The sequence below is a fragment of the Mesoplodon bidens genome (assembly GCF_964165515.1).
Source record: "Mesoplodon bidens genome assembly, chromosome: 6".
Taxonomy (NCBI): Eukaryota; Metazoa; Chordata; class Mammalia; order Artiodactyla; family Ziphiidae; genus Mesoplodon; species Mesoplodon bidens.
In genome coordinates this window covers 2,898,682-3,038,075 of record NC_138162.1, presented here as the reverse complement: position 1 = coordinate 3,038,075, position 139,394 = coordinate 2,898,682, and the positions used below count along the sequence as shown (strand labels likewise).

At 63.5% G+C, this 139,394-nt stretch overlaps 2 protein-coding genes across 3 annotated transcripts; one reads left to right on the top strand and one right to left on the bottom strand.

Annotated features, from left to right (window-relative positions):
- Positions 1 to 32,299: 32,299 nt before the first annotated feature.
- RXRA (retinoid X receptor alpha) lies at positions 32,300 to 131,377 on the bottom strand. 2 transcript variants are annotated; one of them, XM_081236134.1, is made up of 10 exons: positions 131,280 to 131,377; positions 60,666 to 60,931; positions 54,860 to 55,010; positions 54,239 to 54,418; positions 46,440 to 46,609; positions 43,058 to 43,187; positions 41,397 to 41,529; positions 39,749 to 39,840; positions 37,894 to 37,999; positions 32,300 to 36,262 (listed from the first exon to the last, which is right to left on the bottom strand). In XM_081236134.1, exons 1-10 carry the CDS (start codon positions 131,305 to 131,307, stop codon positions 36,115 to 36,117), a joined length of 1,404 nt encoding a protein of 467 aa, XP_081092260.1. In that variant the 5' UTR covers positions 131,308 to 131,377; the 3' UTR covers positions 32,300 to 36,114. The 2 variants fall into 2 exon arrangements, with proteins under 2 accessions (XP_081092260.1, XP_081092261.1); XM_081236135.1 differs by lacking the exon at positions 131,280 to 131,377 and adding an exon at positions 111,624 to 111,722.
- LOC308619569 (uncharacterized protein) lies at positions 99,640 to 106,868 on the top strand (the record flags this gene model as incomplete). The annotated part of the gene is made up of 4 exons (XM_081238494.1): positions 99,640 to 101,195; positions 101,579 to 101,722; positions 103,204 to 103,359; positions 106,224 to 106,868. Exons 1-4 carry the CDS (start codon positions 101,043 to 101,045, stop codon positions 106,866 to 106,868), a joined length of 1,098 nt encoding a protein of 365 aa, XP_081094620.1. The 5' UTR covers positions 99,640 to 101,042.
- Positions 131,378 to 139,394: the final 8,017 nt, after the last annotated feature.

Below are 139,394 nucleotides of genomic sequence, written 5' to 3'. Positions count from 1 at the left end.
AACCCACACCCACCCTGGGCTTCAGGGCTCCCGGGCGGGGGGAGTTGGGGTGTGGCTTGTTTTGGGGGTGGGGGAGCTGGTGGGGAGAGGGGAGAGCCCTGGGCGGGGAGAGGCGCTCAGGAGCATCTCCTGGGCCAGGGCCCGCCTCCCCTCACAGCCCCACCCTCCCCGGGAAGCCACCCAGAAAAGGAGGAGGGAAAAGTTCATTTCCTGAACATGCGTGCAGAAGAGGAAGAGTGCAGGCCGCGTCCACGTGGCAGTTCCTGAGCGCCCGCCCCGGCCAGCAGCCTCACCCAAGCAGGCTCCCCAGGGGGTGGGGAGGACCCTCCTGGGACCAGCGGCGCCCCCTCCTCTCTGCTGGCCCTTCACGCCCCTCCCCTCCATGCCCTTCTCCAACTCTGCCCTCCTCTGCCCTGCAGAACTGGCTTGTGCCTATCCCCCGAGCCCAGGACAGCAGGGACAGGGCCCCAGGAGCCGATCAGGGTGGGGGACACGCAGGTCTCCCCCACCAGCAGCAGGGGGCTCACCCAGCTCCCAGTGCCAGGCTTTCCCAGTTCCCAGGACCAGGTTTCCCTCGGGGCCAAAGCCACACCTCTGTGTGCGAGGTCTGCCCTGGCACCAGGGACACAGCCCAGAGCAAAGCCTATGTGTCTGCTCTGGGTCCCCCGAAGAGAACCAAATAAACAAGCATACGGGATGCCGACCCCACCTGAGGAAGGAAGATGCAGGGAGGAGATGGAGAGCAGGGTTGGGGGAGGGGGGCCCTCAGAAGCGACAGCCGAGTGAGGACACGGAGGTGGCGCAGAGAACCTGGAGTTCCGGGAAAGTGCTCCAGGCAGAGGGCGCGGCAAACGCAAAGGCCCTGAGGCCGGGGGGGCTCCCAGGAGGCCACAGTGGAAGGGAGCGAGAGGGAGCCAGACCAGGCCCCAGTGGCATCCCAGAGCCGGGATGGGGCTGCCCCTGGCCCTGCCCTTGTCTTGGTGGCGCAGACAGCTGGTGCCTGGGGAGGAAAGCTAGTGTTTCCTGCGGTGGTACGGGCCATCCTCTCCCTAAACACACACTGAGTGCCTACTGTGTGCCTGGAGTGTGTGTGCGTGAAGTGTCTCCAAGGCGGATGCTGGGCGCTGTCTCCAGGCCAGGCTAAATCCTCCCCCAGGAGTCCCACCGTGAGGACCAGGAGGCCGGCCCCGTCCAAGGCAGCACTGACGGAAGGCGTCGGCACGGATCAGGCAGGGGACGGCCTGGCCCCAGGCCGGGCCCTGCTCCAGCCACTGCTGCCCTGCTGCTTGCAGACCTCAGACGTGAGGCACCGTGGGGGAAGCCCGTGATGACGGGACACCCAGGAGGTGGCTCTGGAAGGTTCTGGGCATTTGCCCAGCACATCCTCCCACCCCGAGGGGTCTGCAAATGCTCCCCCAGGGGAAGCTGCAGAAGCAGAGTGTTTGGGGGAGGAGAGAGGGATCCACGGGAGGGGCACTGGCAGGGCTTGGCCTCATCCCAAGGGCAGTGCGGGCGGCCGCTGGGGGGGCCCGCAGGGCCCGCAAGGCCCCCTTCCGGTTCCCCCTCCACACGCAAGCCACCCGCCTCCTTGTAGATCTCCCAAAAGAAAGGCAGGAGCCATAGGGCTGCACTGACCAGGGACTGCGCTGTGCTCGGGGACCCAGGCACTGAATGCGTATGATCTCACAACAAGCCAAACAGGGTGGGACGGCCACCCCTTTCACAGCTGCCCGGGGGTGGGGGGGGTCACATTACCCCCTCCCCAGCCATGCAGCTGCTGGGTGCTCCAGCCGCCAGGCTCAGCCCAGGTCAAGACTGCGAAGCTGAGCCCTAGCGCTTGGCCGAGCTCAGCCCCGGCGCTTAGACAGAGCCCCGCCACCTCCCGAGTTTCCAAGACGAAAGCAAGTCGGCCCAAGTCAGAGGCTCACAGAGCTTCTTCGCCAAAGCCAGCCCAGTCCCAGCACCCCTCGGCCTCCCAAACGGACACCCAATGCGGGTGTCAGGGCAGGCTTCCCAAGCAGATGTGAGGTGCAGCCCGGACAGGAGGAAACGTTGGGGAGGAAAGCCGAGTGCTTCCCTCACTCCCCCAGAGATGCCCCAAGTGGGGAAGACGGGAGAGAAGCCTGGGCTGGGACCTCGTGGAGGGCAGGCCGCAGCCTCCTCCCCGGCTCCCCCTGCACCTTGGGGCCCTGCTCACCGCAGGGGCCAGAGCCACGATCACATGCAGTTTGCACCCCAAAGGCCAGAGAAGCCCCCAGCTCAGACCACCCAGCCTTTTCCTGGGAAAAGCTGACAGTGGGGCAGGGCCAGGTCCTGGGGCTCTGATTCCAGCTGGGAACCCTGGCAGGGTGGAACTGAGGGTCCCCAGAGGGCACCAAGTGCCCCCCCACATACGTGACAGACCACCACCCCGCTAGTGAATGGACTCTGTCTGGACCTAGGACATGGGAGGACAGGGCCCGGCACGTGGCGTGCAAATGACCACATGTGAAGGGAAGGGTCCTCAGAAAAGCCCCTGTGGTCGGTGCCGTGACTTCCACTTTGCCTGCTGGACACTGGGTTGACCTGCCCCAGGCCTGCAGCTCCAAAGTGAGGCCCGGCCAAACCCTCCCCATCTGCAAGAGCCTCAAGGCCCGACACTGAGCCTCCAGATGGTTCCTGCAACCCCGAGGCCCAGGGTACTAGCTGAGGAGGAAGGAGCCACCACCCCAGCCCAGGACACCCCTCAGGTCCCCTGGCCTGCCCGTGGCCAGGCCCCTGCTTGGGTAGGCTTCCTCTGCCCCCTAGTGTCCGCAACTTCAGGGCCCATCAGGGTCAGTGGGGCAGGAGGGCCTGTGACCAGGACTTGGGGCCGTGCTCTGTGGTTGCCTTCTTGAGATTCTTAATCTTCCTCAAATGAGGACCCCTGCGGTTTCATTTTGCACTGGGGCCCACAAATTCTGCAGCTGGTCCAGCTCCCAGCTTTCACACTGGGTGGGTTAGACTCAGCCGTGCCCCTACCCCGGCCTTGGCTGCTCATCTGTGAAATGGGTTTCTGCCCAGGTCCCAGGGTGGTCTTGGGGGTGAAGGAAACAGAGGCTGAGCTCTGACACTCTGGGGTGGGTGGTGAGGGAGTCCGGGAGGCTGGTAGGGGGAGAGAGGAGGGGAGAGAGGGAGTAGCGGGGAAACAGGAAGAGAGGGAGGTGAGGGGGAATGCAGGGAAAGGGCAGGAAGGAGAGGGCAGGGAGGGGGCAGGGCCTGCTGCAGGCCGGGCACAGGCGAGGATGGAGCCCACCAGGGCCGCGGTCTCTCTCTCTCTCTCTCTCTCTCTTTCTGGAGCCGGCGTCCCCCACTCCCCTGTCACCCAGTCCCCACCCTCACAGAGGAGCTGGGAGGACTGGGCACAAGTCCCGTGGAAAAGAAGTGGCTGCACGTTTTCCGAGATGTTTTAAACGTTGTTTTGGCAACGCTGAGGCTCCTGCTCAGCCCGAGACATCCTGACATAAAACAAGCCTGACCCCAGGCTCCTCTGGCCTCCTCTCCCAGCCAGCCCCAGCTCCCAGCTGCCGGACACACGGGGCCAGAAAGGCCAGCCTACCCTCTTCAAATGGCCTCTTTTTAGGGCCAAAATACAACTCATGGTGAGTTTGTTTCTGCAGTTGCTAAATACAATAGCAACGCTGCATCCATGTGGATGGTTTCCTACTCTGTGCAGACTTTCTGGGCCAGAAGGGGCCCAGGTCTACTGGTAAAAATGCCTCATGGTGCAGGGGGGAAACTGGGGTCCAGAGAGGCACAGGAGCTTGCCCGGACCTCGGAGCAAATGGCTGAGCTGGGGGCAGTGTGTGGCCCCTAACAGCTGGGCCGTGGGGTGTCCCAGGGGAGGGGCCAGCCTGGTCAGTGCAGCACAAGTGTCAGCCCTGTGAGCCCTCTAAGCCTCACCTCCCCTGTCTGTACCTGCTTCTAAACGGTAAGGATATCATTTTACCTCAACTACCTGGTGCAGGACCTGATTCGTGGAGGGCAGCAAAAACAGACACTTGGGCAAGGAGGGAGTGCCTGTGAAGGGCTCGGACAGGTGAATAGGAGTTCACCAGGCTGGCCAGGCAGAGGCAGGGACCCAGACCACGTGGTGCACAGCAGGAAGGAGGTCGGCTGACCCCCACCCCGGGCCCACCCCCCCTCTTCATCCCGGCTCCCCTCAACGTGTGGGAGGTTCTGGAAACATCTCCCGTTAGGGAGGTGAAACTTCTCCCCTGTCCTCTTATGTTCAGTTTTGGAGGCAAGAGAGAGATTATGGGAGAGAAAAGACAGATTTTTATTCCTTTGCATACGTCCTTGGGAGTTCACAGAAGAATTTGACTCGGGGAATTAGAACGTGGGGCTTCTATGCCGCCTTACGGGTACATTATAGGGGAAGGGGAGGGAGAGAAGGGTACTGGCAGGAAAACGCGTGGCTTTCTGGAAGGATCCCTGGGCCCCTAGGAGAAGGGCAGGGGCTGTGGCAGCTTTGCACGTGTCTGCTCGGGTGCGGTGTGGAGCCCCGGCGTGCTCGTGGAAACAGTCTTTACTGGTGGCTCCGAGGAGGGGATTTTTGACAATTGGATTCTTTGGAGTTCTTTTGGGCATCTCTGCTTTCAGGCAAATCAGAGATTCGGGGGACCCAAATGCCTTATTCAAAATAGTTTCTAGGCCACCAAGACCTACTGGGAGCCCTGCACTTCTCTCCCCAGACGCTCCATCTGGCGGGTGGGCATCCACTGAAGACACGGGACTCACAAAGGTTCAGGCTTCCTTGGTCACTTTCCTTCTGAAGGCTCCTTGCCAGCGAGGGTGGCCTCTCCTCCACTGGGGGCACGGCTGCTAGGGGCGGAGATGGGGACATCCCCGGGGGGCTCCGGGGTGGCCGAGCCACCGTGTAGGCAGATGGATGCCCGGGAGAGCCACCTGGGTGCGTCCCCAGAGGGCCCCGAGTCTGGAGTGTCTGGTCATCATAGTGTAACTCCGGGCTGCTTGTACCAGGGCTTCGACACTTTCGCCCACTCCCCGCCCCCCAGGTCACAGCCGGGCTCCCGGTCACGTACCTACACGCAGGTAGGGCCCTTCTCTGGAGACGAGAGAGGAAGATCAAGGTCTGTAGAGCGCCCAGAGCTCACCTCCACTTCCTGGCCCTCAGTTCAGCCGTCCTGCAGGGCCCGGGTGACTTCAACTGCAGCTCCAGACCTAGAATTAGCACATGAGCTGAGGCCATCGGGCCCAGTGACAATGAAGCCAGGGACATGGGTCAGGGCCGGGCCTGCAGAGGTCAGCTAAGTGAGCCGAACAGAAGCAGGACACCGGGGCTCCAGGGCGGCCGTGGCTCAGACCTTCTGGCTCTACCCCAAGAGGCCTGCCTGCCCAGGAAGCCCCAAGATGGCCCCTGGGGGCCGCAAACACGGATGCCCTCCACACAGGTTGGCCCCAGTGGGTGTCGGGTTTTCACCAGCATGGGATGTAGCTGGGAACCCCACTGTTGACTTAAAAAAATGCACAATGTGAGAGTTGCGAGTTAAGTTTTATTTGGGGCAAAATGAGGACTGCAGCCCGGGAGACAGCGTTTCAGATGGCTCTGAGAACCTGCTCCGAGGAGGCGAGGGGAGGGGCCGGGATATACAGGAGTTTTGCAACAAGGGGCAGGTAGTCGGGAACGTCAAAGGATTATTGTTAATTAAAGAAAACCAGATATCTCAAGTTAAGGAAGTTAGCACTTGGGCTTCCCTGGTGGCGCAGTGGTTGAGAGTCCGCCTGCCGATGCAGGGGACGCGGGTTCGTGCCCCGGTGTGGGAAGATCCCACATGCCGCGGAGCAGCTGGGCCCGTGAGCCATGTCCTCTAAGCCTGTGCATCTGGAGCCTGCGCTCCGCAACGGGAGAGGCCACAACAGTGAGAGGCCCGCGTACCGCAAAAAAAAAAAAAAAGGAAGTTAGCGCTTCTCTATGTCTGGGAAGGTGCAAGAGGCTGGGCTCACTGAAATCATTCCTTGGTTGATGTGCACCTTAGCTTTCTGGGGCCTGTGTTTTCACATGCTGAGTTTCCTCACCGCTCACCGCAGGGAGTGGCTGCAGTCTGACAGCTGCTAGAAGGCAGGTATCCTTTTCAGCCCTGAGTTTCCTCAGGGCTCACCAGCTCACGTTGGAGGGCTGCAATCATTGGTGACTGTGACCTCCTTTGTTTATTGATATGGCAGGAAATATTCCATTTATAAATATTCCATTTACCACCACCATGTATTGGGCCACACAACTCACCTGCTGGGATGCCCCGCCTCTCCCCAAGGGGCATAGCTCATCACGATCCATCCTCAACCTCACCGCATGTACCTCCTACAAGGATTCAGATATCCAGTGCAGAACAGGACCTCTGTCTACAGTGGGATCTCTGGGGGCTAAGGCCACTAGCCTAGAGCTAACTGGCTACCTAGGCCCCAAATTGGCTGGGCCAAGACCAAGGGGAGCTGTAGAGGAAACAGGTCTTCTTCATTTCCTCCTGGCCCCCTGGGCTGCCAGCTCACAGGTCCAGGGCGGCTCCCTCTGCCCCACCCCCACTCCCACCATCGCGATAGGGATGCATCTCAGCTCTGGACAAGGCTTCTGCTTGGACGTCCACTGGCACCTACACTGGCCAAGCCTGGGGACACGGAAGGAGGGAGGTTCGATGGGGCTTTGCGGAGGCCACTATCCGAGGGCAGAAGTGGATGGCTGCACTGAGTTCCTGGGGGACAGGGGTGCAGAGGACGGCCCCGAGCCCAGCCGGGTGTCTCTGGGGCCTCAGCCGTGAGCCCAAGGAGGGGAAGGGGGAGCCAGGTGAGGAGAGCGCAGAGGTGCCCACGGCGGGAGCTCCGGGAGGGTTGGGTGGGGGTCAGGGAGGGGAGGTCCAGCCTGACCCGCAGCTTAAGAGCGAGCAGCCTTCAAGTTGGGACTCTGGGTTTTTCCTCATGGGAGAGATAGTCAGATTGGGGTGAGGACAGATGGCTAAGTCACCTCTGGCAAGAGAGGGGTGACCCGGACACTGCTGCTGCTGCAGAGGGCAGTGGAGGTGGTCTCGCGGGGAGGTGGCTGTGGGGATGGAGAGGGACAGGCAGCACAGAGGCAGCTCTCCCCCGACCCGCTTCCCGCGGAGCCTGGACCTTCCTGGGCAGACACCTCCTCACACCTTCGCCTTCGGAAGTGGACGCCAAACGGGCCTTGAGCGTGAATCTTCTGCCCTCCTTTTAAAACTTTTTGATTCTCTTTTTTTTTTTTTAATGAAAACGACCATTGAGTAACAGGCAATGGAAGCTGATTCTATGGAGAAGTTTGGGACAGTCTCCAGGCCAGTGACCTGCACAAACATGGAAACTTCTGGAGCGTGGGGAGGGTCCGTGGCCACAGGCCTGTGGATGGACACCAGATGGCCGGGACGACCAGGGGCCTCCCTGTCTCAGCCACCAACATCTCCCCATTTCATTGGCTGTTCCAACCTCCTGCCTGGCTGGGTGCTTTGTTGGCTGGGGTTTTTATTGCCCAGTTGTTACTCCAGCAAAATCAACACCCTCACCCTACAGACTGTCTTCAGGCAGACAGAAGCAGCATGGGGGCTGTGACTGACTGGTTGTCTCCATGAAAAGAAGTAGCAGGAGTTCAGCTGCACTAAAGTTACAGAAGACACACCGGAAACGCCAGAGCTGTGTGTTCCTAAAGCATGCAGCCTCGGGTGTGCAGAGCTGGCTGGGCCCTCTCGCTGTGCCTGGCGCTGCCCCGTGTCAGAGGTGCCACCCTCGCCCCCCCTTCCCCATAGCCAGGCGCCGATTCTCCTCCAGCCAAGCCGTGCTGTACCCTGCATCATGACGGCGGGCCTGTCTGTTCCCCAGCTTTCCCTGGGCCGTAGCCACTGACCACAGCCTGCAGCCAGGAAGTGGGTGGCCCTCATCTGCCTCTAGCCTCCCCGCTAGGCCCGCATGGCCCAGCACAGCCCTCCCAAGGCAGAGGCCGAGCAGACAGACACGGTGCACAGCCTGGCTTGGGGCAGCTTGCTGTTGGGACAGTCCCGTCACACTGGCTTGGCTCTTGGCCGGGTGCTGTGCTGAAACCTTTATGCCAGAGGAGGGGGTTCCTCTTTTATCCCCATTTGACAGACAAGGAAACCGAGGCCAGGCAGCCCAGGGACATACCTGAGGTCAGGCGGCCGGAGTTGGAACACACATCCCACCAGGCTGCAATACTCCCCCCAAGACACAAAACAGACCCCGCAGGCCCCCCAGGGACCATTTAGGCCTGGGCAGAAGGCAAGCGGGGAGGCCTGGGGCCCAGCTCAACTCAGACACTGACGGAACCATCCTGCGTATCAGACGCTGGGTCCCAGTGAGAAGAGCCAGGCGTGTGAGAAAATGGGCCACAGGGTGGCGCCACGAGGGCCATCTTGGAGAAAGGCCACTGCTGGGACCCGGCTGAACCGAGCGGGCCACCTGAGGGCCAGGTGGCCAGGAGGACAGCGTGCGAGTGACAGTGCAGGACTTCAAGGCGGTGGCTTCCCCTGAGTCCTGACCACATGTGCTGGGAAGCCGGCCACCATGTTGTGAGGATGCTCAAGCAGCTCCCTGCTCCCACTGGGGTCCTGCAGGGGGACAAGCCGACCCACCATGCGGCGGCGACCCCGGGAGCAGCTCCTCCGGCCCTGGTCAAGCCTGCAGAGGATGCAGCGCCAGCCAGTGTCTAGCTGCAGCCAGGACCACCCCTGAGCTGCTTCTCAGTTCCTGACCCACAGAAACGGTGAAGGAGGATCAATGGCTACTGTTGCCTTAAGCCAACGAGTTCAGGGTGGTTTGTTACACCAGCCCTCCACGGCCCTCCCTGATCTCAAGAAGAAGGCGGGAGATCTCCTCCCAGGACCCAAGTCCTACGCGCGCCGCCAGGCGCCTGTCACTCGGTGTTTTCTCCCGTTTAGTCCCCGGGACACACGGCAGCGCGGGGCTCAGGGGAACCTCTGACAGGTGGCGTGAACAGACTGCCATCACCTGTCCTCAGCCTCCGAGGAGCATCGGAGCAGCCCTGTCGGGAGCTAGTTCCGGCTGAGGGAGGAGAGGAGGAGGCCCCGAGCGCTGGGCCCAGGCTTCCCCACATCCCCAGCACCGTGGAGGGTGGGCAGCTGTCACATAAAGGCCCCCTCACCGGCTGACGGCCGCCAAGCAGCAGGAGGCTCAAGGACCCTCTAACTAGCAGGGACAGGACTTCTCGGAGGGAAGGGAGCCGTTCCGTCCACCCGAGGCGTTCCCACCACGCCAGAAACCTCCCCCAGGCCGTCCCTCAGCCAGGCGGTGCACTGTCACAGATTCTCTGGGGACAGCCTGGGTTTGGCAGGCATGACAGCCTCTTCCGCATCTCCCCAGCACAACTCTGAACGCCTGCACTTCACCCTCAGGTGACCAGGATGCCGTCGGGGTCCTGTCGACGTGGGATGCAAGGGACATGCTCTCGACCCGGCCACTGTGCTTCTGAAAGCCATCCAGGAGGCCTGGGGATGCTCGTGGTGTCGGCCGGCCAGGTACCCACCCCGCCACCGTCCCACTGGGAACAACCCAAATCCCCACCAGGGAGGGCGCGGGAGGGCCCAGAGGTGCCATCTGGAAGAAGGCAGCTCGGCACCCGATGCCCAAGAAAGGGGCCCCACGCCAGCGGTGAGAACAGCTGTGCAGGGCATATCTGCCTGTCAGGTGCCGGAAACTTCTGGAGGGTGAGCACAGGGCACGGGAACATGATCCTTCACCGAGCTCTGAAAGATTCTTTCTCCCACGCCCATGCACCTCTCCGTGCACCAAACCCACCTGATTCGGCCACTGACCAGCAGATAGAACTTCAGCCAACAGCCGCCCTTCTCTGGGCCTCAGTGTCCCTTTTGTCATCCAGAAGGCCTCACAGGGACGGGCCCCCAGGAGCCAGTATCAAAGATCCTGCAGCAGGAGCGCACCTGGTCCCGGCGCCGCAGGCCAGGCCAGGACAGTAAGGACAGGGCTTCCAGCTGTGAGGACCCCAGGGCTCAGGAGGGAGGGGAAGGTTATAGCAGCGCCCCGGATGGATGCAGAGCAGTTCACACCAAGATGAGCAGAAATGCTCAACTGGGGAGAGCTCTGCGGAGAACCAGGGCTGGCTTCCTGGTGGAGGCCACACCCGAGCTGGTCCGAATCCCGCCTGACTCAGGAGGGGGCTTATTTCTCTGGGCCTGGGGTTCTCGACCAGGGGCATTTTTGCGCCCCCGGGGGACATTTAGCAATGGCTGGAGACACTCATGGTCACCACAGCCAGGGTAGGGGTGAGGCCTGGCATCAAGCGGTAGAGGCCAGGTGCCCTGATGTCCTGCACTGGATAGGATGCCCACCACAGAGACACAGCCAGTCCAGACGCCCGTGATGCTGGGCACAGAAACCCTGCTCTGGGCCCAGAGGGGACAAAGGGACTTCACAGACCAACCAGACCCCGCCCACGGGTGCAGCAATGGCCCCGTTGCCGGGAGCCCCCAGCAGCCTGCAGGCAGGTTTCTGGGAGAGGATGTGGAAGCCTGGTCTGGGGCTCGAGGCAGAGGTGCCAGGACTCTGTACCGGGGGCACCGGGGAGCCTCAGTGTCTGGGGAGGGAGCCTGGCACCGATGTGAAGGGGCTTCTTGACTTTGGACTCACGGCAGCAGGGGTAGGGGGGTGGGTAGGGGATGGGGGCTCACTGCTGAGTCAAGCACTGCTTAAACCTCCTGAAATAAATTCTCAGAAACAGACATTTGTCACTTTGGAGAGTCCTATCTTCCTAACTTCAGTGACCTGAGTGCCCCTGCCTCCACCTGCCTCTGAGCTCCGGGCCCCGCCCCCCAACCATCCTCTCTTGCCCTCCAGCCTCCTGCTGGCTCAGCTGGAGGGTCGGGGGCGGGGCAGGGGTGTAACCTAGTCCTGCTCCCCATGGCCAGGGCACGGGGCTGCAGTGTCCCCTCTGAGGACTCCCATGAGGCTCCCTGCAAGGCTCTGGGCCCCCCACCTGTGGCTCCATGGAGGTGACATCACTCACCCCTGTCCCCAGGCTGGCCCTGCACCAGCCCTTGGGTCCCCTGCACCAGCCCCGCTGTGTAGGACATGACTCGTTAAACTCACGTCACTGGCCCAGTGGCCTGGGCCATCCGTTTCCTGCCGGGACCCTGCTCCCTCCCAGTCCCTGAGGCCCACTACTCAGAAGGTGACAAGTCAGCCGCTCCTGACTCAGCAACCTCTCCAGGCCTCAGTTTCCCCAAACTGCAAAACGAGAGCTTGCTCCAGGGGAATCTGAAGGACCCGACAAGATTCCCTCTGGACCTCAGAGAGAGCAGCCAGGCAGGGTGCCCTGGCTGGAGGGCCTCACAACCCAGACAAATGCCACCGCCACCGGCCACCACTCCCTGGGTATCTCACGGCCCGAGCCCTGAGCGGAACATTTGCACTCAGCGGCTCATGGACTCTTACAATGACCCTACCGGCTGGGCATCAGTCCCATTGTACAAATGGGGAAGCTGAGGCTCAGGGAGCGTTCGTCGTTGCCTGAGGTCTGAGAGCTTCATTTCCAAAATGTACAAACAGCTCCTACAATTCAATAACAACAACAACAAAAACCCAATTGAAAAATGGGCAGAAGACCTAAATAGACATTTCTCCAAAGAAGATATACAGATGGCCAACAGGCACATGAAAAGTTGCTCAACATCTGATGCATGTGCATCACATGAGCTGATGAGGACGTGGCTGGGTTCCCCCCACACCGTCAAGGCCCAGGTCCCTCGTCCTCCGGTCCTGTCGCCTGGGACAAGCAAGGCCACTCGCCCTGGGAGCTGCCCAGGGCCTCTGTAAGGAGACAGACCCGGCCCCAAGCCCACAGTCGGCAACCAGTATGCAGTGGTGACTGCAGCCGGTGGGAGCCACAATGGGCAAAGGTTTAAGAAGAAATGGGATTTTTGTATAGTCTCAAAGCACAGCAGCAACCCCCCACCCCCGAAAAAAGAAACCCACCAGTGTGAGCGGCCTGGAGTTCCCAGAGCACAAATGAAGAACTGGGACTGGGCAGGCACGGAGGGGGGGCCTCCTGGAGGATGCTCAGGCCTGAGCGCTCGGCAGGGCCTGAAGAAGGAGGCACATGCCCTGGGCATTCTGAAGGCAGCCCCCAGCCCTGGGGGCTCCCGGCCTCTCCAGGCACCAGGCACTGGGCTGGGGGTTTGCATCCATCATCCCCCTTAAATCCTTCCAGGTCAGTGCTGCGAATATCCCATGTCACAGAAGGGGAAACTGAGGTTCAGACCCATGGGCAGCCCATTCAAGGCCTTGAAGTCTGTGGGTGGTGTAGCCGGGAATCACAGCCAGGCCAGTCTGTCTGCAAAGCCGGGGCCCTCTCAGGGTCCACACACCTGGCCCCGCTTTCCCACTGGTCAACACAGCCAGTGCTTATGGGGGGCCTTCCAACCACCACGCCTTAAGCCTAGCCCTGCCCCTGGCTCTTCAGAGAGACAAGACTTCCATTCACAAAAATGTAGAAGACGTGAAGATCAGACTGTGCAGTCCATGTGCCGAATGCGGCAGAATCCAAAGAAGGAGGAAGCTCAGGTGGACAAGGGTGGTTCAGGAGGGCTTCCTGGAGGAGGGGGTAGGATTGTGGATGGTCTCAGAGTGTTCTCTGTGGAAGCCCCAGGGCCATGTTGCCAAGACCACTTGGGGATAAGCCACTTGGGGTCTTTCCTAGGCTGCATCCGCTTCCAGCCAGCAGTCCCCCCACGCAGGCTGGAGGCCTGCTGTCCAAGGTGGACCTGCCCCTCCCAGCCGAGCCACAGAGAGGAGATAGGAGCTGAGGTCCTGAGCGCAGCCGCAGACCAGGTGGCACTGAGCCTCAAGCATCACTGCAGACCCATTGCCCCACGTGCAAGCCCCTCAGTCAGCAAGTGTTCTTGGGTTCCTGGGGTGCCTGCATTTCCCGTGGGGCGATGAGGCCTTCAAGGGGCTCCAAGGAGGGTTTCTGACTAACCATTCCTGGCCCGGGTTCCTCAGCGGAGAACCAGCCCCGGGTAAACACACAGGCAGGGAGGTGCCCCGCCACCAGCACCCAGTGGGGAGGTTTCAGGGTAGCCGCTCCTAAAATCAGCGGCATCAGCAAACACTCAAAGCATCCGCCACTTCCGCTGCCCCCCACCAAGAGGACGATCCACCTCCTGTACCTCCCTACCCCACCCCCATCTTCCCCCAAAGAGTTAACAAAGGACTCAGGTCTGTCCACCTACAGCCAGACCTTGACATTCATTGCCTCATCCCACCCCAGGCAGACAGCAAACTGAGGTCTCAGGGGACAGTGCTTGCTGGAGGCTGACCGGCGTCCAGAACCGCCTGAAGGACCCCTGCCTGGCGCTCCCGCCCCACCCCAGGCCCATGGAAAGTCCAGCAAAGAGAATCAGCCCAAGGAGAGTGCAGCCCACTGCCAAGGCCCCAGCCGGCGGTGGGAGGGAGACAGAGAGCTCCCTGCTTAGCAGAGAGCCAGCAGCTACTTTCCATGGAAAAAATGTCTTCAGACCCCCAGAGGCCGGGAGGCCCCAGCCCATGAGTCAAGGCTCTGCTGCAGCCACTGCTGAATCGCTTCCCAGACAGACAGCCTCGACCCTGGCCCCCCACCCCATCCTGAGCCAGGCTCTGTCCCCCTCCCATCCATCAGGGCTGGGTCACAGTGAGGGCCCCCTCCAGGCTAAGCCCCACCGGCAGGCGCTGTTGCCCCTAGCCGGCCCCTGGCCGTCTGCCTCGCCCCAGCACGGGCCCCGATGCGAGTCCCCTGTCCTCCAGGACGTCTACCTCCCACCTGAAAAGTGGGCTTGTTTCGAGTGGGCTCCTGAGAGCCCACAGCGGCGTTGCCCGGGGGTGACCCCGGAGCCTGGCCTCAGGCCCTGGGCCCTTGCTTTCAGGCCTGGCACCAGTCAGCTGCCAGCAAACGCTGGTCGACTGGGATCTGAGTCCCTCAGGCAGACGCTCACCCATCCTCCCTCTGTCACTGTGCTTCTCTGCTAGGTTTTATTTCAAGAAACATTTCTGAGACCGAACGTGGAGATGACAGCTAAGCCAGGCCACCTGTGCGGACCTCCCTGGCGTGAGTCCTCGGAGATGCCCGGGCTTGTGCCCGACAGGGCTTTATAAGTGGCAAGTGAGGCCCTTTCTGCCCGGGGGGGCCCCCTGCCGCTAGGGCTGGGAGGGGTCTGAGGCTCTGGCGACCGTGGCCCAGAGGCCTGGGCTCTGGCCGGGTGGGGAGAGTCCCCGGAGAAGGGGACTTCGTACCGCTGTGCAGTGAGGACCACATCAGCTCCTGCCGTGTTCCAGGACCCCTGGCTCAGGGACCCGCCCTCTGGAGACCCCGTCCGGAGGTGCTGGGACAAGCAGGGTCCTGGGGACAGGGGTGAACAGAGGTGGGCTGCCATCCTGTCTCCCACTCCAGGGTCCATGGTAGCCAGGGGCTGGGGACACCGTGGGGGTCCCAGACCACCGGCCCCAGGCTACAGGGCCGACTTCGGACAGTGCGGGAGCCGGGGGACACTCAAAGGGGGAGCCCTGAGGGCCGAGTCACCCCCGCAGCCCCGAGGGGACGCTCCCGACGACGAGGCTGGAGCGGAAGCAGAGCAGGCCCGGCAAGGCCGTGACATTTCCGTCCGGGGCCAGCGGGCTCTTGGCAGGGTCGAGAGACACTGAACTTTCCGGGAGCAGCCCAGTGGGCACCCCTTCTCCCTCCCAGGCCGTGGGGCGGAGACCAGACAGCCCAGGACACCCAAAGCAGGGGACCCCGTCTCCCCCACTTCTGCCTATCTCCTTGTGCAAAAGACCCCATGGGTCATCAGCTGGCCTGGCTCGAGGGCCAGGAGCCGGCCTGGGACCTATTTCATGTTGTGTGTGTCCCAGAACCAGCGGCGAGCTTCATATTTTCCCACTGACGTCACCCGGCATGGTTTGAATCTGAAGTGACTTCGAAACCCTCAGAGACATAATTGCAGTTGTCTTTGCAAAGTGAAATCAGATGGTTTTTCCAAACCTCCCCGGCCCCTGCCTCTTCCCCCACTCCCTCTCGCCCTTTCTCCTTTTTATTATGTTCCTTGGACCACGTCCAGGTGTTTCCTGCAATAGCAACCCTCCAAAAATTACAAAAAAAGAGCAAGAGCGCGGCTTCCTGCCGGCTCGGGTGGAAGTGGCGACGTGGCAGGGCGGGGGCGGCAGCCACAGCTTCAGGCCGGCAGGAGGCAACAGGCTCCAGCCAGGCCACCGGTCCGGACACCCGCAGGACATGGCCGCAGGGCCACAGGGCTCTGGGGGCAGCCCCCATCCCCGGATGCGGGGCCCTGGCCCAGCCATGGGCCGAACGCAGGCCGTGACCTGGGAGAGAGCAGGGCAGAGCGTCAAGACGAGGCTCTGGGCTCAGGCTGACCCGGGTGTGATCCCAGCTCAGTGGCTCATACACGTGGCCGTGGGAGAGCCACGTCTTCACAGCGCCTGGGCGCCTTAATGACAAGCAGCCTCTGTCCAGGGCTGCCATCGGGGACCACCTCACCTAGACCAGCTCACCTGGAGGCTGGTCCACAGGGCCCATGGGAGGAGGGGCTTTGGAGCCTGGAAGGAGACCCAGCATCCCTCCTGGAAGGAGGCAAAGACGGGGAAGGTGTGTCGGGAGGGGATGCCCTTGGAGCAGCGGCCTGGCTAGACCCACCGCTGGGGCCTGAGGCACCTCTGGGAGAGCTGGCCCATGAGGACCCCTGGATGCCCCCCGAGTCTTAGTGAGGGCAGCACAGAGGCAGCCCCTGAGCCGTGGGGGAGAAAGAGCCAGATGCTGCCTTTGGAAGTCCCGCAGCCCCACCCAGCCCCCAGCGCTCCCCCTTCCGAGACGACTCAGAGTCTGCACACAGACGCAGAGTCCAAGGTCTTACCAGGCAGCGTCCCCTCTGACCTATGTGCCTCCAGGTTCAGAATGGGGTGGGGTGGACGGGGGGAGGCCATGCTGCCACCTCGGTCAGCAGGACCCCCCCCCCCTCAGGGAGGGTCCCCCAACCTGAAAGAGTTTGGCTCTCCCCAGGACTGTAGGATGCCAGTTGGAAGCCTGGTGGGCAGAGCTGGGAACCTGGACAGGGGAGCCCTCAGCAAAATGTCCCAGGGTCTGAGGGTGTCCTACAGGGCCTGTTGGACACAAGCCTGCCTGCTGGGGGTCGAGACACAAATGGGACGGATGCCCCCCCACCGGCCCCAGGGCCAGTCAGCAGGGAGACTGACACTGCTGTCCAGGGGCTCTGACCACCCTCGGCTTCCTTGATGCCCTGGAAGGACTCACAGAACCCAGCCAAGCCGCTAAGCTCCTGGCTAACTTTTATTAGGGCAAAAGGACAGATAAAGACCAGCCAAGGGAAGGTCCGCGTGCGGCAGGTCCAGGAGATGCCAGGCACCAGCCCCTCCTGGTGGACGTGTGATGTCATGGGTGAGGGTTGGCAGCCAGGGAAGCCCCCCTGAGCTTTGATGCCCAGGTTCTCGTTTGGGGTGGGTCATATAGGCATGGCTGACTGCCCACGTGGGTGACCTTAGCCTCCAGCCCCTGCAGAGGTCGAGCTGATACCGTGAGCCCCTAAGCCCCCCGTAAACCCTATCATTTCACAGACTCTCTGGCCTGGCCTGGGGTGCCCCAGGTAGACAGAGATGCTCTTATCAGCAGGACGTCCCAAGGGCTCAGAGGTCCCTGCCGGGAGCCGGGCCAGGGACAGAACTTTCTTGAATGTGCAGGGTGTGGGCAGCCCAGGTCTGCTGAGTTAACCTTTTACTGCACAGTGACCGTGACCCACCGTGCACCATATTGGGAGGCAGTCTGCCCAAATGAGCCCAAGCTGGGGAGGCGAGGAGGAAAAGCATCCGGCAAAATTACAGCCGCTGCCAGACACGTGGCAGGTGCGGGGGCAAGGATGGCACCGCCGTCACCTCCATCTTACAGGTGATGGAACAGAGGCTGGATGGGGGCACGGAGCCAGACTGTTCCGGAGCCCAAGTCCAAACCCAGTCTCACACGCAGCCGGCCCCTCAGCAGAGCGAGCTGGGCCCACGTCTCGGCGACCCTGCAATGGGCTGGGACTGACTGCTGGACCAGCTTCCTCTCCATCACCCAAGGGTTCTTCCCTCAGCTCCAGTGACACGAGCACCCTTCACAGCGGTCCCTGGTAAACCCTCCCAGGACCCCCGAAAAGAACGACGGGGACCACTTCAGTCTCAGAATGTGCAGCAAGCGTCTGGAAGGGCAGAGGGTGATGCTTAACCTCCCAGAATGAAGCCCCGAAGCTCGGATTCCAGACAACAGAGGAGGGAGGTTTGGGGAAAGGGAGGCCTTCCTGCTGCCCACCCGCATCACCCAGAATCACAGCAGAGTGTCGATTCCAGATAACCCCCTCGTTCTACAGAAAGGAAAGCTGACACCCCAGAAAGCAGAAGGGATGTGCCTCTGGCCACACAGGGGTGTCACAGCCCTCGGCCGCCCCACACTGGTCACCTCTCCAGAGATGTCCCTGATGCAGGTTTAATCTTTTGATTCTTTGTAGAAACATTTTGGAAGATTCACATGCAAAGGTTTTTATGAACACGGCAGCTTTCCAGGCTGGTCCCTGGGAATAGCCATGGGTACGGGCGGCGTCTGAGCAGCCCTGCAAAGCAGCCTCGCCTGGGACCCCAACAGCAGCAAGAGACATTTCCGTTAGACCTAAGGAAGACGACCCAAGCGGTAGCCAGGAGATCATACCTGGTTACATACAAGTTTGGGGAATCCCCACCTGCACCTCCTTCCTGTAACACCTAAGTGAAGGTTCTGGAAGGCACAGGCACACACAATGGCCTCATAAAACAGCAGTAGGACCAGGTAATACTGTCCAATGGCCTGGCCAATGGCCTGGCCAATACAGCTAAGGTCTATGGCCCACCTATTAGTAGCTAAACCTCTAGACCTTGGTGCTTGGAACTAAAAGATGGCAAAATATCAGCACTGGCCCAGGGGCAGAAAGAAGAGGATTTAAACCAGCGGTTCCTTTAGGAGAACCTGGTGGGAGGTCATTGAAAGTCCTTGATTTCTTCAGACCCTACCTAGGCAACAAGGAATGAAATTAGAAGATTTTCTTTTCCCTACTTTGTACCCAAAGAACTCCTATTTTCCTTTCAGTGCCCAGCTTAAACGCCACCTCCTCTGGGAAGCCTTCCAGCCCCCTCCCCCCTTGGCTGCTCCCTCCTCTGAACTCCCACAGCACCTTGGGCGTGGCTTCCTCCTGGCCCAGATCAGCCCACATTGGCTCCCCTCCCTACATGCAGCCCCGAGAGAATGTTCTAGATTTTCACTCTCCAATATGCCAGCCACTGGCCACATGTGGCTTTTGAGAGCTTGAAGTGTGGCTTGTACAAGTGGGGATGATGTGCTGTAAGTGTAAAATAGGTACCAAATCTCAGACCTGGTACCCAAAAATGAGTGTCAAATAGCTCATTAATAAGTTTTAGATTGCCCACATGTTGAAATAATAACAGGTTGACACATTCGGTTAAATTAAATATATTGTTAAAATTCACGTGGTTCTTAATGTGGCTACTAGAAAATTTTCAGCCACACACGTTACGTTCTATGGGACAGACTCTGCTCTCCCCTGAGCCAACCCAGGGATTGGCCTATGCAGGTTTCCAGGCAGTGTTTGCTGAATGAATGGACAAATGACTGGGTGCTCGGGGCCACACGCCATTGCCTTTGCCCTGGAACCTCGGACTCACCCCAGTGAGTGACCCATGACCATCCTGTTAAAACACAGACGATGTGTGAAGTTTAAACCATAGCTCCCTCCTCTGGAGTCTACACCCAACCCGTGCCCCAGGCAGTGTGCGCCTGGCCCTGTGCTGGGGTCTCGGGGCACGCTGGGGAGAAGATGAGGGGTGCACCCCGAGGGGGAGACGGGGAGCTCCAGTGAGTGTGCGGAGGTCTGCAAGCACGCCCTTGGCTGCACCTGCAGGCTCACAGCGGGCTGTGCAGGCAGCGGGAAGGCTGGGTGCTGGCCTTCTGCTCAGGCTGAGAGTCTGCCAGGCCGAGGTGGAGAAGGAAGTGGGAGGCTGCAGTGTCCTTCCCTGGGTCTCTGCAGGCTGGCTCCTCACTGAGGCCCGGCCCGACCACGCCGTCTAGGTTGTCTCCCCAGACACCTCCTGGGCTCCCCACCTGCCCCACCACTTGATTCCTCAGAGTGCTTAGCTGGGACCAACGGCCCTGGTACCCAGATGCGGGAGTTCGACTCCCTGCATGGGCTCCTGGCTCATCCCTAGCCTCCCTTCTTCTCTGTTCTCACTCTGAACTGGGAAGGTGCCCGCCTGAGGCTTTCTACAGGCTCCGGGGAAAAGCTGGGGGTGTAGCACTGGGGTCCAAGGTGGTCAAAATTCATAATCGCTTCTCACTCGTCAAGGTCTGGCCACAGAGGGAGTTCCCACTGGACCTCCGCTGGGACCAGCTGGGGGTGGATGTCCCAGGCCCCTCCACTCTTCCACCGGTGATCTCCTGCATTCTGCATCCCCCTCCCCTCGGCAGGCAGCCACTGCACCCTTCCCGGCCCACTCTCCACCATGGGGTGTGAGATGGTCGCTGCCTTTGCACCTGGTTGTGAAAGTTCGCTCTCTCTCTTTTTTTTTTTTTTTTTTTCTGCTCTGTGTTTCCAGAACAGGACGTGGGAAAGAAAAGCATTTGGGGAAAAGGAGGGCCCCTCAGCCAAGATGAAATCAGAGATTCTGGTATGGGGCCCCTGGCTACTTCTGCCGTCTGGCACAGTCCATTTGGGCAGCTCCGCGGCCCCTGGCACGGGGGACAGAGTGCGGAGGGACAGCACCTGTCCATCACATAGCAGCACGGCTGCCGGATGGGCACTGGGAGAGGGAGGGCTGGAGGCGGTTGCCAGGGAGATGTCAGGGCTTAGCCAATCAGCACTGGCCACCAGGCTTTGTGGTGGGGTGCGCTCAGTGGGGCAATGCTGTCCTCTGGTGGTGGAAGGGGGAGCTGACAGGCCAACCCCATCTCTGCCATCATGCCATGTGGAGGCACCTGGTGATGATTTCCCCTCATTCTAGGTACATTAAAGATACCCAGGTAGGCATGGGTTTCTCGGGGTGGGGTGGGGGGGCCGAATACCTCCCTCTGTGATGAGTTTCACAACCATCCTGTACTCCAAGGAGGTTATTTTTATTGGAGTCACCCTCACCTGCTGCCCCACAAGTCAAGGAAAGCTGTTGGCAGGTAATAGAGAGATCACGAAATGGCTCTTTCCTTGAATCTGACTTAATTAGAAGTTATAATCCACAGAGTTCTGTGCACAAAGATAGGCTTTATTGAACTTGCTCAATCAGTAAGTTATTTTGGTTTGGTAGACCCTAAAGTTGCAGAATAGAGGAACTTTCCGCTTCAAATAATTGGAGAGCGCCACCCACTGTCGACCCAGAGAATTGCAACCCAGCTTTACAAGCTGTTGTAACTCTTGGAACAGAAGGGCCACAGCCTCTGTGAATGGGGTGGCTGGAGGGGTAGGAGAGGGTGTCCAGGAACTGGTGGGATTTCCAGAGCCCTAAGAGGTCCTGGCGGGACCAACAGAAAGAAACCACCAAAGTCAGAGGGATGAGTAAATGAAGTCAGCTAGCTCTGGACCTTTAAGCCAGCTGCCCTCTCACACATTCTAGCTCACCCATGGACACAGCTCCACAGAGGCAGTTTTATCAGGCTGGTAAGTGTACAGCCTCCACTCTCCTAAGGCTGTGGCAGAACCAACCCATCAGGCATCTGAATCCTTCTCAACACAGTGCCCCAGGCAGCCCCTGCTTTTGACTGGAAAGGGCAGACAGCTGTCCCTGGAGATGAACAGCTCAGAACAGCCCCTCCATCCACATTCTATTTGCTCCTAACTCATTTGTTTGCTTTGTGGGTTGGGGGGGGGGTTGGTATATTTCTTGTTTTTTTAAATTAAAATCTCACTTATCTGTTGCACCCAAAGTTCACTGGATTTGTACTCACTGGCAAATTCCTGGACCTTTTCCTTCAACTTGTCCCACCAGGGCCCTCTGAGACCTCAGGGCCCTCCAGCAGCCCCGATATCTTGGTCCTCTACCCCTTGGGCACCCTTCTGAGGCCCAGGGGAGCCCCACCTTCTACATCCACATCCTGCCCTGTGACATTCTGCTCCAGAACGGGGAAGCTGATGTGTGTGACTCCAGAACCCAGGGGCAGGGTGGCTGAGGCCCAGGACTGGGTTCTGGGGCTGCCACCACCAGCAGGGCCCTGAGACACTGTCAAGGAGGCTCTGAAGAGCCCACTTCCTGTTCCGTAAGGATGCTCTAATCTCTCCTCCCACACCTACCTCATCCAACCCCAGACAAACCAGAAAACCTTGCCTCCCTATTGGGAAAGCACTCCCACCCCCTAGACCTGGGACCTCTCCATCCCAGGTCCTGCTGACCTAGAACATGAGCGGAAGGTGATCTACCAGAGAGCTGGAGTTTGAGCCCCAAGGGGTAACATATGGTGTGGCCTGGGTGTCAAGCTGAGCCTCCTGCCCCCCTGTCATCCCTGGTGCGTTCCCTGGACCTGGAACCCAGATCATGGGCCTGCCGGGTGGGCACCGGGTTGTGAGATGGGACTGGTTTCCGCCCAGCAGCCCAACCCTCCCTCACCCAGGCTCTCCCCTATCAGCTGAGTTTGGGGCCTTTCAGGTTGAAACACAAAAGCTGAGCTACTGGATGAAAACTTGTCCATGTGGTTCTGTAACTGGGGTCATGCCCATTCCCAGAGAGCTTTCATTGCTGGGGAAGGGGCTCAGGCACATACAACAGAGACCCTAGTTAGTGACCTTAGAGGGGTAGGAGGGAGTAGGGAGGGAGGGAGGTGAGGGAGAGCCAGCCAGCCTAGCAGGTCAGCTCTTCAGCCCCTCCCGTCACTAGACCCCAGCAGACCCCCATCATGTTCTCTCCCTCCATCTCTCTCTCCCCACCCCCTCCTGAATATGGGATATTACACACAGGCTGGATATGGAATCTCTCCGGAAAAGCAACGTCCTTATTCACAACAGCTGGGCTGTCTCGCAAGAGGTCTTCAGTAAACACACTGGTTTCCGTAAGTCAGTATTCAGGCCATGGATTGTGACATTTTTTATGTATATATGCTGCTTTAATTTTCTAAATAAACTTTTTTTAATTTTAGAATCGCATTAGATTTATTGGATTGTTGCAAAGATAGTACAGGGAGTTCCCATAGACCCCTCGCCCAGCTTTCCCTAATGCTAGCTAACATCTTACATTCATAGAGCACATTTGTCGTAACTAATGAACCAGTATCAATACGTTACTAAAGGCAACAGCTCAGAGATATTGCGGGTTCGGTTCCAGACCACTGCAATAAGTGAATATCGCAAGAAAGCAAGTCACAGGAATGTTTTGGTTTCCCAGGGCATATAAAAGTTATGTTTACACTGTACTGTAGTCTATTAAGTGTACAATAGCATTAGGTCTAAAAAAATAATGTACAAACCTTAATTTAAAATATTTTATTGCTAAAATATGCTAACCACCATCTGAGCCACTGGTAAGCTGTAATCTTTTTGCTGACGGAGGGTCTGGCCTGGATGCTGATGGCTGCTGACTGATCAGGGGTGGTAGCTGAAGGTTGGGGTGACTTCGACAATGTCTTAAAATAAGACCACCATGAAGTCCGCTGCATTAATTGACTCTTCCTTTTGTTAACGATTTCTCTGTAGCGTGCGATATTGTTTGCTAGCATTTTACCCACAGTAGAACTTCTTCCAAAATTGGAGTCAATGTTTTGAAACCCTGCTGCTGCTTCATCAACTAAGTGTATGTAATATCCTGAATCCTTTGCTGTCATTTCCACAATTTTCACCGAATCTTCACCAGGAGTAAGTTCCATCTCAAGAAATCACTTTTGATGGCCAAAAAGCCCATGAAAAGATGCTCAACATCACTAATTATCAGAGAAATGCAAATCAAAACTACAGTGAGGTATCACCTCACACTGGTCAGAATGGCCATCATCAAAAAAATCCACAAACTAAATGCTGGAGAGGGTGTGGAGAGAAGGGAACCCTCTTGCACTGTTGGGGAATGTAAATTGATGCAGCCACTATGGAGGACAGTATGGAGGTTCCCCAAAAAACTAAAAATAGAACTACCATATGGTCCAGCAATCCCACTCCTTGGCATATATCTGGAGAAAACCATAATCCGAAAAGATACATGCACCTCAGTGTTCATTGCAGCACTATTTACAATAGCCAGGACATGAAAGCAACCTAAATGTCCATCAACAGAGGCATAGATAAAGAAGATGTGGTACATCTATACAGTGGAATATTACTCAGCCATAAAAAGGAATGAGATAATGCCATTTGCAGCAACATGGACGGACACAGAGATTATCATGCTAAGTGAAGTAAGTCAGACAATTATACCACTCATATATGGAACATAATTTTTTTAAAATGATAGAAATTAACTTCATTACAAAGCAGAAACAGACTTATAGATATCGAAAACAAATTTATGGTTACCAAAGGGGAAACATGGGGGTGGGGGGCGTGTATAAATCAGGAGCGTGGGATGAACATACACACACCACTATATATAAGACAGATAACCAACAAGGACCTACTGTACAGCACAGGGAATTCTACTCAATATTCTGTGATAACCTGTAAGAGAAAAGAATCTAAACAAGAATGAATATATATATATATATATATATATATATATATATATATATACAACTGAATCATTTGCTGTACACCTGAAAGTAACAAAACATTGTAAATCAACTTTACTCCAATAAAATTAAAATTTGCAAAAAGCAAAAAATATGAGATTGAAGTTGGTAGATGCTAATATGTAAAGCCTGAGTTTAGGGCAAAGGTCAGCAAACGAAAGCCCACTGTCTCCTTTTGTAAATAAAATCTTATTACAACACACACACTCACAAAAGACAGCACTTCCCTTCCTCATCCGTAAGGAGCAACTCCTCGTCTGTTACAGTTTTATCATGAGCTTGCAGCAATTCAGTCCCATCTTCGGGCTCCACTTCTCGTTCTAGTTCTCCTGCTATTTCCACCACATCTGCAGTTCCTTCCTCCGCTAAGGTCTTGAACCCCTCAAAGTCATCCATGAAGGCTGGAATCGACTTCTTCCAAACTCTTGTCAATGTTGATATTATGACCTCTCCCCATGAAACACGAATGTTCTTAACCGTATCTAGAAGGGTGAATCCTTTCCAGAAGATTTTCAGTTAACTTTGCCCAGATCCATCAGAGGCATAAGTATTTATGGCAGCTGTGGCCTTACAAAACGTATTTCTTAAATAATAAGACTTGAAATTCCTCCTTGATCCATGGGCTGCAGAATAGATGCTGTGTTAGCAGGCCTGGAAACATCATTGATCTCATTGTCCATCTCCATCAGAGCTCTTGGGTGACCAGGTGCATCGTCAATGAGCAGTAATATTTTGAAAGGAAATCTTTTGTTCTGAGCAGTAGGTCTCAACAGCGGGCTTGAAATATTCAGTAAACCATGTTGTAAACAGATGTACTGTCATCCAGGCCCTGTTGTTCCATTTATAGAGCACAGGCAGAGTAGATATAGCGTAATTCTTATGGGCTCTTGGATTCTGGGAATGGTAAATGAGCACTGACTTCAACTTAGTCACCAGCTGCATTAGCCCCTAACAAGAGAGTCGGCCTGTCCTTTGAAGCCAGGCATTGACTTCTCCTCTCTGGCTATGAAAGTCCTGGACGGTGTCTTTTGCCTATAGAGGCCGTTTTGTCTACATAGAAAATCTGTTGCGTAGTGTAGCACCTTCATGAATGATCTCAGCTAGATCTTCTGGACAACTTGCTGCAGCTTCACCATCAGCGCTTGCTGCGTCACCTGGCACTTCGACGTTACGAGACGGCTTCTCTCCTTAAACCTCTTCAGCCAACGTCTGTCAGCTTCAGAATTTTCTTCTGCAGCTTCCTCGCCTCTCTCAACCTTCACAGAATTGAAGAGAGTTAGGACCTTGCTCTGGATGAGGCTTTGGCTTAAGGGAACGTTGGGCTGCTCTGATCTTCTATCCAGGCCACTCGAACTTTCTCCATACCAGCAATAAGGCTGTTTTGCTCTCCTATCATTCGTGTCTTCACTGGAGCAGCACTTTTAATTTCCTTCAAGGACTTTCCTTTGCCTTCACACCTTGGCAAACTGTTTGGTACAAGAGGCCCAGCTTTAGGCCTATCTCAGCTCTTGACATGCCCTCCTCACCAAGCTTCGTCATTTCTAGCTTTTGATTTAAAGTGAGAGACGTGCAACTCTTCCTTTCACTTGAACGCTTGGAGGTCATGGTAGGGTTATTAACTGGCCTAATTTCAATACTGTTGTGTCTCAGGGCAAAGGAAGGCCCTAGGAGGGGGATAGATAGACGGGGAACAGCCGGTCGGTGGGCCAGCCAGAACACACACATTGATCAGTTCAGTTCACCGTCTTATATGGGTGCCGTTCACGGCTCCCCAAGCAATTACGACAGTAACCTCGAAGGTCACAGATCACCATAATGGATATAACATTCATGAAAAAATTTGAAATATGGTGAAAATTCCCCAAATGTGACACAGAGACACAAAATGAGCAAATGTTGTTGGAAAAAAGGCACCAACAGACTTGCTTGACTCAGGGTCGCCACAGACCTTCAGTTTGTAAACAACACAATATCTGCCAAGCGCAATAAAGTGAAGCACCATAAAACGAGGTTTGCCTGTGTTTGTGTCCATAGTTTAATTTTCTTTGTTTTTTCCCCTAATGTCCTCCTCTGTCCCAGGACCCCACCCAACATTTAGTTGTCACGTCTCCTAGGGCTCCTCTGGGCTGGCATGGTTTCTCAGACTTTCCGTATTTTTGATGACCACGACAATTTTGAGGAGATTGCTCAGGGATTTTGTAGAATGTTTTCAGCTGGGGTTTGTCTGGTGTGTTTCTTGTGGTTGGACTTGGTGGTGGGTTTGGGAGGAAGGCCCCAGAGGGGAGGTGCCCACCTCATGCCATCTTACCAGGGGTGCAGGCCATCACCAGGGCTCATCACTGCTGGTGTTGACCTTGATCACTGGCTGAGGTCGTGTTTGCCAGGTTCCGCCCCACCTCCACCTCCATGAAGTTCCTCTTTTTCTCCCTCCCTGTAGAGCCCTCTTTACAAGGAGGTCACTGGGCACAGCCCACGCTCAAGGATGGGGGGTCAGGCTCCACCCCCTAGAGGGCAAGCATCCACATAAATCCTTTGGAATTCTTCTGCAGGGAGATCTGTCTCTTGTCCACCAGTTGTCTGTTTACTCAATCATGTATTTATATGAGTACAGGCCCACAGCTATTCGGGTTATCCTTTGAGTTATCATCCAGTCCAACTTTATTTACTCTGTCCCAGCTCCGGTTGCTACAGCTTCAGCCATTGGGAACTGTGCCAGTCACATCCTGTGTCCCCCTGATGACCCCACTGTCGTGCTTCTGTGGTTCCTGTGGGGTTTTTGTTTTTTTTTTTTTACTTTTTCTTTCTAGCACAAGATGCTCCAGGCTCATCCTGGCCACTTCCTGCCCCAGCCCTAGAATCAGCCATCTCCGCAGAAGCCTTGGTCCTTGCACTGGAGCGTGGTGTTAGAAACCAAGATCTGGGCGCTGGGGTGCTCAGGGCTGCTGGGAGCTATTTGTCACTTCCAGCCTCTCTCAGCTGATGGAGCCAGGAAACTGTGTGTATCCTACGCTGGGCTGTGTTTACACATAATTATAGGTATGCTCCATGCAGCCGTCTGTAGGAAGCCAAACCTGAGTGCGTACTGCATCTCCAGCTCTGAGCCACTGCCACGCGGATCCTTCGAGCACCTCCCCTGCTGGTCTATCCCTCCCACTCTAGCAGCCACATGCCAGACCCACACACACACACCCACCCCACGGCACGGTTCAGTTCCAGTGTAGACATACAGCAGCATCAGGTATCAGAGCTGTCAGCCCACAGCCCCGGAAACAGCTTTATCAACTTAAGTGCGGCCCCACACAGCGCGTTTCATCTCTAATTTTACAAACCCCACTCATCTCCAAAGCTGATAGCTCAGCGGCCGTTCCCTCCGCCCTTTCAGTGAGGTTGATTCAGGAAGGTTGTTCTGCCACAGTCTGCACGTCATCCTGGGATTCTCCCAACCTCCTAAGTAATTCTCTTTATTTGCACGCAATAAGGCTCCCTGTTTGTTCAGTAAAATCCTGTGGGTTTGGACAGGTTTGCAGTGTCACGTACCCACCAGTAGTCTCGTACAGAATAGTTTCACTGCCCTAAAAATCCTGCATCTCACCTACTAGCTCCCCAACTGGAACCCCTGGCAACCACTGATCTGTTTACCATCTCTATAGTGACGCCTTTTACAGAATGTTGCATAAATGGAATCACGTAGTATGTAGCCTTTTCTCTTTCTTAGGCTTTTTCACTTAGCAATACGGATTTATAATTCCTCCCTGTCTTTTCGTGGCTTGACAGCTCATTTCTTTTTTATTGTTAAGAGTGTTCCCTCTGTCTGGATGGACCTCAATCTGCTTGTCCATTCACCTACTGAAGGACACCTTGGTTGCTTCCAGTTTTCGGCAATTATGAATAAAGCTGCTGTAAACGTTTGTGTGCCAGTTTGGGGGTAGACATATGTTTTCAAATCAGTTGTGTAAACACAGGGCTGCAGTCACTGGATGATGTCAAGCTTTGTTAAGAAACTGCCAAACTGCTTTCCAAAGCAGCCCTCCCCAAGCCCTCTGGAGAGGAGGTGAAGTGCTGGGGGGAGCCTCCCCTGACACCCCTGCGGTGGCAGCCTCTCCCCTTTCTGAGCTCAAATGGCCTTGGGCATCTAAAGAGTTTGGGCCCACCACCCAGCCCCTACCCCACCTCCCTGAGGTCTCGGCAGCAGATGGAAAGGGAGGTCCACAGGCATCTCTGCCGGGCTGCTCCACCCCAGCACCCGGGGCCCCACCTGCCCCACTGGGCAGCCTGGGCTCTGAGCAGGCGGCAGGGCGGGCTCACAATTGCTCCTCTCCTGGCAGGAGCGCCGCCTAGAAGCCGGGAGCCGGGGTTCCACTGCTCAAGCTGAACCCGGGCGGTCACCTCCTCTCCTGGCCTCAGTTTCTTACCTGAGCAATGGGGCTACTCATCTTTGGTGAGATCATTACTCTGCTCTGAGCCTTCACAGCACGTGCTCACTACAGTTCTCACCCAGCCACAGAAGGGAGACTGAGGCCCAGCAGGGAAATGTTTCGTCCACCAGTCTCCAGCCAGGGTTGGACTCCGGGCCTGGCCTCCTGAGTCTCATGCCTCCCCAGATGGCCCCCACTGGGCACTGACAGCTGCTGGTGTGAGAAGGGCAGGAGGACGGAGGCCCGACTTCGGTGGCCACCCAGAGACCTGTCCCTCCCCAGCCAGAGCAGGCTTCTCAAAGCTACATCGGGACCAGACCCCGGGGGGCACGGCGGCCAGAAAAGCCTCTGTGAAGCGCGTTGATTCTGGGCCCCCAACCCATATGCCCCTCTGGGCTGCGGGCCTGGACTCACCTCTGCCTTGTGAAGACGGGAACCAACCACAGTCCCATAGGCAGAAGCAGCTCTTTCCAGCCCCGCTGGGTGCTGAGCACCGTGCTTCACAGGCTTTGGGTCGTAGTGTCCGCGGCAGTCCTGCCAGGTTAGGGCAGGGCCCCAGGTGTCCAGGCAGCGAGGGCCTGGGGGTCAGGCTCGGGGACAGCTGGGCCAGGTCGTCCAGCAGGGGGTGGGATAGGGATGTCCAGGCATTCCTGGATTCAGACCCAGGGGCCCTAGTGGGGTAGAAAGCCCCTCAGGGTAAGGCTTGGGCCTGATAAGTGTCATCCATGAATGACTGCACCAAGTCCCCTCCCCGGGATCCCCAAATGCCCAGGGCTTGGCCACCCACCCGGGCAGCTCTGACCTGCCCTTGGTTCTTCACCTTCAAGGACACGATGGTGTTGACCTTCCTGGTCCCCCAGCCCGGAACTGGGCCCATAGCCCTGGCCTCCTCCAGACGTGGCCCCAAGCCAAAGCTCCGAGGGCTCCAGGCCCCGCCCCTGCCAGGTCTGCGCCTCTGTGCAACAGTCCCTTCGCACAGAAGTGAAACAGGAAGTGGCGACTTCGGAGCATTTTCTGGATGACCAAGGTCTTGTGCACCTCATCACAACGGCTCTGGGAGGTGGAGACGTCTGTCCTCGTGGTGGGGACGCGGAAACTGAGGCCCAGAGAGGGCGGGACCTCCCAGCCACCTCCTGGCCCAGGCTGAGCGCACAGTAGGCCCTGCTTCCCAGCCCACCCTGGGCATCCATACTAAGCACGCGCGCTGCCCTCCCTTCTCCCACCCTAACCTTCTGATTTAATCAGCTTGGGGGAGGTGGCCTGGGCATCAGGATTCCGTGAGGCTCCTGGTGATTCTAGTGTAGGGAATCGGGACCCACTGCAGCAAGGGCTGCAGGGATGGGAGGGACAAGGGACCGGAAGGACCAGGGTGGGCTTCGCCCCAGCACTTCCAGCAGGGGGCAGTGCCGCCTCGTACCTGGGGCAGCTTGTCCCCGAAGCTTCAGTTCTGAGGCACCCAGCGCACACTTCTACAGGGGTAACAGGGGTGGCGGACTGGGCTGGTCCTGCCTCTGGGCCCCATCGCCCGACTCAGAACCTCTCCCAGGGGCTCTGTCTGCATCAGGGAGGCTGCCCCGGGGCTGCAGCCCCCTCCCAGCCTCCTGTGGGTGCTCCGGGCATCCACGTAGAAAGCTTCTGCGGCTGGGCGGGGTCGGGGGGTTTGAAATGGCCAGTCCACTCTGACACTGAGTCCTCGAGGTCACCGGCAGTCGGGACGCCTCCCCTAGGGACAAGACGGATGGGAAGTCCACAGGCAGCAGGCTGGCCGTTCCCCTCGTGGACCCAGCCCCACTGGCACGTACTAGGGCATCAGCCTCTCCTCGTCCTGGCTGGGGGGGACTCACCACTGCAGGGGAGCCCCCGCGTTTGGGGGCAGATGGGATTGTGTGGGTAGCAGGGGCTGAGGACTGAAATCGTGATAAGGCCCCTCTCCCTAACCCTCCACATTCCAGTCACTTCCTGCCTGAGGTCTCAACTCCCCTGACCACCTCTGCAGGGCTCTCGTCACTCTGGGTACGGCAGCCCTCGGGCCCGGTGATGACACCTACTCTTCTTCTGTCCTCTGCATCCTCTGCTGGGCATCGGGGCCTCACTGGGGGGCTCACCCCATCTTTCCAGGATGTCCCCCCCCCCATTTCCCACACATGCCCTTTCTCCAATCACACTGCCTGCTTGCTGATGGCAGGGCCGGCCCTTCCCTGTCACTGGGCTCCGGCACCCAGCCCAGAACCTGTTATCCGGGGGAGCTCAGCACAGTTCCATCGCAAACCCCCCCACCCAAATCTCACCTCTCAGGTCACAACCCCCAAGCCCTGCTGACTCATCCTGTCACCACCTGATACTGCTGGTGATAAACTCATCAAGCCCAGCATCTCTGGTCCAGGGGGACCGCCCTGGGCAGGCGTCACCATGGCAACTGGAGGCAGCAGAGAGGCCAGAAGCCAGGTTGCCAAGCAATGCCCGTAGGCAGCCTGGGTCTCCGCTTGACTGGAGGCTTGCCAGGGGCACAGCCCTCCTCAAGAAGGCGGGTGCCAGAGCCCTGCCCACCCGGCCCCGCCCACCGCTCGGCCCCCTCCGCCCGCCGGCCCCTTTGCAGCTGCCCCTCCGGGGTGACGTCAGCCCAGGTGTGCTCCCTGGAGCCTCTGTCCCGGACCACGTTTGGGGGATGCTGGGCCTGGACAGCTCATCTCGGTCCCTGCCCTGCTGGCCTGGGAACCCGCGAGGAACCCCCCTCTCCGGGCTCTTCCCCCGAGACCTCGGTGGCCCCTCCTCGCCCTGCAGCCGTTGGAGCCATCCCTCCTCAGGGCCCACTTACACCTGTGCCCCCGCACCCTGCCCAAGACACCCCTGCAGGATCCATCCGTGGAGGCCGGGCCCAGAGCTGGGCCAGGGTAGCCAGTGGGCCTGGGCATGTGGAAGGCAGGGCAAGGGGCCCTCAGTGGGGGGCAACCCTCCAACTCTCCAGGCCCCCCAGGGCTGACCCACTTTTCAGACCAAGACGAGGCCCCCACGGCTGGTATTATTTGAGCTTTTATGACAGGAAACCAGAGCGGGCCGGTCCCAGCAAGGCCCGGAGGCTGTGGGAGGCTGTCTCCCTGTGCCCGCCCCTTCCAGGAGGTCCAGGGTGAGCTCTGGTGGGCAAGGCCACGCCCTCACTCTGGGGAGGCCCTCCCAAGCAGCAGCAGACCTGGCAGCGGGTCTCGGCAGCAAGGCCTCAGTACCCTGCGTTTCCAGAGTCCTGCTGGTACAGCCTGCAGCCCTGGTAGGGACAGGAGCCGCTGAGTTTCTGTGAGGTGGTGTGTGTGCACGTGTGTACGAGCGTTTGTACGGGTGTGAATGCACGTGTCCTCATGTATATACTGTATGTGCACGAGCACATCTAGGGGGGTTACCAGGGGAGCCCCTGCCTCTCGGGCCACAGGCCTCGTGGTGAGATTCACGCCCTCCTGCCGGGAGCCACCTTTGCCCTCGGTACCATGTGTCGGGCGCCACCGGGCGGGCCTCCGGCCCTCAGGGTTCCCAGCTCCAGGACACCCTGGGGCTCCCTGGAGGGTGCCTGCTGGCTGGAGGTGCACGAGAGGGTTCGGGGACCATCACCAAACTGCGGCCGGGCCCAGCCCAGCCCCCAGACAGCATGGAGACGAGAGGGAGAAGGGGTGTCGTTACCTGCTCACTAATGGGGCAGTTTGATGACGTCACTCATCCTGTGGCTGTGTGTGAACCTCCCGCCCGTTCAAGCCAGTGTGGACACCGGGGCTGGGCTCGGCCCACGCCCGGCCCCTCGGACGCTGAGGGCAGCCCTCTCGGGAGGCCTCTGGACGGGACCCAGACCCAGAGGCAGGCTCCCGGGAGCTCTGTGATCTGAGAAGACCCAGGAGGAGCAAGGGCCCGGGTGGGGCCCAGGGCGCAGTCTCACCATCCTGGACAGGCCAACACCGCCGTCCGGGGTGCAGCTGGGGCACCTGGTGTGGACCCAGCCCAGGTCAGGGCGAGGCCGGCAGGCCCTCCCCATCCAGGGCAGCCGGAAGCCCCCGGCGTGGCTGACTTCCAGACCAACAGGAAAATCCCACCAGCACAAAGGCAAACTGAATGGGGATGTATTTTTAAACACTCATGTTTTGTTTGTTTCTCCTCTCACGTTTGGCTTTGAGTTTCTCTTTTCCACAATTCTAACACCATTGTTCGTGAATCCCCGGCACCTGCGGCCGCAAAGTTTTCGAGAACAATCACGTGGGGAAGTAAATTTCACAGTCACAGAGTCTCGGGAAGGCCAGCTGGCAACAGGGACAGAACAGAGCAAGGCTTAAAAATTACTCGAAAGGGGAAGAAAACCCTTGAAAGTTTCAGGCCCACCTTCCTGCCCCAGAAAGAAAACATCTGCGTGCGGCGGTTTCGTCTGAAGCCCGTGCCCCGTCCCGAGAGCTCCCTCCTCCGCTCCACCTTGCGTGCCAACGTTGACTCACAAAGCTTTCACCTAGAAGCAGAAACAAAACAAGTCCCCCCTCCCCGCCACATCCTCCAAGTATACATGAGGGATAAAATTACATTTGTACAAAAATAGATTTTTTTTTCTACCTTTCCCGATGCTTTAAACATCTCTTTTCTCTGTATTTGTCATCCCCTCTAAGTGTGAGCTACGCATCCCGGCTAAGGCATCCTAAGGACTGGGAACGGCTAAACCTGTTTGCTCCAAAGCATCTTAAAATAGATGCATCTCCTTGCCACGAGATATTCATTCGAACCCGGATTTCACCAAAAGAGGGGTCCTTACGTACTTGCTTACATGAAGCAAATCTGTAGGAAAACGGTGGTGGGGGGGGGAAGTCTTGATTAAAAATAAACAGAAAACGCTGGTAACTGGTACGTGTGTGTGGATGGCGAGCAGGTCTGTGCACACAGGGTCTCTGTACAGCATGTACATTGTACACCACACACCTGCGTGCGTGGGCAGGGACCGAATTCCGTGATGGGGACAACATCAGCTGATTACCCACTGGCTGCACGTTCCGGCCGGGCCCCCCCAGGGGCCCCCACGGAGGAGGAAGCTCGGGACGGTCTCCAGCACTGGCCACCGGCCTGCCAGCCCGAATCCTTCCGGAACACCGAGAGTGTGGCGCCGTTTTCCCCCCCAGGGGACGAGAGGGCCAGGGGCTGACCCGGGAGCCATCTGGGCAGACGTCCCCGGGCAGGCCAGCTTCCAAGGAGACGCCTGACGAGGGACGAGCGGAGTCTGGTTTTGCCAACACCTTCCAAACCCGGGGCGTGGTCGTCTTCACTCCTCGGCCTAGGGAGGCCCATCTGATGTCCAAGCAGGGAGGGGACATGCCGGAAGCGTCCAGCAGGCGGGGACGGGCACAGGATGGCTAATGAGCTGATGTTAGTGCTATCTTTAGAAAATTAAAGATTGTCCCACCAAAATAATAATAATAATAATAATAATAATTACAAAAAATCACCTTAGTTGAACCAGATTGGTAATACTACTGAAGGTCTGGTTAAATAAAAATCCTACCTCTCTACTGAGTAATGTGCCGTTTCCCCACCATCATCTTTCAGACAAACAGCACTGCATGAAAACATCGATGACAGCGGACCGAGGAGAGGACGAAAGGGCAGCCCCAAGAGCCCAAGATGCTGCCGTGCCGGCGGGGCCACGGAAGGCTGAGCGGCGAGGGGCCAGGGAGTTTCTGGCTTTGGGAGGGGGTGGCCTGGGGACCTCAGTGCTTTACGGGCAGCCAGCCCACAAGGCCGACCCCCCAGCAAAGCGCCCCATCCTGGGTTTTCCCCACTGGAGCCACCACGTTCCCGAGGGGTCCAGGGGAGCGGGAGGGGGCTGGGCGTGGACAGGGTGCATCTGGCTGCAGAAGGCACCAGGGTGGTGGGCCGGGGGGTGGTCTATGTTCCCAGGGGGAGGGGGTCCCAGAGGGAGGCCCCTGAGGGTGCCGGCGTCCTCCTGCCTGACACAAGCATGCCCCCAAAGGCTGCCAAGACTTGCAGGGAGAGTCTGGGAAGAGGGACAACTGGGCAGGCGTGGGCTCGCCCCGTCTCTGCCTCAGACGGTGGACGGGGCTGGGGGTGTCTGTGTGGCGGGGGATGCCTCGCCTGGGCCACCACATTAAAGGGTGGGGTGGGGTGCCCAAGAAAGGACGTGTTTGTGGAAGCTTCCACACCCTCTGCCCAGGTGCCTCACGCTTAGCTCGGGCCAGACTCTGGAGGGCCAAGAATGGACCCCCTCCTCCCTAGAGGCCTGGAGGCCGGCACCTCCCCTTCCAGCCCCAGGGGCACCCTTGCAGCACCCGGGGGAACAGACTTGGGGGGAGGGCATCCACAGCCCCCATGCCCACCCCCGCTCTGGGGCCTCTCTGGTGGGGAGCGGCGGGAAGAAGACAGGCATCGCAGAGCGCCCCCCTCGTGGGCTGAGAAGACAGGACTCTCCTCCCCAACCCCTACCCCCGGCCCCCCAGCCCCCCGGCCCCCCGGCCCGGCTCAGGCCCCACCTGACTGACAAATGCTGGGTTTGTGGGGTACGAGGCATGAAAATGGAAAGTCCTCAGACCAAAGGGAGGGCATTACAGTGCAAAAGAGGCCAGTTCAACCTGAGAGACCCCGCCCCCCGCCCCTGCCCCAGGGGCAGAGGGCCTGCCTGCCTGGGTTGGGTGAAAGGTTCAGGGGCGGGTGCAGGGCTGGGTGGGGTGCCCTCCACCGGAGCAGGTGTTGATGGAGCTCCCACAAAGGGCTCCATCAGCCGGCCAAGACGACAGCCGGGCTGGCTGCCCCCGAGGGGCATCCAGCCCCGGCCCCAAGGGTGCTGGCACTCAACGGTTCCTGACCCCAAGAGTCCTCTGGACAGAACAGCCAGCGAAGGGGCCTCTCTACCCAGAGCGCTCCAGAATGGGCCCCTCCCCCGAGCCATGTGCCCTCAAGTCCCTCCTTCAACGTGCACAGCTGCCCGAGGACCCTCTGGTGAAAGTGACCCTCCTCTCCTCCCGTCCCTGTGGGCCTCCTTGGTGGTGACCTCTGCCCTTGAGAGGTCAGCAGAGTCCAGGTGGGCATGGCCCCCCCCAGTGCTTCCAGGAGGGACAGAGACCAGGCTAGCCCTCCAGGACTGGGGACTGGGGTCAGCCTCGGCCCTGGGCACAGACTGGAAGATTTGGGGCGGGGGGTGTTGGTTACCCAGGGCTGGACAAGACCACGTGGGACAAGAAGCTGAAACCAGGACGATGCCAAGAGAGAAATGAGGTGGGGTGGGGTGGGCAGGTGACTCCAGTCCCTGCAGCCTTGAGGTGGCCCCCAAACCCTGCACAGAGGTCAGCTTCTGTTCTGACTGGCTCGGGGACGAAGTTGAAAGTCATCTTTGGAAACAGGGGTTGCTCACCCTTCATTCTGAGGGGAGACAAGGCTGCTTGCCCCAGAGCCCCTCCCGTCCTCCCAGGGGGCAGGTGGGGTCTTTTGCAATGAAATGCCAAACCCCCCGTCCCCTCCTCCCGACTGTGGGTGAGGCCGGGCTGGCAGGCTGCCAGCACACACAGGAGGCAGAGGGATCCCTGCAAACAGAGGACCTCGCGACAACAAAACAGTGACGGAACAAAGCCACCCTCTGACCGCTGTAGCTCCGGGGGCGGGGGCCTGAGACCCCGTGAGCCGCCCGGGCTCCCCCGGGGCTCACACCAGTTCCTGCCACGCCGGCTGCCACCCCAGCATGGCCACTGCCCGGTCCAGTCGAGTAGTACTGAAAATAACGAGGGTGGCAGCACATCTCAGGCTTAGCAGTGACAGGCCACGCCCCCAAGTCCAAACAGCCAGGCAGGGGAGGGGCGGGACGGGCTCGGCTGAGAAGAGCAGCTGGCAGCCGGGCGGGCCGGCCGGACCAGCGGGTGTGAAGGACGGGCTGCGGGCCTACGTCATTTGGTGCGGGGCTTCCAGCATCTCCATGAGGAAGGTATCGATGGGCGTGTCCCCGATGAGTTTGAAGAAGAAGAGGTGTTCCAGGCACTTGAGGCCGATGGAGCGCAGGGCCGGCAGGCGAAGCAGCAGCTTGGCAAACCTGCGGGACAGGAGCCGCGTGAGGGGCGGGCGGGCCCTCCCACCCTGTGTCCTGGCGCCCGGCGGCCCCCTGGGGAAGGGACCAGGCTCACAGCCCCATCCCCCTGAGGCTGCCACGGCAGGAGACCCCCAGGGTGGAGATCCAGGATGAAGGTCCAGTGGCAAGACAGTGGCCGGGCTGGGGCAGGCTGAACAGGGCTTCGTAGGGAAGCTACAACACGTGAGCGTTCTCCAGTGCAAGAGGGAGCCACAGTAGGATTTTAAGCAGAAAGAAGGGCTGGGAGAAGAGACCTGAGTACCAGCAATGACTCTGGCTGCAGAGGCGCCAAAGGTGAAGCTGCTCCTGAGCTGGGAGCAGGGCTGAGCGCCAACAAGCCCTTCTCAGCAAGGACCAGCCTCCAGGGGGCCCCACGCCAGCGCCCACCTTCCCCAGAAAGAGCTCGGCCAGAGGCACCTGATGCCCAGACAGGGCGGGTGGGAGGGAAGGAGGCTCCTCAGGCCGTGCCCACCCCCTGAGGAGTTTCTGGGGAGGATGCTGGGTGGAGGAGGAACAGGGGAAGACTTTGGGAGCCTCTTGGAAAAGGGACGCCAGGCTTTGTGGCCCCGCTGCCAAGGACAGTTGCCGTGGGGGGGGGATGGGGCCACATGCCCCTCCAGGGACATCCACATCTGTCCCCCACGCCGTCCCCATCCCACGTGCTGCCTGGTCTCTCCACATGCCCCTCCAGGGGCCCCAGGGCCTCATTAATTATTAACAGTGTCTGTATTTCAGGGGGAAAAGCCCCGTGCTTGGCTGCAACACTACCCGTGTTTTAAAGGCAGAAATGCAGCTTAGAGGCTGGAACAGGGCCAGAGAACGAGCTGTTTTCTGCTGAGCTGGCGAGATGGGCTAGAGCGGGAAGCCAGGAAAAACAGGCGGGGCTGCCACCCCTCCTCTCCTCCTCCTCCTCCTCCTCCTCCTCCTCCTCCTCCTCCGGGAAGTTTCACTCTAAACCAAACCAGATGAGGCTGAGCAAGACAGTTAACCCTGTGTGGCCCGTGTGTGCCAGTCGGCGGGGCGGCCAGCGGGAGAGAGAGGGGGTGGAATCAGGACAACGGATCTGGAATGCCGTGAAGCCACTGACACTTCCCCTTCTCCTGGACACCCACGGCGCGCCCGGCACTGTGGACCCAGAAAGGAGACAATTCCAGCCCTTCTGGAGCCCACAGTCGGCCAGGAGAGATGGGCAGGTCTGCAGACCACGGCCATCTACTCTGCATATGCTTATAAACCACCTACTATGTGCCGGCGTCCTTCCCTGCTAGGGGTGAGCACGCCAGGCCCCTGCCTCTAGCGGTTCCCTTTGGCAGGCGGAGGAAAGCACTGACTTTGTTTACGTGCTTTACAGCGACAAGCACCTACTGTGTGCCCGTACTGGGCCCATCTTTTTGGTGGGGCTACAAGAAAGTGTGAGAGCGTGCCCGCTGAGGCCGGGAGAGCACCTCAATCCGCCGCTGCCCTGGGTGAAGGCAGCGTGTCGCCTTCTAATTCACAAGAGTGTCTGAAGGGCTGGTGGCGGGGTCCTGTCCCGGGCAGGGCGTCTGCAAAGAGACCCCGAGGTCCATCCAGGCAGAGGCTGGGTCGAGGCTCACCTTCCTGGCTGCTCGGGGTACTTGTGTTTGCAGTATGCCTCCAGGGACGCGTAGACCTTCTCGCGAAGCGCCTCCACCTCGGCCGGGTTTGAGAGCCCCTTGGAGTCTGTGAGGGAGCAGGGGCCGCAGGTAAGAGCCCTGCCCAGGGAACCTGCCCCAGGGACTCAGAGCCCCCACTCAGACGAGGCTGCCCTGTGCTCGAGCCCTGGCCCTGCTGCTTGCTTGCTGGCCACTTGACTTTGGGCCAGTCCCCTGACCTCCTGCCATTCAGCTGCCCCATCTGTAAAGTGGGATGGGCCTGCCCCCCGGGCGGCTCCTGGTTACCATGGCAACCGGGTTGACTCCAGAGGCCTCTGCTGCATTGGGTCTCAGCCCCTTCGAGCCAGATGAAGGCTCCAAACCCTCTTCTACCTGAAACAGCCAGACCCATGCTATGGGGGGCCCTGAAGCCATCCTGAGCCCTGGGACCCTGGCGGCAGGAGACCAGTCTGGAAGGCTCTGCCTGTGGACGGAGATACCCGGGACCAGGGTCGCCAAAACCCCCAGGGCCCAGGGGTGAGGCTGAGAAGCACGGGCCGCCCTGGCTCATCTTGGTGAGCTGTCACAGGCCTCTCTGAGGCACCAAGAGCTCCCCGGCCGGGCAAAGCTTTGCTAAGAAGCCCCCTGTGCTTCTTCACCTGCTGAGGTTACCCAGCAAGCTGACACTGGACGAGCCTCTCCCTCTGTCTCCCCACTGCCCCCGAATAGCAGCCACCACTGGGCATCTGGATTTGGGTTCACACAGCCCTGAGTCTGGCCCCAGCCAGGCATGGTCCGTCCTAGTGGCTCAGAGGGCAGAGGCTAGAGCCTCCCTGCTGCTGGTCTGAAGCTGACGCAGCCTCTGGGGGCTCAGCCATGGAACAGGACTGCTGTCGGTTGGCCTGTGAGTCCCAGACCAGGGGGTCCCACACTGGCCCTGTCCTGGCTGTCTGATGTCCCAGTAGGAGCACTGTGGCCCAGTGTGAATGCCATGCTGGCCTGGGGTCCTGGGCACCTTGGGAACATGCCAGGCTCCTCTGCAACTGGGCTCCCCCAGGCCCTGGGGCTCTGCCAGCTCTGGACATCTCCCTTCTGTCCCCAGCAACCCCACACTTGGGCCCCAACAGGTGAATAAACGCCAGGAGCCACAAGCCATGCACGACTTCAACGGGGATCCCGCCAGGCAGGGCCGAGACACGTGCTCAGCCTCCCATGCTGGCAGGGTCACGGGCTCCAGCACAGAGCTGGGGAACACACGTCCCTGGCAATGGGCTGTCCCCCATGAGCAGACTCCATCTCCACCCCACCCCGGCCCTCAGCACTGGAGCTGATGGAGGGCAAGGAGTCAGGGCCCGTGACCCCCAGGGCCGTCCCATCCTCCCGCCGCCCAGTCAGCTCCCTGCACCTCCCCCTAGAAGCCCTCAGCAGCCCCAAACCTGCCCCCGGTGTCCCCGTCCACTCCTAGAACATCCGGGCTCCAGAACTTCGGCAGCAGAAGCGCGCAAAGAGGCCGTCTCCTCTGGAGCCCGGGATGCCGGTGCGGGTGGGGCCTCGCTTTGGACACAGTGCCCAAAGGCCCGGCCGGAGCCCTCACCAAACCACAGAGGATGAGCTCGGCTGCGCAAGCCTCGTCCGACCTTCACAAGGGCCTCGGGAAGAAGGTGGCATGGCTGTGCCCTCATCGTAAGAGAGACACCGAGGCTCGGAGAAGGGTCAGGTCGCCGACGCTGCAGCGCCAGTGAGCAGCGGGGCTGGGATGAGAGCCCGGGGACTCTAGTCCCCCTGGGGGGCTGATACCCGGGCCTGGACAGCAGGTAAAGCGGCGGGAAGGCAGTACCGGGGTTGAAGAGGACGATGGCGCGCAGGCAGCCCAGCTCCGTCTTGTCCATCTGCATGTCCCGCATCTTGGACACCAGCTCCGTCAGCACCCTGCGGGGGAAGCCGGCACATGCCGACGTCCAAGTCAGACCGGGCCTCTCACAGGGCCCGCCAGAAAAACCCAAAGGGCTCGGGAAGCCCGGTGTGGGCCTGGAGGGCAGCTGAGAAGAGCCAGGAGACTGGGGGAGCTGCCCAGACAGGGCGGGACAATCCCCACACCCAGCCTGTCCCATCCCGCCCCGGGGGCTCCACGCCTCTTCCTCAAGAAGGTCTGCGAATGGGATTTTATCCTGGGGGGCCAGAGACGAAAGAGGAACCTCGTGACAGCCGGGGCAAAGCCCACTGCCACACACCCCCACGGGGCTGCAGACCAGACACGGCGGCCTGAGGCCGAGGCCTGAGTGCCGCATTCCTGCCGCTCCCTGGAGTCCGCCCGCGGGAAGGCATTTCCCCAGCTCCTGGCTTCCTGGCTCCTTCCTTGCAGCCGGAGCAGGCTCCGTTCCACTTCCTGTCACCGGCCACTTATTACATTCCCATCACCGTCACCTCTAGCAGCTGGAACCACAGAACTGTCAGCTGGGTGCGTGACTGGGGCTGCACTTCTAAACATCCCCCCCGAGGGACGTGCTCTCCAAAGAAGCCGTCTGCGGGCAATAAATCTGCCCCTTTTGGTGGCACTTCTGTACACGAGCTTGTTTAAAGGTCCTGAAACATCCTGTGGCAAAGACACATCCCTACACTGTCTAAACCAGTGCTTGCCCACAGTACGTGGTGCCCCTCTGTTCTACCTGAGCTGTCCCACGGGGCAGCACGGCTCCCACATCTATCCCCGGGGGGCTACAGTAGGGGCTTCTGCTGCTCCCCTCTGACTTCAAGGCTCCTGTACTCGGGGGCTCGCCTGGGACCCCTCCCACCACCATCCCCACCCCCCAACCCCTGCCACCCGCTCCTTCCCCCTCACCACTCCTGTGCCTCGCCCCCCACCCGAGGGACCCTGGGACGCCCCTCCCCAGCCCTTCCCACTCCGGCTGGCTGAGCTGACACCCAGGTCCCCAGGTCCTCCGGGCTCTTAGGCAAGGCCCAGAGACAGGAATGAGCAGCTCCTGTCCGCCCCGCCTGATGCAGCACAGGTGGGCCATGATTCTGGAGGCACTTGAATGGAGCCCCCTGCCCACCGCCCAGCACTGGCCCCTGGCTGCGTGCCGAGAAGGGGCCGAGGGGCAGAGAGCGGTGTCTCCACCGGGGACACGCCAGAAGCGGCGCTGAGATGCAGCCGGGCACCTGGGGACAGGGTGCGCGCGGGCTCACAGGCGCTGCGATGCTTTAGTCTCGGCTCGGAAGAGTCTCCGCCGCATCCGACATAACCGTGGAAGAGTATCTACGGCACAATCTACCTTTTGCATTAAACACAGGGCAGCTTCTCCTCCCATGGGCAGGACTTTAAAACGTATTTGGAGAAAAGTAAACCAAAAACGTCGGCTGCGGCTGTCGGGTACGCCCGGAGGGATTTTAATCTTAGTCCTTGCCCTTCTCTGTATCCCCGCAAGTGTAACCTTCGTGAACAGAACAAAGGCCAAGCGGGTCACAGCCGTGGGCTGGGCCCCCACCTGTCAAAGATGGCGCCCACCCCCGCGCTGTGGGCGCTGTTGCGATGGACGTGCAGCCCGGTGGCCAGGAGGATGCCGTCCTTCACGGCTATGGAGCGGTGGGAGAAGGAAGCGATGAGCAGCTCGTTCCAGCCTGCGGCGGGGAGAGCACACAGTCACTGCCGGCCCCAGACCCCGGCCGCCCTGCCCCCGGCCCCGCCGGGCCCCCCAGAGGTGGCACTCAGCCTCCCAAGCCACGGTTCCCCAAGTGGGCTCCAGGAAACCCTGAGCCCATGACCGTGCCACAGAAAGCAAGTTCCCAAGCACGGACGTTTGGGAAATGCCTCCAGAGTGCGTGCCGTAAAGGCCCTGAGATGTCCTGCACAGAGCATGTCCTGTAGCGTAGTTTAACCCAGGCTCCCAAACGAGGGTGCCAGGGGAGTCTCTCTCTGCAAGTGCCAGACACGTGTGCCACGGAGCACAAGGGAGCTCCCAGGACCCTCTCCAGGCGGCCCTGGAGCAGCTGCCGCCAGTCTGGCCCCCACGGCAAACTCCCAGAGACTGACATTTTGTGGATGGCACAGAACAGTGAATTACTGAGCTGAAACAAGGTGTGTTTAGAGCCAAAGGCCAGCTCGCCGCTCTCTCTACACGAGGCCCTGGCGCACACAGAGCAGGTGCAAGGGCTACAAAGAGGGATGGACACGATGCTGTGAGCAAGTGTTTCGATGACCCTATAAACTGAACAGCATGAATCATTCCACAAGACTGTCACTAGTGACCGTCACAGCCACCACTCCCGAATGCCCTGAAGGTTCTGGGCTGGTGGCTGCCAGTATCACAAGGATCATCCCATTTAATCCTGATTCAACCCTACAAAGCAAGTATTGGCCCCATTTTATACACAGGAAAAACTGAGGCCCAGGGAGAGGAAGGGGCTGCCTGGTCAGTGTGAATCAGAATCCTCTCCAACCCCTGGTCCCAGACTTTCCCAACCCTGCGGGTCTGACGGCTCTGGATGTTGGGTTTTGTGTCCCAGAGTGAAAACTCTTCTAGGCACGGGCTCTCCCCGCCCCCAGGTTCAGCGTGAAGGGACACCCCCCTGGCCAAACACCAGGGCCAAGGACCAGAGCTCTGCGAGGGGCAGGACCAGCCCCCCAGCGCCTGCCCTACCCTGCCACTCTGCGAACACTCTGCGTCTCTCCCTCTCATCCACCCCCCACCCGCCCCCCGGGGTCCCAGGATCTCCCTCACAACCCGTTCAGCCGTGGGGTGTGTGCTGAGCACTGAGCGAGCTGTTTCTGCACCAGCTTCGCGCATCGCAAGCCCAGCCTGGGAAAGGGGCTGCGGCCTCAGTCGGGGAAGAAGGCAGAACACACAGACCCCCAAGGGCAGCCCCTGCGAGACCTGCTCGCCCCTCCCTCTCCACAGGGGTCCCCCAGACGGCCCTGCACCCCTCTGAAGGCCACTAGGAGAGACCCCAGACTGAAGCCCTCCTCATGAGGGAGGGGAGGGAAACCCAGGCTGGGGTGGGCAGTGTTGGAGCAGAAGCCCCGGCCCGTGCCCCTTCCCCCGCGGCCTCGCACAGCAGGAGGAAGGCCGCGTCCCCCCCACGGGGCTCCAAAGCCCCCGCCCCTCTCCTGTCCACGCCTGCCCAGCCCCCGCCAGGCCCGGCCACTCACCTGCCCGCAGCAGGATGACCTGGTCGTCCAGGGGCAGCTCGGAGAAGTGCGGGATCCGCTTGGCCCACTCCACCAGGGTGAAGAGCTGCTTGTCGGCCGCTTGGCAGATGTTGGTGACAGGGTCATTGGGCTGGGGGAAGGGACACCGCGGTGAGCACCGAGCAGGGAACGCGGCCCCAGACCGGGCCCCGCCACACGCCTTACCCGGCGGTGGCGGCTGTATGACACCCCCAGTGACACCCGCGTCCTATACCCCAGAACCTGCTAATGTGCCACCTTACCCGACAAAGGGAATTCTGCAGACACGGCCAAGTTAAGAGTTTTGAGATGGGAGGTTACCCTGGAAGAAGTGGGTGGGCCCAGTGCCATCACGAGGGTCCCTACTGGAGGGGGGAGGAGGTCAGAGCGGAGAGAAGGCGTGAGGACGGAGGCCGAGGTCGAGGAGGGAAGATGCTGCCGGCCCCGAAGCCGGAGGAAGGGCCGGGAGCTGAGGAACGCGGGCAACTCCAGAGCAGGGACAGGCCAGGCAGCAGCTTCTCCCCGAGAAGGGCCAGCCCTGCCGATGCCCTGACTTGGCCCAGGGACACTGAGCTCAGACTTCTGACCTCAAGATGCGTAAGATACTAAAATCTGTGCTGTCTTAGGCACTTGGTTTGTGGTCACTTGTCCCAGCAGCCACAGGAAGGTCACCGTGCTACAGCCCACTCAGTCCCCACCGCAGCCCCGGGGGTTGGGGCCAGGTGACCGCGTGTCACAGACCAGACTCGGGGGTGGTTGCCAGCCCCTCCGGTGTTGCTCCTTCCTACCAGACTTAGAGGTGGCACACAGAGAGGGTGCATCAGAGGCCCCTCCAGAAAGTTCTAGCCAGAAGGGGAAGCCCCAGTCATTCTCAGAGATGAGGAAACCTGGGCGGCCTCAGTGGCACCCTGCTGCTTCCGGCTCCAGCCTGTGGGGCTCGGGTAGAGAACCCTCTGGGCCCAGGGAGGGGGGGACCGAGGCCCGTGCACGGGATGTGGAAACCCCTCATTCCAGAAACCATGACGGCCAGGCAGCCACATGGGGGATGCCCCCACGGAAGAGCTTCCCCTGACAGAAACCATCCGCCCTCCAGTGACGCAGCCTAAACAACCCGGCCCCGTGAAGGGCCTGCTGAGGGCTCTCGTGGGAGGCCTGGTGACAAACTGGCACCAAGGCCACCAGGGTGGACAGAGCCAGGCGTGCAGAAAGGGGACCTGGGACCCCGGGAGAGGCGGCAGCCGGGGAGCGTGGCCAGTTGGTCTGCGGACCTCAGGGGGAAGGGGCAGGCAGGCACCAGCTGCTGGACGCCCCCGTTGTCACCCGTGGGGGCCAGCCCCCCGCCTCCACCCGCTCTGCAACAAACCTCCCAGGAGCGTCAACCAGGAGTCCACACACTCGCTGGGCCCCGGACAACTCGCTGGGCCCCGGACACCACGTGCCCAAGACACCCTGCAGGCATCGCCCACCCCATCCTGTCTGATGGACAGCGGCAGCCACGGGCATTGCCTGGCCCACACGGGGTCCCGGCTCACACGAGCGAAACACCCTGCAGCTAGCGTGCCAGAGGCCAGGGCCGGGTTCTCGCCGGAGCCACTGCGGCCCGGCTCCACTCCCCGGGGACCATGCTCCTTGCCCTTCCATGCCACAGGGCAGCCCCTTGAGGTGAGAACACAAGCCTGATGGTGGGGGGCATGGGGGAGCCATGCAGGGGGAAGCGGGGGGCATGGGGAAGACCCGAGGAGAGCCCCAGGGGTCGGGCCTTCTCCCTGGCCACTGGCCAACAGCCCCCTCCGAGCCCTCAAGGGGCCCAAAGCAGGCCCGGGGCACAGGCTGTCACCCTGAGCCACTCCCGGGCAGGCCGGGGCCTTGTAGGTGAGCACAAAGTCACGCCTAGAGCTGGGGGCGAAGTCTGCCTGCACAGCAGGTGCAGGACTAGGCCTGGGGGGCTCCCCTGGGGGAGGGGGCTCCAGCTCTGCCCTGCTCCGTCCCGCAGGGTGGTCTCTAGCAAGTCCCTAACTTCTCCGAGCCTGGATTCCCACTCAGAGACAAAACAGGCCTCATTCAACAGCAGTTTCTGGAGCTCCAGCCCATGCCTGAGAGGGCGGGACCTTCCCTGTCCTAGGAGGTGCAAGGCTGCCCCAGGGCAGAGAGGCCGCTGGTGTCGAGAGAAGGGGCCTAATGAGCCGTCCCCAGAAGGGGACCCGGGCCAGCCCAGCGCAAGCTGTAGCACGAGGGCAGACCCTCCGCCCTGCCGGCCCGCCTGCCTGTCCCCTAGACCCCGCTCCGCCTGCTCTGAATTCGTGGAGAGAGAAAACGGCAGATTTGTTTTCTTCCCAATAACGTCCTTACTTGACAAAATTAAAAGCTGGCAGGCCTGGGTTGATCCCCCGACTTCTCTTTCGGGGTTCCGACTCAGCCGTGAAGCCCTCGCAGCCGCCCCACCCTGCACTGGGACCGGAGAGGGGGCGTAGGGTCGGGCCGGACCACAGACCAGACGGACTGCTGAGCATCACAGCCCAGGGGAGTCCCTCTACGAGAGGCGGCACGTCCAGGAGAGGGCCCGCCTTCCCTGGCACACGGCCGAAGCGGGCGTCTCAGAGGGGCCATGGTCCGGGGGCACCACAGAGTGCGGGACGGCAGCAGGGCGGCCTGCGGGCCCCCACAGATGAGACGGGGACCCTCACACTCGGAGATGGGGGTGGGGGCCGCGTGAGAGCGCCTACGGGCAGGGCAGGGTCCTGGGGAACAGCCTGACGGCAAGGATGGAGAATTAACCCACCGCACACGCTGCGGCGTGGCCCCCACGTACTAGGGGCCGTGAAGAGGCACGTCAGGAGCCCTGAACCCACAGAACAGGGGCACCAGGGGGGGGCAAGAGGGAAAGGGGCTCCGCGAGGAAGTGACGCCTCTCTGAGACTGAAGCCTGAGGAGGAGCAGAGGGAGCGGCACATGCAAAGGCCCTGGGGTTGGGGTAGGGAGCTGGGCAGGTGTGTCTGGTACCGTCTGGGCCACTGTGAGCCAGGGACAGAACGGAGGGAGCCAGGCCCGGGTGACCTCAGGGCCTGCCTGGATGACCTCAGGGCAGGCCACAGGGCTGCGGTCCCACCCTGACCGCACACGGGAGACACAGATGAAGTCTGGACCTCACGCTGCCCGCAAACCTGGGGCAGACACAGAACCCCTGAAACCCGGCTGGACGATGGGCCAGAGACAACACGAAGCTTGAAGGTGACCATAAAGTCCTGGGCTTTGAGCCAAACAACCAAAACCTCACCCACCCGACTGGGGACATTACAGAGGGGGTCTCCCTCTCAGGAGCGCGCCCGGGGCCACGGTCCCCAAAGCAGGGCGGGTGTGCACTCACCGAGCTGGGGTTCAGCCCCACATTTGCCTCCACGTACGTCTCGGTCTTGGGTTCGACGGCCAGCTCGGCCTCCAGGATCTTCTCCACCGGCATGTCCTCGTTGGCGCTGCTCGTGGACTCTACCTCGTTCTCAGCCCGGTCCTTGCCGCGCTGCCGTTCCTCCTGCACAGCTGAGGCACGGGGAGGCTGCCAGTCAGCCCGCAGCTCCCGCGGCAGCCCCTCCGCCGCCAGGGCCCGAGCGGCGCGCCCACAAGCTGGCCGGGGCCGGGGAGAAGGATGCTGCTCAGAGCCGGCCAGACTACGGCCCCCTTCTCTGCCCCAAGCCTGGCCTCCTGGAGGCTGTGTGCTCTGAGGACAGAACACGCTGCCTCTCGTTAATTCATCCACCTACTGGTCACACCAGGACCCGCCCAGGGCCAGGGCAGATGGGACCCAGCTCTCAGGAAACTGACAGTTCAACAGGGATCCCAACGTGCAGTGAGAAGGGCTTTGATGGGCTATGGACTGAGGCAAAGCCAGGAAGGCTTCCCGGAAAAAGTGACAATGAAATTGAAGGAACAGGAAAAATAGGGAGAGCACTTCAGGCAGGAGAGGTAGCGTGTGTCAAGGCCTAGCACCAGAGCAGAAATGCTGCTGATGAAAGGGCCTCTCACGTCAGCTAGAGAGCAGGACAAGGAGTGCAACGGTGGGGGGCGTGGCCGAGAACAGGGTCCAATGTGCCCCAGGAAAAGGATGGGGTGAGATGCAGATCTCTGATGGTCCCTTTCTGCTGCGGGGAGGAGAGGGGCTGGGGGGGAGCGCAAGCTGGGTCAAACCCAGGCTTGAGACGGGACAGCCCGGGCCGGCCGGGCGGGTGCGGGGCTCCAGCACGGGGGTAGAGACTGAGCAGATGCTGCAGTCAGGGCAGCCTAGTTTCTGGGAACCCAGGGAGAGAAGCTGATGGGAGGAGGCGGAGACGGAACGGTTCATTCCAACACGTCCCCGCAGAGACCCACGTGGGAGGAAGGCCGAAGGGACCAGGCACCCCACGGCTGGGCATTCACAGACCCTCGACTTCGCAGCCCAGGCAGCTCAAGCGGCCCTTTCCCAAGAGGGGCCGAGACCTCCCTGAGGTCACCCAGCAGGCCCAAGGCGACGCTGAACCAGAGCCAGGCTGTGGACCCCACCCAGAGCCCCGCAAAGACCCAAGAAGGCTCCCGGGGGCTTCTGCAGCGCCCTCTGCTGACCCTCACAGCCCCCCTTCCTCTGCTGGGGACACCAGGGGCCCTGGACCCGGGGAAAGGAGGCCTGGGCGGGGTGGGAGAGGCTGCCCACACAGCACCAGCACGGGGGAGTCCCTGGGCGTACTGGGCCTGTGCCTCCCCAGGGACGCGCCAGATGCCACTAAGCGAGGGCCGCAGCACCGGGACGGGGCCCACCACCGCTGCCGGCCGCCCTCCCTTGGTCCTGCTCTGCTGAGCCAGAGCAGATGTCCAGACGTCCCCCGACACTCCCAGGGCGCCCACGGCCTCCTCAGGACCAGCTCCGCAGCCCCCACCCCACACAAGGCTTCCTGGGGTCCCTGGAGACCCCAAGGCAGAGCAGGAGCTTGTGCGAGGCGACTTCCCGAGGGCAGCAGCGAAACCTCTGTCACACACTCCCAGCCCCACAGAGGAGAAGGCCCTGCACGCAGCCCCCAGCATGGAGCCTTCCGGAAGCCGGGAGGGTGCGGCCCCCTCGGGGGACTTCCCACGTGCCATCACCCCTCTGGGCCTCAGTCGAGGCTTACCTTCCCCTGCAGGAAGTCTGGACCGGGCAAAACACAGTGCCCTGTTACCGCAGACGCCGCTGTCAGGGGACTGCCCCCCGCGTACCTCCAGACCCACCTGCCCTGCCCAGCTCCGGGGCCCGAGCTCGGGGCTGCCTCACCCCGGGCCCTCTCACCCTTGGCCTCAGGTGGGTCTTGCAAACGCAGGGGACCAGCAGGAGTGAGGAGGGGGTCTGTGGCTCTGGTGCCCGCCCTGCCCGGCCACGGTTCTCAGCGGCCACTTCCTCCTCAGGCCACAGCTCTGGGGGCTCTGCCGGCCCACCCCCACTCCGTCCTCCAAGACTGGGGGTGTGAGGGCTCCCCTCTCCTGCTCCCTGGGGGTCCCCTGGGCCCGTGCGATTCTTGGAACATCACCCACAGCTCTGCAACAGTCCGCATAGACCCCTCTCCAACACGCCGGCCCCGCCAACGACCGTTCAGACCCTCTCCGGGCCGCGGGGCTCCCTGAGGGCCGGCCCTGCATCCTTCCCGCATCCACAAATGGCTATTTGTGGATGGCCCCTGCCAGGGGCTGCGCTCTCCAAGACGCAAACGCTGACTCGAGTGAGAGATTTTCCATCCGTGTGGCGAGACTTGGGACCGGGGGCCGGCCCACGCTTCAGATCCGCCAGCTGGGCCCCGGAGCCAGGCGGGAGGCCTCGCGTCAAGAGTTTTTGCAAGCCTGGTGCTTCTGGAAAGTCTGACAGCTGGTGGGGCTGGGTGGGGAGCTCAAGCTGGCCGGCCTGGCTCTGGCCTCTTCCGACACAGCGGATGCTGGGCTGGAGCAGGGCACCGCCTCGTGTCACCGTCTGCTACGGGGGACAGGGTCACAGACCAGAAGAGTGGACCTGGTGGGCGGCAGCCACACAGGCTGATCTGGACCAGCATCCGGAGTGATGGGGACCCAGAACCCTGGCAGGCCAGTGTCCCTGAGACCCTGAGGGTGGGGGTCCCCAGGGTCTGTCCTCTGAACGGAATCCTAAATCCTCAGAGCTGGGACACAGCTGAGAGGCACGTTTTAGCAGGTGGGGAAACAGGCCCAGAGCACCAAAGGGGTGCGGCTGAGCTCTCAGGAGACCAGGCGGCTTCAAGCTACAGGCTCTGGGATCAGAGCCTGCCCCAGCTGCTGTGTGGTCCCGGGTGAGTCCCTAGCCTCTCTGTGCCCCAGCTTCCCCAGCCACAGGGTGACAAGGACAGCACCGGCCTCCAGGCTGGATCCGCAGGAGGCACCCTCAGGATGCTCGCGGCTTCGTCCCCGCGCACGGCCCCCGTGACGCGGCCCAGTTAAGGGGCTCTCCTCCCCTTCCAGACGGGGCAGGGTGGCAGGTGGGGGTCCCTCAGCACTTGCCTCCTGCGTGGGGGCATCCGGCATTAATTAGCGAGCGCTCCGTGAAGCACTGTGAAGCCATGAAGGGCCGGGCCACTCTGAGCAGCGTCGTTACAAATATTATTGTTTTATTTAAACGGGGGGGGGGCGGGGGGGCGGGGCTGGGGATTCATGCTCTGCCAGCTCGACCACCTCCCAGACGCAGCTGTGTTTGACTTATGTCCACGGGCGCCGGGAAGCCTCGGGTGGGAGGCGTCGGCCAAGACAGGGCCTCGTTATCCTCCCAGCCCCGAGCCACGGGCAGAGGGGCCGGCACGGGGAGGGGACGCTGCCGGGAGGGCAGAGGAGGCCGGGCCCCCACGTCAAGGATCCCCAGGAAAGCCCGCGGGGCCGGCCCTCCCCCAGCAGCCAAGCACGCGCCTGGGAGGGGCACTCAACGCCCAACATAAGCGGAGCCCCCGGCGTCAGGAGACAGCTGGTGCCGGACGGCCAGGGGAGCAGCAGCCCACAGCCAGGGCGGGACCCCCTCCCCCGACCTGCACAGCGCCCACGGCCGCCCTCCGGCTCCTGGAAGCCGGGAGGTGGGAGGGGTGTCCGGGCGGGGTGGGGGTGGGGGTGGGGGTGGGGGGACCACAGGACTGCCGCCTCCTTTGCTTTGGCACCGCCGGCGGCTGGGCCCTTCCTCCATCCCCTGTGTGGTCCCCGGGGCAGGCAGGGCTGGACGTCTCCAAGGGCTCTGGCCCGGCTGCCTCTTCTCAAGGCCGGAGGGGCATGTCCCTGCCAGAGGTCACAGGGCGAGCTATGTCCCTCGAGCTCGGAGGACACATCCCTCCTTCCCTCAGGGGGCTCAACCCAGGACAAGAGGCCCGCACACAGAATGATCACGTGCAACATACACGGGCACGCACACGGGTTCACACACTTGCACACACGCTGCGGCCCCCACTCTCTGACCGCGCCACCTGCCAGGCGCGGGGCTGGCACCCGCCACATTCCCCCCAACAGGCCCTTCGGGGAGCCTGCCAACACCCCCACGCACCGCGAGGAAACTGAGGCTCGGAGAGGCAAGGCCACGCGCCCCACACGGACAGGGAGGAGCGGGAACCAGCGGGGGCCTCTCCGCAGCCGCTGCGGGGCCGTGCCTGCCTGTGCACACACATCAGGCGCTGCCGTTCCCACACCCCAGTCCCTCGGGGGCAGGGGATGGGGCGCAGGAAGGAAACGGGGAGAGGCCTTCCTCAGAGAGGAAGAAGGAAGCAGAGGCGGGGCAGCGGGGTGACCCTCCTGCTGCTCTCAGGTCTCCCCCCTCAGACGGGAGCACCGGCAGGCCCCCGAGTCCTGCAGCTGCACGCTCAGCAGACAGGCCCGGGCTCAGCCTGGGGAGGGCTGGCCCGCGGGGCACCTCCCACTTGGGCCCCACCAACCCCGGAATGCTGCGGAACGAGCCCCCGGGGGCTGCGTGTGTGCGCACGCCCCTGCCGTTGCCCGACACGAGACGCCGTGGGCCTGCCGCGTCCCTCGTTACCAGCACGGGGGGGCAGGGTGCCCGTCGGCCCTCCCTGCGGTCGGCCAGTCCAGGGGCCAGCCCAAGCCTGTGCCCCACCTGCCCCAGGGGTGTAATCACAAGCCTCTCCCAGGGGTCGTGCGGCACCGAGGCCAGTCGGCATGGCCGCCCGTGTGGGGCTGGCACCTAGGAGGGCTCAGGCCAGCCCTGGGGGCGGACAAGCCACATCCTGCGTGCTCCCGGCCAAGGCTGGGGTGGCACTCCGGGCCCCCGTCCCCCTGGGCCCCACTATGCCCCAATTCATGCTGCCACCAGCCCTGCCACAGCCAGGGAGCCCTCCTGGCGGGGGTTGCCCCAGGACAGCAGAGAGAAAGGAGGCTGTCTCAGAACTGAGCCCCCTGCAGGGCCGGGGCCACCGGTCACTCCTCCCGAGAGCGAGGCAGTGGGCCAGGCCCCGCAGGTGACAGGAAGCACGACGGGCGCTGCCACCCACGCCAGGACAGAGCCTCCTCCCGGGGCCCCAGGGCTTGCGGGCCGCACGGCGGCGGTGAGTTTACGTTGTGCTGGGAGCACCAGAGGGCGGTGTAGGAGGGTCTTGACCGCCTGCCTGTGACTTATAAATCCAGCAGGATGCAAGGGGGTGGGGGGGGGTCCTGATGGGATCAGGTATTTATCTAATGGCCCATAAATCAGGTCTCGAGGGCCGCACTGCCTCGGGATCGTGCCCAGCGCTCCAGATTTATGCACCAGATGGAGAGACGGGCAGCGCGGCTCCGGCCCAGGCAGACGGGAGCAGCCCAGCCCCGCCAGTGTGGCCCTGAGACCCCCGCGAGCGCCCCTCCCCCCTGCACCCCGTCTCTCTACCCGGGAGGTATGGGAACAGTGTCACAGCACCACGGCTGAGAGTGTGTGTGGCAAGGACAGGGTCCCCAGAGAGGCTCCGCACATAGCAGGCGCTCCTAACAGCCCCCGATGAGCACAGGGCAGGGGTCAGACCCGGTGCCTCCCCAGCCCCGAGCCTGCAGCTCCACTGGGACAGGAGAGGGGTGTCATCCACTCTCCCCCAGGTCTTGGGGGAACAGGCAGCTGGGGTCTGCCCAAGGCTCATAGGTGGACAGGCTGAGAGGGCCTTAGGAGGGGGTCAGCGCTTACGGGAAAGCCCTGGGGACCCGTGGACGGTCACTCTCTGGGGCCCCACAGCGCGCCACATCCACGGAGTTTCTCGGCCTCGGCATGCGCTGCCCCCACCAGCTGGGCACGGGTCTGCCAAACACCCTTCCACTCTTCTGGTGTCAGCTGGACATCTGCCCACCCAAGCCTTGCCTGATGCCCACGGCTGGGCCAGGGGCCTACTCTGGGCTCCCACAGTCCCCTGGGCTTCCCCCAAGGCAGCACTGATCACACCTGGGGGGCCCTGCCTGGCTGTCTGACGGTCACTTTGAATGGATGGATGCCCATGGCTCGCTGCTGTGTGCCCAGCGCCCGACGTGGTACCAGGCACCAGGGGTGGCAAGCTCAGAAAGCAAGTGATCTCACTCTATATTGTGGTGCCCACAAGGGAGCCCTGAGCCGCACGCTGCATGTCAGGGCCCCACCTCCCCTCAGCACACTGGCACCTGGCCCTCTGGCCAGGCTCCGCATCTGGATGCAGACGGATCTGCTGCCCAGCACACCCTTGCCCCCTGCCCGAGTTTCCATCCTTCAGGAACCACGCTGCACTCACCACCTCCAGGAAGTCCACCCTGACTACAAAGGGTAGCCAGAGGAACCGGGGCTGGGCACAGGCCTCCCCCAGCCAGGCACATGCTTCCTCTGCCCTCTTGCTGGTCTAAAGGAATAAGATCTGCACTGGAAGCCAGAGGCCCAGGCTCCAGCCCGACATGTGATCTTGGATAAGCCCTGGACCCTCTGGGCCTCAGCTTCTCCACCCACACAAAGAAGGGTGGGCCAAGGTCTCTATGGAACACGTACCCTGCTCAGGAAGGCCTGGAGCCCAGGCCGGCCGCTCGCTCACACTGAAGCCCGGGAGGTACCCCGTCCCTCACCAGCGGCTACCACCGAGCCCCCATCACATCCCTGCACTGCACAGGCAGCCTCGCGGCCTCAAGGAGCAAATCCTGCAGGACCACACGGCCCGGCTGAGGTTTTGGTTTCTCAGCAAGAACAAGTGGGGCTGAAGAGATAAACAAATGAAAGGAGATGAAAACTGCAGTCCCCACGAGAGGACAGTCCTCGGTGGTGAGACGCCAGCCCGAGACCCCCGACAGGAGCCGGTGGGAAGGAGGTGGAAAAACACAAGCCACGCGTGGACCATGGGGACAGCCGCAGCGGAGAAGGGACCGCAGACAGCACTTCCTAAACCCAAGAGGCCTCAGGCACGAGACACTCAAGCAGGGACGCAGACCAAAACTGAGAGAAGCCACCCAGAATACAGGAGCCACCAAACCTGCGCTGGGGAAACCAAGGCCCACGGACGGCAAGGGCCTACGAGGAGCCACCCTGGGCTCAGGCCCAGGTCTGGCTGGACAGCTTGACAATATCAGCGACCTCAGGGGAGCGGCCTTTCGTGCTACACGCCCCCACCTGCCGCTAATAAATGTCACAACCCAAGGCTGAGAGACCCGCAGCCCAAGTCCCTCTACTGGGAGGACCTGGGGTCGCAAGGCACTCCGGCCAGGTCTGTAGGAGGAAGCACAGCCCAGGACAAGCTGGCGTCCAGCAGGCTGGGGACCGTCCCCTACTGAGCAGCGGGACCAAGGCTCCCGGACCCGCATGCACGCTTTCCCGGGCTCGTTCATGTAGCGCCCGCATCCCCCACCCCCAGCCTGGCTCTCGCTGAGCTTCTGCCTCTGCCTCTCCCAGAGCCCAGGCACTCGGCCGGGCCCACTATGACCTTGAAGCGGCTCTGATCAATGTCTGTCCCCAACGGGGCTGGGAGCCGCCAGCAGGCAGGACCGAGAGCGTGTCCTCCGTAATCCCAGAGCCTAGCACACAGCAGGTACTCAGGAAAGAGCCGGTAAGTGAGCTCACAGCCCCTGGAGCTGTGCTGCCAACAGAGCAGCAGCCGCCTCTGGAGGGAGTGAGCACCCCGTCATCAGAGGTATGCAAGGAGCTCCGCGAAAACTGCCCAGTCCAGAGCCACACCCTGTGCTCCGAGAAGGGAGAGGGCCAGCACCACCTACCTTCGCGCTTCATGCCCATGGCCAGGCACTTCTGGTAGCGGCAGTACTGGCACCGGTTCCGCTGCCGCTTGTCAATCAGGCAGTCCTTGTTGTCCCGGCAGGTGTAGGTCAGGTCCTTGCGCACCGTCCGCTTGAAGAAGCCCTTGCAGCCCTCGCAGCTGTACACCCCATAGTGCTTGCCTGCAGGTGGGGCGGCCGTGAGCACCCTGCGGCCAACTGGCAGAAGGGGCTCGTCCCACTGGGGTAAGGGAGCCAGCCTGGGAGCGCGGCAGGGCTGCATCCCGGCCCCGCCGAAGACCTGGACCCCGGGGGTCCTCGCCGTCTCCGCGTCTGAGCTGGCGGCCCGAGGAGGTCGGCCGTCCTGCCCCCGGGGCTGGCGGGCTCGGGAGTGGGATGTGAAGGGCCCTTCACCCAGGCACAGCCCAGAGAGGGGCACAGCCCTGCTGCCCTCACCGTCACCACCACAGCTGCCTCGCCTCTGGAAGCCTCAAGGCCACCCTGCCGCTCACCATCACCCGGACATGGATACACTAGAAGGTCCCAGGTGAGCAGCTCGGAGCTCCGAGCAGCCCCTTGTTGGCCGGGGGGCCCTGCCGTCCCGCCGCGCCCTCGGCGGCTTACCTGAGGAGCGGTCCCCGCAGATAGCACAGATGTGCTTGGTGAAGGACGCCATGTTCCCTGAGGGGTGGGCCGGGACTTTGAGGACACCGTTGAGGCCCAGCGGGGGCTTGATGTCCTCGCTGCTGCTGACGGGGTTCATGGGCGAGTTGAGCTGAGGGAGGGGAAGCCGGGGTCAGCCCTAGCAGGCTGCTGCTGGGCACCTGCTGCTGGGCCAGGACGGTGCTGCCATACACCCCCTTTACCGAGAGAGAAGCTGAGGCTCCGAGAGGGGCCTTGCCCACCCCAAGCCACGTGGAGCGGCCGGGCCCAGCCCCGCTGAGCACCGGCGGATGCCTGGCACCACTTACTCAGCCAGGCCGGAGGAGGCCGTCCTGCCCTCAGGGCCCGACCCTCCGGCAGGACCCCAGGCTCGAGGGAGGACCCGCAAGGCCCCTGCTCACACCCTCTGCCCCTCGCCCACCTAAATAAGAACTGCCTGCCATTCCTGGGCGCTCCCCCGACAGGACAGCGAGAGTGCTGGGACCCTCTGGTGAGGCGGGCGCTTTGGGGACTCCCAACCCATAGATGGGCACTGAAGCCTGGTCCCAGCAAGGAGGGAGGAGAGCCAGGGTCCACGAGCAGGCCACGCTGCCCCGGCCTCGGCGGGCAGGGTAGGGGTCTTGGATCATGTGACCCAAGGAGAGAGGGAGGTGACGACATCCCTTACACACACACCCCCCCTCCATCCCTCCCGCCATCCTGACACTGCTCCAGGAAGAGGCGTGGGAAACTCACCAGTCACCCTGGCAACAGCGGCCGCGGCTGCAGTGACACAGCAGTTTTGGTTCCGCTGCGCCCACCCCAGCTCTCCCATCAGCGCCAAGGGCCCCGAGGTGCTTCCCACCGCATCCTGCGCGCCAGCCGGTCCCCACAGGCGCCAGGACGCCAGATGGGCGGCCCCCCGGCACCCCGACTTCTGCAAACCCCTGACAAAGGCGGAAGTCGGGTCCTACGATGTCTCTGGATGGACAGCAGCTGCCACACTGCCCCCTGGTAGCCCCAGGCTGGGCCCCTCCTGCACAAGGGAACCTCACCCTCTTCCTTCCCCGTGGCCCCCAACCCCCTAATCCCATCCCCCTTTCTCATGGGACGGGAAGAGCCGGGTGCTCAAAGCACAAACCATCCCAAAGGCTGTTTCACACCGGCCCCAGCGCCTGCAGGGATTCTTCCAGCCCTGGACAGGTCTGGATTCTTCTGCTCAGGTGGGCTGTGGCTCTGTCAGGTCACTTAACCCCACGGGACTCAGGGGGGCTGCAAGGAGGCCGGGAGGCCAGCCCCGGCCACCTGGGGCTGTCAAGATGCAGGAGGTGGGGCCAGAGGGCGTCCAGAGGACCCCACTGCACCCAAGAACGCGCAGCCCACACCTCCGGCCGCCCCCGCAGGACCTGCAGGCTTCAGGAGCATCTCCCAGATGAGCCTCAACTAAGCAGGGGCGCCGACTGTTTGCTAAGGGCCACTGTGCATGGGATTTGTCACGTGGAAAGCCCCTAGTGAGCAGGGAGAGCTGCCCGCCCCTTTCCAGAGTGGACACGGAGGCTCAGGGAGGTCAGGGGACCAGCAGAGAGCCCATGGGTGCTAAGTGGCCGAGCAGGTGTGAGCTCAGGCCCCTGGGAGCCACAAGCGCTGAGGGACTCATTCCCTGCACACTGCAGAAGGGACAACCGGGGCCCCAGGGGATGGGCCAGCCCAGAGTCGCTCGGTGATCCCATCCACCAGACCATCCACCGAGCATCCAGCCAGGCGCCTGAGGCCCCGAGGAACACGCCCTGCCCAGCCTGCAGAGCTCGCCCACGGTGGTAGGGGGAATGGCCACAGCTTATCGAGGGATTCTGCCTCCTCTATTCCCTGTGTGACTGTAGGGAAATTATCTAATCGCTCTGGGCCTGACGCTCCTCGCGTAAAAACTGGAGAAAACCTGAGTGCCTCCATCCCAGGGCTGCCATTGGGATAACGGAGCGATTCACGGGCAGCGCCAACAGCAGAGCTCATGAAGCCAGCCTGGGGCGCAGCAGCCTCTGCGTTAGTACTCGGGCTTCCAGGGGCCGCCGCTAGGCCAGCTGGGCCGCGGACAATGGAAGGCGGCGTCCCAGGCAGAGGGCCCCCCCCACCCCCGGAGCAGACGTCTGGAGGTGGGGAAACCAAAGGACTGTTGGGAAAAGGGCAGGAAATCCGTGCGGCCGGGAGTGGAGGGTCAGCAGCGGGGGCCGGGGGCAGGTCTTGAGGGGCCACTGAGCGTGGGGGAGCAGCGGGCGCGGGCTGGAGGCTGGCACAAGGCCTCTCTCGGGCTGCGGGAGCCCGGCCATGACTCCACACGGCTCTGGATCCGCTAGGCAGTACCGAGGAGAGGGCGTTTCCTCTTTCTGTGGTTGCCCAAAGCATGCCGGGTGGGTAGGGGCCACCTGTCCTCTGTCCCAGGCCCCCACGTGCAGGCCCTCGGGACTGGCGCCTGTCCTAAGGAAACAGGCAGGCCCCGCAGCACCAGGGAAGCGGCTGCAGGCAGGATAAGTGTCATGGCCAAGCTGGCTCCCAGGCCACACGCTGAGGGCATCCCTGGCCCTCCCGGGCTCAGGCTTCCTTCCCGTGGGCACAGCAGTCAGCCCAGAGGCTCTGGAGAGCCCTAGGAGACCCTGCACGTGTGTGAAGATGTAGGCTGGTTGTAGCCCCATCCTCACCCCAGGCCTGGGGCCTCCACTTCCCTTCTCTGCCTCAACTGGTGGGTCCTGGCACGGCCGCCATGGCAAGGCTGAGGGGGACCGGGGTCGTTTTTCTCCCTCCCTAGCCCCAAGCTGGTGGGCCTTGGACTGGTTCACAGCCCCGAGGACAGAGCGCGGGGTGTCTTGTTCTGCCCGGCACGCACACCCACCCACCGTGGGCTCAAAGCCCCCCACCTATGGGGGATGGCTCCCCTCCTGCACTCCGTCCCGTGTCCTAGGAGACCCGGGGCACCCACAGCCCCTTCTGGAGGCCAAAGACTCCCTGGCGTGCCCAGGATGGGGGTCCCATCCCATTTCCCCTTTCATATCCTTGGCACGTATTTCAGTTCCCGCGGAGCCTACAGGACTTACTGAAATAACCGCCCGGCTCCATCAGGGCCCCCCAGGTCTCCTCGCCGCCCCTCTCTTCCACGCCCACCATGCCCCTCCTTCCCGGCCCATGCTGATAAGGCCCATCACCCACGGTCAGGACGGGGTGGCAGGCCCTTGGCCCCGCCGGCCTCCGTCTGCCTATTAAGGCAGGTGGCAAACCCTATGAAGCACACGTGGCCTGCTGGACGCCCCATCCCAGAGGCCTCCCAGCCGTGGTGCCCACAGCGAGGACAGGCAGGGACCATGCAGGTCCTGCTCCAGGGAGGCTCGCCAGGCTGGTGAGGCCAGGAGACTGAGGTGCCCGCACGTGCCAGGCCCTGCGGGCAGGCTCCGGGATATGGTGGGGAATGCCCCCTGGGCCCTGGGCTGATGGAGCCCCCGAACCAGGGGAGAAAGGTGGGGCAACTTGGCAACAGTACCTGAGGTCCGGCCCGGCCCTGCCCAGACCCACCCCCGCACCGTTTCCATTTCCCTGCAGGGCGGGGTCGAGGAGGAGGCCCTCCCTGACAACAGCAGAAGTCAGAAAGCCTCACTGGTTCCGGCCCTATGACTTCGCGGTTGTGGTTTTGAGGCAGGGGGTGGGGGCATGTCCCCCTCGAGCTCCACTCACACTTCCATGCATCTGGGGAACGCCAAGTTTCCAAGACAAACTGCTGAAGCCTAGAAGCTGAACTCAGAGCCCAGGGAAGGAGTTATGGGGGCAGAGGTGGAGGCAGGGGTCGGGGGGACTGAGGCGTCCGCAGGAACGGTGGCCAGAGGCCGAGCACGGGGCTCAGACCACGGCGCTCAGACCACGGCTAAGCAAACTGCGGCCTGATCGACCTACGGAGGAACAGGCGGACGGCTGACCAGAAGGGCAGCCGTGAACGTCTGGGACACACGGGGTTTGCTCCCCACCCTCACCCCTTCCTAAGCCCCACTCCTGCCCTCATCCCCTCATCAGCCTCAAGGGACCTGCAGCCCCTAGCTCACAAGCAACCTGTGTTCAACAAGCACCCACTGTGTGCCAGGAACCTGGCTGAGTGCAGCGAACAGCAGAGAACAGGACGGACGTGGCCCCAAACCGCCACTTGCCAGCACCGCCCACCCTTGCCCCCAGACAGACTACTGGTGCCAGGGGGCACCAGGCTCCCCCAAGGTTTGGGGGGCATCACTGCCACCCTCGGGCCCTGCCCCTGCACAGCCCTTGCTCCAGACTCCACACCCAGGCTCCTGCCATACGCATGCCCGCAGGGGCGTGCAGGGCAGGCACAGGGCCTGGGAGCCAGCAGGTGCCGCCTCTGTCCTGGTTCCCAGGGGACAGGGTGCAGGCCCAGCCCTCGTGTGCCCTCCCGCTGAGAAACATCGTCAGGGTGTGGCGGCCATATGCTCACAAGAGCACGGCCAGGCCCAGGAAGACAGCCACGACCCCCGTGCCAACACCTCCGGCCTTCTGCCTGCTTCTGGAAGGCCAGGTGACATGAGGGGCCACCCGAGGTCCAAGTTCCTCTGCACCTGTCCTCCAGGCACAAAGGGGCTGAGGAGGTGGCCCTGGAAGAGCCAGCAAGATGCTCCACCAAGACCAGCTCTGGACAGGCCCAGCTGATGGAGGGGAGAGGGCTGTCCTGCAGGTGGCGTGGCTCCATGGGCAGCAGGGAGCCCACGGGACACGCTGACACAACTAGCTGTGCAGCTCTGGGCCGTGGAGCCTGCGCCTGAGTCCCTCTCTGGCCACTGTCCTGCAACCCCGAGGAAACAGCTCCCAGAGCTTCCCCCACAGGGCCCTCCTCTAAGGGGGCCTCCCTCTACGGGGATGACAGCTGGACCCAGACTTGAACGACGCTCAGAGCAAAGGGGGCCCCACCAATGTCCAAAAGGACAGTTTGAGCCCCAGAAAGAGGGAAGACCCCTGGGATTCAGCAGATCTCTCAGGCATCCAGTGAGAAATCCACCAGGAAACCCCCAGAGCCACGAGAGGAGATGCCCAGCAGGGGTCCTGGGCACTCAGGACAGCTCTGCAGGGGTTCAGACGAGAAGCGTCCAGGGGAGGGTGGACCAGGCCTCGGGGGTCCCCACGGCAAGAACTGGCTGAGTCAGGCCCGCCAGGTGCCAGCAGCTTCCTGATCTGGACCCAATCCCGAAAGCCAGGCTGTTCCGAGGAGCATCTGGGCAAACACGACGACAAGAGACCACCAAGCCCGGCAGATGAGCTGAAGCCACGGTGGGACTCAGGCCTGGCACCCCCGAGGAGGCAGCGTCTGCCCGAGCCGGGGGGTCGGGGCAGGGAGCACCGAGACACCCCGTGTGAGGAAGGGTCCGGGCCTGGGCACAAGAAGGGCAGGCCAGGGGACAAAGGGGCTCCAGGGAGGCGGCTTCAGCCTGAGGACCTAGGAGTCCCCACCCTACAGAGCTCCGAGTCCTAGGGGCAGGTTCCCCCCAGCACTGGAGGGGGCCTCGCCGGGACAGAGGGCCGGCAAGGAAGCGTGGCTGCTGACCCCCGAGGGCCACGGGCGCAGGAGTCGGCCAGACCTGAGCTCAAACGCAGGCGAAGGCTGCCTCTCTGACACGGTTTCCAGAGATGAAAGGTAGAAATGACAGCACCTGCCTCCCAGGGTCCCCAGGACTCTATGCAGGTAAAGCCAGGCCCCGCCCCTCTGGTCCAGGCCCCGCCCCTCTGGTCCAGGCCCCGCCCCTGCACTTACCTGGGGGCTGCCGGTGCCGAAGCCCAGGGTGGGTGTGGTGGGCACGGACATGGAGTGGGGGCCCATGGGGGAGCTGATGACCGAGAAGGGTGGGCCCATGCCGTTGATGGGGGAGCTCAGGGTGCTGATGGGCGAGTGCAGCTGTCCCGGGGAGCCGAGCGAAGAGCCGATGCCGGGCCCCAGGGAGGGGTGCAGCGAGGGGGCGGCCATGGAGCCGCGCCCCGTGGGGGAGTTGAGGGAAGAGGAGTTCACCTGGGTGGAGAAGTCTGCAAGACAAGAAGACACAGGAGGCTAGTCAGGAATCCACACCGCCTGGCCCGCCACCCCTGCGGCCACAGCGACCACACCAGGCCGTGGAAGGGCAAGGGACCCCCACTGCAACCCTACGGCTCCCCAGAAACACGAGGCCAGGCCAGGCATGCCCAGAGCTCCCCTCCAAGGCACCAGCCCCACCTGGCCCAACTTTAAGGTTCAGGCTGGGCCCCAGGCAGATGCAGGAAAAGCAGGCTGACAGCTGCTCTCAGATGCCTATCTGGGCAGGGAGGCCCCTGGAACCTTCAGCACCCCAGGCCTGTCCACCTGGAATGCCTGGTGGCCAGGAGTTGCCAGCCCCTCTGCCCATCTACTCAGGGGGTCAAGGTGAAAGTCTGGGGGTAATAAAAATAATGCAGGCTGACATTTTCGGAACACCCACTATGTAGCAGAAACAGTGCATGTCCTCAGCGGAGATGAACGCACGGAGTTAGGAGGTACACGGCGGTCCTATTATCCCATTTTACAGATGGGGAATTGAGGCCCTGTGTTCTTACAGCTGCCCACGGCAGGGCGGGCCCAGCACACAGCCTGGGCCTGCTCAGGTACCCCAGCAGCGGTGGCCAAGACAACAGGCCCCCAGGCCCCTCTACCTCATGGGGCCCCAAAGAATACAGCTTCCTGTGTGCCCAGGCCTGGTGGCGTGTAGCCTGGGGCAGGGGAGCTTCCAGGCAGGCCTGGTGGAGGGGGCCCAGGTGTGCACCAAGCCTGCAGACGGGCAACCCACAGAGGCTGCAGCAGTGAGGGGCCGGGACCCCACACACACACCAGCCTTTCATGCCAGGGATTTCAAAGCCCCACCAGGCACTAATTGGGCCTCCCCTCACTACCCTGAGGGCTCAACAAGAAGCTTCCCCAGGAAGGAGGCTCTCAGGGGGTGAATCCACTGCCCTGGGGCCTGAGCAGAGCGTGGGGCACTCAGAGAGGCCTAAACAAGGGAGCATGAGTCAGAGCTGCAGGCCACAGCTAGTCCAGTCCGGCCTCTGGCAGGAGGTCCTGAGCAAGCCACGCCCCCTCGGTGGGCCTCAGCCTTCCCATCTGCAAAATGGTCTCTCGGGCCCTTCCCACCAGGTCTGCAGTGATCACACATGCTTCTGAGAAGTCGAGCGGGCCACAGGTGTGATCTGGTGGCCCCCGTCCACGTATCCCCAGGTCGGGGGACATGCCCTGCTTGCACCACCCAATAGCCGCAGGAGGACTTCGCTTGCCTGAACCTTGGAGCGGCCGTGCCCTGAGCGTTCCCTGAGCACCAGGCTTGGAGCAGGAAGAAGCCTTGTTTGTTTGTGCATCGCTCCCGAGTCCTCTCACCCACTTTGGTCACCGGTGCAAACTGAGTCTCAGGGACAGGCTGCAGGACACCACTACCAACAGTCAGGGCCGGATAGACCCGACTCCGGCCAGAGCCGAGCTTCCTCCAGGGCCTTGTGAACTTGTCCATGGAGGTGCTGGGCAGTGGCCAGCCCGTGGGGTGGGGTGGTCACCGCAGGAACATGGGAGGCTCTGCCAACCCTGGGGACCCCCTTCTCTGGGAGCACTTACCCCGTTTCCACCCTGTAGCCCCCAGCCTGCTGGGCACCTCCTCCCTTGCTTGCCCCCTGAGGGAGGAGGGGCACGGGAAGGGGGCCTGGAATTCCCAGCCAGGGAGTGGGGGCCTGCCTGCCACTGCATCAGCAAAGGAGCCTCATCTGATCCGTCTGAAACTGTCACCATTCACAGAACTGGGAATAAACCATTTCACTGAACTTGAAAATAAGAGCTAAAAATTCCAGAACCAAATGGCGGCACCTATTAGCAGAGATGGGTACTGCAAGCCAGCCCTATTAGTCATTAAGCTCCCTGCACCCACAAGGTCTGGCTGCACATCCTTGACCTCACTGAATGCTTGCGACCCTGTCCACCCACCTGTGGCAGACAAGGAAACGGGCACAGGGAAGGTGCAAAAGTTAACCCAGGCACACGCCCCAAAACCTGCAGCTGCCCCTAGGCCGAGCGGGCACTGTTCTTTCTTCCAGGCCCCTGGGACAACTGGAATGCCCATTTCACCTGGCCCTTGACCACCATGAGGAACCCTGAGCCAGCTGGCCCGTCCAAGCCCACTCTGCAGGATGCCGGCTAGCGCTGGCCCCTCCCCTTCACTCAGTCCCGAGAAGCACGCCTCCGACTTCAGGCGGGGAGGGCAAGGAAAGCAAGACGGACATTACAACGTCCGTGTTGCAGACACCTCCACCAGAGAGCACAGGGGGCAACTGCTGGGGCTCTCGATCGGACAGGGGTCCCAACCCCAGCAGTGCGTCCAGAAGCCTGAGGGCCTGGCCACCCTAGGGGAGCAGCCCACTTTTCTCCCCAGCCTCAAGGAACGAGGTGGGGGTCTGGGGCCAAGAGGGAGATAGCTTCCTCACCTCCACCCGCTGCCCGGAAATCTTGGGGGGACTGGGGGTCTCTGAATTGGAGGAGAGGACGGGGTGGGGGCCTTCTCGGGGGCTGCTCTCCTTAAGGGGCAGAGTGCAGCCGGGAGCGCCAGGGGGCCCAGCGCCTGTCAGGGCCTCTGCTGCGGGCCGGCCACGCCTGCGGGGTGGGGGCAGCCGGGCTTCCCGTTCACACAGCTGCAGAAGAGGCTCCCCAGGTCCACGCTGGGCCTATGGGGCCTGAGCTGCTTGCTTATTTGTTTGTTTGCTGCTCCCTGGCAGGAAGGGGTGGGAGAGGCAAGAGAAAGCTTTGGCCGGAAGGAAGGAGGGAGGGAAGTGGCTCCTTAGACTGATAGCTACCAGGCTGCACCCCAAAGCTTCTGCAGCCCCTCAAGTCTGGGAACCGTGAGGAGGGCAACAATGAGATGGAGGGAAACTGGGCAAGACAGGAGGAGCCGGGTACAAGGGCGTGGGGGGCCTCCAGTGAAAAGGGGGAGGCCAGGGGAAGGGGCACCAGCCTCCAGCCTCTGCGTGTGGCCCGTCTCCCAAATGCAAAGGTCGGGGCCTGGTTCCTGAGCCCAGCCCCCATCCTCTGCACCCCAGGGTCACGTGTGCAGCAACTGCTCCAAACCAGGGACTATGAGCCCCTGGGAGGGGCCACCCCTGCCAAGACCCACCTCAGCGACCCCCGCTGCCCCCAGGCCCCCACTCTGGGCCCTTCCTGTTGACACAGAACATCCACAGCAGACACTTTCCCGGAGCCTGGGTGACAATGGGCAGGGGGTATTTTCTGGAGTCTTCTGGAGTCTGGCCAGGAAGGGAACGTTAGGAGGAAAAGGGAAAAATGCCTCAACAGCCCCTGCTCGCAGAGAGGCCCCGCCCTGCCCTCCACGTGCGCGCAGGCTCTGCCTTTTCCGGGCCACTATCTGTCCCCACCCACTGATAACCAGTAGATGTGATAAGGCGCCATTCTTGCAGTCATACTTTGGACTCGCAGGGGACTTGTCACCAGCGGTCACCACTGGCTTATCTGATCCTGGGCTGCAGGACACCAGGCTCAGGCCCAGACCCCACCCTGGGAGCTGCTGACACCCAGCTCTCCCCACCCAAGGGGGCGCACGGGGCCTCGGAGGGAGGGGCAAAACCCAACTGCCGACTCTCTCCACCCCCCCAAGAACCCGGGCCTCGCCAGGCCTGAACCCAGCACGTCACACTGCTTTACACCCTCCATGCCCGTGGGGACCAGCAGCAGATCCGTGAGACTCAGGACTCCAGGGAAGGAGGCCACGGCCCGGGAGCTCCCAGGGACCTCCAAAAAGAGACAGGCCCCCGTCCAGGCCGGGGGACATCCCGGCAGCCCCAACACAGGCAAAGGGACTTCAAAGAGCTGCCAGATGCAGTTCAGGAAGGCTGCGTGGAGGAGGTGATGGACGATCTCTGCCTTGGCACAAAAAGCGTTTCAGGCCATAAAACTGACTCTAAAATGCAAATACCTGGAGGCCAGATAGGGAAGCCACGGAGCAGAGGTGGAATGCCCTGGAATGCTCAGCGCCCAGAGCAGGAGAACAGTAACCCCCTGGGCCCCCAGAGTATATAGGCACGAAAAGTTACATTTAGGAAAGTTAAAATAAAGAATGTTCTTGGGCTTCCCTGGTGGCGCAGTGGTTGGGAGTCCACCTGCCGATGCAGGGGACGTGGGTTCGTGCCCCGGTCCGGGAAGATCCCACATGCCGCGGAGCAGCTGGGCCCGTGAGCCATGGCCGCTGAGCCTGAGCGTCCGGAGCCTGTGCTCCGCAACGGGAGAGGCCACAACAGTGAGAGGCCCGCGTACCGCAAATAAATAAATAAATAAATAAATAAATAAATAAATAAATAATGTTCTCATGGTAACTGACAAGGGCACAGGCTGCTCCTCGAGGTAGTGAGTTCCCCGTCGCAGCTGTATGCAAGCAGAAACTACAGCCACCCCTCAGGAGTGGCCAACCAGGTGGGCCCTGAGGTCCCTCTGAGACAGGGAAGAGACATTCCCCACTCCCCCACCCCGCGCCAACAGTCCTGAACTGCACGGGCTCCCTCCAGAATGCCCACCAGGACCCTCCTGCCCCCCCCACCGCCCCGGAACCCCCAGCAGGAAGCCGGGGAACCCCCACCAACTCTCTTCTGGTCTCTGCCAGGCGGTCTGCGAAGGCGGGGGAGGTGGCAGGAAGTACCAACCCCACTGAGGCGGCCCGGCTGGTGCGGGGGGAGCCCCTGGACCTCCAGCCCCTCTTCGGGAGCCAGGGAACCCCCGACTCTCGGAAAGGGGAGCTCAGGGCTCCTCCGCGGCCCTTCTGAACCTACAGGGCCGATCAGGGCAGGGTCCGGGAGGGCCGCCGACTGGGGTCGAGGGCCCAGCCAAGCAGGAAGCCCAGCGGAGGGAGGGGAGGGCAGTCCAACCGAAGGAGCACGGGAAGGAGTCCTGTGGGGCTGGAGTGAGCGGGGACTTCAGAGGGGGCCGTGCAGCACAGCATGGAGCGGGGAGAGGGGCACAAAGGGGTGAGGGGAGCCCGGAGGGTGCCAGCACCCGACCCTGACGAGAACGAGCACAAGCATCCGCTCCCCCCGCCCCGAACCAAAACCCCACCACAGGGGGCTGGCGGGCCCTCAGGAGCTTCCTGGGACGCCCGCCTCCAGACCCCACCTTCCGGAAGGACTGCTTCCCCTGCCGCCCAGGGGAGGGAGAAGTGGCAGCCCGGTGGGGACTGTGGTGGGACCGTGGCGCGACCGTGGCGCGTCGGGGTTTGGGGGAAGCTCGGGGTGGTTGGTGCAGGGGAGGGGTGGGGCAGGAGGCGTCCACAGGCTCCACGGGGTGAGGGGCCTTCAGGAACTGGGGCGGCAGGGGGTGGGGGACAGACGTGCCCCCGACATGGGTGTGCCGGCCCTGGTGGGGAAACGCCCACCACTCAGGTTCCCCTTCTGTAAAATGGGTACGCCGACAGCAGAGGCTGCTCTGACAACCCACAGGAGTGGGCCCCACGAGCCCTTGCAGGGTAGGGTTCCAGCGCAGGCCATGTGCCTGCAGAGGGTGGACCTATCACCTCCAACCCCAGGGGGCGTGGCCAGCTCACTGCCTCTGGCCCAGTGTCGGTTTACAGCTCAGGTGGCCTGGCCTGAAATTTCAGCTCCTCTGGGGTCACCCTGCCCTTTCCCCAACGAATGCCCCCAGCCCGGACAGAGGTCAGCTCAGCCCTTACACGTGATCAGGAGAAACTCCCGCCTGCCTCCGGCGCTCCCCCAAGAGCCCAGGACCTCAGAACAGGGTCGGATAGGGAGCCCACCAGGCAGGCAGCCTCAGGAGCCCCTACGGAGAGGCCCCCAACTGGCCAGAAGGGACCCAGGCCCAGCAATCCGTCGGCCTGCAGGGACCAGAACTCAGGTCCCAGCTCCACACCAGAGCCCAGGGTGGCCCAGACCTGCCCAGACCCCAGAGGAGAGAGGAGGAAGGCGGCAGAGTGAACCAAGACATGCATCTCCTTCACCCCGCCCCCCACTGCTCACAGACGCCCACGGGTCACCCGACAGGGGCTCCACCACCATCGTCACCATCACCACCATCGTCACCATCACCATCATCATCACCATCACCATCACCACCTGAGGGACCCCCTTGCACAGACAAAAGGCTGAAGCCCTAAGAGGCGGATGGTGACACTGAGTGGCTTTTGCCACAAGTGACAAAGGGACGATGTTTCGGGTTCTGATGGCTGTCCTCAGCCGGCCAGGGCTGGTGAGGGGCGGGAGGAGGAACGGGCAGTGGTGGCAGCCGCCTTCACCCAGCACACTCGTACAGCCTGGGGGCACCGTGACTAGGCAGTGGGGAGCACAGCCAGGAAGAAAGGGGGGGCCAGGAGGGGCTCCATGTGACCGGCCAGCCAGTGCCTGGGCCTGAAAGGTCCGGGAGAGAGCTGAGGGGTAATGGTGCCAACGCACTGGGGCGCTAGGGCCAGGGTCTTGGCAGGAGGCTGCCCCCCATGCCCACCCTCCAGAAGCTCATGGTCCAAGAGGGCTTATGGCCACAGCCCTCACACCAGGCCCAGCTCGACAGTCAACCAACGTGTTTCCACCACTTTCCCCCGATTCCTGCGGTGGGCGCTACCACCACCCACCGGGCCAGTGGCACTTGGACAGATGTCCGAGGGGGGCGCTACCTGGTGGTACCCTAGGCGCTGAGCTGCACCTGGGGGAAGCACTGCTCCAACCACCACGGTACAGAGGAGGGATGTGAGTCCCAGAGCCGCATCCACTACCTAACTCTCCGCAGCTTACGGAAACACACTTGGGGAGAGGGGCTTGGGGGGTGCAGGGAACACCCTGGCCGGACTCCCAGGAGGTTGGGGCCGGACTCCTCAGGCCCAGCTCCCTGGCTGCGTCACGCCCCTCTTCGCCAGGCCACGCCACGTGCACCCGGTGCTACAGAAGAAGCCGCTCACAGCTTCAGGGTAACGGGGACCAGGGCCTGCTGCTGGGACACCTCCCTCCTGGCTCCATCCTGCACCCTACACAAATGCCCTGAAGGCTGGCTCAGGAAATGTCAACTCCCCACCTTCCCCGCCCCCTTCCCCGTGACTGTCGGGCCTCCTGGGCCTTGGGGCACGGCCGGTTTTTCAGGAGAAGCCAGGTGGCCACAGGCAGAGCCAGTCCCTGGCAGTCCTGTCCCCAGAGGCCTTGGGAAGGTCGGGGGTTGGGGGGTGTTCACGGTCAGGACTGGCAATGACTGAGCTGTGCCAACGTGACTCGGAGACCCAACCCAGCGCCGGGCTCCCACTCGGGTGCTGTTTCTCCATCCATCCAGCAGGGTGACCACCCCAGGGTGCAGGCCACAGAGCCACCACCTGGGGCCCCGAAACATGAGGCCGGTCCTTTTAGGAGAACTCCAAGGCATCTGACTTTACGGAGAGGTTCCCCCACTCTCCCCGCCCCAGAGACGGCTGGGGGACAACAAGGATTCACTAGCCTCACTGACTGGACCACCCACCCATCCCAGGGTCCCAGACGTGAGAAAGGCCGGCCCAGCCGGCACCAAGGAAGGAGTCAGGAGAACACGGCTGGAAGGCAGTGCCCGGCTCAGCCCCATCCAGCAACACTCCCTCCAGCTGGTTCCAGAAAGGAGCCCCCCATAGGAGGGCTGCCGGGTGGAGGCAGCACAGGGCCACCCGCCCAGAAAGATGCCAACGGACAGAGAGAGAGTCCCCAGAGCTGGTTTCCAACCGCGTGGCCGGAGGCCCTCGGCAGGCCAGCCTGCACCCCTGCGGGGCCGTCCCCTCCCCCAGGCATGGCAGGCAGACGACCCCGATCTACTGCCGGACCACTGGGCCATGCCTCCTGCTCAGTGGCCTAACACGGGCTATCCGGGGGGAGAGGCTGGGGAGGGCCAGCAGCCGAACCCCCAGGCCTGCTGGAATCCCCAGGGGGGAGGCACAGGCACAGAAAAGGGGGAGGGACAAGAGGGACGGGGCCACAGAGCAGCTGGGGAGCCAGCTGCAAGTGAACCTGCGTGTGATGCCGCTAGCACCATGGTCTCTGCAAAATGGAGATCCCCAAACGCACGGCCTGCTGGTGGCCCCATGGCTTGGGAACACCCCCCAACCCACCCCCCCGCCCTGACCCCGCAATGAAATCAGAGCCTCCAGAACACAGAGCTAGAGTCTAACAAGCAGCTCCTGTGTGGCTGCCCCGAGCCAGCGTTGATCACAGGGGCTCCGAAAAGCCTGGGGACATGGGCATGGCTCCGTCCCACCTGCAGAGGAGGAAGGGGCTCAGGCAGGGAGGGGCACTCCCCAAGCCAGAGCCGGAGTCAGCGGCCGGGGACCAGGACACAGCTCTCCACCCTGATGCACCCAACCCACTTCACTCTCACACAGAGCCCCCGCAGCCAGCCTGGGTGGCCGGCAGAGCTCCAGGCCGGACCCGGGGCCAGCAGGCACGCCCACCGTGGGGTCGATGGGCACGGGGAGCTGGGAGCACGCTCACCTCTCCGGGGCCGGGCAGGGGCTCCCGGCTGCCACAGCCTCCTGTCCAGGCAGCACCCCTGAACCGTCCCCAATACCTCCAGGGCGCCGGCCCAGACGGCGGGGGAGGTGGGGCAGAGAGGGGGGGAATTCCTGATGAAACCCCGCCTGCTCCACGGCAGCCTGGGTGGTGGGGGGCCCCCGAGCCCGTGGGCTGGCTGAGGCAGTTTCTCTTGAACAGGAAAAGAATGACGCTTGTTTCATTTTGAGCCATGTCGCTCGGGCTGGCTCAGGGGCCCGCAGCCCGGCTCTGTCGTGGAACGCCTGGGCTTTCCAGCCCTGCTACAGCTGTTTTTCTCTCTAACCTTCTCGCAGCCCCTGCCGGCGTCGGGAACATGTTTGCAGACACTCAGGCCCAAGCTCCCCGGCACCCCAGCCACCTGTGCGGAGTCGGGGGGCCCCGTGCCAGGTGGCCCACCTGTCCCAATACTGTGGAGCGGTCAGGGAGATCAGGGCCCGCCTCCTCTAGGCCCGGCGTGGGCTGGCCTCTCCCGGGCGTCCCCAATCCTCCCACTGCCCTCCAAGCATCGCCACTTCTCGGATGTGGGCACGGATGCTTGGCACCTCCAGCGTGTGGTTGCCCAGGGCCGCGCAACGGGCGGGGCCGGGCCAAGCCGGAGACCCTGGAGGGCAGAGCGCCAGCCCAGCTCCCGAGCGGCTCACGCACGGCAGGCTCCCGGAGACCCCCGCTGCCGCATGCCGAGAGCCCGGCCCCTCAGCGTCCTGCCCTGAGCAGAGGCTGACCCCCACGGCGCTGACTCAGCCAGGTCGCCAGGCTGGTGCCGTCGTGGGCGGAGGCACAGATGGCAGGGGCTCTGCAGACAGCAGACAGGACCTCACCCATGAGACAGACGGAGAACGGGACGTCCGCCTGCTGGAGCGGGGCTTCCCCATCTCGGCCGCAGCAGGGGCACCTCCCACTCGGACCAGCACAGCAGCCCCAATCCCACTGCTCCTGCAGCGGGGCCTGCAGCCCCCGGCTCTCCCCTGCTCTGGAGAGGCCTCCTCCCTCAAAGGGCAGCCTCCGGGGGCGGGGCGGGGCGGGGGGACCAGCCTCTGAACCCCCTCGGGCCGTGTCCCCACTGTGCGGGTTCAGCTGGGGGCCCACGGGGCTGGCAGGATTGGTTCCCAAGCTGAGATGTGACTCTGCCACGCCTTGGGGACCTGCTGTGTGACAGGGTCTACCCTTCACGCCCCCCCAGGTGCCCAGCAAGTGCAGGGACAGGAGAGTGGGTTCCACTCTGCACCAGGAAACGGAGGCCCAGGAGGCCCTAGAACCTCCACCCCCGTCCTCACAAAGCACTGAACCGCGTCCCCAGATCTCCGACCTAAGGCCTCATTCCTGACACACCTTGCTGGGGGGAGCGGCCAGGAGGCTGAGAACCTCCTCATCCCACAACAGGCACTTTTCAGGGGCTGCTGCGGCAGCAGAGGGGACAAGCCAGCTGACCCCGCAGACACGAGGGTGGACGTGTAACAGGCAGCATCCATGCCCCATGACCCACCCCTGCCCTGAGAACCCAGATGTGGCCTCAGCAGGCACCCACAGCAGCACCCAGCCTGGCCACCCAGCCCACAGGGCCTCCAGGCAGGACGGGGATGGACAGACTGACAGTTGGAAAGTCTCTCCCTGGGCCCGGACGACCATGGCCTCCGTCCGCACAGCACCGCCCCCCCGGGAGTGACCCACCAGCCACTTCGTACAGACGAGAGCCTCAAGTGGCCAAGCTCAGATCTGGCTGTGACCAGGACACAGCCACTGGCTCAGCATGCCCTTCCCGTGGCCGCCCCCTGCACTGGTCACTTGGCAGTATGGCCACTGTCCACTCAGTCACCACCAGAACCTTCCATGGCTCCCCATCACAGCCCCCAAACTCCAAAGCCCACCCCCCACCTTGTTCCGGCCACCTGGGGCCGGGGCCTCTGCCCTTGCACCGCCGCCTCAGTGCCCCTTCCGGGCCCTCTCGGCTTCACCAACAACCACAAGCAACCCCCGGGGGTGGGCAAGGTCAGGGTCAACGCGGGGAGGGAATCTGGGGAAAGTATGTTTCCGCTGCCGGCTCCTGCCCTTGGGAATATATCTGCCGACAGCTTCCAGCAACTATGAACCACGTGCGGTTTTGAACGCAGGATGGGGGCTGGGGGCCGCCCACCGCGCGACCAGCCAGGTGACCGACACGCGTTCCTGGCGGCAGGGCCACGTTGAGGGGCCCCAGTGACCAGACCCGCGCCCAGGGGTGCTGGAGCTCGGGGAGGCCCAGCTTGGAGGGATGGGGCAACACCAAGGCCTAGGGGGACACACCAGGCAGGCAGCAGCCTCCAGCTCTCATGGCTGCCGGAGGGAGGGGGTGCCCCTCAGCACCTGACAAGGAGAAGCGGGGACCCAGAACCGTGCCTTCCAAAGCTCCAAACCCACCCCGATCCCCCAAACCCGCACGCAGTCCACAGAGCTGCCTGGGAAGCAGGGCTTAGTCCCTCCTGGGAACATACAGCCCGCTGGACATCTGGGGAGCCCTTAGCACCTGGCCCCGCGAGTGATCAGCTGTCACCTGCATCGTCAGAGAGAGGACAGTAAAGTACCACCTCACTCTGTCAGAGGCCTTGAGTGCAACACCCACGCCTACCCAGACCCAGGAGGGCTGCAGATCCAGGCACAGGAAGACCCCAGATACTAGGAAAGCCAAATGCACTCGAAACAGCAACTCCAGAAACTAAAACACTTCATGCGTTTGGCTTTGCTCAGAGCCTATTGACTCAATGTTACCCACTATGCTAACATGCCTCTTTGGATGATTTCCCAGAGAAGGAACAATTGGAAAAAGCGAAAAGTGGTAGCAAGAGACGCTATGTGGGAGACAATGGAGAAAAAAACAAAATCAACCAACTATCCAGCAGCCAGGTAGGTGCATGTTCCATGCAGACAAACCCAAAAATACCCTGCCTGCTCTCATCTCCTGTGTGTGGCCAGAATAATGGTCCCAATCCCCTGCAGGGAGACGGGCAGCATGCCCGGCAGGACACTTAGAACGCCCAGCCCAGCCCCCAAATGCCCACGATGTCCCCTCGTCATATTCCCACGGGTTGCAACAACCAAAATGCGCCCCTCGTACACATACGCAGCTTCCAGCTCAGAACTCTGGAAAGAAGTCAGCACGTTCCCCACTCTCTCTAAGAGCGCAGGGCCTGGCCTAACAGCCCAGGATGTTTATGTAATTTCAGAGGATTTTAAATGTTCTCTCACGTCAAGAGACGAACTGGCCTGGAAAATTCTCTTTCCTGCACTCAGTTTACAGACAAGGAAACCAAAACCAAGAGCTGAAGAGGCCTGTCCAGGGACCCGTGGGGGGGGGGTGCCCAGTCCTTGCCCTCAAGGAAGAGCTGCCGGAGGGGTGTGAATGCAGACCCCCACTGACGCCTCCAGAACAGGAAGGCACAGCCCTCGGTCCAAAGAGCTCGTGCCACAGAGCTCTTTGCTGCAGGAGGACGAGGCCTGTGAGGAACCTGGGGCTCAGAGACTCAGACCTGGAGCGAGCCTTCGCGGTCACTCGGGGAGGAGGGGGGACACCGAGCCCAGAGACGCGCAGGGCGGCCCCAGGACACAGGCACACCCTGAGTGCCCGTCCCTGAAATCCTGACCAAGCAGAACGTGGGCAAGGCTCGTAAAGGGCAGGGTAGGGCAGGCAGCCCCCCAGTCAAGATAGCCCAGCGCCCCCGGCTGCAGTGTTCTCTCCTTTTGGGTCCCAAGTCCAACACCAAGTGGCTCCCGGAGACGGCCCAGTGCAGCCTTGCCGGGCGTCCACACCTTCCACACGGCGTGAGGGAGGCCAGGTCGTGGCCCCTCCAGGGAGATGCAGGCGAGGCACCCGAGACGTGGTGGCGGGGGGGCTGCTGAACATTCACAAATCACAAAAGGCCTTTAAAACGCCTGGAAGAGCGAGGTGGTCCCGGCTCCCACCTCGGCTGCCACGTCTTGTTGGAGGTCCTCCCCTGAACCTCCGTGTGGCCCTGGGAAAGTAACTTCACGTCTCTGGGCCTCAGCTTCCCCCAGAACCTGGGCACAGAGGAGCACGTCCTCCTAGGGACGTCAGTGAGTGACCCACACGAGCCCCGGCACAGGGTGAGCATGAAGAAATGGAGCTCCTTGTAACCAAACGAAGGGAAGTGGCCCGTGAGCCGGGCCAGGAGGGGAATCCGGTGTCGGCCCCCCCATCAGCACGATGGGGTAGACTGGGACCCACTGGGATTCCAGCCTCTGGCCTCCCTGCAGGCCTCCTCCCTGACAAACCCCTTGCCACAGGAGCCGGAGCCAAGACCCAGGGGCGAGCCAGGTCCAGGGCCATCTGTCCATCCCGGGCCGGCTCCAAGCAGCCCAAGCCCCATGCGGCCTCATCGCAGGGTGCCTGTGGCTCCCAGAGCGGACGTTTCCCACACCAGACCCAGAAGCATGGGCCAGGTCCACCGCATCCTCCAATCAGACAAGTCCCCGCCATCCCCAGCCTCAGTTTCCTCATCTGAAAAGCCAGACCCCAAGGGGCCCTCCAGGGAGCCTCAAGGCAAGGAGAGGAAAAGAGCCAGCCTCTTTCCCTTCCCCACCCAAAAACCTGTTGGCCCAGACACCCAGGGCAGGCCAGAGCCCAGCAGCCCTGGCCTCGGGCCGGGGGCAAGGATCGGGACACCAACCAGATGCGCCGAGCACAGCCGGGCACCTCACGTGCGCTGGGCAGCTGTGACTGGCCCTAGACAGGCACCCTCTGTGGAGACACCCAGCACCAGCCCGGCTCTCCCCACCTGTCCCCCGCACCACCAACCCCCCCGCCCCGGCACGGTCACCACGAGCATCACACCCTACAGGCGAGACACTGGCACCTCCCAGGCCAGACCGCCCCCCGCACCCCCCGAGCCCAACTCTCACCTGCCAGCCACCTGAGGTCGCCCGTCTGCCAGGCCAGGCCACCTCCCGAAAGAGAGGCCAGAAGGTGCAGCCTCATGGCCAGGGAGGGCGAGAGGTCCCACCACTGGGGCGGCCCCATCAGCCCCCGGCCCGCCGGCTCAGGGTCCCACGGCCTCTGGCGATGCCACACAGTGGACGAGCAAAAGCAGCAGAAGCCGGCGAGGAAGGAGGCCCGGGAGGGCCAGCGTCTCCGCCAGGCAGCTGGGAATCCGCCGGAACAGCTGAGTTCCCCTTTCCCAGGGCCGCCCGGCCCACCACCCTCACCCAGACACCTGTGACCACAGGCGGCTCCCGCTGGCCGAAGCCAAGTGCTTCTTAGAGGAGAAGAGGCACCCCAGCCTCGTCTCCTCCACCTGAGAGCAGTCTCGGCCTTCAGACGGTGCGGCGCACGGGACCCTCGCCCAGCCAGGGGCCCAGAAGAGGTGGAGGGCAAGGCCCAGCCCGGAGTTCAAACCCACTCCTCCGCTGCCAGCCGCCTGGCTGTGGGCAAGTCAGGAGACCTGGCCGAGCCCACTTCACCAGCTGCAGGCAGGCGTGAGGGTGGGGGGATGGGGCACGGCAGCTCCCTGATGCGCTGCCAGCGGCACACCCAGGCACGCTCATTCGCCCCGAGGGGCAGGCCTGGCAGGGGTAGGGGGGCGGGCTGGAGGAAGCCCAAGCAGCACTCGTGGGGGCCACAGACGCCTGCCCACCCTCAGGTCCCCACCACGCCCTGCCCCCACTCCCCGACAGGAGCATCCTGTGCCCTGACGCGTCAGCAGCGAGGGTCCTGCAGGAGGGACGACCGCGCAGGCGCAGGCCAAGCAGGGGAGGGGGGGCAGTGCAGCAGGGCCTTGACAGCCGCTGGAAGCCCCCCAGCCTGGGAAGCAGGGCCTGGGCAGGACTAGACGAGCCCCGGGCGGGGGCTCGGCCTCAGAGCGGGTGTGCAGGAAGTACGGAAGGAAGGAAGCCTTCGTGGCCCCCGGCCACCCTCCAGCCACACAACGGGGTCATTCTCCCGGGGCACAGAATGCCTTTTGTAGCCCATCAGCCAGCAGCCCAGCCCAGGGCCGGCGGTGGAAGTGAGGGTGCGGGCGGCTATATCACACGGCCTTCAGCCCTGCTGCTCTCTGGCAGGCAAGTGGGGGGTCCTCAGTCCCTGCCCCCCCAGAGGCCTAAGGTCCAACCAACACTGTCCACATCAGGCTGCGGGGGCCAAGGCTGCCCAGGCAGCTCTGAGCCGCACATGCTGCCCGCACGCTGCCTGCTCTGTGGCAGCTGGCGGCCAGGCCGGCCCTGGAGAGAAGGCAGGCGGTGCCCTCACTTGAGCACACGGAAACCCTGCTGCCCACTCCAGGCCTGGCACTGGCCGTGGGACAGGGTTGAGGCCCAGGCGGCCTTGCTCGTCCAGCAGGACTCCTACAGAAGGGCCAGGGACTCCCGCCCACGCTGACCAGGCTGCCGGCCCAGCCGCAGCCCCCCTCCCCTGCCCCCCCAGGCGTCTCCAGCGCACCCCACCATCATGCACCCAACCTCTCGCACTGCACTCTCCACCTGAGACCCAACTTGCTGTGGGACCCGGGCAGGTCCCTTCCCTCCAGGGGGCCCACCACCCACCCCGCCCCGACCATAAAGGTCCACACTCGCTGGAACCCACTAAAGTTCGGGGTTCAAGGATGAAGAGGGAAACCCCCAGGGGTCACACTGCAGAGTGGCGGGTCCAGGACTCCCAGCTCCAGGGAAGGAGATGGGACACCCTTTCCCACGTTGTTTGGCTCAGGTTTCTGCCGTGTGCACGTGTGGTTTTCACGGTAACGACACGAACGGCCTCTGCGGAGGCCTGGTTTTAGCAAGACCCTGGCCAGACAGTCCCGAGGCTGCTGCCGCCCGCCTCCGCACTGGCCGGGATCCCTCCTTCACTCCTCTCCACAGCTCCGGGCTCCCTGCTTGCCTGGTTCAGGGCCCAGGACTACACCTGGCTAAGCTCACCCAATGGACGGGGGCGTGGCAAGGGCCGGCCTGCAGCAAGGATCACAGCCCAGGCCCAGTCACAGAGGCAAGCCACGCCCACTCAGCTGTGGCTGGTGGTCTACTGTGACCCCCAGCTCCTCCTCGGCTGCCTGAGGGCCTGGCCAGGCAGCCAAGGGCCTGTGCTCCCAGATCAGGGTGGGGAGGTGCCTGTGAGGTCCTCTGGACCCTAGCCCCACTGACTCAGTTCACTTGTGCCCAACAAGCCTCATCGTTTGAGCACTACGGCACCAGGGCAGGAAAGGTGCTCAGCCGCACAAGTGACAGGCGGGGCCACCTCTCGAGTCAACAGAGACTTAATCCTGCCTCAGCAGCGCCAGTGCTGGGCCCAGGGCACATCCTGGCCAGCAGCTGGCTCCCAGCCCACCACGCCCCCTCAGCCTCAGGCCCCCCCAACACCACCCCATGCCCGGACGGTGCCACCTCCTGTGCCGCCACAACATGGCGCACCGCTGGCAGGAAGACCCAACCTCGGCGCCCTCAGAGAGAGTCCAGCTGACCAGGCACTGGGCCTGTCCCACCAGCTGGGTGGCCTCAGGGGTGATGACACAACCTGGGCACATGACCCACCTGTGTGGTGACAACTGGGGGTCCCCTCGTGGGACCGGGTGTTCAGATGCCCCAAGCCCTGCCACCCCGGCCTCCGTGTGCGTACACGAGCCACATCCACGTGGGCCCCGAGGCCTGCAAGTCTGCGCTGGGCACTGCCAGGTGCCTCCTGCCCCCGGGGGTCTCACCAGCCAGGCCCTGCCCTGGGCAGGTCCAGCCAAAAGCGCTCAGACATTTAGCGAGTACCCAGAACGTGCTAGGTGCTGAGCAGAATCCCAAGCAGCAGCACGTGCTGCCTCCGTGTGGGCAGAAAAGCGGGGGGGCCGGGGGGCTGACCCACGGGGGCTGAAGCAGCTCACGCGCACATCTCTTCCCGACCAGCGTTCAGCGACATCACGTTAGTGGCCTCAAGCTGGCCACGGCGGGAGTGTCTACCTCACAGAAAGTAGAAAAAACCACACATCACACCCCCCGCCCCCGAGCCACAGGGCTGCCCCTCTCCCAGCCCCAGCTTCCCCCCAAGATGTAACAAGGGGGTCGGCATGCGGCCTGAAAGGTCCCTCCCCTCGCCCCCAGCACCTCTCCATCCCAGAGACCTACTGTTCCTTCCAAGCACAGGGGTCCTGGTCCAGACCCCGCTTCTGGGCCTCCTGGCCAGTCCGGCAACACCCAAGATGTTGGCCCAGGGGTCGCCCCCGGCAGACGGGCTCTGGGACAGCCTCTCTCTCCCTCCAGCTGTCCTAGACCTGCCTCAGTGACTACCTCCTGGCCCGCAGGAGCACGCCCCCGGCCCTGCTGCGGACCCCCTGCCTGCCCCAGGCCTCACCCTCGCAGTCAAGGCACTGGAGGCCGGAGCCCGGGCCCTAGCCAGCAGCCCCGGAGCCCAGGCGAAAACACACACACACACACACACACACACACACACACACACCACCCAACCCTCAGCTTCCTTCCTCTCCAAGGCCGGCACGAGAGAACAGCAAGCAGGGGCCGGGGGTGGGCGGAGGCACCAGCCCACACGGCTACGTTGAGCCCCCCGGCGCTGCCCCCTGGCTCAGCCAGCAGCCCCTTCCCTCTCGCTCACATCCTGGTGGGGTGGGGGGCGGGGGGGTGCTGGAGGGGCAGCACAGAGACCAAGGGCCACCGCTGAGGCCAGCGGGCCTGGGGGCGGGGGCGACGAGGGCCCTCTCGCGGGCGCACCAGGACTGCTTTTGGCTCCACCTGCAGCCCCCTGCCCCCCACCAGGAGCACTGATTCTTCCTGTTTTCCTACACCCGGGAGGCGCCCGCAGGGACGCCCAGGAAGTCAGGGGCTAGTCCACCGTGAAGCCACCCCCTCAATGCCCTGAGCAGGGCCCCCACCCCTGCTGCTGACCGTTACCTTGGAAAAACCCTGAATTCACCCAGGGGTCTCTATCGATCACTCCCACCAAGGCCAGCCCCACCTCCCTCTCTCAGAGGGGCCCTGGGGCCACCACGGCCAATCTGCCCCACAAGGGTCTTGGTGCCCAGCCCAGCGTCCCCGGGAGCCTCCAGCCGGTGTGGCCATCAGCCCCTCTCAGCCCCTGCCCTGGCCCTCAGAGCAGCACGGTCATCCCCTCTGGGTCTCCCTGTCAGGGACACCTCCTCTAGGTGTCCCTGGGCTCCAGGGCTCCAGGGAGCCCTCCTCACACCTGCTAGACAGAGAAGGAAGGTCTGGACAGAGCCCCAGCCCTGTAGATGTTAGCTCAGGTCCGAGCCCACCGCCCCAGACGGCAGGTCTGCAGACAGGCCGGGTCATCCTGGACACCAGCCCCCAGCCCGGGCTGCTCACCCCACCCCCGCCCCCAGGCATGCTGCCTCTTCAAAGCCTCTGCAACCTCTGCCCTGCTCCAGCCGCCCCACCTGCCCCAGGACCTCAGTGCCCCAGCCCAGCCTGCAGGCCGCTCCTTCCCTGCAGCGGTGCCCACACCGGCCCTCAAGGGCAGGAGTCCTCCCGCTTTGCAGAAGCAGCAACCGAGGCTCAGAAGGCACACAGTGCCTGGGTCACAGATCCGACAAGAGGCTCCGCAGGGCTCAGGCCCGGCTCTGTCTGAATGCCCTGCGTGATGGGCACCACGCCCCACAGCAGGGCCTCCACACTCCCACTGCCCCTGGGGCTCTGCTGTCTCTGCCACGAGCAGGAGAGCGGGGTGCTGACCCTCAGGAGGAGGTGGGGCTGCTGGCGACCCTGGAACCCCTGCAGCTCTAAGCCCCCCGAACCGCAGGACTGGCGGCCCGGAAGCACCACAGAGGCCTGTACTCTGGCCTCTAACCCCCGAGACCCGGGGGGAGGGGTCTGCAGGTGTTCAGCAGGCCTCGGTGGCCAGCGTTATCCCCAGCCGGACAGGAGCGGGACGGCCCGGGCACAGGAGGGCTGGGGTCTGGCCTGGAGGTGCCCTGGGACAGCGGCGTCTGCCCCTTCAAACCGAGCCCACTGCCATGCTTGCCCCCTGGACATCTAGGGACGTTGACCCACCCGACCCAGGGGCCCGGACTCCGTGCCCATCTGCCTCCCCACCTCCCCGTCCTCCTCCCCCCCCAGCAGGTTCTCTGCCCACCTGGAAGGCAGGCACCTGGGCAGCGTCTGCTCCGTGTGAGGCTCTGACCCGGGCTGCAGGCAGGAGCCCTGCCCGCCGCTGCACAGCCCGGGGAGGGGAGGCTGGGTCTCAGAGACCCCAACCCCAGATCTGGGCCTTGTCCCAGCTCCTCCAGGAGGCGCAGGCAGCCCCCGGGCCCCAGTCCCCCGGGCCAGGCCGGCAGCGTGCCCTGTCACGCCCGCCCACGGCCGGGCCCCCGCCGCCCCGGCTCCCAGGCTCCGTGTGACTCACAGGGCCGGCACGCCACCTCCGGCCCCTCCACAGGCGGCTGCCCTGAACACACACGCCACACTTGTCCAGACTTGATGCCGGCAGCCGGCAGGATGGGCCTGGGAACCGGGGAGGGGGCCGGCCAGGCACTGGGCCACAAAGGGGCCCCCAGGAGGGGCCCGGGTAGGTCACACTCAGGCGGGTGACCCAGGAACTGTAGCCCCTGCAGGGCTGGAGCCCAATCCCAAAGACCCCACAGGCCCCGGGGAGCGGTGCAGGGAAGGGCCTGGGAGCTGGGGCCCACACCCTCCTCGAGTCACCAGCCCAGAGGCCAGTGTGCCCACCGACCAAGGAGGGCGCTGGGCACCCCCCAAACCCAGGCCCGGACCTCTGCCCTCCCCCTGTGAGGCTGAGCTTCACCCTAGGGGCCAGGTAGGCCAATGGGCCCTGGCACCCTACAGGCCACAGGCCTCTGGGTCTCGGGCTCTGGCCGGGGCCACACAGGGAAGCCCATCCCAAGGAGGGTCTCGGCCAGAGCTCTGCTGCTGTTCAGGCTGGGCCCGAGGTCTCAGTCATCAATCAGGAGTGTCGTGTCTCCTCCCGGGAACCAGGGGGGCCGAGAAGGAGTGACGGCCAGGAGGCTGAGGCCCTGCCAGCCGTCAGGGGAGCGTGGCAAATGCCTCTCTAAGAGGGCGGCCACACCGCAGCTACAAGGGCTGCAGTGGGCCTCTGACACAGAAGGGCCACCGCCCACCCACCATCCGGGGCGGGGCCCTCCTCAGGCTCCCCCGTTTTGCCGCCGCGGCCAGAGAGCAAGGGCGGCCCTGGCCCAGGAGCCCCCGGTGCCAGGCATCCACCTTGAGGCAGTCTGTGCCCCCTTTGGTCCCCAGGCATGGACATCGCTCCCTCAGCAGTAGGAAGCGGGAAGCCCACAGGAAGTGGGGACGGACCCCCGGGGGCAGGGTGAACGGTGGCGGGGTCCGAAGGGGAAATAAAGGCAAAGCGCCCAGGAAGAGCACAGCAGGGACAAGCAGGTAGGACAGGGAACAGCAAACAGGTCCGCTCCTGCCGCGCAAGGGGGTGGGCAGGAGGGCCAGCGAGGCGGGAGAGGGCCGGAATCCGGCCCTGGAGCTGTGTCAGCGGGCCAGGGACCGTCAGTGGCGGCGGCTGCTGACTGAGTGCTGCACGGACGTCAGCAGGGCCCACCCCCGCCGGAGGGAAGGCGAGGGGCGAGAGGCCCCACCGAGGCAGGAGCAGGCCTCTCTTCCGGGCACAGGATGGAGCCGGACAATCCGACTCGAGGAAACAAAACAAAGTCACAGCCAAGGATGGCCTGACTCTCCCCCTGCACTCGGTTCAAGGGGATCCACAAGGCAGCCGGGCGGGGCCAGGAGGGCCACCTGTGGGCAGGACGTCCGCGGGATCCTGGAGGCAGATGGACACACGGTCAGGCTGCGGCACCTCTGGGATCCAGAGCCGTCGGTGTGCGGGGAACCAGCCTCCCTCCACAAGCCCAGCTCCAGGCTGCCCTGCGGAGCGGAGCAGGGCAAGCACGCGGGGGTCAGAGCTCCCCACCTCTGGCTGCAACCGAGCTCTCGACCGACGCTGGTGAGCCACGTCTCAGCCAGCCGGGGAGAAAGGGAGAGCTACACCTCACACCTGCCCCCGGGCACTGCCACGGTCTGGACGGGCATCAACTGCCCCCCCCCACCCCGGGGACAGCTCCACGGGGACGGGGACCAGGGAAGCATCCTCGTTTCCCTGCAGGCCACCAGGAACAGGCCACCTCTTCTCCCTGCTCCACCCTCCAGAGACAGGAGTGTGTGGCCCCTCGGGGGGCAAGAGTGAAACTGCTCGGGGGCTAGGACCCCCCCCCAGGGACCTGAACACAACCATCACAAGGCTACGCCCGGGGCGGCCTGGCTCCCCTGCGTGGCCCCAGCTGATGGAGAGCACGCCTCTCTCAGCATGACGACAGCACCCGTCCCAGAATGCGCCCCTGAAGCAGGCCGGGGTGGCCTGGCACCCACGGTCCCCCTCTCCCCGCCTCTTCCCGGAGCCCGCGCCCTCGGCCCCTCCCTGCCTTGCCCAGAAGGCGTGGCGGCTGCCAGTTTCCTGCTGAGCTACTCCTAATCCCCAAACTCAGTCAGTGTAAAACCTGCTCGGCACCCATGGCACCACCGTCCACCGTGCAGCCCCCATCTGGGAGGGCAGGGTGTGGGGAGGACCGTGGGCTTCGACCCCCAGGGTGGCCGGGCGCCCACAGCCCCGCCCAGCCCCCAGCCAGCCCTGCCACACAGGCACCTTCTCAGCACCTGCCACCTCCCGAACACCCCTCCCCCACCCGAGGGGACGGGACGGGTTCCCGGGACACAGGTCGGTCTGGGCAGCAGGGGTCCATGACCCACGAAAACACACACACACACAGCGGACCAAAAAAGGGAGAACTCAGACTCGCGGGTGAACATGATAAATCTCTGGAGGACGGGGGGCTCCCCACTCCCCCAAATCCTGCACAGGTTGGCGATGGGGCATGGGGACAGGGGCCGACACCCCACATCCCCCCAAGGCACATAACCCCAGGGGCTTCATCTGCCTTCGGGCTCTGCGCGGTTAACAATAGGATGTGAAGCGCCCATCCTGTGTGGAGGGTATAACTCAGACACCCCTGGGCACACCGCTGCCCCTGAACATATGCTCCGCAGCTGTGGCAGCCCCGGGCAGGGGCTACAGAGGCCAGCGACAATTGTGGACGAGTTAACCGGCCACACACACGGTGAACTTGACGGTGAACTTGACAAAGGCAGAGTCCTGCCTCCTGGGATGAAACAAAGAAACGGACGCACCCCCGGGCCAGGGCTGCATGAAGAGCAGGTCCTGACAGCCCGTCCCCGTGAAGTCTGAGGGAAGCAAAGTGACAGAGGTGAGCCAGGGCTGACGGGGGCCAGCTCGCTCTGGGTGCCCCAGACCGTGGGCGATGTGTGCGCTTCACTGCGAGCGCACTGCGCCCCAGAGCTCAGGGCGAGCTCCAAGGGGGGCCTGCCCCACGGGGGAGCTCGACGTGGGGACCCTGCACCGCTCTGGGCCTCAACCCGATGGCCCTGGAGGGAGGGGACCCGGGCTACCCCCATTCTCACCTGCTCATTGGTCAGGGGGTCACCAGGACAGGTCGTGACCCCTGCACTGGGGAACGGCCCACAGTGACACCGGAAGAGTAGCCAGCTAGCCTATCAACAAACAACCCAACAGATGACCACCAGTGCCAGCGGAGAGCTGTGAGTGCCCACACTGCCTGGGGGCCCAAGGGAACAGGGGCGGGGCTCCCTGGTCCCACAGTTAGGAAGCAGCAAGCCTGGGGTTCTGTCCCCAACCAGGTCCCGGAGGCTACTCAAAACTGGCCGGGTCCCTCCCCCAAGCGGTCTGGTGCCCCAAGGTCCACTGCTAAATGCCAGCCAGGCAGGGGCACTGCCAGCATTTCCTGAATGCCCAGTGCCCGGGAGCCCACACTGAGCACTTCAGAACGTGTATGTAGCTCGTCCAGCTATTTCAGAAATTCTACAAGCATCACTGTCTTTTTACAGAAGCAAAAGTGAAGCTCGGAGACACAAAGTCCAACCTGCCCAAGGCCACCCAGCTGGGTCAGTACAGGGGAGACAGGGGTCCAAGGCTGCCTGGGCACAAGGTGCGGGTCTGAGGGAGGTGAGCAGAGCGGGCCAGCAGGGGGACAGACAGCGGGCGACGGCGGAATCCTCCACCCCACAGGGGATGGAGACACCGAGACGGGTAGCGCAGACAGGCATGAGCACACATGCGGGTCAAGGCGTGCGCACACACACATGCCCTGCTGGGGGCCCAGAAGCCCCCGAATCCCCCACCTGGCAATGCCCTCAGGGGAGTCGGCAGTGCTCGAGGGTTGGGGGGCTGTGGCTGGCACAGGATCCTGGGTGCTGGGTCCAGAGTCTCCAAGAAGCGGTTCTCTCCTCCACCGGCCATGGGAGGGCCTAACCCCCCACACCAAAGGCCTCCTTTTCCTCCACCAAAAGAAAGGGGGAGTCTCACCTTGCCACCGGAGACCTCAGCTTTATAGACACTGAAAATCCGTATTCCATTTTTATTTAAAGCATAATAAACACCAAGATGGGCCGTTATCTGTCTACACGCGGAGGGGAAAGGCAGCCAGCAAGCTAACCTTGGGTGGGTGGGACTCAATGGCTGGTTTTGACTTTCTTTGTTTGGTTTTGGTAACGGCGTTGCAGGGTGCTTGAGTTTTGTTTTCTCTTTTGGTGGGGGGGGGCGGGGAGAGGTAAAGGTTACTTTACAGAATCTCAGCATTTCCCCCATCAGCCACGTGCACACTCTCCCACCAAAAGTGCTCTCCAGGCCAAACGCGGATTTGATTTCCTCCAGAACCCCACCCGCCCCAGAGCCCTTCAAAGGTTCCCCCAACGTGGGCTGGAAGGCGCCCCAGGAGGGCTGGGGGTCCCCTGCCCAGCCCCACGCCTGCTCGTCGTCCCACCTGTGTTCTCGGCTATAAGATGAGACGGCTGACCAGCATCACTCGGGCCCGAGCTCTAATGACAACCCATCCGAGTGGTCCCTGGGCTAACCCTGAGATGAACTGGGGTTGACTCTGGGCCAGGGCCTGCCTGAAGCCTCTGCCAGCTACCTAGGACCAACCTGCCTCAGCATCCCAACCCCAGAGCTCCAGAACGGGCCGAGGCCCACCAGGAGACCCCTCAGCCTCCCCCCAAGAAGCTCACCCATCTCCCAGACCAGGACTGGGCCAGCTGAGTGCCCAGATGCCACTGTCATTCTGGAAGCAGGAAGGTCTCCTGGGCGCCCAGGCCAACGAAGGCCATGAGAGCCACCTCCTGCCCTCCTGCTCGCCAGACCTCGGCGCCCCTGGCCCTCCCCAATCTGAGCCTGCCCACTCTCCACCCACAAGCTTGGGAACCGAGTCATTTCCAGGAACACACAAGCTCTCTCACCTCTAGGCTTGGACATGCTGTTCCCTGGGCCTGAAACTCCCCCTACACCTCTCTTGGCTCACTCCAACCCCGTTTAAACAACACCTCCTCCAGGAAGCCCTCCTGATTCTCCCAGCCAGGGTAGGGATGTCTTCTACTACATACCCTCAACAGGGCACTCACCACACCACAGGGTGTCCCCAGCCCACTAGTCTGAGACTGGGGGCTCCGAGGGTGGGAGCCACAACTGGTTCACCAGGCATCCCTGGGGTCTGGCCTGGGGCCTGGCACACAGCAGGCACTGAATAAAGACCAAATGGACAAATGGACTGGGGATGAGTGGTGGGAAGGAGCCAATACAGGCTGCAGGATTCACCACAGTCCTTAAGAACCAGCTGAGCAAGCACCAAGTTCCAAAGAGGCCCTAAGGTGCTGACAAGCTGTGCAACCCCAAGCAGGCTGAACAACCCCTCTGAGCCTTTATTTCCTCTTCTACAAAGAGATGTCGCATAAGAAGAAAGTGGCCAGGAGGCAGTGGACGTGAACGAGTGACCACGAGGCTGGCCTGTCCTCATCCATCCCCACAGGTGGTGAACATAGGTGTCCCACAACCCACAGATCTGGGTTCGAGTCCTGGCTGCTCAACTCACAGCTGGGGGGTGGGGTGGGGCCCACGGGCATCTGACCCAACCCCACTGGGTCTAAGTGTCCTCGTCCTCCGAAAGGGGACAGTGCCCTCGGCTTCGGTTCCTTCACGTATCACGGAGCACTCCCTAGTGGGACGCCTACTCCCCCCCACTGCCCCCCACTGTGCTGGGGACAGGCAGATAGTCAAGGCCAGGCCTTGCCAGGGACAACCAGTCCAGAGCCAGAGGCCTTTTCCAGGAACCTAGAGGGCCCAGTCAGTCAGTGATGCAGCAGAAGGAAGGGTACTCTACCTTCCTGTCAGAGACTCCACTTGCCTCCCTCCAGCTATAACCTACACTAGGCTCCTACATCCCTGCAAACCAAGCCCTGGGCTCTCTGTGCACAGCTGGGGGATGGGACAGACCTGCATGCAGGCCCACCACGAGGACAGTCACCCCAGCCAGAGGCCCAGGGAGGGCACCAGACTCACGCAGGGAACCCCTGGCACCGGAGGCACTGAGACCAGGGGCCAAGTCCAGCCCCACCTCCTCCTGACCAAGGACCACAGTCAGCAACGTCACCTCTCTGGGCGCCAACGTTCTCATCTGGAAAATGGGCGAATAAAGCCTCCAGACAGGGTTGCTTAGGGACATAAATGGTGTTAAGTTGAGCACAGCGCCTGGTGCACAGCAGGCAGGCATCAACCACAGTTCCTGGGACACAGTAGGCACTCAGGAACCGAGAGCCACCTCGGGGGTCACCGCTCTCCCTGTCACTGTCACTCCCGGCCCCAGTGAAGGCACTAAGTGTCACTGGCTGGAACCTGCGTGGTCCTCCCCACCAGACCACCGAAGCTTCCACCTTACCAGCGCATGGGTCTCCCGACGCACCCTCTGTCCACAGGCCCCGGGCTCAGCGGCTGCCTCGCTGTGTGGCCCAAGACCAGCCCCTCACCCTCTCTGAGTGTCCACTTCCTCATCCATAGGAGGCTAGTCTCCAGGGCCCCTCCCCAGCCGACGGGCGCCGGGCAGACGCCACAGTCAGGGTGAGGCCTGCCACAGGCTCCTAGAACCCCAGGCCCCACCCCGCAGGGGACCTGGCTGGGGTCTGCAGGAGCGCCGCGCTGGGAAGACGGTCCTGAGCCCCTGTCCTCCTCCTCTTAATCCAGAGAGCCAGATTCCAACCCTCAACCCGCTCCACACCCAAGCTGGCAGAGGTCCCTCAGGGATCAGAGAGGTTGCACAGCTCAGAATGGCAGGGCCAGGACCTGCCACCGGGGGTGGACTTTTCCATTACACCACCTCCTCCCAACCTGACCCAGCAGAATCCTAGAGAGCGTGGCCTTCACTGGCCGGCAGCCTAGACACCGGTTCCCTGCCCCCTGCTGTGTGCCCCCAGCCGGTCACTTGGGCCTCTCTGAGCCCTGGTTTCCTCTCTAAACACTGAGCATAAGAGCACCCACCCCAGGAGGTTACAGGCCGGGCTCCACGAGCCCCAGAAGTCGAGGGCCTGGAGCACAGTGGATGATCCATGAATCTGCAGTCACCATGGTCACTGGCTGCCCAGGCACAGGGCAGTCCCAGGCCCACTTCCCACCATCTCCCCAAGGTGGGCCGTTCAGTAAAGGGCCCACACCCCCAGTCCAGGGCTGTCTATCGGAGGGCATGGGAGCCAGGACCCTCGGCCACCGCCCTCTGCCACCAGGCTGGTGTGTGTTCCCCCCGGGCCAGCGGGACATCCTGGCCCGCCTCCTCCTCTCTCCACCCCTCCCCTCCCAGACTCCAAAGCCTGGGCTCAAATCCCGCCCTCCACGCCAAAGCCACCCGACTTCCGTAAAATGGGCAGGTCACAAGGATTACGTGGGCCCAGGGTAATGCCACCCTGCCCTGATGTCACGACCTCTGCCCCGCCCATGTGGTGGTAGGGGAGGGGCGGTCTCTCCTCGTTTCCCCGGGGAGAAAACGGGGAACTGGGCACCCCAAGAGGGAGGTCCCCCCGGCCAGGCCTGGCACCCAGGCTCCTGACACGCGGTCCTGTGACAGCTGGCAGGATGTTGGGAAACCCACAGGCACTTATTTCAACACGGCGGCCGCGTCAGCGACCAGTTTCGACACACAGCGGCGCCCAGGAAGGGCCGCGGCCCTCTCGTCCGCCTGCCTGGCCCGACCCAGATGGGGCCCTCGTCCTCGGGGGCGCACCGACAGGCTGGCTCGTTTCGAAGGTACACAGGCCGGCCCCGCGGCCCCGGGCCACTGCAGGCCTGCTCTGCCCCAAGCCTCCCGTGGCCCTGAGCTGGCCCAGCGCTCAGCGGACCCCCCAGGGGCCAAGCTCGGGGAGATCGCGTTCTAGAAAGAGAGCGCGCCCCGGGGCCGCTCCTCACCAGCCCGGGAGGCACAGCCGAGTCAGGGGAGGTTCAGCCCAGCCCGCCCGGGCCTCACGGTCAGCACGCGGGTCCAGCCGAGCCCAGGGCCTGCACGCGGCCTGCATCCCTTGGCTGAATTTTAAGCAAACACAAGAGGGGCCTGGGATGGCAGCTCCCACTCAAGGGCACTCCTGCTTCCCAAAAAATGGTCCCGCTGAGCCCCACCCACAGAAAGAAACTGAGGCCCAGTCAGGGCGAGGGACTTGCCCAAGGCCACACCTAGAGGAGCGGGGGCAGCGGGGACCCCACTCTGGCACCACACCTGGCTGCCCGCACTGGGCCAGGAGGAGGGGAGGGTTTTAGTTGGGGTGGGGGTCTGAGTTTGAGTTGGGACGGGGTCAACCGTGGAGGTAAATCCCTCTCCACGTGCCCTCTGCCGTGCGTCCCTGGGAGGGAGGGGGTGTGCCCAGGTTCCCTCCAGCTGCTGACCCCCGGAGCCAGCCCAGGGCCCCCAGTGCCAGCCACCCTCCCCCACCCCATCTTCAGCCCAGGGGGCTGAGGTTCCCGGCACAGCCGCCTGCCGTTCAGGCCTGACACAGCCTGGCCCCCGGCCCCCAGGAGACATCCAGGACCAGTCAGTGGAGGGGACGCTGCAGTGACTGCCAACTCCCACAGTGACTGTACCCCTCACCCAGCCACCCAGCCTGGCAGCACCGCCCCCCTCGGCAGCATCCTCTCTTAGGACGAGGGGCCCTGCCATGGTCAGAGCTCCACTGGGTACACCGCCCACCAGGTCCTGCCGGGACCAGCCCTTCCCAACCTGCAGACTTGCCACACCTGGGCCTCCACGCGCCCAGCGCTCCTACCCGGGTGCCCCCTGCCAGTGGCCAGCACAATGCCCAGCTGGCTCTCAGACAGCTCAGCGGTTACCAGGAAGGATGACGGGCCACCACACCACGGTCTCTCTGAAATCCCGACAGGCTTGACACAGCCGGCGGCACCCAGAGAGACACAGAATTCCAAATGACTGTACCCCCTTCATCAGGTGGGGACCAGGTGTCTTCTCCACACCAGGTGCTGTTCTAGACCTGGGCACGCAGCAGAGAACCCACAGGGGGATGGAGTGTGAACCGGCACAGAAATAAGGAAGGTCATTAGGAGGCACCAGGTGGGGTCGCCCGGTCTGGACACAGTGGCGGGGCAAGGCCGGCAGGAGCAGGCCACGAGGGAGGGGGGGCCCGGTGCTCCCAGTAGCGGGAACCGCCAGCCAGAGGGGTCTCCTGCCGGGGAGAGAGCGGTCTGCCAGGGTTCAAACTCAGGCCCGAGGTCATCAAAACTCAGGCTCCCCCAGGGCCCACCGTGGATAGGCGTCACCCCACATGCCCTCTGAAGCCTCCAGAGATGCCCCCGATGGGGACAGACAGGTGGTTGTCCTCCCTGTCCCCACATCAGGAGACCAGGGGCCACACCTGGCTGCATCCCAGCATGTCAGGCAACAGGATCCCCTCCCCAGGTGCCCGGGAGCCCCAGCCCAGCACCCCGCTAGGTCTTCAGACCCAGCAGAGTCTGGAAGCCGGAGAGGGAAGAGGAGGGTGTTATCCACGGTGGGACACAGAGCCTTGAACACCGTGCTCGCCGCACACGGAGACACGTGTCTATGCACATACGTGTGTACGTGCGTGACTGTGCTGGGAGGAGGGGGCCTCGCCCCCGGCCCGCACCTCCTGTTCCACCTCTGAACCTCAAGGCTGCAGGGGACGGCAGGGCAGCTGTGCGACGGTGCCCGCCTGGCCGGAGAGGGAAAAGGACTTCCCGAGGTCACTTGGCCGAGAGGGACCCAGCCGCCCCAGGCTGGACCTCAGAGCCAGGCCCGTAACTCCCAAACCCGGTCAGCACCCGAGGGGCGAGGAGACCCTGGGCTGGGCTGGGGGCATGGGGACCTCACAGGGACAGGGTGACAGGACCCCAGAGGCCCTCGTCCCTCACACCCACACACGCGTGTGCACCGCCCACGGAACGGCGCCCGATTTCACTCAAAGAGACAGCCAGCGCTCCGAACTTTCTGCTGCCTGGCCCCTCACCCTGCAGGGTGCACGTCTACCCCATCCCAGTACCGGGAGGTCCCCGAGGAAGGGGCCGTCCGGCCCCGGGAGGGAAGCCCCAGGCCCTCAGGGCCGAACTCACCAGAGTCCTGGGATGGCCGGAGTGAGAGCTGCTCCCATCTTCCTGGAAGGGGCCTCGCCTCCTCCTGGGAGCCTGGTCACGCCTCTGTCCAGCCCCCGACCGACCGTCTGCTGAGCCGATGGGGGCACCGGCCACTGGGAGCCCAGACAGGACAGGGCCACATACCGGCGTGTCCTCCTTCACCGGGAGGAGGCCTCTGCAGGGACAGGGGCGCCTGGGGACAGGGCCCAGCGAGAGGGCTCAACTCAGGGCCTCTCCTCCACCTCCACCCCCCACCCCCGTATCTTATGCAAGTGACAAGCGGGAAAAGGAGCCTCTGTAACTGAAGGAGTGAGAACCAGGTGAGAAACGGGCTGGTGCTCCCCAGACTGAGGGCCTGGGCCTCCTCCAACCCCGGACCCCGGGACTCAAAGCGAGGAAACTCCTGCCGCTGCCCCTCCGACGGTGGAAAGAGACCCCGGAGACGGAGAAGACCCAGGCCTACACCCGCTGCAGCTGAGCTCGGGCAGCCTGGGCCTGAGCCCAGCGCTCACGCTGGCACCTCCACAGGGTGAACGAGCAGGGCTGTTTAATAACAAACTACAACGAGCCGGCAGGGAGTGTCTGAGCGAGGCTCTCCGGCAGGGCCGATCCCGGGGACTGATGTCAGGGAGCTCTGGGAACGATTTAGCTTAATTAGCAGTTCCTGCACGATCAGCAAAAAGCACTGGCCGAGCCGGGGCCCGGGAACCAGCGTGGTTGCCAGAGCCGGGGCCCTGGGTGACGCCAGAACCAGAGGTGCAAACAGGTTGCCGCGAGGCAGCACGGGCGCTGCGGGCGCTAAGGCCGTCTCTGCCCTTCAGTGGGCGCGTGGGCTCCCACGGACCCACTGCACAGCTGGGCAAGTCGAGGCCCGGGAGACTGCACTCCAGGCAAACTCAAAGTCCAGGGCACACCTCGAAGGCCGGCCGAGAGAAGCCCACCACGCCCTCCCTGGCAGCCCGACAGCTTGGCAAAGGTTCACGCCCCGTCTATGAGCAGCTGGCTCCTTTACTGCTCTGTGCCGCCTGCCACAGAGGCCCGAGACCACCACCCGGCCGCCCCCTCCAAGGGCATGGAGGCAGGGGGCAGGCCTTGGTCCCAGGGTGCTGCATGGCCTCAGGCAAGGGATCCTCCGCTCCGGGCCTCAGTTCCCCATGTGTCCACGGACGGCGCCTCCTGGCCCTTCAGACCCCAACACTGTTATCTCCAGGTGCAGCTTCTAGAAGCAAGAAGACCAGGCCAGGCTGGCCCGGCTCGGGACAAGGCCCAAGCCTCCTGGTGGGGGACGCTTGATCCCCACCCTTCCACGCCAAGCCCTGCCGCGCTGGCCCCAGGCCGGCCTCACGCTGCCCGAGGGTGCTCAGGGCTGGGGCAGCTGCGGCTGGTGCCGGGGAGGGGGCCGCTCCGTCGGCCCTAGGAGCCCGCCGCAGCCGGGCGCTCTGTCACTGACACCAGAGGTAGCAAGTTCCAGAGGGGCCAGGGGAGCACAGGAGCAGCCCTGCCCTGCGCTCTGCTGAGGAAGCTGGAGCCGGCTGGAGATCATGTGGATTCCTGAGCCCGTGCCAAGGCCCTGGGACCCGGAGGGGCGGCGAGCCATGCAGAGGAGAGGAAGGCCCTCGCCCCTTCCCCATGCGTGCGGGGCATGCGCAGGGGACCACCCAGGCAGCGCCAGCCCGGAGAATCGCCTCCAGGACCGCAGTCCCTCCCTGGCCGCCTCCCCGCCGGGGCCTGGCGTCTCCCAGCCTCAGTCTTCCTGTGCGACTGGGCGCAGCACGGCCCCCAAGGCCTGGCCTAGAAGATGCTGACCAAGTGTCAACCCCACCCCCCAGAAAGGAAGGGGTGCAAGAAGCTGGAGCCAGACAAAATCCTACAGTCTTAAGGCTCAGGCCAAGAGAGAGCCATGCTCCCAGAGGTAACTCGCCTGACCCCTGACCCCGACCCATCACCTCTGGGCTACCCACGGGCTCACACGGAGGGCCCAGCTTCATCAATGCTGAGCGTCTGTGTGTGCCTTCCCCCACCAGCCAAGCTCCCCAGCATGGGACCCGTGCCCCGAGTCGGGCCTGACCCAGGCAAGATGAATGAACGGCAGGGTGGGGGGACTTGTGAACGGAGGGGTGAGTTCTGCCCAAAGCATCTTCCCTTCCGTCCATGGAGCGTGCCAACTGCCCCTCCCCAAGTCCGCCCAGCTCCTCGGAGCCACCCCCCCAAGGCAGCCACCAAGGTCAGATGTAAAACCGGTCCATCCCAGGCCCACCGAGGGACAGCAGGGTCCCAGTCCCCGCACACAGCACAAGCCACTGGGCCCCCAGCGCCCCCGGCAAGGAAGAGCAGGGTGCCTGGCCACACACAGCACCAGGGCCTGCCATCCACACCAAGGCCGGCGTGAGACCCAGAGAGAGGCCAAAAACGCCCAGTCTCACACCACAACCGGGTGCAGCTGCATTTCTCAGGGGTGGACACATCTGCCAAACCCCATTCGCAGGGGCAGGGTCGGCCCACACTCCAAGCGCACCCGGGGCCAGGACCCAGATGCTTCCTCGGTCACCCGCCCAGGCACCGCTGCCCCCTGGGGAAACAGCTGGTGGGGCAGAGGGGTTTCGGCCGGGCACCAGCAGGCCAGCGGCCGTGACCCTGAGTCTCCATCTCTTTGTCTTTAAAGCAGGGGTCCCCGAGAGGACCCTGAGAGATGGCACACGGGGTGGGGGGCTTTCCCGAGGCCCACGTGCAGCCAGCCACAATCATCAGCAGCCCCTGGCTACGCACCCGCCCCACCCCCACCAGGAGTTGTCAGCTCCCCACCTCCCCCCTTCCAGCACCCAGACCCTGGCTACGCTGCCCACCCAAAACCTCACAGCCTTTTACCACGAGACACGCCCCCCCCAGATGCTGCGGGACTGCCCGCCCCCCGCGGGGTGACCTCGGACGGGCACAACCCTCTCCAGCCTCAGTTTCCTCATCTGAGAGGGGAGGGGGCGGAGAGGAGAAAGGACCTGGAGATCCTCATGCAACGTTCAAAAGCCAGGGCCGCAAGCTAGGGCCCAGAGCCCACATCCCAGCTCATGGACCTCCTGCCCTGCCGGGACACACGGGTTCCCACCTCACGGCTTCTGCACCCTGGTCTGGAAGGTCTGGGCAAGACGCCGTGGACCTCGGAAACTCAGCTCAGCTCAAGATTTAGGGAGAAAGATCCATGACATCCCGCCGGTGGAAGAACCTAGAAAAGCAGGCTGGAGGAGGAGGGGGGCGGGGGAGAAGACCCGTCCGGGAGGGGGGTGCCCTAGCAACCGCGCCCACAGCACAGCCTGCCGTCTTTCGGGGGGTTTGCCGTTCTTTTCTCTGGCTGTGAAGTTCTTAGGAAAGGCTCTTCCCCGCCCAAACTGCTAAAGCAAGTGGAGATGGCAGAACGTTACCGCCCGAGGTTTCCGCAAAGGGCGCGACTGTGTTTACCCAAAACTCACGCCACCTGCGTCCGCCCGAAAGCCCGAAAGCCGGCGCCCTGCCCCTCCCACGCACCTGCTGGAAGGTGGGCGCTTCCCCCGGTGCGAGGAGGCCCAGCGGCCCCCCACAACCCGGTGCTTTCACCGCAGGAAGGGGCAGCGAGGGGCCGTCCCCCGAGGGCTGTGCTCAGGCGGACGGCGGCTGCTGCCGTGCCAGCCGAGCGTGACGGTGCACTTAGTACCTGGCACGGCCCAGGATGCGGGCCCCTGGCGGTGTGCTCGCCGGGTCCCCTCTACACGACCCTCTCTGCCCACGTGCGCTGTCGGCGCCTGCCTAGAAACGCTGCCAGCAAAGGGCAGAGACAGGCGCCCCTGCAGGGAGAGGGCCGAGGAGCACGCCAACAGGCCCCCAGCAGAGCTTTCTCCTTTCTCCTTTCCTCCCCCTCCCCTCTCAGATGAGGAAACTGAGGCTGGAGAGGGCTGTGCCCGCAGCATCTCGGGGCGCACCCCTGGCCCACTGGGGCTGGGCGCTTAGATGGGAAACCAGCGAGCCGGGAAACTAGCTGATCCTCTAACTGGACCCCTTCCACCTCTCCCCTCCGGCACGGAACGGGGTGGGCAGACAAGGCCGGTGCCTCCTGGGCCCAAGGCTTGTCTCCCCAGGGGAGGGGACGCCGCCTCTGAGGCCGGCCTTGCTGCCCACTCACCCGCGGCATCACTCACGGTACACCCATCACAAGACACGAAGACCCCCAGGAGGCTCCCCACCACAGACAGAGCCCTGCAGGAAACGGGCGCCCAGCAGCCCCGGGAGGGTGACCATACCGTCCCGGACCTGTCAAAGGGAAGGGGGTGGGAGGAGGGACGCCAGCTCTGCGGTCAGCCCCGTCCTTCTCTGACGAAGGACAGCGAGTGGTCGCCCAGACCGGGGCTGGGAGCTGGGGAGGGATGGGATGGCTGGGACGGAGGGCGCCTCGGGCCCGAGAACCATGGTGTGGGAGCCAGGCTCGGGTGGGGCCGGGGGGCGGGGAGGCAGGGCTTCTGGCGGAGGAGGAGACCCTTCCGCAACTCCCACTTGGAGCCCTGACAGCCAGGCTTGGCCACCATCAAGGGCGTCCACCCCGGCCAGGAGCTGGCCACGAGAGACGAGTGGCTCAACACAGACTCTGAGGCTCACCCCTGGGGACCTCCGGTCTCTCCTGCTCGGGTAAATGACTCACGTGGCCCCAGGGCCCCCCGCCCCAGGGAGAGAAGGCGGCCCATCAACCTCGAATACCACCGTTTATTCGCGCAGTGCACCCGCGGCCACAAGCGCTGTGCCGGGTGCTGGGTGCACAGTGGGGACACGGCCAGCTCCACTCCCACCCTCTGGAAGCTCAGCCGGGCAAGGCTGGGGGAGACCCTGGACCAGCCACCAAAACACGCTGCCTGTGGCAGGAGGGAGAGACGTGGGGCTGCGGGAGCGTCCATGGGGACCACAGCGGGCGCGCGAGGGGTCCGGGAGATGCCCCGGCCCCGCACAGACCTCTGGCCCCCATACACGAGACGACCAGGAGCCACGGGGGGCAGGTCAGGCAAGGAACACGCGGGGCCGGGGTGGGCGATAGCCCAGTGGCGATGGGGACGCTGAGGCGCGAGCGGGGACTGCCACGAGCAGCAGGGACAAGCACAGCCCACCTTCCAGAGCCACGTCCCTCCTGACCCCCTCGGGCAGTGGGACAGCGTCCAGGAGAGGCGGTGCTGGCCAGGGGCGAGCTCAGGGCTGGGAGGGGGCCAGAGCTGGGGCACGTCGCCTGCACCTCTGTCACCTGCGCCTTCTGGCCACAGCTGTCCCAGCCCCGCCTGGATGGACTCGGGCTGGAAAGGGCGAGAGGGACGGGGGGTGGGGGGCGTGGGCAGCAGGGGGTGATGCGAGCAGGGATGACAGGGCCCGACGCGCCGGGACAGCTGGGCAGGTCCTGAAATGGGCCGCTGCACACGGTGGGTCGCAGGCCCAGACGGCGTCAGGGCCAGCATGGGGACAGCCGCCCTGCCGCGAGGGAGGCCTCGGTTTCCCCACCTGTGACATGAGCTCTCCAAGTTTCCTTCTGGCTCTGAGGCCAGGTGCCGGGCCCAGAGAAAGCTCCAGAGTTAATTAGTTCATGAACAAATTAGCAAAATGGTCACCGCATTACTCTGATGAGTCAGATGCCAGGACGTACGGCAAAGTCAAGTCTGACACCGAAAGGCTGCTCGCTCCCATCAGATAAAATGCGAGCGGAGCCCGGAGAGGAGGCGCTGGCCGCGCCGGGCTCAAAGGGAGCAGGGGGCCGAGCCAGGCACCGCGGGGGCTGCCCTGGCGGGAGGCACCTCACAAACCCTGCCAGGCCTCCCGGGTTCCCAGACCACCCGGAGGCGGCTCCCAGACCCCAGACCAGAGCAAAGATGGGGCTCAGCTGGGGCTCTCACAGCCCCGGGGATGGACCCCAGTCCCAGCCCAGGACCCCTTCGCCCAGCCTGCCCGACAGCCCCGTTCGACGCCTGCCCGGCCTGCCCCTGCCTCGGCCCCCCGCGTCCACCATCCCCCAGGCGAAGTCCCAGGTCTCGGCCCGGCCCGGGGGCAGCCCCACTCCCAAGGACCCCAGGCCTTGGATGGGGCTACTCCCTCCGGGAGGTCCTGGCCAGAAGACCTCCCTGGGTGGTCCCAGATCCCGGGTTGCCCCCGGACAAGTCAGGCCCTGGGACCGAAGCGGGGGCCCCTCTGCTGCTAAAGACCTTTCAACAGGCTTGAAAGCGGCGTCTGGACGAGGGGTGCTGGGCAGGACGCGGCACGCACGTCGTCCCCACCGCCTGTCCTCCAGACGAGGAAGAGGGCTCAGGGATGCGACCCGGCACTTCTGCAAGGCCACAGGGCACACCCGGCCTCACTTTCACAGCGCGATCCCGTGACCAGCACGGGTGGAAGCGGGGAAGGAACAACTGCTTCCTGCCAGCTCGGCCCTATCCCCGACCACACGGGAATCTGCAGCCTGTCACCGGCTCAGGCAGCGGCCGGACGCCGACCCCTCACCCCGCAGCCTGGGCAAGGCCACCGAGAGCAGTGCGTGGCTCCCAGCCCGGGACCGGGGACCCTGGGACCACCCCACACACACGCCCCCACCCCCCGGGCCAGACAGTGAGAGCAGGGGCTTTAGGTAAGAGCCTGGAGGCTCCTGCCACCTCTGCCTCCTGCGGGTTAAGTGGCCGTGACAAAACCAGCCCGGATCACGGCTGAAGGACCGGACGCGGCACTCAGCACCGCCAGTCCCACCCCGGCTCAACCGCCTTGCCTGGCTCCTTGTCCCCTCTCCAGCCCGGGACCCCGGCAGGCCCCAGAACCTTCTGCCTGCCCTTGGCGGGGCGATAAGGAGCCTCAGTGCGTGAGCCCCTTCCCTTCACAGGTCAGGCCCACCAGAGCCCCTCGGGCTGCCCTGCCCAGCTAGACAGATGGCCGGAAGCAGCCCACGAGGGAAGTGGCCAGGAGGTGGGCCGGGGCACCAAGGGCTGTCACAGGACCTCCCAAACCATGGCTGTGTGTTTGGGGAGGGCAGGGGGTGGACACAGGAGGGGCTGCCTGCCACCTGCCCCCGCCAGGGCTCCACCGCGGCTGGTTCTGACTCCAGAGCCACAGGTACCTGCCCTCTCCTGGGATTCAGGCCACAGACGATTACTGGGTTTTTTATTACTTATTCAGCAGAGTGAGTGACGGGCCCTTCTTAACCAACCTTCGGGAAACATCAAGCCCAGGCCCACGGAGAGAGGGTGGGGGGACCAGCCTCCTCCCCTGGGGTCCCACCCTCCCCAGCCCAGCACCCTCCAGACAAAGGCCCACACAGTGTCCCCTGAGAGGGCCCAGAGCCCAGAGGAGAATGAGGACGACGATTTATGGAATTCATTTTCCACGGAGCTGGGGGCTGGGGGCTGGGAGCTGGGCGGATGGGGGGCTGGGAGCTGGCGAGGCGCCGCGGGGCAGGAGCGCCAGAGAGCCAAGAGGGATGGGGAGGAGAGGGAGTGAAGCCAGAAGAAAAAAGTGCCCGGGGAGCGGCAGCCTGGGGCGGCAGGCACCCCCCGCATGACTAATTAGCTGGTTACTGGCGAATAACGAGCAGAGGTGCCCTCCAAAGCACGAGAGGCCCCAGGGCAGCCCCGACAAGGGAGCCCCATCAAAGCCGCCTGGGCCCTGCAGCCCTCCCAGGCTCTGAGTGGCCTCGGGCATCCACTGCTGGGCCTCAGTTTCCCCGGATGCTCACTGAGACTGGTGGCTTTCAAATCCGGCTCTTAGGCACCTTCATTCAGGTGGGGCGGGGGACCCCCAGCCCTGGCCCAAAGGGAACACCTCACCCTCCTCGCCTGTCCCTACGGATGGCCTGGGAGACCCGCCCCCCAAGGGCCCCCACTCTCTGCTGCAGACCCTGTTTCCTCCTGGGCCTCACCCCAAACTTCTCCTGCACCAGAAGGTGCTCAAACGCTCCCTGAACTGAACCGGCCCCTCCGCCTTGGAAAGGGGGTGGTGACACAAGGCTTCATGAGAATCCCCCCCAACGTGGGGTGTGAGCCTCTTGGCGATTCCAGCTTGGCCCACGAGGCTCCCCCGCACCCCTTCTTTCCTTCCGCTTTTCTAAGCTCTAGGGGATGCTGGGACACCCCCCGCCCCTTCCCTCCCTGAGCCCGCAGCAGTGAGTTGTGAACTGCGGGGCTCCTGGCCCTCTGCCCTCATGCACAGCACGCTTTCACACACAGGCCAGGCTCAGACCTGCCGGCATTCCCAAGGCTGCCACCACTGCTTCGCGGAGACCCCAGCCCTGGCCCAGGCCTGCCCCAGAGCAGCTTGTGTCGGTCCTGCCCCGTCCTGCTGACAACAAGGGCAGGGACAGGCAGGGGAGGGAGAGCCTGGGGGCAGCACTGCTCTACTGAAACAGCACCCAGCAGAAGCCTGGAAACCCAGATTCCTGGAGAATTCTCTGGAACTGGACCTTGTTAGCTCCCGCGTACAACACGTCCAGGGCTCCCACAGGCTCAAGTCCAGACCCGGCACAGGGCCTCTGGGACCAGCCCAGGCTCAGGCCTTGACCTCCCCGCAAGAACCCAGAAGTCCCCTTTCACCTCTGGGCCGTTGCAAATGCTGTTCCCCCATCCGTTCCCTTATCTAGATCTAGACCTGCAGGTTGTTGCCTCTTCCAGGAAGCCTTCCCCCAAGCTCCACCCCAGCCCAGGTTGACGGAGGCCCTTTCACCCTGGACTGCAGCTGCCCACGTCCTGCCCGTCGCCCCCACTAGACCCTGAGCCCTCGCCTACCTCCTGCCTGGAAGTGGCCTCCTGCCCAGCTCATGGCTCATCAGGCCAGGACACTCGCCAGGTGAGGACACCCAGCCTGGGCTGGGTGGAACGTGGCGGTCTGGGCTCTGACCTGGGACAGCAATTACTGTTGGCTCCTTCCTTGGCCGGGGGCAGGGTGGCCAGCGGCAGCCCTCTTAGAAGTGACACACGGCCTCCCACGGGGACCCCTCTGAAGGACACAACCCGCAGGTGGGCAGGCGACCAGGGTCTGCCCACGAAAACACACGCAGGGGTCGCACCTCACTCCCGCCATGCCTCCCGAAGGATCCCCAGGCCACCCACGGCCCGTCCTCCCGCCTGCCTTCCCGTGTTCCCGGGGCACCGTGGATAACTGCGGCCGCCCCCCGCCTCCTCCTCGGCCATCACTTTCTCCCCGCTGCCCTCGGGCCTGCCACAAGCTGCCGCCACAGTCTCATCCCCTGGTAAGACAGGTCACAGGCTGCCAGGGCCAAACTGGTCAACTTACGGAGAAACCACGCATTTACACCCCCTTTGCTAAGAACGTGGGCTCCGCCCTGAGGGTGGCCCTGCTTATTTCTGAAACAGATCTGTGTCCTGGGAGGTTCTGGCTAACAGAAACCCGACTTCTGCTCGGGTAGAGCATTCCCTCCCTAAACGCCGCTCAGAACCGCGTCCACCACTGCATCCCCGGGCCTCAGGGGGCCTGGCGGGCGTGGGGTCACCAGGGCCTCAGCAGCTCCCGCCCTCCCCTTGACCCAGCCATCCCGAGCCTGGCACAACTCCTGTGGACAGACCCCCTCCTCCAACCCCACCCCCGGGCCCAGGAGGAAACCGAGGCGGGAAGGGCCTGACGTCACACAGCTGCAGGACAGGGGCTGAGGCGAGACCCAGCTCCGTGCAGGCCTCTCCCCAGCCCCACAGAGCCCGCTTTTCCCCAGGACGGGGCCGGGGGAGCGGGGAGGAGGGTGCAGGCGTGTCCCGCAGCAGCCGACTCTGGCTGGTTTCTCCTCCCGGGGAGCAGGCCCTCCACCGGGCGCCAGATCCAAACCCGTCCAACTGCCCCGGAGGACCCAGCACCGGGCGACTATCTGCTCCAACGCGTTACGCAACCCGGCCCCCAGCGAGCAATTGCAACAGGCCGCGGGGCCGCAGATAAGCAGGCGGAGGTGCGGGATGGGGGGACTGGGGGCGGATTTTTGCTTTGCTTTGTGTCTCGTTTCTGCTCCCCAGCCCGGCTCGGGCCCTGAGGCTGCTGGGTGGCGATGGAGGCAGGTGAGGGGGCCCCGGGAGACACCCTCTATCAGGGTCGGGACTGAGCAGGCCCCGGGCTAGGGGAGGCCTTTCCCGGCCGTGTGGGCACACGTGCCGCCAGCCGAGCTGTGACCCTCGCCTCAGCAGGACCCTGATGAGAAAGTCCACCATCCCCGACTGAAGCCCAGCGGTGTCTCGTCCGAGAGCCACGAACAGGATCATCCCCGTGCACCCCCGGCACCCCCATGCGCCCCTGGCACGCAGGGCTGTCACTTGGGGGCGGGGAGGGCCCCACTCCCCGCCAGCCTCCTCTGTGCACAGGGTCCCCTCCCTCATCAGCAGGGCTGGGGGGCGGGCTTGAAGAGGTGCCCGCCGTGGGGACCCTCGCGCCCCGTGGCCCGCCCACCCGCCAGGGATCTTTTCTCACACCCAGATGGCAAGCCCGGCCCGAGGCCAGGCCCGGGGACCCCAGACCGCACCGCCACGTGCGCCACCTTCCCAGCGAGAGCCAGACCGTTCCCACCCACCCTACAGAGACCCAGTGAGGCAGCACTTTATTCTCTCCATTTCAGTGATGAAGAAACCAAGGCTCGGAGTGCTTGAGTAACTTGCCCACGGGCCCCCTGCTCCCCAGTTGGGGCACCCCCAAAAGCCTGACGCTGTGCCGCCCACCCGGGACCAGCCTACCCAGCCCCACAGGGTTGGGGCAGGGAAGCTGGGCGAAGGTGGGTCGGCCTCCCGAGAAGGCCCCCAGCCCGTCCCAGCCCGCCTGGGGTGGCAGGGAAGGAGCAAAGGCCAGCAGGGCTCATGCTTCCCCGGTCACCAGGAAAATGAGGCCCGGCCTGGGACAGCCTGAGCCCAGCTCCCACAGCGAGAGCTCTGATGGGCCCCGCTCTGGCTCCCCGTGGGGACACAACCCTGCCTCTCTTCGGAGGCATCCAGGTCCAGCAGCCATCCCAGACCTCGTCCCCCAAACCCGGCTGTGGTCAAACCACCCCCCCAAGGGCTTATCTGACACCCTCAGGCTGACACCCTTATCTGACACCCTCAGGCTGACACCCTCACAGCCTCTGCTCCCCTGAGACCAGGGAGCCACAAAGCTTTCCAAAAAATGCAGACTCCAGGGCAGGGCAGAGCCAGGGCCCTGGGAGGAATTCCCCGCATGGCTGCAGGTTGCACAACGGGCCAGGTCTCTACCTGCCTCTGCAGTGTTGCAAGGACCCACCGCCCTTCAGGCTGGAGAACAGAGCGAGGGCAGAGGCCGGTACTTCCCCCACCCTCAGCGGGGCAGGGTCCGGGCCTCCCAGACCTCGCAGCACTCATCCCTGGCCACAGAGGACGCTTTGCAAACCTCTCTGCAGGTAGCCGCCACCCCATCCCTCCTCTCGGGCTCTGCTGGCCCCCGAACTCTGGGCCTGTGCCTCTCCCTTCCCACCCCACCCGAGAGGTGAAGCCCAAACAAGGGAAGATTAACCAAAACTGACAAGCAGTGATTCCCAAGGCTGGCTGAGCCATGAGCACCGTTCACCTTCCCAGCCTCCCGAGGGCAGATCAGGAAACTGAGACTGGGGCGGGGTGGGGGGAGGTGCCCAACATCTTCCTGACCCCGGACGAGGGTTCAGCTGGTCTTCACCATCTGCCTTTCAGTTGCTAGGGCTCCCTGCCCCCTACAAGTCAGACTGGCCGCCTGGCCCAGCTGGGGGGCTCATATGCCCAGCCCGCCTGGCACTGCTCGCACTGACCCGGGGGACCCACCCACAGAGCCTGGGACCTGGGCCTGCACTTCCCCAGGTGAGGGCGGACGCCGGGGCAGAAAGAGGCAGAGGGGAGCCAGGCACAGGGGAGGGCTCCTGCCTACAGGGAGGGGGTGGCCGGCCCCAGCCCCACCCTGAACCCCGAAGGCCAACCCGGGCAGGAGAAAGGATGCACGGCCCTCCTGCCGTCACGGGTCCCGGGCACTCCTGGAACAGACACCCTGCTCACGCAGCTTCCTGAGAGCAGGGGAGCCAGTCTCTGGGGGGTCCCTCTGGCCCGAACACCCCACAACACTGAGGCAGGCTCCCCACCTACCAGTGGAGACTTCCTAGTGGCCTCAGTCCCTACATGCCCACGCCCATCACCGGCCCTGGAAGGCCCACGGGCACTGTCAGGGAGGTCAGCGTGCAAAGGTCTGCGGGACGGGAGCCACAGATCAGGGACTCAGAGAAGCATCACCTGCGGAGCGTGGAGGGCCCAGGACATGGGGCCACGTCTGACCCAGACCAACAACAGAGCTCCTGAAGATTTAAATCTCCTGGGAAGGGCTTCCCTGGTGGCGCCGTGGTTGAGAGTCCACCTGCCGATGCCAGGGACGCGGGTTCGTGCCCCGGTCCAGGAAGATCCCACATGCCGCGGAGCGGCTGGGCCCGTGAGCCATGACCGCTGAGCCTGTGCGTCTGGAGCCTGTGCTCCGCAACAGGAGAGGCCATGACAGTGAGAAGCCCGCGTACCGCAAAAATAAAATAAAATAAAATTTAAAAATCTCCTGGGAAGACACACACACACACACACACACACACACATACACACACACACACACACTCACACACACACACGGAGTTACAGGAAGGACACTGGGGAGCACCTGGCCTGGATGATGCCTGCATGTCAGCGTCCCCCAGGGGCTGCTGAAAAGCCCCAGTGCCCAGGCCCGGCCCCCAAGGCTGCTGATCTAATTGGTCCAGGGCGTGGCCTGGACAGCGGCAGTTCTGAAGGCTCCCCTGCTTTCAAAGGAGGGCAAGGCAGGGAGGGTTAGGGTTAGGGTTAGGGTTAGGGTTGGGGTTAGGGCAGCCAGCGTGAGCAGCTCCGCCCGGGTCAATTTCACAAATCCCTCAGGCCCTCTCCCGCCAGCTGTTCAAGGAGGGAGGATGCAGGGTAACGTGCGGCGGCATCGGCGAAAAATCCTGGAGGCGTGATGACCACGGACACGGCCTCGTCATTCGGCTCCTGGTGACCGAGCTCAATCCCATTAGCTGCGGACGCCGGCAGACCCAGGATGGCAACGGCGCGGCACGCGCCCCTCCTGCCCCTGGTCTCCCTGCTCGCATCGCTGCACCTCTCCGAAGCCCCAGAACTTCTCCCGCTGAGCCCCTGGCGGCCACGATCAGTCAGCCAGGGAGGCCTGCGGGCTGGGGCCTGGGGGCTGGGGCAGACCTGAGTCCCTGCTCCAGGGGCCTGGTGACCTCTGCTCCCCGAGACAGCCCCTCTTGCTCACCCAACCCCATTCCCTGCAGCACCTGTGGAACACTGCCCCGAACTGCAGACACAGCTTCCTAAGAGCACCCTCAGCGTGGCTTGGAGATGTGTTTGGAGCTGTCCGTGAGTCTTTCCCACATCATCAGGGAGACGTCAGGCATGCCAGGTCACAGATGGCTCGGCTTGCCAAACAGGTACACCCAGCCCTGGAAACAAACCACCTTCTAAAGGGACCGGAAGGCTTCAGGGAGAAATGGCCCCTTCCCTTCCCGAGGCCTGGCATCACTGCCCAGAGGGCGCCTCAGCCCTCCTGCCCTGGGAAGGGGTTGGCGGGAGGGCAGATGACCCGCTGGTCTGGAGTAGGAGGGCTGTATCCAGGCCACCACCTTCAGGAGGACCGGAAGGCCCAGCTGGACACACTGGGGACACACAGGTTCCAAGAAGCTGACAGGGCATCACTTAGTAGAGTCTGAATTCTTCTGAACACAAGGGAAGGTTTGCTGAAAGGGGGGCATGTCCAGGGTGGCCACGTGAAGGGAGACCAGCCTAACGCTCCTGCGTGTACACACAGGCAGCACGAACACATGCACACACACGTGCCCACTTGCACACATGCACACACATGCAGCCCAGGCCGCCAGATCCCCCTCCACTTCTGTCCACCAGGCCCAGGCCTCCCACACCCAGGGCTGTCAGAAATTCCACCTTCTGGGGACCTTAGTGAGCACAATTCCAGCAGCCTTTAAATCCGTCTAAGAAAATAAACACGCCCTCTCCCCAGCAGAGCCGGCTCAGGCCAGTGTCTGCCCTCGTCTCCTCGGGCCCCAGAATGCTGGCTGTGGGCCCACCCCTCCCCGCCACCCCGGCAGCCCCAGCCCCTCCTGCCAGTGCCAAAGGGGGGATCCAACTCGGCAGACACTGGAGGGCCCCGGCCAGTCCACTCACCCTCCCAGCCCACGCGCCCGGGTCCCCGCCCACGCGCCCGGGTCCCAGCCCGACAGCATGGGGAGGACCCAGGGCGCGAACTGCCCTCTGCCTCCCCGGGTGCAACACAGTGCCCACGCTAGGAAGTGGGGGCCCCGTCCCCCAGGAGACAAGGAAGACGGGGGAGACCGTCCTGAGACCCGTTGCCCTGGGCCGGGGAAGATGAGCAGATGGGGCAGATGTGCCCAAGGTGCTCCAGCCCACGCAGCTGCCTCCGACCCCTGGGACGCGCAAACGGAGCGGGCACCTCGTTCTCCCAGAGGACTGCGCCCCGCTCTACGCCCCATACGACGTGCAGGGGATGCTAAGGACTGACATGGAGCCACTCCCCGTGCTGGCCCCGCACTCGGCCCCTCGGTCAACCCCATGACACCCGCACCCTGACTCTTGTTTCTCAGGGGAAACCGCCGCCAAGTCAGGAGGTAGCTGCAGGATGTGGCTGGGGCACACGGCCCCCAGCGCCCGCCGGCAGCCGGGGATCAGCGCCGGCCCCGCCAAAGGAAAACAAGGGAGGCCCAGCAGAGGGTGGCTGGAGGCTGGGTGGTCCAGACACTTAGCCTCGCACGGTCTGCTCTGGGCGCACAGCCACCTCTGCCTGCTGCTGGGCAGAGGTGAGGTGGGGAGGGGCAGGGCGGTGCTGCCAAGCCCTGGGCCACCCGTCTGTGGACCCAGAGTAGGACCCCTGCGCCCTCCCTGGTGCCCGAGATGCACCCGCGGGCCCTGATGCACCCCTGAGGGCCCTGGCGAGCAGCCACCAGGCCTGGCGGGATCCCCCAGCCCAGCCGCGCCGGGTGTTCAACCCTCCCGTCAGCAGTGGCAGGGTCCATCCACGTCCAGGCTGCCCCACGGCCCGGGAGGCCTGGGGGCGGCTCACCTGCCCCCTGTCTCGCCACGTACCCATCACACACCTGGGCAGGCCCAAAGCCCACTGCAGCCCTGGGACCAGGCCCTCGATCCCTCGGCCCTCAAGCCCAGAACACTGTCCCCTGGCTGCACCCAAGCCCCTCACACATCACTCCTGGGACCCTCCTGCGGGGCCATCAGGGCTCCAACTCCCCACAAATCAGGCCTCCTGACCAACAGGGAGCCAGACCTCAGCCTCCTAGGCTCCCCCCGTCCTGACACAAGTGCACCTCAAACATGGGCACACAGAGACCAGAGTCTACCACCCCCCACCCCGCCACATACAGACCAGACGACCCCACCAACACACGCCAGCCACACACGCCCCGCCCCCAAGAGGCCAGGGCCACAGCCTCTGCGTGGCCTCCACAGACCTCCCCAAGGCCCCCGCGCACCCACTCTCACAAACCCCGCTGGGCGCTGTTCACCTCTCATTTTGATGCTTAAAAATTCATTCACGGCTCCACATTGGCTGTTACACCTCGGCTTTAATTAAAGAGGGCCGCAGAACGGCATTTTAAACGGCAGTGTCATTTTCTAATTGACGAGGCTCCATCATCAAAAAAAAATACTCAGACGGGCCTGAAACAGAGCCAGCGCCCCTCCTCCACCCTCTCGGAGCAGGGGACGAAGGTTCAGCTTCAATTTTTAATCCGCTGATGAAATATTCACAGGCCAGGGAGGGGATCGCGTTTCCCAAGGTGTAGGATCCCTGGCCTCTCCAGGGGCTCCCCGAGCTGGGAGGACACCGAGTTTGGGGTGATGAGGTCAAGGCGGGGGCTGGACACCTGGCCGCCCCGCAGCCAGCACCCTGTCACCGCCTGGGCCACAGGCTCTTCCGTCCCCTGCACCCTGCCCTGGGTGCACCACAAACTCCACTGCTGGGGGGGGGGGCCTCCGGGGGGTGACTCCTTGGAGGGGGACACGGGGGCCCAAGGTCACCAGCAATGTCCCCGTAGGCCTCCTGGTCCCAGCCCTGCCATGTCTGGACCTCCAGGGCCAGTCCAACCTGCTCCAGGAGAACCAGCTCTGTCCCCAGCACTGTCGTTGCCTAAGCGCAACATCAGAGGCCCAGCCCCTAACGCCAGCATTTCCTCACGATCAGGCATTTATACCTCAAGGCTGCAAACGCTTCTTACGATGGTTAAGTCGGCTGCCCCCCGTTTTACAGGCGGGGACACTAAAGCGGAGCGGAGAGGCCCTGGCCGCCCTCCCAGGGCGTCTGCCCACCCTCACCGAGGAACACGGGAACAGCCAGGTGAGAAAGGCATGTGACACTCAGCCTCTGGCGGTGGCAGCACAGCCCCTGCCCCCTCACAGAGCCACCGCGCACAGTACAGATGAGGACGCGGAGCCGGCGAGGGGGGTCCCAGGACTCGCAGCTCCCCGGAATGCGTCCCCAAGTGCAGCGGGGAGGGCGAGGACCCCGGCCCACCTCCTTCCCGCCTGCCTCCGAACAGAGGATGAAAACGTTCCAGCTGAGCAGCCCCTGGGCGGGAGGCGGGGTGAACAGGGCCGCCAGGCCGGGCCGGGCCCCGCGACAAGGTCCTTCAGTTTCCTGCGCAGGCCACACGGTGAGCACGGCCAGAGGACACATCTGTGGGCCTGGCATCATCCATCCTGGGCAGTTGGCCGGCTGCCCGCTGTGCCCTCCGCAGGGAAAGACCCTGGATGGAAACCACGGGCCTCTGAGGAGCATGACGCCGCCACAGGCAGCCCCGGAGAACCCCCAGCCGCTGACCCGCCACCCGTGGGCCTCCGCACCACCAGCTGCGAGACCAGGATGGGCAGCCTCCTCGACAGATGCGGGAACTGAGGCTCAGAGGAGCCGGGGGTCTCTAACGCCAGTGGTGTGTTTGGCCCTCCACCCTGCAGTGCCAGCCCCCCCACCGGGCTCTAGAAGGCCCATCCCCTCCCACCTCCCCCTCCCTCCCCAACCCCTGCAGCACTGGGCAGCTTCCACGCATCCTGCCGTGCGAGCCTGACACTGACCAGCTGCCCAGCCGGCCTGGACAGGTCGTTTAATCAAAGCCTGCGATCAGCACAGCCTCTCCTGAGATCACTGGGCAGATGCGCCCGCCCAGCCATCTGGTGCAGCCACTCTTCCTGACCCTGGACCCGCGCGTACCCTGGACAGAGGCGTGAGTCCAGGGCCCGGGGAAGGGGGCCCAGCAGTGCAGGAGGGGGACAGTGTTACGGGCAGAACGCTGGTGTGTGCTGTCAGCCAGCCACCAGCTGTGTCCCTGCCCGACCCCCTGAGCCAGCTGCACCGCCCGCCTCTGAGCAGCCGTCCCGGGTGGGCACGGCCCAGGAGCTCGGCCTGGGGGATCACGTGCAGATCACGTGTGTATCTACACCCGAGATACACACTCAAAGTGAATATAGCCAAATTCTCAGACACGGAGATACAGACAGCCTCAGAGGGGACGGAAGATCCCAAACAGCTCAGCATGGGGCCTCCGATGTCGCCAGCCCAGCCCGCCCGCACTCACCTAGACTCTGGTCCCCGTCCCCTAACGCTCCCTGCACATAATGAGCCCCAGGGACCGAGAGGCCGCGGGCTCCGGCCCACTCCCTGTGGCCACCACCCCCAGCTGCAGCAGCCCGACACCAAGAGACACGGCCTGCTCGGTCCCACAGACCCTGAGACATCAAACCTCATGTGGGCATCGGTGTCACCCGCGGCCCCCGGGTCAGGTCTCAGCCCACCAGCACACAGCCCACCAGAGGGGGCTGCTTCTCCCTCACCCCCTCCCTGGCCAGGCTCCTCAACCCCAAGAAACCAGCCCCCAACCTCAGAGCCCCCCCGGGCAGACAGGCCAGTCCCTGTCTGCTCTCTCCTGCCCCATCAGGGATGCCCCCCACTCCCCACTCCCCAAGCCCACCAAGCCCTCCACCTAGGCCGGGTCACTCCGTGCCCAGAGCTGCCCAAGCAGGCGTCTGGACATGGCATCACGGGTGGGGGCAGGCGGCAGCTCCAGGCCCAGCCAGCCCCCTCTCCCAGGAGAGCCTCCATGCGGGCCCCTCCTGGGCCGGGGCAGCGCTCAGGGGACCCCCATCCCCACCACGAGTCCAGGGGCAGTGCAGGTCCCTGCCTGGCGGCGGCGCGACCCCAAACACCACCCACCGCCTCAGCACAGGCACTCCCTTCACTGCCTGCGACAGAACTGGGTCTCCGACACGCCTGCCCCCTCCCCGGAGCCTCTCTGCCCGCTGGCGCTACACCGCAGCCCCCACTGATGCTGGGAGGAGCTGGCGTCCGGGGCGCAGCCCTACTGCAGTCCAGGAGCAGGTGCTCCTGGAGGCCGGGGGGCCGGCGTTTGGGCACCACGCTCAGAATTCTACTCTCACTCAGGGGCTGTGAGCCCCCCACCCAGGTCCCAGCTGCCCCCTGCCCCAGCATCCAGCATCCCTGGGAGGCGTCCTGGTGGCACTGGACACCTGACAGCAGATGGACCCCAGGACAGGGAGAGGGTCTGGATGTGCAGGAGTGGCCCATCTCAGGAAGACAGGTGAGCACCGGGGTCAGGGGGAGTCCCACCGACAAGAAGGGATCAACAGTCCCCGACATCAGCACGTGGCTCCCCAGCCATGACCAACCCTGACCTGCAGCAGGGCCCTCCCACAGCCGCCCTGAGCTCAGAGAGCACCCTCACTCTCATGGGGAGCTCACTGCCGAGCACCCACCCCGCCACGGATGCTGTGCTCCCCACACCAGCAAAGGCCACTCTGACTGCCCTACCGCCTGTTCCCACCCTCGAGCCCCCGCTCATGCTGACCAAATGCTGCACCGAGAACATTCCACGTTCTGACCACAGGCCCCAGATTCCCAAGTCTCTCTCCCAAGACCGGGCGTCAGCGTCCCCGGCTCTTCCAATCTCCACGCGGCCCTGTGTGGCCTCACTGGCCACCCGGGACTCCGGCCTCCTCCCCCGCCAAGCCCCCCACAAACAGCACCACCTCTCACCAAACCTCGCGGGCACCCCAATTCCCAGAGCCCCCAGCCCTGGCCTGTTGGGTGTGGCTTTAACTGCAGCCCAGACCCACCCACTCCCCCATCCCCACAGCCGCCACCTCCTCAGGGACTCAGGACCCCACACCTGCCCCTGGGCCCGGTCTCACCAGCGGCCAGGGCTTCCCTCTGCTGTGGGACAGGCCCAGAGCCCCACTGGAGCCCACGTGGCCGAGCCTCTCCCGGCACTACCCCTGTCCCACCTCACCGCCATCCAACACCAGCCTCTGCGCTGACCTGCCCAGGCCAGGCTCACTCCCACCTCAGGGCCTTTGCACGTGCTGCCCCCGCGGCTGGGAAAGCTCTTCCTTCCCGTCTCTGCCTGGCTGCCCCTTCTCGTCCTACAGACTCACCTCATGCGTCATCCCACGTACCCAGGACTCGGCCATCATCACCGTAGGCCCCGTGCTCCTCTGGACGTGGGGGTGTGGAGGTCAGAGGGGAGCCCGGCTCTGAGCAACTCGGCCACGGAAGGCTCCTCCAGGGCCCTCCTGCTCAGCGGACGGCCCGACACTGCGACGGCCACCCCCCGCCCCCCAGCTCCCCTCCATCCGGGTGGAGGGCGCGCTGTCTGCCCCTGGGACGACGGAGGCACCAGGCTCTGCTTGGGGGCGCAGACAAATGCAGGCTGACCACCCCCAGCCCACAGTTAATCTCGGTCAACACCATGGCAGGGGGCGGGGCATCCTCCACCCAGTAATTTACATTTTTATTAAATCACACAGAAAAATTAGACACATTATTACTTCTCTCAGCCTTTAACTCTTTCTCTGCCCTGCACTGCATGCAGCCACTCCACGCAGTCTGTCCCAGGGTGAAACCCAGGCTCCCACCCCACCTCCACCTGCCTGTCGCCTCCCCAGTGCCGGCCCCTGACCCTCCCCACAGCCAGCCAGGGCTCCTCTTCACAGCACAGGACCCTCCCCCCAGCACAGGACCCTCCCCACTCAGCACAGGGCCCTCCCCCCAGCACAGGGCCCTCTCCTCCAGCACAGGACCCTACCCCCCACCACCACAGGACCCTACCCCCCCACCACAGGGCCCTCCCCCCCAGCAAGGCCCCTCCCCCCTCAGCACAGGCCCCTCCGCCCCCAGCACAGGGCCCTCCCCCCCAACACAGGGCCCTACCCCCCCAGCACAGGGCCTTCCCCCCCACCATAGGACCCTACGCCCCCAGCATAGGACCCTACCCCCCCCACAGGGCCCTCCCCCACACCACAGGGCCCTCCCCCATAGCCAAGGTCCTCTCCCAGGGCCCAGCTCTGGCCAGAGCAGCCAAGGGGCAGCAGCTCCCCCACCTCCCCCAGTGGCCTTGAGTCAGGCAAAGCACCTCCCCTCGGACCTGTTTTCCCCGCTATGACATGGGGTCTCGCAGGCCCAGCTATCACCGCACCCTGACACCATCCCAATGGGGAGACCCCGAGACCTCCCACCACCCCAGGCTCCACAAGCCTGCGGGGAGGCGGCAGGGGGCAGGGCAGCAGCAGTCGGGGCTCGTCCCTGGTCAGCCCAGCCCTGCCCCCGTCCACGTTCTTCCTTCACCCACTGCGCTGAAGACCTGGGGAGGGGGCGCCAGGAGTTGGGCAGGTCCCACAGCCCCTGGGAACCCCGAAGCCCCAGCGCACGTGCCCCCCGTCAGGGGACAGACAGGAGCCCTGCCAGCTAATCGCTCGCAGGATGCACAGGGCCTCAGGAGGAAAGAACAGGCTCGGGTGGCCAAGGGTGACAGTGGGGGGAGCCAAGGCCACGGCAGCCCGGGGGTCCGTGGGGGTGACACCCACGCGAGACCGGAAGGAGCAACAGTGGCCGCAGTGCGGCCCGGGGAAGGGCATTCCAAGGCAGGAACAGCATGTGCAAAGCCTGTGAGCAGGGGAAGCGCTGGGAACATTCTAGCAACAGGAAGCAGATCGGTACAGCTGGTTCCCCGGGAGCAGGGATGAGAGCCAGGCCGGGGGCTGGGACTTCACCCCGAGGACCACGGCAGCGTGGGAGGGGCTTAAAGACCACAGTGTGATCAGGGTCAAGTGCTTCAGAACGAGCGAGCAAGCACCTCAAGGAGACGCTGTGTGGCCCGACATCATCACATCACTCCGGGTGTCACCCCCACGTGCCCCACCCTGACAAGCCGCCGCCCCCTACTGGCAACACGGCCCTTACAGGGCAGATGGGGAAAAGACACCATCAGACGCACAAGGCACGGGGCCGTGGGTGTGGGGGAGGCCCTCCTAAGGGGGGCATCAAGGAGGGCTTCCCGTAGGAAGGGGCGTCTGAGCACAGCCCGCCGAGCAGGTGCAGCAGCACTGCCACCATCCCACCACGCAGCGCACTCATCTGTGCCAGGAGTTGACCCAGATTTAGTCGTGAATGAACCTGGCCGAGAGTCGAGTCTCTAATTACTTTTCACTTCCCCTCGTCATGCATTATGCATTGACAGCGAGCGAGCGAGCAGAGTGAGGGGACGGGAGGAAAAGCACAATTAATTTCAGCTTCAATTGCTGTCTCCCGCCTCGCCCTCCCCGCTGCGGGGAGAGCCTTTCCTGGCTGATGTGTCACAAATACCTTAAGGGGTCAAGCAGGCGACTGCCGGTGGTGGCAGATGCTGGGGGCACCGTAGGGTGGGGGGACACCAGAGCTGTTATCAGACGCTGAATGAAGACCCTGCAGGAAGGGCCGGGCGAGGAACACAACATCAGAGCAACAGAGATGCATCCCCACCAGACCCAAGCCTGTGGCCCTGGCCCCTGCTTGCGGGAGGCCACTGAGGCAGGGACAATGGCTTCTCAACCCCAGGAGCCGAACCCCCCGGCTGGCCATCTCCATGCTGGCCCCGGGGCATGGCTGGAAGGGCCCTGAGCCTACCAGGTGCCCCCACCGCTGACGGCCCAGGGGACACGAAAATCCCATCTCCAGATTTGGCCCAAACTTTCAGCATCCTTCCCAGCAGCCCCATTCCTTGGGCAGAACCTCAGGTTGTGCGAACAGCAGCTCTGGGACCCCAGTGGGAGGGGTTATCCCCACCTGACAGGTAAGGAGACCGAGGCCTCTGCCCAAGGCCCTGCCAAGACTGGGCGCTCACCCCCTGGGGCACATCCACTTCCATTTTCCAGGCAAAGAGGAGCCACCAAATGCTCTCCCGGGGCGGAGAGCCCTCCTGCTCAAGCAGCCTAAGCAACAGGCCCCGGGAATGCTAGACCCCACCTCTCCGCACAGCCCAGAGCCCCAGGAGGCAGGCCCACCCTCCATGGCTGTCACCGCTCCCCCGCTCGCCCCAACGCCACATCCCCTGTCTGACTACGGGGCCAGCGCTGACACTGATGAGGGCTCTAAGCCCACATCCACCACTCCCTCCAGGGCGACGGGACAGCGGGCACTGTGGCTGTGGGGTGGAGAGGACCTAACCCCAGGGGAGCGTCCAGGAGGCCTAATATATGCAGACACCTGGCAGAGCAGGAAGCTGGAGGGTGAAGGGGCCGCATGGGCAGGACCCAGAGGAGGGAGCAGGCGTGGCTCCTGAGGACAAAGGGGCGCAGGGAGGGCAGAGGAGAGCAGGGCTAGGCGGCAGTGGGAACTTCATCCCGCGGGCACGGCGGAGCCACAGAGCGTGGTGCCCAGGGAAAGGGCGGTCCTGCAGGGCAGGGAGGCAGGCCAGGAGCCACGGGAGCAGTGGGCCCCGGAGCCCAGAGCTGGCTCCAGCCCCAACCCGATCTCCTGCCGGGAAGCCAGGCAGGAACCTAGGGCTCGACTTCCCACCTTCACAAAAGAAATCTGGGCCATGGGTGTCCCGGGTCGGGGTTTCTGTCGAGAAATCCGGTCTCCCCCACCCTGCAGCTGCTGAGTCAGGAGCCCGGGGCGGGGGCGGGGGAGACCCAAATCACAACCCCTTCCAGCAGCGCAGGCAGGCAGCTGAGCACGCTGGCGCCCAGCTCCCCCTACCCCCGGGCCAGACCGGAGCTGAGACAGCCAGGGCCCTCCCGGACCCAGCACCCCCTCCCCGGGACGTAAGCCACAACATCCTCACTTGTCAGCACTGGAAGGGACCCACTTGGGGCCGGGGACACAGAGGCCTGGGGCAGGATAGGGTGGACTAGTCCACGCTTGGCCAGATCCCCTCCTGGGGCACAGAGCAGGGACGCTCAGAAGGCGGGGACGTCGGGCGCAGGCCTGGGGACTGTTTCAAGGTGGGGTGGCACTGGAAGCAGGCTGCAGGGACAAAGAATCGGAGCAGGGGCAGGGCGGGCCCGCGGGGCAGGGCGGGCCCGCCGGGCAGAGGGAACAGCACGCACGAAGCCTCAGAGGTGGGAACACAGACGGCGCGGCCCAGCAGGGACCTCTCGGGGCTCCGCTCCGCCAGTGGGGCCCCAGAGGGAGACTGCCAGGTCTCGGGGGAGAGCTGACGGGCCTGAGCACCCCACTCTGGTGGGGCCACGAGGGCCGACAATGGGCCCGTGAGTGTCGCAGGCAGGAGGGCAGAAGGGCAAGAGGGCACCGGGGACGTCACATCTGCTGACCGAGCCCCCGCCCGCACCCGGCTTTGGGGAGGAAACGCTCTTTCCCACAGTTTCGAAAGATCCTCTTTGCTTGAAGGAAGAAGCAAACCCGGAATCACGCCATTCCACGGCTTGGGGCCGTGCTCGCTGAGGCTGGGGGGCTGGTCCCCCGAGCCCGCCCACCAGAGAGCCACCCACCTGAACACACTTCCCTGCCCAGGACACTAAGCAAGGAAAGGCCAGTGGGGACTGGACAAGGGACTTAACCCCCCAAGTCCGCGTCAAGGCTGCACCTGGCAACGGCTCTCGCTTCCTGGCCCTCGGAGATTCCTGGGCCACAGAAGGTTCTGGAACCAGCGGTCCCTGAAACCGTCCCTCCCAGGGAAACACTTCCTCCCAGGGGAGAACTCCCGCATCTCCCCCCATGGCCCAGCCCATCACTGGGTGCCACAGAGCACTGCGGGGCGGCCCTTCACAGGCCCCCCCAGCACCAGAGCCAGAAATTCCTCTCCCCAGCCTGCAGATGAGGACACTGAGGGTCAGGGGGGCCCCCAGCCACTGCTCTTCCCTGCTCCCTGGCGAGAACTAAAGTTCCGGCCCTCCTTAAGTTCACCCTCACGACCACCCTAGAAGTGAGTGTCCCTAGAAGTGAGTGTCATCACCCCACTCCACAGATGACAAAGTCCAGAGAATGAGATGGCGCCCCAGGTCACACAGCTGCAAAGGGCTGAGTGGGGACCCGAACCAGGCACATGCGTCCTCCCCCCGCAGCACGCCAGGGCCACCCAGCCCACACGTGGCTTCCCAGGCTCATAGAAGGAACCCCTCACCAGAGCAGTGACAAGGCAGCCCCACCAGCCAGATGGCCCTCTGCTCGTGCCACCTCTCCAGGGCGGGGCGGGTAGAAATCCCATAATCTCTAGGGCCTCTCCAGGGAGGAAGTGCCCCCCACCCCCCGCCTGGGCCACGGGATTCGGTTGTCTGTCCCTCTAATCAAGAGATTCCCCACAATCCTGGCAGCCACACGTGCACGCACCGCCAGACACCTCCAGGATCACCCCAGCCACAGCACTCACGCCAGGAGAGGCCACCTCGGCACAGGGCAACAGCCACGGCCGAGTCCGGCTGGGCCAGCCAGGGCGGGAAGGGCCAGAAGAGAGGCCGGGCTGGTTCCTCCCTCGGCGCCCTGCACCGGCCCCTCAAGTCAGAATCCCAGACCTACCAGGTACGTCTGGGCACTGCTGGGGCTGCCCATGCCAGCCTGGGAAGCCCACCCAGCACCGACGGGGTGGCAGAGGGTCCCAGGTACCAGTGGGGCTCAGCAGGACAGAGTCCGGGATCAACCAGCTGCTTGGCACCTGCCTTACTGCCAACAGGTCGAGTGACAGGCACAGAGCGAGCACCTCTGGGTGCAGAGGAGGACGGCGCCGGGCCCTGGCCTTCCCACTGAGCTTGTGTCCTTTGTCCATCCCCACTCACCTTGGCAGCCCTTCCTGACCCGCAGAGCCCTGTGTCCTCAGGTGCCAGCGGCACGCTGGGGTCTCACCCAGACTCACCGGTCCATGCTCTGACAGAGACACTATGAGTGCTGGTGGGATGGACCCGTCTGCGTGGCAAACATCTGTGTCCCACGTCCCCATCCCGGCAAGCAGCCCCCCAGTGTCAGGACCATGTGGGCCTTCTATTCTGACCCCACAGCCCCTCGCCAAGTGCTCGGGCCCGCAGCAGGTCCGGGATAAACCCTGCCCCTTGGCCATAATGGCTGGGCCAGTCCTGCCCAGCGCCTCCCCACTGAGGGCCTGGGGCAGACAGCAAGATGCAGCGTTCCCAGCTCGGGCTCTGGGGCCCCGGCACCCGCGGGGCCTCGGCAGTGGCACCCTGGTTCTCTGCACCTCAAAATACACGGGGTTGGCAGCCCCACGCCCACAATCTGTGTGGCCTCGAGGATCTGCTGGGCCTCTGAACACGGGCCTCACCGGCAAAGGGAGAGTGCAGTGGGCTGGGCACAGGCTGGCACCAGGCCACTTGGTGGACCGCAGCCCACCGGCCCTCCACCTGAACCCCAGCCCCACCCAGGCCTGGAGCCACGGCGGGTCTGACCCCCAAGGTCAGGGCCCCCAACCGCCAAATGCCAGCACAGGGCCCAGCCGTGCCCACGCAGGCAGGCGAGGGCCCCTTCGCCCCAGGCCGGGTCGTAAGCCCTTGGGGAGACGCCCCCAACCTGGGGTTTCCATGTCCCCCGCAGCCAGCAGCACCCATCACAGGAAGACCTTGCGGGCCAGACCCTCCCCGTCCCGGAGGCGGGCTTGGCGGACCCCTTGGCAGAGCTGGTCCCTCAGAGGGTCAGGCCTGGGCCCATACAGTCTGAATGAGGCCAAGCCCAGCCCTCCCCTGGGGCACCCTGCCCGGCCAGTCAGAGGCAGAAACACTGAGTATTTATTTACCCTCATGTCCCTGGCCCACCCCACCCAGCAGATACACCACACCGGTCACCCTTTCTCCTCTGTCATGAGGTTTCACCCCCAACCTCAACTTCCAGCGGAGAACCAGGCAAGAATGGGAGGAAACTGAGTCATGAGCTGGGGCACAGCCACTGCCACCACACACTCCCCACGGCTGGTCCCAGGGGATGGAAAGGGGCCACCCTGCAGAACTCTATACCTGGGGAGAGAGTGAGCTCCCCGCCACCGAGGGTGTGCAAGCCATGCTGCTGAACCGGGGTCTTGCACACACGCTTGGCTTCCCCAAGGCCCCAGGCCCGAGCCAGGAAGCCGGGTGTAGACTGGAGGGCGTGGGCCTATCTAACCCAGAGTTGCTAAAAAGAGCCAACGGGGAAGTAAAAATAGGAAATAAAAACAAAATTGCTCCAGCCAGCCCTGGTTGTTTGTGTAGGAAACACGGCATCTCCCGGCCCAGCAGGGCGGGCTCAGCTCTGGGCCCCTCCCGGACGAGGAATGTCTCTCCCCACATCCCCCCTCCTCCCAGGACTTAAGCTGTGCACCCTGGGCAGGAAGTGCCTCAGAGAGGGATCCCGAGAGCCAGGTTCAAATCTCAGCTCTGACACTCATCAAATGTGGGACCCTGGGCAGGGAGCTGGGCCCCCTCCCAGGGCTGCAGACCCCGACCCTGCCCCGCCCGAGGCTCCAGCAACACCGCCCACCACCTCCTCTGCCAGGTTCCCCTCCGGGACCCTCCCCATCTGCACGCCGCTCTGCCCCGAGGTGGGCAGTCAGGAGATAAGAGCACCAGACTACAGTGAGGACCAGGCCTGGCCCTCCGGCGCTGCTCAGAGCTCAATTTCCTTATCCACACAATTAGAGGAAGTCTTCCTTCTCATCCTTTCCTGCTGGTCCTTTCCAGGGTTGGCATTAGACTCATTCTCACTAAAGTGTGCATGACTGACCCCGGCTTCAAGACCGGCTCGTTCTCCCAGGGTGCAGAACCCCACAGAAGAGAAGGTACCCCAGCCAGAGGGCCAGGCTGCGGCTCACACATCCCACCACCCACCCCACCCCGCCCCGCCCTTGGCAGGCAAGGACCTTCCACCACCCACTCATTCAGGGAGGCACTTGCTGGATCAACGCTCATCGATTGGCCAAGTCTGCCGAGGGCGCCCCCTGAAAGGGCTCGGGAAAGCTGCAGACCATCAGTGATGCTGCGCGGCCCGGGCCCGGGGCAGTGGGACACAAGCCGCGGACGAGCGCCTCCACCCGCTGTGCACTCCTTCAGAGTACCCTTGTCACTCCCGTGGCCCCTTCGGCCCCCACCACTGGGTCTGACGTTCGTCTAACCCCTCGCCCAGGCCTGGGAACTGGGGGGAGCCCTGGGGGACTGGCTGGGGAGGTGTGGAGGTGACATGGCTGGTCTGATCCAGCACCCGTCGGCCCCAAACCACCCTCCCACGACAGCCCGAGGTCTTTCTGGAACATACAACTGCTCTCGGCCCTCCCCATCCTCTGGCCCTCAGGAAAAAACCCAATTCCCGAGGGGCTCACTCACCCCTCGGCCCTGCTGCTTCTCTGAGCATCGCCTGCCTTGGACTCGCCCACGTCTCCCTGCACACAACCGGGGCGCTGCCCATGCCGGCCGTGCAGCGGGGCTCCCAGCCCTCAGGGCCCAAACTAACCGCAAGCCGGCCCGAGAGGACCGTGGGCCCATCCCCGGCCTGGACTTGCCTGTGTGGACACACGGAACACACACACTCACACACCCTCCCTCACACACAGAGGCTTGCACACGTGCACCCTGGCTCCACTCCCGGCCACAGGAGTGACCCTGCCCGACCTCTGCGCCCCACTTGGTTCTGGTTCCAAGTCCCCAAGGAGGGTCTGGGGAGGATGGGGTCCCTGAGGGCGGGGGTGGGGGGCAGCACACGCCACTCCCAGTCCTGGCCTTGCTGCCCAGCCCCCTCTGGCCCACAGACCCTCTGAGCTGGCCGGAGAGCCCGAGCTGGGGGTCCCACGGGTGAGAGCAGAGGACGAGAGAGCAGACCCTGGGCCCTCTGGCCTCCAGGTCAGGGATGCCAGCAGCCGACCCAATACAGGCGCGTGGGCCAGTGGCCACCAAGCACCGAGCGAGGAGTCCAGCCAGCCAGGGGGACGACAGCAGTGACGACAGTCATTTCAGACACCAGGCAGGGGGTGCGTGTGTGCGTGTGTGTGTGCGTGTGCATGTGCGTGTGCATGCAGGGCCAGCCACCAAGAGGGGCTGAGGGTCAGCAGGGGAGGGAGGTCCGGGGCAAGCCATCTCCAGAGCCCTGGAGGGATTCCCTGAGACCCCCAGGTCCCTACGAGGCCCGTTCACTCCCCCAAGGCCGTGATCTGCCTGCCACCTCCCCTCGCCCAGGGGCCCGGGCAGAGCACAAGGCCTGGCCTCGATGCAGGATGGACGTGATGGCCGAGGGGGTGGGGGGCCCTGGCTGCCCCTCCAGTAACGCGCTCCATAGCTTATCAGCCACGTGCAGGACCAGCGCGGGCTCGGGAGCTATCCCCTCCCCCCTCCGGTAGCCAGCCGCCAGCCGTGAGAGCATCCCCGCTGCCCAACGAGGAGACACAATAACTGTCCACAAGCAGATAAGTCTCAGCAAAGAGGTGCGGGCAGGGCGGCTGCTGCAGCTGGGAGACACATGCAGGGAGCACCCCTCTCCCGAGACCTGCAGCCAGCGAGGGCACCGGGAGATGCGACCTTGCCCCGTGGCCCTGGGACTTGGGGTGGGGAGGGTGCCAGCCGGGGTCGGAGGGGCAGCACCTGGATTGGGGGGTGGTCAACCTAGAACCAGAGCTGCCCGCGGTCCTGCAGCCAGATCGCACCCCGGCAGAGGAGGCTCTCTGAGCACCACGGCATTTCCTTTTTATAAATCCCATCCCACGCCAGCCACGGGAGCCAGGAATAAGTCGGCAGGGATCCAACGCCCAGTGGCAGCCTGTCCCAGGCCGGCGGCCGTGCCCGCATGCCTGCCCACCCTTCCAGCCTGGGAGGGAAGCCCAGAGAGGCCTCGGATATCTCGGGCAGTGCTGTGCACTCTGCGTGCAGCATCTCCCGTACTCACAGGCACCCAGGCTACAATAAGCCCCATCTACACCTGCGAACTGAGCTGGGACCGCCAGCCAGGCCGTGGGAACCTAAGGCGCGTGCTCCAGACGGCCCAGCTGCCTGGGCCCAGGTGTCAGGCTGCATCCTACACCAAAGTCCTGATTGCCCCCCCAGACCTTCCTCTAGAGTTTTCCTCATTTGGTAAAAGGCACATCACCCTTCCTGTGCTCAGGCCTAAAGCCCCAGACCACTTCTGCCTCATCACCACGCCCCTGCCCTGCCCTCTGCACCCCCCGCCCCGCTTCTCACACAGCCGCAGAGCCTCCTACCAAGCACAGGCCAGACGCCACCCTCCCTGGCCCGGGACCCTCCAGTGGCTCTACCTCCCCGGGGCAGAGGTTCCATAGGCTTCTCCGCGCTCTCTGATTCCGTCTCTACCCTTTCCCCTCGCCGGCTCGGCTCCAGCCACACAGGCAGATTCAAGGAACTCTGAGCGGGAGGCCTCAGACGGACAACAGTAACATGCGGATCTGAGGACGCAGAAACTGACTTCTCCCAGGCAAACTCCTATGCATCCCTCACAACCCAATTCAGACAGCCCAGCCCACTGAACACCAGGGCAAGCTGACAACCCTTCTCCTGTGCCTGCTCTGCTCCCAGGAGTCCTCCCACCGCCACACTCACACTGTCCCCTCCCCCACAGTGAAAGCAGGCATGACCACACTTGTCAGCCACGAGTGATCTACCCTGACACACACTATCAGCCCCACTTTACAGATAAGAAAACTGAGGCCCAGAGAGGTTTTAAAACTCTGGCCCAAGGTGACACAAGGGGTAGTGTGGCGGCGGTCCATCCCAGTCCCCGTGATCCCAGGAGCCACTCACCATCTTGGGGGCTGAGCCTCACTCAACGCTGCCTCCCCAGGGACCAGGAGGTCCAGGCATCTGCAGACAGACAGCCAGTCAGACGGACAGAGGGATGAACAGACGGCTGGCAGGAGGGAGCTTTGCTCTGAACCTCTAGGCCAGGCTTTGATTTCTACCCTCTCGCCCCACCGGCCAAGTTTCAACAAGACGTACTGAGCAGCAGAGGAAGGAACCACGTCTCGACACAGGCAGTCATCTGGGGCTGAGGAGCCCCCATGCTGCATCCGGGCGCTGAGTCCAAGGGACACCCAGGTCCCGTCCAGCAGCAGGTGGCAGCTGCATCTAAAGCATGCAGAGCAGAGAGGGTGGGAGGCTCAGCCCTGGACAGGGACACCCACGGTTGCAACCCTGGCCTCAGGCTCCCTGAGGGCTTCCAGCTGCCAGCTGGGCCCAGGGATCCTCCAGGGCAGGGTCTCCGTCGATGGCGCCAGGCTCTCCCTGTTCCACGCCCAGGAATCAGCACCAGGGTACACACACAGCAGGACTTCCCTCCCTTGAAAGTTGGGACAGACCCCCCCCAGAAGAAGGGTGATTCAGACAATGATGGCTTTCAAAGTCACTCTGCAAGGGGTGGGCTCCCCCCGCGACGTTTCTGAAGTGGAGGGGGTGGGGGAGACATTTGCAGAAAGCACTAATTCAGTCAACAAACGCTTTCTGAGGCTGGTGCAGCACCTGGTGCTGTGTGCTCAGCAGCCAACTACACCTGTGAGCCAAGCCCACTGATGGGCAGGGGTGCTGCGCGGTCTCAGGCCCCGCGGGGAGAGAGCCGCGCCCGCCTGCGGTGTCTGCCAAGGGTCCCGGCCGGGGAGCAGCGGCCTATGCCAGCACTTCCCACCTCCGACTCGGCCCAGCATCCTTCCTTCCATTTCACAAATGAGGAAACCGAGATAAACAGGGAGGAAGTAACGTGCTCCAAGTCACAAAGTTCACGTGGCAGAGCCGGAAGGTTCAGGCCAGGGACTCTGAGCGGGCCACCCATCCCCCGTCAGCAGTCTGCAGGGATCAGCCTCTTGGGGGCAGAAGCTGGCGCCCCGACCTTTGCCCAGGGAAACAGAACAGGGAAGGGGGAAGGCCCTGGCTCTCCTCCCTGCTGTCCGCACCCCTCCAGCTGGACCCAGGAAGGTGGCCACCAGCGCTGCCCCGCCCCGCCCCAGGCTGTGGCCCACCTCGCCACCGTCTGAGCTCAGAGTGGCCTGGCACTCACTGCCCAAGGCCCCCACCTCCTAGCCCTCCTCCTGACCTTGATCCTGGGCAGAAAGTCCAGGAGCAGGGGCGGGGCGGGGGCAGCTCCGACACCTCCTGTGGACTCTGGCCCCAGCAAGAGCCATTTTTCTCAATCCAGGCAAGGAGGGGGTGAATTGAGGAACCATCAGACGGCCCAGCACTCCTGCAGGAGGCTCCACGAGGTGGGGGCAGGGGCACTTCGGGGATGGACCAAGGGATGTGGGGTAGACAGGCGGGTGGGGAAAGGACCCCCAGCTGCTCCACCCAGAGAGGGCCCCAACTCTGGCCACCCCCCCCCAGGAGCCAGAGCTCCGAGCTGGGGTAAGAACACAAGGTGGGCCAGCGTGGGCCATGCTCCAGACCAGGACATCCCAGGGCCCGGGAAGCAGAGAGGACATTGGGCCCGCAGAAAACGGCTCAGAGGGGCTGCCTGCCGCCAGGCTGGGGGTGGCCAGGTCGTGGCCAGGCCCACTCCCAGCCTTACCTCCTCCCAAGGTTAATCACTCCCAGAGCAGCTGACCACACCCCTCACGCTCACGTGGGTCCTCACGAGCACAGACCAGTAACCAGCCATCAGGGGGGCCAGGCAGAGGCGCCTGGCCGTGCACTTGGATCCTTCTGAAATCCTCCAGGGAGGGCCCACCCATCAAACCCCTATTTATCCCGTAAAACCTAACTACAACATCACCTCCTCTTTGAAGCCTCCCTGACTTTCCCAGGCAGTTTACAGGTGGAGCAACTGAGACCCAGAAAAGTAACCTTGCCAGCCCAGGGCCACACGGCCCCCAGCTCAGAGCTGGCACTCATTCATCACACCAGCGTGCTTTGAACGCGAGAAAGCCAGAGCGCAGAGTGAGCGGTGCTTGATGCCGAGGGAGAGGCTTGAGGGTCACGTGACACTGGGCAGAGGCCCAAGCTCCACACCGGGGCAATGGGGGCCCGCGGAGAATTCCAGGTTGGGGATGTCAGGGCCCAAGGAGAGAAGGGGCCGGCCCGGCCTTGGGTGGTGGCTGGCATGACAGCACCTGCAGCCCCCCTCAGTCAGGTTATTCCCCCCGACAGGCTGCTTACCCCCAGACCGTCTCACTCTAACACTCCCAGGTGAAAGCCAGAGCTGGACCCGGCGGGGCTGACCATACTCCCCACCGCAGCCGACTTCCTACCTCCCACAGCTCAGATCCTGTCCCCTCAACAGGCGGAGGGCACAGAGCCACTTTCTGAGGAGGGGGTCCCCAGCTCTGCCACCCCAACTGCAAGGCCACCAGCTCAGGGGAACAGGGCCAAGGGAGGGAGGAGCTGAGGCCTCTGGCGGCCAGAGGGCCCCAGGGAAACCGAGGCCCGCAGGGAGAAGGGACCTGCCCGGGCATGCAGCGAGCTGCCCAGAGAGCCAACTGGACCGTCCACCCAACCCCGGGCTGCAGCCCTGCAGGGGAGGGGCCCTCCTGCTCCCCAGAGGCGGGGGAGGGGTGACCACCAGCCTGCCCAGGTAGGGCAAGACAAGGGGGTTCAGGGGGACACCCCAAGAGCTCAACCATACAGGTCTCTCCTGGGAGCAGCAGTGACAGCCTCTGCTGAGGGCACCCCAAAGCTGCTCCAGATGAAACCGGGTCACGGGGGTACACAGCCAGGGCACCTTGGGCACATCCTTCAAGCTCCCCAAGACTGAAGCCCTCATCCCCAAAATGTGGACACAACAGCCCCACCCCTGGGCCTGTCCACGTGGAGGGCACTCAGCCCAGGCCACCACCTTGCCACCGCGGCCCAATGCCCCCCCACGCCTGGCCCGGCCTCTGAGGGCCAAACAGCCAGCGAAGTGGGTTCTCTGGACAGGAGGCCTGCATCTCCTGGAGAGCGGGGGCCGGGCTGGCCCACCAGCCCCTCGCCAGGGCCCCAGGCGCACCCTCCATGGCGTGGGGTGAGCTGCCACTGACAGCAGTCGTGGGTCCCCTCCACCCTACTCCTCAATCGTGGGCGCTTTCCTGGATGGCTCGGAGCCCACCGTTAGCACTCCCTTCGCTGACCCTCCCGTGTCCCTACAAGGCTGCGTCGTCACCCCGCGTCCGAATGAGAAGCAGCGGAGCTGAACCCAGGTAGCCCTGCACCCAGTCCAGAACTGAGCCCACTGCCCCGCACTCTACTCGGCCGGCTCACAAGCCAAAGACCGCGCACAGCCTGGCTGGCTCTAGCCAGGAAAAGCACTCAGGTTTCCGGACGACACGGCCCTGCAGACCGGAGGGAGGGGACAGGGACAGGGACCTCCAGATAGGGTCTCGGGGCCAGCCGCCCAACGGCGCCTTCACCAGAGGGCCGGGCAGAGAGCCTGTGAGCACAGCGACTGCGGCCACCTGGGCTGTCACCACCTGACCTCTGCCCGGGGCCAGTGCGGACACTTAAGCTAAATTGGTCAATTACGGGATACTTAGATCCCTCCCCGGGGCTCCCAAGCCTCCCTCGGTTCTGGGCGGCAGCACCAGGAAGCCAGTTGAATCAGTAACCTCATTACAGCCCAGCGGCCGCACCCGGGGCCGGCTTTGAACTCCGTGGGGTTTATCCATGACCACTGCAGGATTTACACACGGCTGGCCCGGGCCCAACTTGCTCTCCCCTCCCTCTCCTCCCCTCCGCGCAGGAGGCTCCAGACTCAGGACGGCCGCAGCCTCTGCTGAGACCCATCACCATCAGCCCCGAACCCTGGGCACAGCCAGGGAAACCGAGGCACGGCGAGACACCACTGTTGCTCAGATGAGCCCATGGAGGCGCAGGGGTGCCGGGGCCAGGCTCTGGGTCACTGGGAAGCAGACCAAGGGCTCCTCTTTGTGTCCCCAGCCCCAACTGACGGCGCTCCCCACACCCGTCTCAGAAACTTGGAGCCAAAGGCCAGCCGTGAACATCTCACGGAGAGGGACCCCAGGGCAACAACTCACACCGAGGCCCTCAGTGGCTCCAGCCCCACACGGCCCCCCAACATCCCATTTCCCAGCCCCAAGGTCAGTCCCCACCTCAGTCCTCGAGTCCTTGCTCTGACCCCAGGAGGCCCGGTCGCCCTGCCCCGGCACAGACAGCCCGTCCCCCAACTTTGGTGCTCCGGGCCCGACACAGCCTTCCAGGACTGGGCTCAGCCCTCTTGACTTCCAGACTGTTCCATCACCTTTCCCAGAGACACCAGGCCCCCTCGCTGAAGCCACTAGCGCCCCAGGCCCTGGAACGTCTCGGTTGATGTGATGGGGGGCCCGTGGGGTGGGGAGCACGTCCCCAAGGACAGGCCAAGGGCCCGCAGACCAGGAAGGGAGAAGGGGACAGGAGAAGAGCCAGGGCCGGGCAGGAGTTGGGGGGTGGGGGGGGGTCCTCTCCCAGCCCCGTGCTCAGGGAGGTGAAGACCTCCAACCCAGTGGCCCAGCCTGACCCCCCTGCAGGAAGCCACTTGGGGTCCCCACCCCCAGTGCAGGCCGCTGTGCTGAGAGACCCAGCCAGAGCCCACTCACAGGGGCACCTACCCTGTCGGGCTCCAAGCCCACCCAGGACCCTTCTCCTCCAGGCCAGCCTCTGCACACAGCTGGAGGCCTAATTCGGACCCCAGGGCCCCGAGGCCCCTCCTGGTCACCGTGTCAACCAGCCAGCTCTCACACAGCACCGCCTCTCCTAGCTCCGCCACACGGGCCGCTGGGCCCCGTCTCAGCTGACCCTGCCACCCGGAGCGCCCCTCCTCCCGACCTGCCGCAACCCTGCCTCTGCTTCAGAGTCCACGCCAGACCTGGCTCCGACAGGAAGCCCGGCCGCCCTCTTGCTCACAGCCAGCTCCGACCCGGCCGGCGCTCGGCAGGTGCTCCCCGGGCGCCGCGGGGACTGAAGCCAGCCAGCAGGCCCGAGTCCTTCTAAGGAAAAGTTCACTGAGACTTTATTAGAATCAGCTGGGGGCTTCCCTGGTGGCGCAGTGGTTGAGAGTCCGCCTGCCGATGCAGGGGACACGGGTTCGTGCCCCGGTCTGGGAGGATCCCACGTGCCGCGGAGCGGCTGGGCCCGTGAGCCATGGCTGTTGGGCCTGCGCGTCCGGAGCCTGTGCTCCGCAACGGGAGAGGCCGCAGCAGTGAGAGGCCCGCGTACCGCGCAAAAAAAAAAAAAAAATAGAATCAGCTGGGAAGGCCAGGCCCATGCACGTGTCGTGTCCGTGCAAGCATGTTTGTGTGCACACGTGCTCGTGGGAGCGGGTGCGTGTGCGCACGTGTGCACGTGTGTTCGTACGTGTGCGTGTTCACAGCTGTGCACGTGTGCACGTTGTGCGTGTACGCGTGGAGGCGTGCGGTCACGTGCACGTACGTACGTGCGTGTGCACTGCCCGCGCAGAGATAAGCGAGGCCCTGCCCTGCCCTGGGGACCAGGTGTGGCTGTCCTCGCCCAGTACCCCCACCAGGTCCCTCAGGAATTTCCTGCCAGACAACTCTGCCCTGGCGGGGCGAGGACGGGGACCCCAGGCCACGGGGGTCTTGAGGTTGCGCCTCTAGCTGTCACCCAGCCGTGGTTTTCCAGTCTATCAATAATACCCTCGACCCTGCCCCACCCCCAGTCGGAGACAACCCCGGAGGAGGTTCGGGGTCTCTACTCCCCAGAGGGCCTTCGAGGGGTGAACGGGGACAGACGGGGACAGACGGGGACAGTGAAGCTTCAACCTCCACCAAGTCTCCCAGGACAAAACGTTCACTCACCTGAGGGCCCAACATGCACAACAGGGCTCCCGGGGAGCCAGGACGGGGCACAGACCCAGGCCCCGCCAGGAGAGGGGCTTCTGAAGATGCCACCTGAGGATCAGGAGGTCGGGGGACAGCAGCGCCCCACCCCAGGGACTGGTCCTGGCCCAGCTGGTGCTCAGGCCCCGCGACTGGGAAACCAAGGTGCTGAGAAAAAGCAGGCAGGACCGTAAAGAGGCGCAGCACGGCACAAAGACTGCAACGTATCTCACATTTCCGAGGGCCCCGCGAGGTTGTCACGAGGTCCTAGAAACCAAGGCCCAGGGACACAGCAGGCACCCAGCAAATGGAACCATCATGTCCTCGGGTGGACGGCACAGTGCCCCGGACACGTCAAAAGAGATTTAGAGACATGGGACAGACGCGGGCCAAGGAGGCCCATCTGGCTTCTGGAGACCAAGGAAATGGGTTCCTGAGCGGCCGCCTCATTCACTTGCTTCACTCACGCAGGGACGCGGGTCCCAGGGGCGAGAGGACACACAGACGTAGGGACACAGGACAGACAGCGCCAGGCACAGCGCAGGCAGGGCCCAGCTGCAGGGCCGAGAAGGAGCGCGCGGCTCCAGCCGCCTGAGTGTGCGCACACCGGGCCGCCATGTGCGTGTGTGTCCCCACTCTCCTCTGCGTCGGCCCGGGCCAATTTTATTTAGCTGCTTTCTGCTCCATCACGCTCATTCGGCTGCTGAGCTAGACGATTGCTTTGTAACTCTAGGGTGCAATTTCTCCGTCTGTGAAGCACTGGGGCACGACTGCTCGGAACATCCTGCACCAGGCTCAGTGGGCTGCAAGCGAGGCCCTCGCCCCACCACCTCCTGCGGGCCTCGGGGAGGGTGCACAGAGCAGGGGCCGTGTCGGTGCTCGCTCAGCATGGGAGACGAGGCCGGGGGCAGCCCTCCTCTCCAGCGTGGGTCCCGCAGCCTTGACAGCAGCAGCCATGCCTCTGCTTTGTGGTCCTGTTTCAGCCTAACACTCGAGAACTGGGCCCCACGCTGATCCAGGCAGGGGACACGGGGAGGCTCTGGCCACAGGCCTTGCCTTTGAAGAAGAGCCGTCAGGTAGACACGCCCCTGAAATAAGATGGGCTGCCTTTCCGCCAGCGCCGTAGAAGGGCCAACACACGTGTCCATTTTACAGATGGACAGTTAAGGCTCCGAGAGGTCGGCAGGCAGGCCACACACACAGGCAGCAGGGACAGAGGACCCGATCCCCAGGGGCCTGACCACCAGCCCACAAGAGGACACAGTCCCCCAGGAAGGCGCAGCTCCCAGGGTCTGCTCCCCCTCTCCCCGGGAATGGCCCGGGTCATTCGAGAGAGCAGGTAGGGGGAGCAAATGACAAAGGGGCCTGAGGAGGAGACGGGAGAGTGAAGACGGAACTGCCCCTTGGAAAACGTAAGCAGTGCAGGCAGGGGAGGGGAGGGGACCAGCCCTCTCCCCACACCTTCCATAGCATCCAGGAAACAGACCTGCACAGTGCACATCAGGGCAAAGGTATTGAAGGTGATCCCCAGGTGGACACCAACCTCACCAGCCACCCAGGTTCTCAAGGGCCCGCACCCCCGCCCATCCCTCACCCTGCCTGTAGTCAGTTCCCATAGGAACAGACCAGTCGATGGGACACCTCAAGGCCCTGGCCACCAGAGCCAGCTAGACAAATTCTGACAAACTAGGAGAGGGTGAAAAGGGAAGGAGGATCAGGTCTTGTCCTGAGCCAGTTCAGTGGCCTCTGCTCTGTCCTACGGACAGCAGCTGAGTCGGGCCCAGGAGCCCTATTCTCCTAGAGGATGGGCCTTACTCGAGACCACCGCCTACTGTGGAAATACACCAACTGTGGAGAGAGCCCGGGCAAGCCAAGAAAATGAAAGTCCAGAGGCAGCTTCCACTGGCTCTGGGCAGGCATTTGGGGCCTTCCCCCCGACCCCACACCACCTCCCGTGCAGCCAAAGTCTGTCCCCCCTTGACTCTCCAAGGGGCCCCTCTCCTGATGCCAGAGCCCGTGGTACCCACACCCAGCCCCATTCTGTACCACACAGTAATCCCACCACCAGCCCCCAGAACGGGAGACAAGGACCACCAACCGAAACCCGCCCACAGCAGCACAGAGAGGGTGGGGCAGGGGCCGGGGAAAGGCAGGCAGAGGGCCTCCTGGAGGAGGCCCAGCTCCCCGCAGGCCCGGAAGGACAGGCACAGCTGGAAGAGCTGGTGGAGCTGGGATCAGGCCCCCAGCAGCTGCCCCGGGGCGAGCAGGGCTGCCCGCTCAACGCTGCCAAACCCCAGCTCAGTGGCGCCCGCCCGCCCGCCCTCCATGGCTCCTCCTGGGGGTCCCCAGCTCGCCCCACCCATGTTCGGGCAGAGTGGGTCCGGGCTACACTCCGGGCCCAGGCACAGCAGACAGGCGACCGACCCCAGGCAAGGATGCAGGCCAGCAAGGCCACGGCCACGGCCACACCCATCTGAGGGCTGTTTTTCTCACCCTGACACTTCCCCCGTCAACAAACAGAGCCCCCTCCAGAGTTTACCAAAACAAACGCCCCAACAGTCAGCAGTGCCCAGGCCAAGACAGGACTGCCTCGCAGGCCGGACTCCAAGCCCAGCCTCCAAGCCCAGCCTCCAGAGAGACACATGACCCTGTTATTTCGGGAGGCCCCGGAATGTGCTCTATTTTGGGTCCCGAGGGCTCTGATGTTACCAGATGCCCCTTTCCAGGGCTCCAAGCTCTCCCAGGTCCCCAAGAGCTGCCCAGAGGGTGACCAGTGGACCTCCTGCTCTGCTACTGCCCCCCACCCTTCCCCGGGCAAATGGGCTACTAGCAGCCAGGGGTCTGGGGTCTGAGACCTTGGGACACTGCGGACTCAGCCTTCCAGTCCCATTGTCCAGCCTGATGCCAGTGCAGGTCTCCCCCCGATGGGCACAGGCACTGGTCCGCCCTGGGCAGTAGCAGCAGGGGCAGGAAGCAGGGGCAGGAAGCAGGGGCTGCCTTGGGCAAGTTTCTTGGCTTCCAGATCTGTACCTTGGGCTCATCCCCGCCCCGCCCCCACTGGGAGGCTCAGCAGCCGGGAGACTCCCGGGCGGGTGAGAGCAAGTACCCAAGCCCACCGAGCCCCAGGCGACCGTGCTGGAAGGAGCAGGCCCTCCGCCCGAGGCCCTGAAAGTGGCCGGACAGCTGTAAGGGGCAACGCCACCTGCCCAGCAGCACCAGGTCTGCCCTGGGTCGCCAGCCACGCCTGGACAAGCTGGGCCTCCTGATACTGACCCCCAACGAGGGATTAGGCCGTGTTGACAAAAGGGCTTAGGCAAGTAGCCGCTTAAATGGACCTTCAACTCCACTGGACTTCAGAGCTGCTCACTAGCTTAGAAAAAAATAAAGTGTAATCAGAGCCCAGGGCTCTCCACTCAGGCCTGGGGCATGGGCTGCCTGGGAGGCCACAGGCTGAGTCAAGGAGAGAAGCTCCCCCAGCCAGCCTACTTGCAGTAGGGGGGGCGGCGGGGCGCGGGGGACGGGGTCGGGGGGGGGAAGGGGGAAAGGTGGGGGGAGGAACACGACACCTACCCAGGTTCCTGGGGCACGACCTTTCCTCTTCACGGGAACTCCAGCACAGTGACCCTACAGCCTGGGCCGTATGTGTGCTTACCCCCAGGACCCTCCCAGGATGTCAGGGACCGGGACCTGTCCCACTCCAAGTACCCAGCCATGGCCCTGGATCATCGCGGGGGCGAGGAGGGGAGCAAAGGCAGAGCTGAGCATTCTTGTTCCAGAGAGATGCTCTGTGTGTGTATGTGCACACACGTGTGCAAAGCCTTAACGGGGGACAGGAGAGGCTGTCGGCCTACACGGGGCCCCGCCAGGCCCACGCCAGGCCCGGGAGTGACAAGTCAAACAACTCAGCTTTCAATCCTGCTACACACACACGGTCACCACAGGCTGGGGGCTCAAATCCAAAATCCATCACTTTGTAGCCTGTGGCTTCAGTCGCTCTCAACCAGGTTTCTCATCTGCAAAATGGGCATGAGCGCCCACCCTGGGGGCTCTGGGGAGGAACGAGGGTGCTCAGCCTGGTGCCTGCAGAGGTCTTCGCTGTACAGAGTCAGGGAAGGAGTCTTCTTAGATTTGACAAACTCGGAACCCTGCCCCAGTCACCCTGCCATATGCCCCTCTGTGAGCCGGCGCCGAGTGCTCAGACCCTCGCCCAGACATCCCAGGGAGGGGGGCCAGCTCCACGCGGCTCCCCTCCACCTCCCCATCTCACCAAACGTCCCTGCAGCTGTGCTGAGTTCTGGCCGCCAACCCGGTGGCCAAACTGCACCCCGGGCTGCAGGAGGGTGGGCAGGCAGGAGGGGCAATAGACCGCGGGTTTCATTCATAATCAGCTGCTTTAATTTCCATTCAGCACAAATCCTTCACCCAGCCTGACAGCCTAGCTGCCGGCCCCACCACCAAATTAATATCCTTCCCGGGCTCATTTATAAAGTCTCCCACCCACTCCCCCCTTCCCAGCCTCTCACTGGCTCCCAAACCCTAGGGAGGACGATGGCTCGGGGCACCTGGCCATGCCCCCTCCTCCTCTTCCTCCATGGGTCCAGGCCTTGAACTGGAGAGCAGTCCCGGGCAGGGAAGCCACAGGGTGGGATGGCAGTGGGAGGACAGGAAAACCGGCCCTCCGTGCCTCTAGGGTGTCCACCCCAAGTGCAGGGCCAGCTCCAGAGAACGCCCGGAGAACACTCTGGTGCGCCAGAGTGAGGGGCCCCATTTCTGGAATGGGGCCTCCCCAGGTTTGATGTTCCCGATCTTACGGCCCCTTGGCGACCCTGCCCACCCGCGCCCGGACTGCTCTGGGGGAGGAGGAGTCCGGAGTGTTCCAGGGCCGGCGGCCTGCTGGACTCGGCAGCCCAGGCAGCGGCACAGAGGCCGTCCCGATGCCAGGGCGGCCGAAGGCTAGGAGCGCACAAGTTGCGCCGCCCCGCTGGAGATGGGCGCCCGGGCGGGGGTCGCGGGCCGCTGCCAGGATGGGCCAGGAGCCCCCCCCCTTCCAGCCGACCGGCCGCCCCTCCGGCCCCGCCGCCCGCCCGCTGCCCACTCCCGCTCCGCCACCAAGTCGGCGGCCCGGCGCGGGCCGGGGGCCGCCAGCCGCCCTCGCCCCCTCCCAGCCCGGCCGGCCTGGGTAAAAGTTGCCCGGCCCACCCGCTCCCGCCCGGCGCCCCAACTCCGCGCGGGCCGGCGGGGGGCGCGGGGCTGGCCGGGGCCCCCGCGCGCGCCGGGAACGCGCCCCGCCGCCGCCGCCCCCGCCGCCGCCCGCGATCACTCACCGAGCGGCAGGAAATGTTTGGTGTCCATGTCTGCGGCGACCTCGCAGCGGGAGACGGGCGAGCGCGGCGGCCCCCGGCGCGGCCGGCCGGGCCCGGGCGGCGGGAGCCGGCGGCGGCGGCGGCGGCGGCGGCGCGCGGAGGCCGCGGCGCGGCGAGTTGTTGCAAAAGTCGCCCAACAATGTAAACTACTTGTGCTGCGCGCCGCCGCCGCGCGCCCGCGCCCGCGCCCCCGCCGCGCGCGCCCGCGCCCCTCTCCGACCGCTGCGGCGCCGGCGGGGGGGCGGCGGGGGGCCCGCGACGGGCGCGGACTCGGCGCAGCGCCGCCGCCCGCCCGGCCGGAGCGCCCGCCCAGCCCCGCGCGCCCGGAGCGCACCCACCACCGGTCCCCCCGCCCGGCCGGAGCGCACCGCCCCCTCCGCGCCCCCACCTCAGCAGCCCGGAGCGCGCCCCCCGCCCCCCCGCGCGCCGCCCGCCCAGCCGCCGAGTTGCGAGCGAGCAAGCGAGCGGTGCAAACTTGCAAGTTTCCCTCCACCAGGGGTTCCCCGGAGCCGCGCGGGGGTGGCGGGGGCGCAGGGGCGGGGCGGGAGCAGTATTCCCTCCCCGGCCTGCCCCCAAAAAAACCACCCGGCGGAGCAGGCGGAGAGCCTGGCTGGAGCGACCGGCACGGCAGGGCCATTGTCTGGGCGGCCACACAAAGCGGCCGGCCGCGCTGCGCGCCGACCCTGGCCGGCACGTGGGGAAACTGAGGCCCTGAGTGGCCGTGAGCCCCGACGCGGGAGCACAGGCTCGGCTCCGTCATCTGGGGAGTGTTTTATTTTCTGGAGCCCCCAGTCCGCCCCCGACTTTCACACTCAGGGCAAGCAGAGATCTAAGGGCACCCCGGCCCCGCCCCCACGGACCCTCTGCTGGCACCCCGGGAAGGAGGGGCTCCCGCTTCTGCTGCACTGTGGCCCTGGCTTCTGGGTGTCCTCTTTAAAGACACCAGGCTGGGGACCAGCTGCCGTGAGTTGGGTGCTGACTTAGTGGCCGGTGGCTATTTTTACGCCTTGGACAGTTCTCTGCCCTGGCTTTTAAATTCATGACTTGTTTGTTTAAAAGCGAAAGGAAGGACGCCTGTCCCCAACCGCTCGGGCTGCTGGAGTTGGGGCTTCGGTATGAGTTACCTGCGCGGAGCCGAGCCTCCTGAGCAGGCGCAGGCCAGGCGCTGTCGTGCCATCCCTGTGTCCGGCTGCCCAGCGCTGCGCCGCCCTCCTCACAGACCCCTGCTAGACCCATATTCCCAGTGGTGACCCAGGCTCGTTGGGGTGGGGGTGGGGGCAGAGGGGCTCACCAAGGTCACACAGGCTGTATGTGGTGGCCCCCGGGCAAGGGGGCACTGATAGGTGATGACTGTGGATGGCCGTCACCGCTGCCCAGGGACAACCACAACCCTTCACAAGAGAGGGGTCCTACTGCCTGGTGCACCACTGTCACCTGTGTGACCTCAAGCCAGCCTCACCACCCTTCTGGGCTTTAGTTTCCCCTCTGTGGAATGGGGGAGCAACGAGACCACCTCCTACTGGACAGCCAGGAGCTGGATCCCACCAAGGCCATTGAGACCCTTCCAGGAGGGAGGCCCTCGGGTCACTTGGAGCATCCTGAGGCGGGGCGCTGTGGGACAAGTGCTGGTTGGGGAGCCCTCCCTCCCCAGCACAGGCCACGGCCCAGGCTTGTCCTGTCCCCTGGCTTCTGCTTGATCCATGCCCCATCCCCTCACGGAGAAAGCCCTGTCTTTGCTGGCTCCTGGGCCACCACCCACCTGCCCTGCCTCCAGCATCAGCCTGTGTGAGTGTGGTCCTCATCTACTGTCATCACAACAAACGCACTCCCCCGTTCCGCCCAGCACATCCACCCGCTTCTACAACCGATTTCCTCCTGCCAGGGCTGGGGGCGGGCCAGCACCCAGGGAAAGGATGAGAAGGAGCAAACACGGGTGCTGACACGTCTGGGGTGAGTGCCGTGTGCCAGCCCCAGTTCTCAGGCCTGTCTCCGTAACTTCTGGAGTGGCCCTAGCCATGTACAGCATCAGTGGCCCATCTGAACCCCATTCTCCCAGCCTGTCCTCCTGACCCGCATCAGACCTCGCCACTCCTGCTGGAGAAGAAGAGGCCAGATGCCCTCGCCACTCGGGGGCCCCACTGGGCAGGAGGAGGAGAGCTCCAACAACCCGTGGGCAGTGGGCACTGCTAGCCCACCCGACCGATGAGGACAGCAAGGCTGGGAGAGATGACACGACGGAACAGGTCACACCGCAGTGAGGACGAAGCCAGCGTTTGAACCCAAGGCCTGTCCTTGGAAGCTCCGGGCCACTGAGGGTGTGAGCCTGCACGGGCCCCCCGGGCCCCCCAGTGACCTGCGGTGCAGCACTGCCTTCCTGTCACATCCTGTGTGGACAGCCCATCCGTGCTCTGCTGGATGAGGACGGGTGCGGGGGTGCTTCCATTGCTGTGGATCAGTCATTCATTCAACAAACATCTCTTGAGCCTTTACCAAGGGGCCAGACCCTGTGCTCAGGGTACTCCTATGGAGGTGTGGTCCCAGATGAACAGGCAATGGCCAATCCCAGCTCTGCCTCTTACCATCCGTGTGGCCTGGCCAGGTCACTCCCTTCCCTGGGCCTCAGTCTCCTTATCTGTAAAGTGGGCATGGCCACCCCCTCCCGCTGAGTCATGGAGATGACTAAACAAGGTAATGCAGGGAGAGTCTGGGCCCCAGGAGGTTCGTGATAGTTGCTGCCACCACTATTATCACTATTATTATAAGACGATGAATTAGGCCCTTTGGCAGCCCCGGCCCAGGGGGGAAATAAGACACACCCACCCTCCCCCAGCCCCTTCCCCCTTGCCCTGGAAAACCTTTGGAACTGTTGGCACTTGGATCCAGGGAGACACACACAAATTTCCACATGGGTTCCTCACACCGGGCAAGGCACAAGCACCCAGTTTGCCGAGGATGCAAGAGGGGCCTCTGTTCTTAATAGAGACCTACGAAGGTGTCACCCAGCCCCAACCTCGCCCAGGGCCCCAGGAGACCGCATGGACAGTGAAGGGAGCATGGGGTCCAGAGCCACACAGACCTGGCTCCAATCCATCCTCAGCGTCTACAGATGCCGAGCTGCTCTCAGCCTCCCCTTCCCATCTGCAGGGGCTTGGGAGTGGCAGGGGGCAGGGGTGCTCCAGGAGTCGGCTGGCTAGGAATGGGGAGGGGAGCCGGCTGTGGAGGGGGGCAAACACCCAGGCTCCTTGACGGAAAATGTGTGTGCTGCTTGTTATTTCTATTTCTCACTCCCCCCTCGAGCTGGGGCGCCTTGGTGCAAATGATCCCACAGGACACCGCCCGGGACGGTGGCTGCCCCATTTGGAGTCGCCAGGTCCGAGCTAACCATGGAAAAAACCACCCCCAGCCTTCCTGCCATGTGCTCCTGCAGCCAAAAATATTTTTATAGTAATATCCATCTATTTACAACCTGGGATCTGAGAGGGTTTTGTTTTTTGTTTGGGGCTTTTTATCCCCTCCCGAAGGATGCTTTTTAAGGTACTTTGGTTTAGTCCATGCGCCTGTCTCAGCTCAGTCTTATAAACGGTCTCTGGAATCACTTGGTGAATAATATTTGTAAAGGCTGGTGTCTGCAAGGCTGGAGCCCCCAAGGCTGGCGTCTGGGTGGACGGCTCCCAGCAGTTCCTGGGGCACCAAGGGGCACCTCGGCTGCTTCCGGTTCCTTCACCCAAGGGAGGGTCCGTGTGATCCTGGCAACCGGCAGGATCCCGCAGGGGGTTGGGGCCTTTGGCCCCCATCAGGCAGGGCAAGGGCCTAGGCACTCCAGCCTGTCCCAAAGTCCCCCAGCCCGGAGGGCACTTTCTCACCGTCTCTGTGGCTCCTTTGGGGGCAGCAGTCTCTGTCCCTGGTGACAGATGACTCAAGCTAGGAGGTGGGGATGAAGCCCAGAGAGGCAAGGGCTCACCTGAGCTCACATGGCGAGACAGATGGAGCTGCCCTGAGTCCTGCCCTGTCTCTCCATCGTGTGGGGGAGTGCGGGAAAGCTACGTGTCCATCCTCAGCCTCTAGTCTGTCCTGCTTAGTAGGGAGAAGAGAAGGGATGGGGGGGGCGGAAACGCAGTGGAGGAGAGGACGCCTTCTGTGAAATGTCTGCTCCCATCAACAGGCAGCTGCCAGCCCTGAAGGACAGCGGCCCCATACACCCAGACCAGAGCAGGCCAGAGAAAGGCTAGGCTCTGTTTCAATGAGATACACTGAAGGCAGGAGGCGTACCTCCATCGTGTGCGAGCCTCTTTCCAAATCTCTGGGAGCTGAAAGGCAGTTTGGGCAAACCAGTTCGTGTGAGACAGGCCTAAGGAGATAGGGGCTGCTGTGTGGACAAAGACCGGGATTTCGGGGCAGCTCCAGGCAAGAGCTGGTGGGATCCTTCCAGAAGCCTCCAACAAGATGCTGCGTCCACACCCCAAGGCCACTTAGAAGGAGTCACAGGTGACGGGGGAGGGGGGAAAGGAGGAGTGGGAGGCAGCTCGGGGGGTTAGAGTGTGCCAGGTGGTCCAGAGGGTTCCGAGCCAACAGAGGAAGACACTGGGGTTTCCTGGGACCTCTTGGTGCCAGGTCTGCCACACACTGCCAGACACCCTCTCCGCCAACTCCACCCCAGCCCTGCAGACAGATTCCTGCTTCCCCATTTCACAGATGGTGATACTGAGCCAGAGGGGAGCAGTGACGGGCTCCAGGTCATGCAGTGGCTCCAGCACAAAGTCAACAGATTCGCAATAGAGGTTGATGGTCAGACCCCCTTAGGACAACCACCCACCTCAACCTCTTGCCTTCGCAGTGAACTGCCCCGCCTCCCTGCTTCTCACTGGTGTGTGGATGGTAAGACCAGAGTCCAGAGAGAAGGGCCAGGCAGCCGACTGGGAAAACTGGGTGCTAGGGTGTGTACCAGGAGGAGGAAGCCTCACCTGGCTCAGCCACCAGCTCTCACATGGCCCTCTCTGAACTTCAGTCTCTTCTTCTATAAAATGGAAGAAAATAGCCAGCTAATCATGGAACCTTTTTTATATGAAATGAGAACATATCAACAGGGTCATCAATGTTGACATATCCCAGGAGCTCAGGAGAAGGGCTCAGGCCAAGAGTCCTAGCCTGGGCCTGGGGTGCCGATCCCATCCTGGGCCTGGCTCTGAAGATGGCACGACCCTCCCTGGCTCCTCTCCATCATGCCCCTCTCCAGACACCGCAAGAAGATAATGTGTTTTACCAGGAGCATTTATTATCGACAATTGCTACATAAATCTCTCTCTGTACACACACATGTACATAAGAGGTGGGTAAATATGCAGAGCAGAGCCTCTGTGTGCAATCTCACCGATGTAGTCAACTTGCCCCCAAAAAGATAACGGGAAATGATTCATAATATTTATTTGGCAGACATGATATGAACCGTAATAGCCTGTTGGGATTAAAAATATCCGTACGTCTCTGTCATCCACCAATGTGGTTTAAATATTATATATGCGGCCACTGCGGCAATAGGGAGATGGGAGCGGATATTGGTAGCAGCCGTAAAGAGGAGGTAAAGAGGCGTCGCTGTGCGTTGAGGAATGGGAAAGTAGTGGAGGAGTTTGCCCCGCGCTCCTTGTGCTCGCATCGAGAGAAACCTTCCCTGAAAACACGGGTCCGCCACCCCCAGACCGCCAGCCAGTGGGGTAAAGACTGCCCAGCACACGCTGTTCTGCAGCCCATGGCCAGCAGCGTCCCAGGAGGGCCTGGCCTGACTCCAGGCTGCAGCTCGGGGTCCGATGAAGCTGCCACTCCCGCAGAGGAGGCCCCAGAAGGCCCAGGCCCCACCCTCGCTGGCCGGAGACCCCTGCCTGATGGGCCTGTCCTCGGCCTCCGTCCACCCAGCGTAGAGCAGAGCCCTGGCGCCGCCCCCATCCCCCCCATCAGGTCACTCCCAGCTTAGAAACCCTTTCCTGCTCCCCATCCCCCTCGGGATAAAGTCCAAGCTCCTAAGAAAACCAGCCAGGCCCGCCCTCCCTCCCTCCACACACCCCCCCACCCCGCCCCGAGTCATCTCCCTCTTGCCAGCGCCCAGCCTGCCCACAGGCCGCCCCCATCCGGGGCAGACTGCTGCTCTGTCCACAACGGCCACTCTGCATTCCAATGGAAGGTGCGGCGCCCTCGACACACGCCCCCGAGCCTGGCTGGGCCTTCTCTGTGCCCCACGACAGCCCACACCCTCTCTGACCCTCCGTGAGGTCCATTTCCTTGACATTCCCACCGGCCTGCAAGCTCGCCGAGGCTGGGGACCTGGGGATGGGACCACCGGCTCTCCGTTTCCCGACCCGGGACATCATGGGAGCTCAAACTCTCCACGGAGGGAGGGAGGGAGGGGAGGAAGGAGTCTCTGCTGTTTTCAGGGGCCAGGCTCCTACCATCGCGGCAGTGGCTCCTCTGCAAGCCTGGGGGTGGGCCCGCAGGATCCCTGTTTACATCTCAGTCCTTCTGCACTTAGAAAAACCACCTTTCCCTCCCAGGGCCTCAGTTTACCCATCAGTACAATAAGTCTCCGGCCCCTGGGTCGGGCATGTACCCTGAGCAAGGCTTTGAGGGTTTGCTTTGGGAAGAACCCAAAGACTTAGCTCTGAGAAAATCTCCAGGGGGGTGTTGAACCCCCTCCACCATTACCCACACCACGCCCCACCCCACCTGGTCCCACCCACCCGCCCCCAGGCCCCAGAGCTCCCTTTGGAGGAGCCGCATCCCCAGGCCAATGATGACTATTGGCCTTTGTTTCTCCCGCTAACCGGGGTCCCTGCTCCCCAGAGGAGCCGCTTCTGAGCTGTCCTGGAAAAGAGGGGCTGTTCTGGAAGTGAGGTTGCCCAGGGCGAGAGCCCAGACCCACCTGCCTGCAGCTGGCCCGGGAAGGGGGACGTCACCCTCACGGGCAGGATGGACGGACAGGAAAGGTGAGCCCCGGGCTGGAGCGTCGCTGATGAGCACGTTTCCCCGGCCACAGGCGCGGCCCTTCATCACCCCCTCGGGGAAGCCCGCTCCTCCTGGGCCCCTGCCGTCCACGTTCCCCGCCTCCTGCCTCCAGGCCGTCCTGGCCACGTGTGGGCACCCACCAGGCGCCTCCACCAAAACGTTCCCAGGACAGGGGTTTCTGCTTCTTCGTGGCAACCCGGGGGGCCTCCCGGCCCCACCCTAGAGCCCCGGCCCCTGTGTGCAGTGGGCTGCCCTCCCCTTGCCCCCTCTCTGGTCACTGTGTCCTCACCTCTTCCCGGGGTGTGAGCATCAGGGCTCCCACCTTCCCCGGGGTGACGGCGACGCAGGATGGGGGATGAAAACCAGGCTGTCAGGAGTCCCACGCATGGCCTGGACAGCTGCCTGGATCCAGTGGCTTCAAGTGGGCATAGCAGCAAGGCCCTTTCCTCCCAGGCCCCAGGGAGGGAGGCAGGGGTGAGACAGGGTGGGGCCCCGCCCTGGTCGAGGCCAACTGGGGCTCCGGAGCCTGCCCACTCCGGAGCCTGGCCCCTGAGGGGCCAGCCCACCCTCCGAATCAGGAGGGAAACCCCACTAAGTGGGGATGACAGGGCTGATCCTGTGGCGCCCAGGGTGGACTGAATGAGATCAAGTCACAAGCCCCTCCTGGGCCTGGCCTGCACGAGCAGGGAGCAAACCGCTTGGGTGACTGGGTCATCAAGCCCGGCTGAGCCCAGCTTCCGTGGTCACTGTCAGGGTGCATCTCGCACCCATCACCCCCCAAGGCACTCCACCTAGAGTCCAGTCGAGCTCACCCAGGCCAGGTCCCAGCATCACCCGGTTTAAGCCTCGTGGCCAGAAATTTCCAGATCGTCCTAGCATTTAGATGCGGGTCCCTGATATTGCAGGGCACCGTGCCTCTCGGTGGGGACAGGCCCATTTCAGCTGAGTCTGCCCACACCACGCCCACGGCTGGGGAGACGGCCGTGGCTCGGGCCCTTGGAGCTGAGCTGGTTAAGGGCTCCTCCCTCCAGCAGCGCTCTGCTGCTTTGGCCCCTGGGTCTCAGGTCTTAAGAAGCATATGCTTGG

Coding starts and splice junctions, on each gene's coding strand:
- RXRA (XM_081236134.1), bottom strand. CDS start 131,307: ATGGACACCAAACATTTCCTGCCGCTCG. Junction 41,530..43,057: donor GGTCATCCTGCTGCGGGCAG/GTGAGTGGCCGG, acceptor TCCCCGCCGCAG/GCTGGAACGAGCTGCTCATC. Junction 39,841..41,396: donor GTGGGCGCCATCTTTGACAG/GTGGGGGCCCAG, acceptor CTTCCCCCGCAG/GGTGCTGACGGAGCTGGTGT.